Source organism: Scomber scombrus, chromosome 10, assembly GCF_963691925.1.
Source record: "Scomber scombrus chromosome 10, fScoSco1.1, whole genome shotgun sequence".
Taxonomy (NCBI): domain Eukaryota; kingdom Metazoa; phylum Chordata; class Actinopteri; order Scombriformes; family Scombridae; genus Scomber; species Scomber scombrus.
Window position 1 is genome coordinate 19,777,597 of NC_084979.1, and position 101,351 is coordinate 19,878,947.

At 39.6% G+C, this 101,351-nt stretch overlaps 3 protein-coding genes across 9 annotated transcripts; 1 reads left to right on the forward strand and 2 right to left on the reverse strand.

Moving 5' to 3' along the window:
- Nucleotides 1–6,762: 6,762 nt before the first annotated feature.
- Nucleotides 6,763–20,190, reverse strand: dag1 (dystroglycan 1). Its single transcript, XM_062427595.1, has 3 exons — nucleotides 19,939–20,190; nucleotides 11,913–12,476; nucleotides 6,763–10,675 (listed from the first exon to the last, which is right to left on the reverse strand). Exons 2-3 carry the CDS (start codon nucleotides 12,333–12,335, stop codon nucleotides 8,366–8,368), a joined length of 2,733 nt encoding a protein of 910 aa, XP_062283579.1. The 5' UTR covers nucleotides 12,336–12,476; nucleotides 19,939–20,190; the 3' UTR covers nucleotides 6,763–8,365.
- A 2,373-nt stretch (nucleotides 20,191–22,563) lies between these two features.
- Nucleotides 22,564–68,441, forward strand: pcbp4 (poly(rC) binding protein 4). 3 transcript variants are annotated; one of them, XM_062427299.1, is made up of 14 exons: nucleotides 22,564–22,643; nucleotides 46,070–46,259; nucleotides 46,661–46,684; nucleotides 48,067–48,099; nucleotides 49,897–50,013; nucleotides 53,288–53,419; nucleotides 55,071–55,199; nucleotides 56,396–56,470; nucleotides 58,197–58,268; nucleotides 62,357–62,398; nucleotides 62,491–62,566; nucleotides 63,057–63,106; nucleotides 66,450–66,619; nucleotides 67,480–68,441. In XM_062427299.1, the coding sequence occupies exons 2-14, from the start codon at nucleotides 46,152–46,154 to the stop codon at nucleotides 67,823–67,825; spliced, it is 1,374 nt and encodes a 457-aa protein (XP_062283283.1). In that variant the 5' UTR covers nucleotides 22,564–22,643; nucleotides 46,070–46,151; the 3' UTR covers nucleotides 67,826–68,441. The 3 variants fall into 3 exon arrangements, with proteins under 3 accessions (XP_062283283.1, XP_062283281.1, XP_062283282.1); XM_062427297.1 differs by lacking the exon at nucleotides 22,564–22,643 and adding an exon at nucleotides 34,044–34,365; XM_062427298.1 differs by lacking the exon at nucleotides 22,564–22,643 and adding an exon at nucleotides 34,044–34,365 and having other exon boundaries at nucleotides 46,075–46,259.
- Nucleotides 68,442–71,118: 2,677 nt separating this feature from the next.
- dock3 (dedicator of cytokinesis 3) lies at nucleotides 71,119–100,017 on the reverse strand. 5 transcript variants are annotated; one of them, XM_062426738.1, is made up of 49 exons: nucleotides 99,853–100,017; nucleotides 99,724–99,765; nucleotides 98,267–98,421; nucleotides 98,038–98,119; nucleotides 97,880–97,940; nucleotides 97,622–97,769; nucleotides 96,441–96,529; nucleotides 94,570–94,695; nucleotides 93,529–93,653; nucleotides 93,217–93,379; nucleotides 92,965–93,071; nucleotides 91,600–91,771; nucleotides 91,408–91,505; nucleotides 90,897–90,980; nucleotides 90,699–90,799; nucleotides 90,505–90,586; nucleotides 89,931–90,101; nucleotides 89,601–89,663; nucleotides 89,078–89,270; nucleotides 88,749–88,876; nucleotides 88,402–88,548; nucleotides 88,197–88,295; nucleotides 88,000–88,094; nucleotides 87,727–87,802; nucleotides 87,474–87,574; nucleotides 87,330–87,388; nucleotides 87,043–87,191; nucleotides 86,821–86,906; nucleotides 86,680–86,706; nucleotides 86,474–86,569; nucleotides 86,295–86,355; nucleotides 86,082–86,175; nucleotides 84,461–84,609; nucleotides 81,908–81,994; nucleotides 81,545–81,649; nucleotides 81,064–81,205; nucleotides 80,513–80,679; nucleotides 78,682–78,768; nucleotides 78,287–78,466; nucleotides 78,091–78,174; nucleotides 77,861–77,977; nucleotides 77,555–77,673; nucleotides 76,519–76,654; nucleotides 76,149–76,230; nucleotides 75,759–75,874; nucleotides 75,395–75,479; nucleotides 75,191–75,310; nucleotides 74,887–74,969; nucleotides 71,119–74,074 (listed from the first exon to the last, which is right to left on the reverse strand). In XM_062426738.1, the coding sequence occupies exons 4-49, from the start codon at nucleotides 98,107–98,109 to the stop codon at nucleotides 73,460–73,462; spliced, it is 5,547 nt and encodes a 1,848-aa protein (XP_062282722.1). In that variant the 5' UTR covers nucleotides 98,110–98,119; nucleotides 98,267–98,421; nucleotides 99,724–99,765; nucleotides 99,853–100,017; the 3' UTR covers nucleotides 71,119–73,459. The 5 variants fall into 5 exon arrangements, with proteins under 5 accessions (XP_062282722.1, XP_062282721.1, XP_062282719.1 ...); XM_062426737.1 differs by having other exon boundaries at nucleotides 77,555–77,676; XM_062426735.1 differs by having other exon boundaries at nucleotides 77,555–77,694.
- Between the last annotated feature and the right edge of the window lie 1,334 nt (nucleotides 100,018–101,351).

Sequence of the window (101,351 nt, forward strand, 5' to 3'; positions counted from 1 at the left end):
CCAGTGCAAGCAGCCAGTACAAGGCAGGATCTGTCATGTTTTCTCCCCCGCTTGGTTATGAAACCCTCCCCAACTCCTTAGCTTTGTCATGCCTCTTAAAATCCACAGCATCTGAGGCACAAACGGGCTCCTTCCATGACTGAAGACAAGGATTTCCATCCTCTGGAATGAATCCAATTTATGAGATAAAAACCAAAATGCAATTAGTCTACACTTTCTAAATCTGTGACTGAATTGTGGAGTCTCACACTTGTTCTAACTTATCTCATTTTCTAATTATGAGTGTGACTTATAAGAGTGCCAACACATTTTATTATCAAGGGGAATTAACTGAGGATCACTTCTTTGCTGATACTGTGTTTAATAAATAGCAAACATTAGCAATACCTTTATAGATTTAAAGGTAGCATTACGTTTTAAATTAATGAATTTAAATAAACTCTAATATCATATAATACGATCTTCTAGCCTGCACAAACAGCATCTGAGAGATGATAAATGCAGTTTTGTATTTTGTTTACCACAGCTTAAGGCTACTTGTCTTTTGTCTCCAAAAGATATGTTGATCTCATGCATAGGTTATTAATCATTGCCTTTACAATGGTGTGATGCTACTGCCATCTACTGATGCTGCAGAGATCTGTGTCTTTCTCTCAGTTTGCTTACATGCCTCAGAGCTGTGTATTCTCACTACTCTGTCTCAAAATGTAAGATCTGCACAACCGATGCCGACAGATGACAAAATGGACAACTGAATAGACTTCCTGTTCCGTGCTTAGGGCAAGCAAGACAGCATTGTGTCAGCATAGCAAGGCATTCAAATGAACTTACTTCATTCTTTCACAAGATGGCGCTGCAAGCATTGTTGGTGGGAAGATGAGAGGCAGTCTGAGATGAGGTGAGGACTTCATTTCATCATGGTAATTTCAAATGCTGCAATAGAACATGCAATAAACAAATACACATGCATCTGTTTTTGTCAACAAAAACAAATTGAATTATTTTTTTCCGTTAAATGTGAAATATTTGACTATGTGAACAGGTACAATTGTCCATACAATGTGGTTAATACAAATGTGAACACAAAGCATTTTGTAAAAAACACAAATCACATCACCACACTTACAATACCACCATCAGACCTGCTTCGCACATTTAAAAATCTACAAGCCATTATTTAATAATTTGAGAAGCACCGATTAGTACACTAATCGACAAGTCAGTTGTAAGAATAGGCAACTATTTTTAAAAATCAATTATTCAGATCAATTATTTTTCATGAAAAAAAAACATTTTTTGGTTGCAGCTTTAAATATTCAGATTTTCTTTTTTTATCTTTGTCATTAATTATGTATCATTAGGTTTTGATAGTAAGTCAAAACAAGCAAACTCAAGACATCACAGTGGGCTCTGAGAAATAATCAGTAGATCATTCGATAATGAAAATAATTAATTAATTAGTTGCAGCCCAGCTAATTAGATCTAATAATGTGTTATTGTTTCTCAACCCTGAAGCCCACCTTTCACAAGGTTGATTAAACACACTTCAAATAATCAGCACATTATTAAGAGAAGCTTTCTGGCCAGCTAATTAGCACAAGGTAGTTTACTCTCTAAATAAAAAATAATAACAATTAAAAAATCAGCTACTGTTTCAGAGAGATGATAATATTATTTCCGAATTCAGACAATGTTTCACAGTGACTGGTTGATTACTCGTTCATTATAGTTACACACAAAATTTTATGACACTGGTGATTAATTGATTGATTAATGTTGAGATGCTATTTAAGCTACTCAGTGTTGTACTGACATGTGTATTAGGACAATATTTGAATAACTGTTTTTTTTTTGGCCCTTGGCTTACTGAGGTTGATTAACAGAACAGCACCACACACCACACATTAACCTGAAAATGTCACATTAGCAGAAATTTTAGGGTAGCATTAGTAAAAGATCATGGCAGTAGCCATCGTGATGTCACTACGATTTTGAAGCCTCCAGTTTGGATTTTTGGAGCCAGAAATGACTAGAAGCTAGCTGCAAGCTTAGTTAGCACAGTTCATTTACAGTCTATGGTTAACTTTGCTCATTTTCGCTGGTAAAAGTCAGGCTTTTAAAGCCATTAAAACCAAAATGTACCAAAAAAAGCACTTTGGAAGTGACACCTAAGAGTATTACTTTTTTAGGCGACCAAAATGATACAATTTCTTTCACTTTGCTACATAAACATGTTAACTTATGCAATAAAGTTGAACATTTTGACATTGAGGTCTATGGGGATGGACTCAATCTTGGAGCCAGCTTCAAGCGTCCATTTGAGGAGCAGTTTTTGGCACTTCCGTGTTGGCTTTATTTCAGCCCAAGGAAACTATAACATTTTAAGCTTAAATAGTTTTCTTGTTACAGCCCCAGCAGTTGCCACTTGATATTGTAATCTTTTCTATTAGCCTTTGAACATAAAGAAATCATTTTGACTAGGATTTCTATGGCAACAATAAAATTGCCTATTATACAAAATTAAGCTGCCAGCGATGGTACCTCTTATTTATTTTCTTTCTATAACTGATTATGTCTTTGACCTATGTACATAAACAGCAAGTACTGTACTGTAATTAAGTACATTTAAATGTACATTCATTTTGTTTGAGTATTTAATGCTAAACTTCTACTCTAACACAATTCATAGGGAAATATTGCACTAAGTTAACCTCTTTTGACAGCTACTACTCACATTGTGTGTAAAGCTGCAATAACAATTATTGCAGCTTTACACACAATGTGAGTAGTGTATAAAATATGATGCATTACAGATTAAACTACCCAATAATATTTACAGTAATTAAAATGACCTTCACCCTCCACCAGCAAAAACACTGCTCAGAAATTAATCCAACTAATATAACAAGTAGTTTTACTTTTGATACTTTAAGTAAATTTTGCTGACAGTATTTGTGTAATACTTGTTGATAATAGTGTTTTTACCTTTTTATAGATTTCATTTAACTATCAAAATCTGAAATAATATACATACCTATTACTTCCTTGACAATTATGCCTCATCGTTAGGCTTTTATTATTATTGTTGTTGTTGTTGTTATTATTATTGTTGTTATTATTAGCACCAACGTGTTTTCAGCCTCATGGAACACAGAGTGCCTTTCTTGGGATTTGGGCATGTAATGATGCTGTGGTGCTGCCCACCATCATAGCCTTCTGCTATTTCCAATGTTGAGTCGCAGATCACCTTGCTGCCTCCTCAAGCACTTGGGTGCATATAAAGACTGATTAGTTTTTTCTTTTTTAATCAAGAGAAAAGTTTGTGTCAATAATACTGTGCAGCAGAAATAATTACCCTCCTGTTTGCAATGAGAGTTTGGCCTGGCACTGCTATGGGCCTAATTAGAATTTGGTATGACCCCAGGAATTATAAACACGCTTACAAAACAGCGGTTTTGATTAGTGCTGTGCCAGTGTTTGAAATAACAAAGATACAGCAGGTGATGCATCAACACTAAATATGGATATATATGTAGTAATCTGTGCAGCAATTTCAACCAATTATGAAGCAAATCATTTGTGTTCAACTGTATTTTTTTCAAGCACTTTTTCCCCCCCAGACATTGACAGTGGTGATAAAGGTGCAATGGATGAGATGTGGGGTTTTGTGAGTAGGGATGTGTGGTTTTGTGAGTAGGGCTGCACAGCATCCACAACAGCAGGTTTTCAAGTGCACTGCATTAAACACATCAATGGCTGAAAGGTCTATTCCTCCTAAAGGTTTTCATGAGGTTATACATTTTTCATCACATACATTAACTTTCATTCTCAATGCATTATTAATATGAGAGAGAGAGAGAGAGAGAGAGAGAGAGAGAGAGAGAGAGAGAGAGAGAGAGAGAGAGAGAGAGAGAGAGAGAGAGAGAGAGAGAGAGAGAGAGAGAGAGTGTGTGTGTGTGTGTGTGTTGGGGGGGGGGGGGGGGGGGGGTTGTGATAGATTGGCAGGGTATAAAATAGCCTCAACTCCACATTTTGATACAACCTTATTACCTACGACTGACCACTATTATTGATTATCTCAACTCCATTTGTAGATTCATAGTACTCAACTGCTGCAGTAGCAATTAAATGATCCCACATGGAGAGAATTAATAGACAGGATATGTCTACATAAAGTAGATGTGCATTGAGAAAAGTACATTAGGTTGCGTACTTTTGCAGAGAATCGTCACTTTGTTTCAAGTCCTATGCAGCCTGTGAAGTTTAGACATTAAAACTAGCTATTAGAAGTGCATGCAAACTAACAAACTTTCTATTAACAAGGTCCAATTTGAAAAATACTTATAAAGGTACACAGTGTTAAAACACTTACAGGAAGACATAACAACCCTTCATTAAGTTTGTGTATTTTTTTCCCTTCTCCCAACATAAACCACACAGACCTGCTGTCAACTGCCAGAATTGCAAAACCTGAAAATGTAGCTTCTGTCTCTCAGTGGCCAGAAACATCTTCAGGGACATGTTGTGTCTGTCTCTGTGAGCCAAAGGTGTCAAACAGAAGCTCCCAGAGGCCATCCTTCCCGCAGCTGTATGCGGGTGTTATGTGTTTTTCAGAAAGTCTAGAAAATATAATGGCATGAATCAGATAGTCTACAACCTTTTTAATGACAACCACCTGGCAGACAAAAATCATATTTTGTGCAAAAAGAATAGTAAGTAAAAGTAATATTTATATCATCCATCTATGTTTAAATTGATAAGCCAAACGTTATGTGTGAATTGGCTGCTTTTTGGAAGAATGATCCTACCTCCCTTTCGTCATTTATGTTGCCCTACATCCCTGCCGGTTACCATTGTCTTGTCATTATTTTATTATTTTGCTTGCACTCCACACCATGTAGACATGGTCTCAAGCCTGTAAAAACCTGGAATTGTGTCTTGTTTGAGCAACAAGGGGTGACATGTCAGCAGTCTGTATATTTCTTGCAGCATTTGCTGTATTTTATCTCACAGTCAGTGTTTGCAGGAAGCAGAGCTTTTAAGTTTGGTGTCACTGATAGCTTCTGTAAATGAGTCAGTCGCCCACAGTTAGATTGTTGGTAGCTAATTGATAAATGATTGCAACATTTAATTTGCAACATAACCCACCTCATTATTACCAATTATGTGTTATAATATCTAAGACCGAGCAAATGAGAGCAGGGCAGGTAACAACTACAGCATTGACAATCAAGAAATAAAAGATTTTGTTCCTCAGATTAATGGACAGAGCATATTCTACATAAAGCCTTAGACTTGTATGCACAATGAGGTTTACTTCTGTGACATTTTTCACCTATTTGCAATAAATCATGTTCTAGAAAATCAGTCTGGATATGATCAGTGATTTTGTGGGAGCTGAAAGGTACAAAACTAAGAACTTGATTAATTAATGATAAAGCACTACTCACCAAGTGTACAACATTATCAAAATTACATCAAAAAGCTTTCAGTTAAAGGATTTTGTTCTAGGTAAGAACAAATCAAAATGCCATGCATTTCAATTTGTACTGAAAATGTACATTTGTCAAGGCAGCGTGGGTCTGCAACATGTCACCAACCAATGAAACTGTTTTTGACCTCTTTCGAATAAGCCATCATAACACAAGCTCTACACTAAAGATTTTGAGAGCAGATATTAGTCATCGTTATTGATATTTCTCCATGAGATGTAGGAGCAGAGAGCCAAAAAAAGATTAACTGCCCACCTAAATGCCACAGAAAAGGAGCACTTCTCTTAAAATATCACACTGTCTCACCGGGACTGCCCGCTGTGTATTTGGTTTATTGCAACAAAGAGTGTGTGGCTCACGCTATAGACAAAACCAGCCAACCGTTGGAGGCTATTTCTATAAACTCCGTCGAGAACGTGGCAACACACAGTAAAGCAACGCTACAAAATGCCACAGGTTCTATGTAACAGTGTCATGCACTGTAGATTCACACATTTGATGATAAATAAATTTGAAAAGCAATGTAGGTTTAGTTGAAGTTATTTCAAGCTTGTTTATCAAACCTTCAAAATACTAACCTTAATATATTTCACGGTTTGCACTTAATTCTAAAAATGGAGTAAAGAGTTTACATCGTTGAGACTAGGGTCGTGTGTGTAGTTTCATACAATCTAAACTAAGACAACAACAATTTATTATAGTAATTATCAATTAATCTGCTGATTACGGTCTTGATTTTTCTATAAAATATCAGATACCATTGAAAAATGCCTGTCCACAGCCCAAGGCGATGTCTTCAAATGTCTTGTTATGTCTGACGAACAGTCCCAAATCGCCAAAATATTCAATATACACTCATTTAAAAACACAAAAACAGCAAATCTTTACATTTGAGAAACTGGAACCAGAAAATATTAGGTATTTTTGTTTAAGGACTGACTTAAATGATTATTCGATCATCACAATAGCTACCAAATAATTTTCTGTCAATTGACTGACAATTATTCAAATCAATGCCAATAGTCGTGTAAAAGATGGCGCAATTTTCTTATGCAATTATTATATTTTCATCATGCATCTTAACCATGTACATAAAAATACATAATATAAAGACACTGAATTTACTGTGCATTGTATTCTAGTTGATCTGGTATTGTAAGTAGTGTTTATCAGGTCTTCAGTACTCATACAACTCTAGAAAACATACTGGAAGAACCAAAACCCAGTTCCAACTTCCAAAAAAAAAAAAAAACACCATTAAAAAGAGACTTTACACCATCTTTGAGGCTTTACAAATAGTATTACATTTTATTAATATATTTTCATAAAACAAGTTTAAGACTGTATCAAAAACTCAGTAAAAACATTAGATTTTTAACCATTTTTTCTTATGGTGATATCAGGTATGAAATGTACATAATTCACATATTGTAGTGGTTTCTTTGTTCCCCATCATACTGAGATAATGCATTATTATTTTTTGTGATGGGTAGGTAAACGTTCTTTTGTACCCTCGCAAACTATAAAGTTGTTGTTTTTTCATGATTGTGACCATAAATCTAGACATACAATTAAAAAATAAAATTATTTCCCACTCTGGCCCTCCCTTTTCCCGACTAGGTTTACTGATAAAACACTAACATTATGGAGTTCTTTAATTTCACAGGCACACAATTATGTACATCCCCATGTCCCCATGCCTCATTTGAACTGACAACAGGCAGTGCACTAAACATAACAGTGCAACTCTGAGCCCCCCTCCCACCCCTCACACTAACAAAACCAACTGAATATAAGACAGTGGATCCACCTCATTGATTATGTTGCAATTCTCATCCTGCTGTGAACCACAGCATACCACTGGCCTCTTCTTTACGGTTGTAGCAACCCCACAAAATTTGCCTTGTGACCGCTGTCATCACCTTGGCAACAGCTAATCCAGTCATCTCATAGGCAGGTTCAGTGGCACACGTTTAAAAGAAAAACAGAAAAGAGAAAAGAAGCCATTATTTGTTTTGTAACTTAATTAGGCTACATCTACAACAGGCGTGATCAGTGTAATGTCCTTTGTGATCAAGTACCAGAGGAATCTCAGTTATGTGGCAAGTTCAAGGATACAAAAAGAATAGTTTTTTTCCTTCATACTGGACTACCACCTACTGCGTTCAATTCTGCGCAAGACACATAGTGCAAGGTTTAACAAGAATTTGCATAAGTGCAAGGTTTGCATGTTATTGTCAAGAGGGAGCAAAGCATAGAAGAGAACAGGAAAAGATCTAATAAAACAAACAGATTTCTTTGTAAATAAAGTGTTTCATGCTTTCAGTTTGGCTTTTTGTATTTCATTCCCCTCTAGAAATAACAGGTGCAAAATCTTAGTAAACCTAGCCAAAAGACATAAGAGTGATATGGAACTCAAAGATTAACATTGTGAGGGAGAGCCTCAAGTCTGTTGTCATGGTGACATCTACTTAAAGGCCCCGTGGGCTTCAGTCTTTCCTGCGTCTTTATTATTTTCTATACAATAGAAATAGTACGTCATTGAAGATACAACTGACTCTTCTTGGCAAAAAAAAAAAAGACAAATAAGAATATGCAAGAAGTCAAAAGCAGATCTGAAGGACAACAATATTAAAAAAAAAAAAAAAAAAGAGTGCTGGAATTACAAACTGTTCCCCGTCCATTTGCCCTGTGCCAGTAGTAGAATTGATACAGTGTCTTATCCGTGATGGTCAAATATATGAGTATGGTTGCCTGCTCCTCTACAAAGTCAAAGCCGTTTCATTGAACACATGTAAAATTACTCCTGTAGTAGTTTTCAACAAGCATCCCTACATTGCACCTGCTTTCCAAACTGAAAGCACGTGTGAGCGTTAGGGAGGCACATAAGGAGGTGGTGACCTGTATGAGGTCATGTTTTTGGGGCGAGAGCCTTTGCCCTCTATGGGGACAGTAAATGGTGGTGGAGGCTGGTAAGGAGGGGCATTAGGATCATCATCTTGATAAACAGAATACTCCTCCAGCAGATCCTGGTTGAGCAGGGTACTGTGGGGGCCTGCCATGTTAGGGTACTCTGGAGGGGGAAGCGGGGGCTTTTCCTCCTGAAGGATAAGAGGGATGCTGGAGGACGGGGGTGACTTGGAATCATCCAACTCATCTGCAAATATAATGGGGACTCCTTTCTTGATGAAAGTGGCCTGCTCTTCTATGGTCATCTTCCCTTTGCGCTTCTTACGGTAACACACCATAGCAATGATCCCTGCTATTAGTAGCAAGGCTGCTACCACCACAGCAGGGATGACTGTGTGTAAGTACACATCATCCTTGGTCCTGCGCCCTGTCCCAGGTGAAGGTGTAGCAGTAGGAAGAACAGGCTCTGGCACCTCTCCTGGTGGAATGAAGATGTAGCTTTGACATTTATTTGTGCCACGAATGGATATATTAATAGGTTTGAATTCAGGCTCCATGGCTTTGATGAAAGCCAGTTTAGGCGTGCCTTGGGTGTCAGAGATCTTGCTGCTGAGCATTGTGATCTGGTCCTTTGGACAAGGACTCTGCTGGAGACTGTTATTGGTCCATTCTACCACTATAGAGCCCCTAGTGATGCTTCTTAGGGTTACTGTGCTGCTGTTTCTATCACCAAGGGCATAAGCCAATTTTTTGGTCAAAAGAATCTTTTTATGGACATCATCGCTTAAAGATTTAGGGTCACCATGGAAACGAGCAGCAAATACAACTGATGGTTTGTCATTAGTCGACCAGCGGTTGACACGAACCTCAAATGCATCCATTATGCTCCTCCCACCCTTATCAGTGGCTAACATGAAGTACTCATGTTTCCCCTCGTGCTGCTCCTCTGGGAGTCCGTACAACAGCTGGATGGTGCTGTTGAACTGGATCCAAGATGTTTCACTCACTGCTTCTTTGGGGGTCTGCTTCAAAGTCAAACGTAGTTTGTCAGTCGTACCATCCTCTTTGTCAAAGAATGTATCAGGAGGAATCTTAACCTCGAAGTACGTGCCAACCCATGCATTCACCTGATCAATAGCATTTCGGATCTCTGGGTTTTTATTCACGTCTGGAGCCAAAGAGAGAGGAGTGGTGCGTTTGGGTGGTTTAGCTGTGGTGGACTTCGGTTCCCGGGGAGCTGGGGTGGAGGATTTGATTTTTTTGGGTTTCTTTGTGGAAGAGGGTTTGGGCCTTTTGGTGGTGCTTGGTGGTGTTGGAGAAGCAGTGGCCTCCACAAATGTAGGTCGGGTCATGGTAGGCTGGATAGGGATGGTGCTTGTAGTTCCTAGCACCCTGGTGGGTTGGGGAGGTCCAAAGACAGGTGTGTGGGCTATCTGATCTCTGACCCTCATAGTGGGCTTCACTGGAAGAGGCAAAGGACCTCGGACAGGGGGTGCAGAGTTGTCTGTTGCTGGTGCAATGGAGGGTGAAGTTGGGGTAGGAATAACACGTACAGGGGGCTCTGGGTGAGTAGTTGGAGGAAGCAGGGAGGGCACTGGAGTAGGAGTATTGTACAATTGCCGTCTGACCCGTTTCACTCCATGGGGCTTTTTGTTGACAATGTGCCACCCAACCACAGGGTATCCCAGCCTGGCTGACATGGTCCCATCCTTGGCTGAAGATTGGACGCTGCTAATGTCAGGAATACTGCTCTGGTCCAGAGCACATCCAAGTTTCCATGACAGTAGGGCCCCATTTTCCACCACCTTCTTAGCATTGCCTGGCCCCGCCATGAAAGCAGACATGTCAAATAAGCGGTTGTTGACAACAGGGACCACCCTCATGTGCTCTAACGGCACATGTGAGAATTTTCTCATAATGCCCAGTAAGTTGACTCTCTGTTCAGCAACCATCTTTGTCAAGTCAGCATCCAGTATGACTGTGAGGACAGTGACAGTGTCCTCAGAGCCACAGGTGAAAGGTTGGAGGCCGCTGCTATCCGACTGTAGGGTGAGTAGGGCTGGTTCAGAGTCTGCCCGCTCTTCTGGGTATACCTCAATAGAGAAGACCGTGCTGGGAAACACTTGGCTGCCAGTCTTCTCAATTATCTCCTCTCCAGACACCAAGATATGATACACACCTTTATCCTGCTCCAGGGCTAAGCCTCTCAGAATGCAGCTATCTTTGTCCCAATATAGCCAGGAGGGTAAAGTGTTCTTTCCCATCTCAGTGAGCTACAGGAGGAAATACAGAACATTAATATTTAATACTATAAGGATACTTCTGAAATATAAGTGGAGTACAAAAAGGCAAACTCATTAGGTATTTCATTAAGTAAATAAAATAATAACCAATGAGCATGACACATTTCCAGGACCTAAGTGATATCTAAAAATCACTTAGCATGTATAGGAGCAGTAGCAGTTGTGAAGTTGCAACCAGTAGATTTTGGGTATTCTTTTTTGAGAAACTACTTCAACAGTGAATGAATTATCAAAATGACCATTTGTATGTAATTATCTGGTTTAAAATTGAAGTTGCAAGAGAAACAGTAACTTTGAAAAAAATCACTCAGAGAAACGGTAACCAGAAAAACAAACACAGACCTAGAGTAAAAAACAGAATAGCTTTCACTATCTCTCTAACCCCCATCCCACCCACTCCAATTTCCATTCCGTTTATCAAATCTTGCCAAATATGAACAGGAAGCAGAGTGAGCTTCTATTCATAATAACTATGAGTCATCACTCTTCATTTTGAGTTATTACTGTATGATAGGATATCATTCTGCATCCCAACTTGGGCCAATAATAATCTCATCTCATTCATAAGTCTGACTGGAACAAATTGCACCAGTCAGCTTCAATCAGCAGTTGAAAACTGTTCAAAACTGAAAGGATAAATACAATATATTATGTATGTCTACTGAGACAGAACAAATACTTTGGTCAAAGTGGCCACTGTAGTTTCCACTGGTGAAAAAGACCAATAAAATATTAACATATAACATATTTTTACAACATTTACAACAGCACACATCTTCAGGGATACCCATTTTTAATTGTTTTCACATTCCTAAACATCTATTACACATTTGTAAATTATAGCTAAGGCAATGATGTTTTCAGTTTAGTACACCATTCTGTTTTGAATAGAAATTATCAGCTTTCAGAGCTTTATTCAGTACACCTAAACATCCTGGTTAGAGAGAAAATGTTTCCTGAGACAGTCTAAGGTGAACCTTCAGTTGTGTACTCACATGATGCACTGAGCGTGGTCCGTGCAAACAAATAAAATGTCCCAGAAGTGCTATTCTCATTGAGTGCTTAATAAGAATAGCATTAATTAAATATCTTTATTCGAGATAAAATGCAATAAATAATACTACCAACACTTTAATATTACGTTATGACGGACTACATGGCAACATTTCCCACATAAAATCTTCAGATTTATGTTTAGTGTACTTACATGAACATTACAGCTTGCATTGGCAGGTCCTGGTGGAACCTTCAGCTGAAACACCTGGCCCACGATTGCCGAGGAGTCAGGGATGCCAGTGTGCACACCCCCACTCTTTGCAGAGGAATCTGGGATAGCTGTAGGTGGCCCTTCACCAACTGAGGATGCAGCAGCCTGGAGCTCCGAGAGTACAGAGGACTGCATGGACGCCTCTAGTTCAACAGAAATCATCTCAACCAGTGTCTCTTGCTGTTCTGGTGCAGCACCCCGGGCCATGGTCACCAGAAGCCCTATTACCAGGGAGATAGTCCTGCTCGAAAGAAGCCTGCTCCTCCCAGCATTCCCACAGCTCATATCTCTCCGTTTATAGTGCATAGCAAGAGGCCTTTGGGCTGCCCAACAGATGTCTATGAACAACTGATGAGGCCACATGCAATGAAATCAGTCTGATGATATGCTTGTGGGTCAGATTTCCTAGTTATTGGCTATGCTCACAGACGGTGCTTTTTCTTTGTAGTCCCCTGTGATCCATAGGAGATCTTTGGCAGCCTGTTAGACAGCCATGTCAGGCAGCTACAAGAAGAAAAAAACAAAAAGAACAAACATGAGTGTGACAAAGCGACAAATAGAAAAAAGTAGCATCAGTGCAAACATACAAGTCGTATTACTGCTGAACAAAAAGCTCCTGCTAATACAAAGTCATAACACTCTGAGCTCCCCACCCCAATACTAACAACAGTTTGTATATTACATACTAAAACTGCAAAATATGAATTTAACAGTGCAGCGCCAAAGTTTTAAAAACCTGATACTGCAACTTACTTTTTCTGAGTCCAAATTTAATTCTTATTTACTATAGAGTACTTTACTGTCTGCCATTTTATTTGAGCATCCAAATTCATGTACATTTATGTACAATAATACAAGAACCTCAAAATTTCCCCAATAGAACAAAAGAAAAAGTAATGTTCATGACATGTCCGCTACTGTCTGCTAGCAATCCCACAATGCAATCTACCACATTTATATAAACGAAAATAAATAAGATGGGCGACACAACACACGTCAGTGTAAGTGTCCAAAAATCCAATTTACTGTTCACAGTACAGTAAACTATTGAGTGTCTATTACATAGGGACTGATAAATGAGTGAACGAGGGAGTTATTTCACACAGTGTTTTGTCTCCCACCATAATTTATAACCAAGGCAATATTTAGAATAAATCACAGTAGAAAGACCTGCTAAAAACACTAATCTCAAAGACTTATGCAATTTTATCAACGTTAAGGTAAATATAGTCTACGACTACTGAAATAAAGTGCAATGAAGTTGTATGGTTATTTGTGCCAGAATCCATTATACACTTGTAGTTTCACAGTAATAAACATCATTTAAAAAAGGACAGTTGATCTCCCACTGATCTTCACTTCTCTGTCATGGCATTTTCAGTAATAGCGATTCTCATGAGATGCATTTGTGTCAAAGGTTGTTTGTCTTGGTTGTAAGTTTTAATTAGGTGCCCTGGGGGTTGGGAATTATGAGTCTCTATTGTGCTGACCCAGCCAACCCCAATCCTGTAGCACTCAGAAACAGGCAGAGGAGGGTCAGCTAGTTGCCTGGAATCCTAATGTCTGACTGGCACAAGATTGTGACGTCAACGTATACGCCTCGAAATATTGCCTGTTTCAAACTCCTCCAAACCACAAAGGAGAAGACTTCTTACAGGAGGGTCGAATTAAAATACATGTAATTCATAGACTCTTAGCTTAGAATCTAAACCATGAAATCAATCGATCCCCCTTAAAATGTTTTATTCTGTTTGAACTAACGCCTGCAATATCTGTATGAATCATAAGAAGTTAGAGGTTTAATGACACGTATATTCATCCCAAACTGTCACGGTATGAATGTTACGGTTCAGTGCATGCAGACGGACAAAAGATTATGCTCCATGATCCAAACAATCACTGTCAAAATAGTTTAATAATCCACTTAGTCCAACGTGCGGAACAAAGTTCCACCTGGAACCTTCTGGCAGCACTCAACTTAGCTATAGCATGCTAATGGGTGTATGTTGTATGCCAGTTTAGCCAAGGTAGTCTGGTTACCCTGGTTACCCTGTAGTGTTGCTGCTATCAGAATGACGAATGAGAGGCGCTTGAGTTCAACACTATTATAAAAAAAATGCTCCGTTATCTCCAATAGTGAGATGATACCACCACGTCTCCCCTTCCCACTCCCCTCTTTGTGATGGTCGTCTTTCCACTCCACCTTTGAGTAAAGCCGTTCAGAATAACGATGATTACTGACGTGGTCAGACAGCGCGATGTAAGAACCCGTTCTGAGAGAGAAAAATGCAGTTAAAAAAGTATAAAAGTAAAAGTTGTGGTTTGGTCCCTGTGACAATTTTTTTTTTTTTTTAAATCTAACCTTCATTTAATTAGGAAGCCCCTTGAGATTGAAATCTCTTTTCCGAGGGAAACCTGACCATGACAGCACACAAAAAACTATAAAAGACACTGTATTATGGTCCAATGTCACATTACATGAGAGATATTTCAACAAATTAAATTAAATGTGAAGAATGAACACTCTTGAAATTTTGGATGAATATGCGTCAAATATATTTCCGTTTTTGTATATTCTGGGTCACATTAGGGAAAGCTATCACATTTCAGGCTAAAAGAAAAAAATATTTTTATCTATCGGATGCAAAAATGGGTCAAATTTGACCCTGAACAGTATGTAAGGGTTAACATGGCTTTAAATGTTCCATATATTATGTTATATTGTCACCATTAGATTATTATTATTATTCAGATTATTATTGTGTAACTAGCATGTTACTGTTGTAGCTGCTGGAGGTGGAGCTTGTTTAAACTACTTTATATACAGTTAGACCGTAAATCATCATAACACAGCCGTCAGCAGGTGTCCTGAGTCCTTGCAGGATACAGAAAGTTTGTTTTCCTTTTTCCACTGCAGCACAACTAAACTGTTTTAGTAATAGTTTTGGTCAATGAGCCATTGTTGGATGTTTACATTTTTCAAAACAGGCCAAAATGTTATTTTCTACCTTTTTCCCCCTTTTGTACCAAAATTGTACAAAACCATGACCCCAAAACCGAAGTACATACCAAACTGTGGATTTTGTGTATGGTTACAGCCCTACAAACGACAATAAGATAAGGCTGCTCTGCAATGGGACAGGGATTTCACAGGACCCAACATAAATGTTCACAAAATAAACATACATTACATGATATAAAAGAAACTAATGCCTGGCCTCATTGTTTTGGCGTGTGGTGTGATTTTAGTCTATATTAGTTTAATCAACCATGCAAAGCACATGCATGGTCCTCCAGGTAAATATATACCTAAAGCACAAGCTAATAAAGCCAAACTTCAGAGTGCTTTGGTTGGTTTGGTTGGCCTTCTTTAACCCTCACATACTGTTCATATTCTGACTCATAATTAGTTTCTACACCAATTCACATCCATTAATTGGGGTCACTATTTTATGGTCCAGGAGAACATTTTATATAATATGAAGAATACAACCTGTTTGAATGCTGATTTTTTTTTTTAAATAAATACAGGTCAAATTTGTACATTTGTGTATACAAAAATGTGTATCAGCTGCACAAAAATTATGCATTTTATTTCCATTTTTGTATACTGTGGGTCACATTAGCAAAAGTCTAGCTAAAAGAAATGTGTATATGGTGGTTTTTACAACTCTCAAATAAAAAATAAAAAAACAACAAAAAAATAAGGGGCAAAACAGTATGTAAGGGTTAAAGACTAGACACAATTGGTTACATTTTGTTAAAATTTTGAAAAAACAACATTAAGCAGAATTACCATCCAAATCAAAATCCTGACAATAACATCGCCTGGTTCTAACGTCTGACATTCAAAACATCTGGTTTGCATCTGTTTTTTAGGAAACTTTCATCAACTTATCTGAAAAATGAGGACACAATTTATAACATTTTTATTCCCTTTTAGTTCCCATTGTCGGAAAGGTTGTTTTTTTTTTGGTTTACTATTTAATACGGCTTGTTTAAAATTCATGTAGTTAGAAAAGGTGGCTGATAAAACTGTTGGCCAACTGTATTTTCTATGCTGGGTGGTCCTGAAAGATTTTCAGTGATGAACACTGTTGCAGGTAGGACTGATCCGGCTCTCTGTGGGGACCAGCAGGAACAGTTGGAAACCCTGCAGATGCTGTGCAGACCTCTATTCAGAAGCTCAGACAGGTGTCAAAGATAAAAAGCTGAAATAAAATTGATCAAAATGTCCCTAAACCTTTAACCATAATACCAGAGTGTCAGTGCCCATATCATGTTACATAATCCTTTCAAAAAGATTTCAAAGACCTCAGTTGTGGCAATTTTGTCCAACAAGGCTTAAATTTACTGGACTGACAAAACAGCTCTGAACAACATAACCTGCAGCGGCTGCGTGGTGACTTTATAATTTCTATAAAGCCAAAGCTGAAACATATTGAAAAGATTGGACATTTTATTCTTATTTTACCGAGGATAAGTACGCCTTTGTATAGGTGTACTGCACTACTATGAATCGGGCAGTTTAAATAATCGCTAACCTTTTTGACAAATAAATATTCAGCCTTCGATTAACCTGTCAAATTCCTACCTAACAAAATTCAAACAAACAAGATAAAACTTTGGTTTCTATGGATTCAAGTATGATCCCTCTCCTCCACTCCTTTTTACAACAGCTACACACATTTTTCCAATCTGACCATATAACTGTAATGATCCTGGTACTCGAGATAGGTCAACTCATTGCTTTTGCTTTTAAAGATCTATGATTCATCGTCAGACAAAACCTTCATTTAAAAAGGTGGCTTCAATAGTCAGTAAATTATTTACTATTAGTGGCTAAAACACACAAAACAGAAAACAACTGAAACCATATTAAGTTATCTATGTATATGACTTTCTGGGTACATAAGGCATTATTATTTACTGCTGTTCCATGGCTAGCAGTAACAGAGTGCAATGTTTCTGGCACAGATGTACACTGTTATGACTAGACTGCCAGCTGGGAAAACTATAACATACAATCGGTTCACATCCACAGGGCTCCTGTTACCCTCCAGCATCCTGAATGTACAGTACATTGAAATGCTGGATGGACGTTACGAAAAGAAAAAATATTTCAAGCATAAAGAAAAGGCACACAAAGTCAATCTGGTACATGAGTGAAAAAAACATAGTGACAGACTGCTTATCAGTTCTGCTAACTTGACACTCCTACTTGCAAATAAACAGACAACTGAGTCATATCCCACCTAACCCATTAACAGGGCTGAAACATGCACCTTTATCTGGGATCTTTATCTACTGAGTCAGTTGAGTGAGATTTGCTCCCCACGACAGCCACCCCTCCTCTTTCTACACACCCCATGGCTCGAGACAAAAAGCACTAATAGACTTAAAGGCACAAGGCCATGCAATGATACAGGATCTTCAAAAGACCTAAAAAAAAAAGCAAACTGAGTATGAAGACAAAAACGTATTGCTTGAATAATCTATCCATTTGTGTTTGAATGTAAAACACAAACATTAACATGAAAATAAGTTTTGCCCATAGGCTCAACTTAATTCAGAATGAACACTTACACCTCACCTCAGGCTGTTGCCACACACAAGAAAAAAAAAAGAAGCAACATCTGAGCATCAAAGTGAGCTCTCCACAATGTGGCCTAGATTCTACCATGATCTCATTTCACAGCGTGTGAGTAATTCAAAAACCCGATTCAAACATCTCATTAAGAAATGTAAAACGTTTTAATATGTTGATTTGCAGTCTTCTAACATGCCATTCAAATGAACAACAAAAACAATATTAATATAATCCATAATAGTTAAGTGATTGAGATGAGTAAACCTCAACATTTGAAGAAAAGGCCAAGATTTAAAACATGGTTTAAGAAGAGTACAGATAAAGCAATATTACCTGTAGTTGAGAGAATTGGCTTTTATATGCTTTGAGTATAGCATGAATAATTTTCACTCTGCCTATAAATGGTCTAAGAATAGAGCACACATTCAAAGTCTAGTTTTGGAAAAACAAAACCTGCCTTAATCACATTTCTCATTCCTCATAGAGGGGATAATTATTCCTCGTTGTTATCCTCCTGACAATTTCTTTACAACAGCATTGGGGCTTACTTAAATATGTGAGAAATAAAAACCCCAGCGCTAAAATAAAGGCTATATAAAAGTGTTACTAACAGGGGGCTGATAATAATACATGGTGTGCATTTTCCAGCTGTGTATACACCACAACTCGAAACCTCACTTTCTAGGACAAAACCCTTTTTATTGATTGTCAACAGTACAATGACACAGACCTTAAGTGTGGGAGATTTCAGCCCATTTCACTGAGGCCTGCACTACTGTGGAAGAGGGGGGCAGTTTACAACCATAGTATCCATGCTGTCTGTAATGCTGTCTGTAGTTGAACAGTAGTTAAATCTTGAAAACCATCAAAAATAATTAGGGCACCGATGCACAGTGGCACTCAGGGCCAATTGAATTGACGTACCACATCCAGCAGCCTCTCCATAGTGCATGAGCTGAATAACAAACATATCCACAAGACAAGCTTGCTTTGCAATTGGATGTCTTCCCTTGTGTTGCCCCTCGTACACTATTCAAATAAAAGTAATGCAATATGTGGAGCAAAGAACACAAACTTGTGAACCTGGCATGTTGACCTGATACTGTAGCAACTCGTTTAAAACGCTACAGGAAAACTGGACTACTGTCAAAACCCGGTTTTCACTTCTGTGTATATTTTTATGAACATTTGGTGTAATTTATATCCTTGAGGAAAGGTAAAGTTTCAAGTGTTAAACAATGGTAACGTCAAATCTCAGTAAAGCTCTCCAACAAGTGACACTATGTGAAAATTAGCTGCTGTTGTGATGTATTGTGATGATTTTCACAACCTAACAAGCTAACGATTGATTCCTGCTTGCAACACATGTTTAAGTCTTTATATTGCAGTATTTGACACACACCACGTGAGATTAAAGCAAAGCTACTGGACCTTCTGTAACATTAAAAACAAAAATGCTTTGAAAATCCACGCTAACTAACACTAACTTAGGCTAAATCCAGCCCTTCCCAAATAATTCCCCTAACCATTACACGGTGGTTTGATGGCAGCACATGTCGCTTTGTTGCTTTATCAAAAAACAAACATCGGTATTGTAATTACAACCATGATTAATAGGATTGTCATGAATTTGTGCCAGCCTTTCAGTCACTATATTTTAGCTAGTTGGGTGACTAAAGCCCACAGTTAGCATCCGGGCCCGTTTTCAGCTATGCATGAGGCCTTTTTTTTAATAAACGATATAACGCCACCTTACAACCTTGATAAATCATTTAGCAGCCCACACTAGATTAACTCTATCTTTATGAAGGGGGGTTATTATTCCTTGACATTGCGTTTAATATGTTAAAACTACTAATCCTATACATATATAATAAGAGTGCTTCCCCGAGCATCTGCCCGTCGCTAACGCAGAGATGCACCTGTTTTATTCTAGGCGAGCTGCTGCTGCTGCTGGGACAAGCACCACACAACCTGCCTGCCTCTCTCTCTCTATTACCGCTAACGTCAGATAATCCCGGCAGCATTACTAATACTGTAAATAAAATTTAAAAAAGCTCGCTGCTTGGTGGGTATCCTACAGCAGCGCTACGTGAGCTAATTTAGCCCCCCCATCACTTTCAAAGTCGACTGGACGGAGCGATGATAGCCGCCGAGTGTGGCTAACTATAACAAGCTAACACCGAAAGAGAGAGAGGAGAGTGGAAGAGAGAGATAGAGAGAGTGAGTATGCTGATGGCAAACATAGCTTGGTTACCTGTCCTGTCAGGGGACGGGTGCCCGTGCTAATTCTGTTAATGAGCCGAGTAAGCAGGGTAGCGTTTTTTAAGGACGCTACAGGCTGAGACAGCGACAAAAGCCAAAACTCAAACTGACCTTGTTAGCGAGCTAACGTTAGCTAACTCGCGCCGTAATGTCTCCTCTTCTACCCGGAGAGCGCCGCGGAGTCTTCTCAAATGCCATTAAACATGCGCTCACCCCTTAACGCCACAGATATGTAGTTGGTAGGGTGTGTGAGCACATTGAAGGCAACAGATATATCTCTCCAGTTTGGTCAGTGTACAGATAGTTCTCTCCTCTGTATCATAATTATCTCGGTAACTAACTACTCCTCCCTTGCTGCCTCTATCCTCCTCGCAGACAGGTCTACAGGTTGAGGCCAGTCGTGTGTGCGTGTATGTGTGTGTGCACCCGTATGACTCCGCCTCCGCCTTTGATTTGGAGACGTGCAGGTGAAACGATGCACTGGTGCACACACTTACATTAGGCTGAGTAAATGCAGTGTGTTGATGGGTACGTTTAAATCATTTCGCAAATTATAAAGCGCTGTATTTGATGATCATGATCACGCATCCCCACGCATTTTATTCCAACCTGAGCGAGGCAATTACTTATTCTTGAGCTGACTGTCATGATGACAATTAGTGAAGTGAAAGGTGGGAGCTGGGGTAGCTATTTAGCCTGCAAAGTTAATACACAGTGAATATTACTGTTCAGTGTGTCTACTTGTCTTCAGGCTCCTACAGCTTACTAGAAGGCTGCATAATAGCTCTGGGATAAACATTCAACACCATTTATTAGTTGTAAATAGTAAAGAATAATACTATGTAGGATTATACTTTGCAACATTTTTGGACCTTGAAATCATTAGCATCATATATTCATTTTAAGGATGTAAAGATGCTCAGACTACATTTCTCAACATTTTGATAATGAAAAAGCTGCCACAGTTTACTTTGGTTTATGCAGGAAACGATGTTGGTCTTATAATCATATTTCGGGGATAAGACAAATAGATAGAAACAAATGCATAACATTTAATATATTTGCTTCCTCCTCCTGTGACTTTGCTTAGCAACTATCTGCCAACAGTCAAGGCCAGGTCCTTCAGGGCTTTGTCTTCTGTCTTGCATGAAGATAACTTACATAAAATTCAACTAATTAGTTCTATTTGCTGCAACATGTAGTACAAAGATTTACAGACATAATCATAATTTATCACACCTGAAAATTGAAAGCTTAAACCTAAAAGTTTAGGTCTATGTATTGGTCCCTTCATCACATCTGAAATGACTTTACAGAGAATTGGCTTATGTTTTAAAAAAAACACAAAAAAAACAATACCCCAGCACAGGATAGAATGATGAAATATTATGCAACAAAGAGGATTAAACTAAGCAAAAAATACACAATAATATTTTGGATTGACATAAATGGCGAAAAGTTATTCCATAACTTAACCATATAGCCTTTTTTGCATCAATGAGGACAGGGAAATGTAAGTGTAATGTGTCCCTATTAAAAACCCTGATGCTTTGACCAGCACTTATGACAGTGGCTTTTCCCTTTTTAAGTACTTAAATACATCATGAAGGGATGTCTCTGTGCTTTATATTATCTCCCACAGGGTTTATTGTAAAAGCAAAATAGTAAAATATATTAATCATAGATAGTGGAAGAAGTAGTCTGTTCAGATCCTTTAAGTAAAAGTATCAAATATAGTGATGTAAAAAATACTCCATTAAAAGTAAAAGTCCTGCATGGAAAATCTTACTCAAATAAAAGTTGAGCAGCAAAATGTATAACAGTAAAAGTACTCGTTTATATTTCAATAAAAAAATATGGCATCATTTTATTATTAATACTGAAGCATCAGTTTTAGAGCAGCATCTTACTGTTGTAGCTGATGGAGGTGGAACTAGTTTGAACTACTTTATACACAGTTAGCTAGTTTAGTCCAGTGGTTCTCAACCTGGGGGTCAGGCCCCTCCAAAAGGGTCGTGAGATGATTAATGTGAGAGGAAAGAGGAAAAAACTAAGTTTTGATACACAAATGTGTTTTCTGGTTTGGACTTTCTTCTGATATTTGATTTTTAATATTAAATCATTTGAACCTTTATTGAAATCCAACAATGTGAGACGTTTAGAGGGGAAAAGCACTATTTGATTGAGCTGTTATCAACTCATAGACATCTGACCCAGACTACACACTGCTACACACAGACATCAGAAGCCACAAAGGCTGTAAACCGCCAGTTTAATCTTTAACAATGTGTTGTATTTTACAAGCTTATTATATTATCAATTGTGTTAAATCTTCATTTGAAAAGTAACTAAAGCAGGCAAAATAAATGTAGTGGAGTAGAAGTAGTCGCATGAATATTGAAATACTCAAAGTACAAGTACCTCAAAACTATACTTATGCACAGTACATGAGTAAATGTACTTGGTTACTTTCCAACGCTGGTTGTAAAGCAAACACGTTTATGGCTGCTCCTGTTTTCTTCAGAGAAAAGTAAGGCCATTAAGGGTCTAAAGGTTGAATTTGTTCAAAGGGGTGTTGAAATGATTAACAACTGCCAGATTTTCTGTTTGTGCAAACACGAAGAGGGGAAAAATGGCGCCAATGTTTGCACAATCTGATCTTCAAAACATTTCCACATCCCTCCAAAAAAAAGATTTTTAAAAGTCTTTATTGATTTTGTTATCAATACACAGAATGTCATGGGTGAAAATCGAACAAAATCAAAGGAAACAAACATCAGCTGGATGAGGAAAACTGTCGGAATGTCATTGACAAGGTATGTAGGGCAGCTTAGTACAAAAGGTTATCAAACAACCATGTTGAACACAGTTTGCAACAATGTGCATTTGCATCAATGCATTCAGTCTCAGAGAAACACTTGACTGCTGAGTGAAGACATTTGAGTCACAAGATGCCAGCATGTGGTTGTTAATGATTTAAAAGTTCAAGGATGAAGTGTTGTGTTGTCATGTCAAATGTTAATAGTTAAGATATACAGTATTTAGTCAATGTCTGGTCCCTTCTCCAAAATTAAAACACATATTAGATCCACTGGGGGGAAAAAAACCAACAACTCACAAATGTAATTTAATACAGTTGCTATTTGTTGCTTAAGCATCCATTGAAATGAAATACTGTTTGAAATCTCTTATGAAACTTGTATTATATTATCTACATACAGTGCAACAGTCATTATTGGTCTTGAAAGAAGTTGCTACATTTGTGGACTAACCCTTCAAACCACTTCCTGATTTACGGCATTCTGTATTGCAAAAGATTCCTTGAGATTACTTTTCCTCACCTTGACGACTTCTTCATTTCCCCTTTGAAGGTGGAACAAATGCACACAAAGAAGGTGATGTTTCTTTGTTGAGATCTCTGTGAGCTCATGAATGAGAGGTTATATTATCCTGCATTATTATGGGTTTAAATAGGGCACAAGCTCTATTGGGAACAATACTTGAAAGAGGAGGGACAAGTTTAAAGAAAGAGTAACAACTCTCAGACTGATAGCCAGCATTGAGGAAGAGGCAAGCAGCAAACTACGAAATTTAAAATGAAGCCACAGTCACAGTTGTCATTACGCTGCCAAATAAAACACAGTGGAAATGGCCATTCTTATCATTCACATTGCTAGTAAATGATTAGATGTCTTTTATTCCACAGAAAATACGTGTGTGAAATGTGTGGTACCATTTATGTGATGCCATCATCATACATTATCATAAACTATAAACTGTGTGAATATCTCGGAGCAAAAAGTGACTTGATGTTCATGGCAGCAACGAAAGCGCCATCATATACTAATAAAACCCTTGGCGAGCATGATTAGGATTTTAAGATAGAGAAACAGAGCCTGTCTGTAATAGTTCACAGACCTGTCAATCATCTGAATCCCCCTGACTCTTTGCTCACCCCTGCAAGGCGACAGCATGAAAAGCAGAGCACACACATACAGTAGCATCTGTATGTAGACTTGAGAGAATAGATTGGATATGAGAATTAACATTCTTTTCATAGTGAATATGCACAGGTTATGACATTACTCGAGAATTTGCTTCATATGTGCACCATTAATTAATATGTATCACATCCAGACTTCTGATAATCTTTTTCTAATCATGTCCCTAAATCTAATGAATATATCACCAGTACAGGCATAACATGCAAATTGCATCAATGTCAGTGGAGAAGAAAACATGCATTTTCTAGCAGCTGGTGTTGGCTTTCAATCTATTGTTTACACTTGAAGTATATTATGGATGAGGGATTTCCTTTGCAAACGTATCACCATGCTTTCAATTTGCCAAAACACACAAACACAAAAACACCTGCAGGTCCACTAGACCATGATAGCCCCACCACACTGGGGCTTTCATGTGATTTCACATATCAATCTGACTCTTGATGTGTGAGCACAGAGCTAGAAAGAGAGCGGATTAGGAATCAGCTGACTCCCCACATTTTCTTCCAAGTGACTTATTAGAAGGGTTATTCTGAGTGGACTGTTGGACTGCTGAAAGGGTTGGCTGAGTAGCGAGACCCTCAATGGAGCCAATCTCCCCTCTCTCACAATGGTAGATTACTTTAGACAGCCCTTCTCGGCTTTACTTAATAACAAACGGAAAGACCCTTTGTACTTTTTATATGTTGTGTTCACAGATCTCTCTTTCTCCCTCACGGTTTTTCTCTTTGTCACAATAATGATTTAGAATATCTGCACCATAATAGCTCTTTGATTTTACATTACAGTTTAAGGGCTACAATAATTTGCAGGAATGTTTCAGGAACACATCATTTACCTGTTAAAAGTTTTTGTTTTTGGTCTGTAGTGGGTGTCTGCCTGCTTGCTCCGTTACTTGTTTTGTTGAGATGACAATAGAACAGGAAGAGGGAGGATTTCCTTTCAGCACAGTGACTAGACTAGAGCACTATTCCTGTTTGTGCCTGCCCTAGGTTATCTGTTCTCAGTGCTCAGCACAAATACGGTTTTTCAAGAGGTACCATCATCACTCGTGCATGTTTACACTAAGGTGGATTGTTAGAAAACTCTTACCCTGTGAAAGCATCCTCTTTATGAAAAACGGAATTGCAAATTGGGATTTGTTGTTTCATCTTGTCATATTTACATGTATTTCAGTGTAAATTAATCACAACCGAGTCTTGCAAGAGGCAAGTTAGCAGATAATTTGGAAATTGCACTGCATAATTAATCCACCATCAGAGACCCAGATGGCAATTACAGGCGAATGGTCATTAGCAGTTCTGTATGTTGGACCAGGCTCCTCCATTACAGGGTAAACGGCTCTTGAAGAGACCTGTTACTAAATGGAAATCTGAGGAAAAGCCCCTAATGGCCTCTGTGACTGGGGTAATAGTTTTGTTATCGGAGACAAACAGGCCTAATGACTCTGAAACATATCAAGAGGACATCAGCAAATTTAGAAATCAGCAAATGCAATGGCCACAAGATGACCCCAATAAAGAGCAGTAATCACATCAAAACCCGTTGACTGAATACTCCTTCAATAGCCCCTAAATGTGTTTTGCAACACTTAAGCAGTTACCTGAAATACCATTAGCCCAATCTAGCAGTGTTTTAGCATGATTACACAGTATTAAGTTTGAAACCTTTTGCACATTATGATACAATATTTACCAACAAGTTCTCATTAACTCCTTATTTTGTGACTATTAGCAGTTCACCTGTTTGATATCTAAAGTGATCAATCTAACAGCTATGACCTTAGAACCTATTTTGTTTGGTGAAATTATGATTGAAGGAATCAATGATTGTCAGGATTAAAATGATAGACTGTGAAGTGACACAAACTAAATATCCTCCTTTTTTATTTCATACAGTCCCTCAACCTTGGATGTCAGACTTATCTAAAGCATGTGGCCTACATACAATATCTTAGAGAGTCCAGTCCCTCTACAGAGTGACAAGCCTTTGCAGTGTAACCTGACCCTGTGTCCTCTCCTGTTACCCCTATGGTCCAGATAATCATCACCTAGCTGTGTTTTCCATTCTTGGCGGGCTAAGAGATTTATTAACTAGCCAGATCATGTAAGGTCTCAGGAATGTGCTCCAGTTTTGTCCATTGGACCTGACGGTGACTGGCACTCACGCTTAACGTGGCAGGCAGCTCTGTCTCAGTAAGTCTGTGTGGCTGGCAAGTGTTTGGAGCTGTACTAGTGCTTTAATATCTGGCTGGGGCCCTGGGCTTGGGGAGGATGAAAATGGGTAGAAAGCGCAGAGAGGACCTGACGTCAGGTCCCAGGTGTGCACTTAACACTACCTATCAATTCCGGCCTGGGGTGAGGGACACTACAAGCCAGATCAAATCATGACTCAGAGCTTGAGGATGCATTTCAAGCCTGTCTTATTGCCTGGCTAGTCACATGGTAACAGTACAGACTGTGATGAAATGAGTCAACGGCTACGGGAATCACACCCACACATCCATCCAGGTGATATGTGGGAAAGTGTGAATTGAATCTAGACTCTGGGGTGTATCACTCATAATCCCATGTTGCAGTCATATATATGATAAGAAACAAACAGCGTTGAAGGAGAAGGAATGGCAGCATCTGAGGCTGCCTATTATATGGCTCCCCATATCCACCCACTGCTTGGTCCAAGGCTGTCTGTGCTGCTTAGCTCTTGCACAGGGACTCTCTGTGATACAGCAGAGCTCTCAGTGCAGGGAGTGTGGTGCTGATGCCAAAGTCCTGTTATCCAAATCCGTCGGCACTGTCTCATTTAACAGATAAGAGGCTAATCTACAGGGTGGGCAAGAGATAGACCTACAAATACAAGGCCTCTCTTGTCGCTTGTGCGCCATTCTCCACATTCCTGGAACGTGTATAGGCATGTGCAGACAAACAAAACCTTAAGGATCTTTTTCCGTTATCCCCTCAGGCTCAAGTGTACTCTTTTACAATGAAAATCACATTGTATCTGAATGAATAGTGTTAATATGTCTGTGTGTCAATGGATTTCATGCTTTTTCTCTGAAATATGGTAGGGGAAAAAAGACAGAAAAAAACATAGTTCCAATCAGTACCGCAATGCTGGTGTAAATACATTTGTATTCTAAGTTAATCAGTGACCAAAACAAACATTTTTGTGTTGTGTATTTACAGTATGGGCGGAGGCATACATTAAAGACTCCTCACTTCAATCAGGCACGTTTCCTAAACCCCTAAAAGTAGCTGCCATTAAGCCACTCTTAAAAAAGAGAACGCTGGATGCTTCCATGTTAACCAACTACATACCTATCTCAAATCTTCCTTTTATAGCCAAGATCGTTGAGAAAGTGGTTTATAATCAACTCATCAATTTCTTGAACTCCAGTGGACTTTTTTGACAAATTTCAATCAGGCTTCCGACCTCACCACAGCACAGAAACAGCTCTTATTAGAATGTTAAATGACATAAGGTTGAACACTGACTCAGGCAAGGTGTCAGTTCTGGTCCTGTTGGATCTCAGTGCTACATTTGACACTGTGGATCACAGTATACTGTTGAACAGGTTGGAAACTTGGACAGGACACTTTAAATTGTAATCTTTCATTTGCACTGTATGTCCTTTTAATGATTTTAAAGCATGTTTTAATGTTTCCATGTTTTTACTATTATTGGGTTTTATTTTTATTTCTCAAATTGCATGTTTTTATGTTTTTTATTTCCAATTCTTACTGTTAAATGTTTGTTTTATGTAAAGCACATTGAGTTGCCATTGTGTATGAAATGCGCTATATAAATAAAGCTGCCTTGCCTTGCCTCGCCTTGCCTTGCCTAAAGCTCTGAAATGGTGGAAAATAATTTAAGCAAACAATGTTTCCTCCATTATCAACATAGTCAGTTTGCTTTTGAGCAAGATTCTTTAATCCCCATTCAGGCTGTGTATTGTTTGAAATGTTTTGATACAATTGCTTATACAATACCTGAGTTTCAGTACCAATAGTACAGTATAACAATACTTTTTTCAACACCTTATTTAAAGAAATATGAGCGTGTTTTTCTACAAAACCTATATTTCTTTGAACAAAAAAAGCTGAAGTTCTTTAGTTCTCAGGGACTACCTGATCAAACAACAAGTAAACAAGTCTCAAATCAGCACCCTTTGCTTTCAGTTGGTACCAAAGAGAAAAGAATAAAAAGGAATTTGCAGTTTGAAACCCAGCCCTAATCCCTGCTTCAGCTGTTCAGTTGCCAACAGCATAATATTGTGGCTAAGCTAGTTCACTTCCAGGGTGACTGAATGGGTGCACACTGCACAGCAAAACACAGCACTGGACAGCAAAGGGTTAAAACAGACGAATAAACAATGGTTTCAATAATTAAAGCCCAGGGCACAGAAACAGGCAACCAGAAACAGGCACAAATTGGCACACTAACCAGCTCTCTTATAGAATGTCCTTTTGTTGGCTGCTGACGTACAAAAGCTTTGGCTTTCATTCTTCATGTCAGGCCTATATTTGCAGGGATAAAGGCCTGACATGGGCCAATGTGTTTGTTACATGTTCTCAAGTTAAGGAGAAGCTCAGCAGTCATTGTTGGGCTGTGGATCTGATCATCTTAGCATATTCCTTTCACTATTACTGCACCATGTGTTCTACTAAGTTTCATGACTTATCTGATTTACAACAAAACTTCAGAATAGTTAGTGTTGCCACGCTATTGTGGTATTGTGTAACAAGTACAGTATTGTGCTGCAGCACAGATATCATTACCTGTTTCTCCACCTCTGTGCACTTTCAAGATCAAAAGCTGTTTGAAGGTGCTCTTCATACCTGATGCATGAGAGTCAGAAGATAGCCGTGTCTCTGAAGTTACAGTCAAGAGCTTTGACAGGTTTCCAGGAAAGGACGCTATCATTACGTTATGTTAAAGGATATGGTTGGCAATTTTCTATATTTTTCTTATTGTATCAACCAATCTCATGTGCAGAGACATACCAACAATGATTCAGTCATATTTACAAGTTTTATGTGTGTAGCCTGACATATCTTTTTCCTCTGTGCCATAGACCAATGTTAAAAACAGATAAATGATTCACAACGCTGCAACGCTGTTCAACCAGAAGATTATGGCCATGTTAGTTTTCTTAGAAATGACTCCAATGACTAATAATAATTAACAAATTGTGCTACATATCACAACCTCCTTGACCGTGTACTATTTCTCAAATTGGTTGGTTTGGCTCTGCACATTTGTTAGCAATAAGAAAAATACAGAAAACTGCCAGCCTTATCTTTTCAAGGCTGAGTGAAGATTCAAGAGTTACAGCACAAAATGTGCTCCATATTTTGTCTACAGCAATCACATATTCTGAATGGCTGTTGCTTTAATAAAGCAGAATTAAAAAGAATAGTTTCTCTTTGCATTTCCATTTCTATTTCTGCAGTTTTCTCATTCCCTCCTTCCGCAACCCTTTGAAATGAATGCCAGAACTTCCCACACTTTCAACCATACTTATCTGATCAAGTTCCTGCCTAGAGGCTGTTTCCCAACACAACACTAGAAACCATATAGTCATAATATTACCTACATTGCATATTTGTGCACCTGTGGATGACACAGTATCCTTTGGCCTATTCCAGACATAGCCTGGAGGAACATTTCCTCTCACATCTGCTATGATCTCATCTTTGCTTTTTTTAAAACAGACATTGAATTAGGACTTACATGACCCAGGGCCTAAGCTGTCATCTTAACATTAAACCAGTTACACGTGCGATTTTGCTACATGATCATAAAAATGGAGAGCAAGCATGAAATCTCTTTTTTAAAAGTGGTTCAATTAAAACTGGAACACGGATTTGAACAAAACTAAATGTATCTGGTTGCAATAAGGAGACTCATTATTATTAAATGAAAGAGAAATGCCGTAATGATCTCTATCTTTAACTATGGAGGGTGATACAGGACATTGCAGGGCTTTTAAAGCTCTATCTCAAAGTTTAAACAAACTGGTATCATATGTAATGTTCAGTTAAGATTCCTGTTTTAAATCTGAGGACAAAGGATGTCTCACCATTATACTCACTCCAATGTTATCGTGTGTAATTAGTTAGTGTGTCATTTTTAGGGTTCAGAGACTAGCACTAAAACTATTAATGACAAGGTGTGGTATTTATTAAGGAGCAATGTCTATTGGATTAGACTGGTTATATGTCTCTGGTTGCTGGTGCCATACAATTTTATCATTGAGTGAGTGCATTGGAGTGCAGAGAGTTATAGATACACTTTTACACTGTGCCCATGAGTCTTGAGAGAGCAAGCTTTATTCAAGTACATACTGATGATAGCTGAGAGGTGAGAGTATTCATAATTCACTCTCCATTACACATTTTAGAGGCCGTTTGCTGGGATTTAACCTTTGACCTCACTGCCTCTTTAACCAGTAGGCTATTATTGCTCCTTAGACTTCAGATGATGTAAGGGCTTAAGAAGATTGATTTTCATATGTTTACTCAATCTTAAATTCTATCGAATTACTGGGCTGTTTCCAGACAAAGGAACAGAGAATTGTAGTGAGTAGGTAAACACATTTTAGATGTGAAGCAAATTGTTGAGATCACTCTTATCAAATTGCCTCTAAAATACAATATCAGTTCAATACTACATTACTCAACAGATCAATGTAAAACAACTGAAGTGTTGATAAGCTAAAATTACAGGCCAATTACACAAATAAATCATGACAGCTAGAAAACTTGAAATACTAGGATGAATATCAGATAGCTTTATTAAATAGTGATTTTAGCTTTGATTCATGTATTACAAAGACAACTAATAGTGCATTTAATCACCTGAAACAGCCCCCTGTGGATCTGAGGGACACCTATCACTTTTTTTTTAAAGCTGCTCTAAGATGTACCTGCTTTAACCTTGTATCTTGTAGAACTGTCACTTAACTTCTCTTATTTCATTTGATCTTAATATTCTTGCGTGTTCTTTGTCTCCCATACACATTTGTTCTGCTGCCGTATATTTTATTACTTTTTCCTCATTGCATCTGCTGTTGTATTTTAATTTAGTTTTTTTCTCTGTTTGTATGAGCCGCATAATGGAAGGTTGATTAAATGAAATAGAAACCGTGGATGAAAATCATCTCATACTTGATGACATTTATACAAAATAAACGGAAATATGGAATCACACAGCACCTTGTTGTGCTCAGATTTTGTTCCCTTTAAGTACATACAAAACAGAAAAACACTTAGAGCTTGACAAACATAATCCGTGTTCGGTAAGCTATTCAATACTAAATCTCCTATTAGTATTCCAACTCCAGTCCAGACCAATGTCTCCTTTGCCTCAATTGTACAAATTAATACACTTGCTTCAAAGGAAAGCCATACATCTTCAAAGGAGGATATATGGAAATGTGCTTTCCAATATGCATCGCCATTCTGCATCTAAATGCAAATCTTTGTCACAGTGGTACACACTGTATAGGTGTTCACCGTGCATGTGTTTGTGTATGCATTTTATTTGTGGATCCCTTTCATTCTTTAAACAGGTACAGCGGACACTGACACACCTGTAGCTTCTGTAGTCTTATCATGTAAATTATAAAGGGAGTTATTTTCAAGTTCGCAGAATAAATCTCTTTTATGTTTGATATGTAAACATCAAAAAAGGAATGCCAAACCATTGCTCCATGCTTAAGAGTGAATCAAAGACGACTGGAGCTTTCAAGAAGATCAAGCTACTGCAGAAGTTACTTTAATGAAAGGAGAACCTATACTGTGGGCTCTGGCATGTGAAGACAAAAAGAGAATATATTTACGCCCTTCCCCCGTATGTCTTCAATCACCATTTGTCAGGAAAAGGCTAAGAGTTGCCATAAAATTCAATGCGGGGAATGTTGGTTAAGCCATGTTTGTTTGTGCATGAGAATACTGGAGAGAAGAAGAGAGACATTCCATGGCTGAGTAATTGTCGTTGTTACCCTGGTGTCATCTCTTGTTGTTTCAGTTCCATTTAGTATGAGAGGTATTTGTTAAGCTTGAATGCTCCCAAACAAGCAAGGATGCTATGTATTGTGTTTGACACAACTAATGGGGGTCTGATATTAGTACAAGCAATGTTTTTTGTGAATTTGACATGCAATCTAATTTCCAGCCCTGTTATATTTTAGAAAAATTAGGATGTTGAAGTGAAAACACATGCAAGCAAATCAAGCTTCAACCAAACCCAATTACAAATGATCTGAATCAGAATGTACAATATATAAACAGTGTGTTATTCAGTCACCGAAAAGTGAGTCCAAACCATAAAATTATACCAAAAGTCTCTTTTTACCCTCTCTAACAGAGTCAACACACACACACACACACACACACACACACGCACACATCGCAGGGAAAAATCTGTCAGCTTGTAGCTTGATGTAGTTCAGATCTGACTGTGTTTATTATATCCTTGCATTGTATGTGGCAAGTATATCAATTCAATCACAATTCCTTCTCCCAGATGACGGCTGTGTAATATCCGCCAGTGCACCGTAGCTTTTTTTAAAGCTACATCACCATGAGTGATGGCTAGCAACAGTCAGACCCCCACACCCCTAGTGGTGGTCGGTTTTCTGCTCAACAAGGCACCCATGATGCACACATATCTGCCTCTACAGTCTCTACAAGAGGCATTTGAAATCACACAGCACCTCCTACTGTTTGAGAAACAACATCTCAGTCTGTCACTGGACCAGATGGACCACAGCAAGATGTTGAGTGAGGCTATTATACAGTTAACTGCTCAACTCATAGGTTACTATTTTGTAGAAATTGTTATAAAGTTGCCTATGCATGGGTGAAAGACCAAACAGTCTTCTACTGCTTGCTTCAAAGTTATGATTCCCTGTCAAAAGATTGAAGACATAATGTGTCTTACATACGGGTTAGGGTCTAATAAGTAATCATGGCTGATCATTTCATTTCCTAAGCAACCATTTAAGTGTTTAAAATGTGCTGAAAGCTAGTAGCACACATTTGGGAAATAACCTTAAAAAAACAGTGTGAAGGTATCTGCTATAAATCTCTACTTTGTTGCCCACTGCTGGTTTTATGTACCCTCATTAACCACACCGCTCTATTTAGTCCCAACCAACATAAAATGTCACCATCAGACACACAAAGAAACAAAATGTAACCGCTCATAGAGACAGTTGTAAAAAAGCCAAGCTGTGATGACTTTTTTTTTTAGCAACACAAATATGAGTTCACATTTATCCCCTTTTCATTTTTCTGAGAAGCAATTAAGACAATCTGGGAAATAGATAGAGATGTAAAGCTACAATTGTTGTGATCACTTGTGAGATCACTTAACAGTAGATGATTTTCTTCAGTGTCTTCAAATGAATGAGTCCTTTCATCAAGTGAAAATGCATCATACTGTAGATGCATTTTACATGTAGCAAAAGAAAAACACTAACTAAAGAAACCTTGACTTTTAGATATAATATGTAATATTATATTTTAAAATCCCAAGTCCTTGCACAGGATAAGCAGGCATAGAAAATGGACAAATGGAGGATGAATAGTTTGACTGCTTGAATATGCTCTTTTTGAAGTTGAATAACAAAACAGTTGCAATATCCAATTAAATACACTAGATGGCGCCAGATTACTGAAAAAATGCTCACCAAAAACTTCAAAGGAAAACACAAGAGCATTTGCGACACCAACTTTGATCAGGCTAATCAATTATAATATGAACGTATGACATTTTCTCATCACTTTAAATGTTGGTTTTATTATATCAACAGCTCATGCATGTGTGTCTGTATTATAGGCCTATAGCCTGAAAACAAAGACTGTAAAACACAGTTTGTCAAAGGCGAGCTATTTGACTCTTTCAGCATGGAATTGATCAGGTTTTTATGAATATAGATGGGACTGAAACTTCTCCAAGGCACTGTGAATGTTGCGAAACTAAAGCATCCACGAATAACTGAAACATGGAAATGCTGCAAATGTTTTGAACAATCTGGTTAATTCAGAAAATGTAATTTCCACTGCCAGGATTTTTAACATGCATAAAGGTGCAATCTGTGTCAATTTGCGATGCGACGCACAGGGAAAAGCGCGCTGCGCTCCCGGTAGAGGTCCTGTGGGGACAGGAGTATCACACTACACACCGGCCGAGGCGGATATACATACTGGAGGCTTGAGGGCAGCTGCTGAGCTGAGGCAAAGGATTTTTTTTACCCAGAGAGCACTCGGCTCTCCTCCACGGGCTGCCTCGGTTAATGGTGATCAGGGTGTACAGGGTGGTCGCCGCCTGCATCTCTCTCTGCGTGTGTCTCTCCCCTCCTCAGCGCACAGGCGTCTTGCGCTCCAGTCTGCTGACACACCGGGAGGACAGTCCGCACTACACGTCCGTGTCATTGGACTCTATGTGGATACAAATCCCGAGCAACACAGATCCATGGGGATACTTTAGAGGGAACTGCAGCCTACGACCTTTTACATGAGAACACGTAAGTGACTAAAGATTATTTGAGAAAGGCACCTTTTTGAACAGCATGTTCCCAATTCTCCAACTTGAAACAGCTCTTATAATAGATGAAATTCTCGATCACCATCGACTGTCATATTTCATGCATATTATTAGTCGAATTACATCAAACACATTGCTGCATGTTCGAATATAGCCTATAAACTATTCTTAATGAGCAACCAACAAAATGAAGCCAGAATAACGCCTTTTAAGTGATTTAAATGATGAATTACTACTCTCTTCTGTGTTTTCACTTGGATGCTTCCATATGAGTACAGGATGAAATCCAGATCCACGCATGGAGCTGAATTAATGAAGTCATAAACTGACTGGGCTGTTATATCCAGCATATGGCAGAAAGTCGCCAGATGAGCAGGGGACACAGTAAGACTGAGGACACAATTGGTCTCTTGTGTGTTGACGGTTTTATGATAATGAAAGTGGAGCCCCTTGGCCAGGCCAGTCCTGAACACAAAGATCATTCTCAACAAGTCCGGTACTGTGGGCGCTCGCTTGGTGCTGAGGCAGCGAGTGTGTGTGACAGCACCATTATTCACCAAGATGCATAATTGCATTAGTCTTACACTGGATAGGAAAACTGTCTTGATAAGCTGACACAAATGAAAAACAAAACTCGCTGCGGATGCTGTTTGGTTGCACATGGTTTCCTAGTTTTTAATTATATTAAATATAAAGATCTCTGGTTACATTTGGCAACATTGTAGGCTTAGTTTAGTTGTAGTACATTATTACAGTAAGGCATCCTTAACATTCTGTTTTGTTTATGTGTCCTCCTCACACAGTTTACAGATGTTTCTAGTCTGTGTGCCAGACACAATTCACAGCCAGTAAATATTATTACTATATAATATACTGTCATTTTAATGTATATTGTCAATTAGCATAAAGGGGCACAAACAGGCTTGTCAACATCTTAATTAAACAGCGTAATTAATTACAATAGGATTCAGTACAAATAGCTGAAATGAAAATCTGTCATGTCTTCAGTTCCCATTTCATTAACACTCACATTGTTTGTCACATGTTTTAGCCTAAATTTGGTCCTTTTAGCACAAGAGGTCCCCGATCATCATCAGACTCTTCTGTAAAATAGAATCAATAGAGCAGCATCTCGGTAAGCTGGGCTGATTGATTCAGGAAATCATAGTCCTTGCTGCCTGGAGATGCTCATGAATCTTGCATGTGCCCCTCCAGTGTGTATCTGCTCAAACAAAAGTGGAGAGAGAAATAGGGCACAATTGAAAAATTGCACATCACTTGGGGTGGGACTGTAAGCATTTTGTGGGAGAATTCATTTGGATGTAATGTGTTGTATGACGCTTTGCTTTTGTGTTTAGCTATTTTTACCAAAGAAATAGGAGCACACGATTCAGATTTATCTTCCCAAGCACATAACAGAGATCAATAAGGAATATAAATTTCTTATGTATGTGTGGTGAAGGGGGCGTCTGCTTGGGTGCAAGTATACACTATTTATTCCTGATAAAAGGAACAGCACATACAATTTGCCTGACGTGAGAGGCACACATATCTTTTAGAGGTACTCCAGGGAAACAAAGACAGACCATCATGTAATGCTGACTCTCTGTCCAAATGCAATTCCTTAATGCACTTTGAGGGTTGGAGATCTAATAAGAAGTGGAAGAGCATCTTCAATAATGAAACCCCACCTGCATCTGTGCTGCAGAGTGAGGGCTGGGGCCGAGAGGCTTCATAAATAACAGAAGGCAGACCTGACACGTGCTGCTCCAATGTCTGGGAACTGCCGATAATCCCCCTCATCTACTAAGATGCTGTTCTAGCACACCGAGGGGTTGGTGTGGTGGTGGGTGGACAAGCACCTTGCTTAGTTTTAGTTTGTAGTCATCATATAAATGCAGCCCAGTGCAGCAGCTTTACTCTGTAACAGCCCTTCAGAGAGAGATGGGGGTTATTCAATCACCTTTTACTGACGAGGGGGATACAAGAGGAGCTTTCCTGCATAATTTAGCCATTTAACAACACAGGGGAGGAGAATTGCTTCAGCTGCTGAAGCATCTTGAATTGTATGCAGATTTTTTTTTTTTTACTTCCTTAATTTCTTAACTTAATATCAAGTTAGTCCTTAATTGTTTCTGTATGAAGACTAAAAATCTGTAATAACTCGTAATGCTTTTGGACCGTGCATTTCATGAGGCAAATCCGTATCATCATCTTCACTCAGGCATTAATTTAAGTGTTGTAATCACAGGAGCGTTGTTGTGATACAAATTAATTTCCTCTCCAATATTTGAGTTAAGTCCCCTGCAGCAATTAACCTGCATTTGTGTAATTAACCTGTGCATGTCACTATCTAATAACTACACTCTTGAGGCTCAACTCCCTACGTTTTCTAGCTTTGTTGACTGAAATAGATTTTTGCTGTGTTCATTATCTCAATGTTTTACCATGAAATGGGTTATCTTGTGCTAAAAAGGCATGAAATCCAGTCACATGAAAACCTATTGATTTGCGATCCACCAGCCTACATGTAAACAAACAGTGTGGATTCCTTTGTTATGGACCATCTTGTTCTGCTATGAAGAGAGTCTTTCTTTTGAAACAGAATGTGACCCCCACTGCTGTTCTTAAGACTGACCCGGTGGCTGACAGAGCCGCAGGCTGTCCCTGCCATGAAAAGATAGCACTGTGTTGAGCCCCAGCGATTGACCCAGCAAGCCTCATGACTGTCCTGTTTTGTCTCGCAACAAGTCTCATGAGCATGATTTATTTAGTTCAGAAGTTACCCTCAAAGAGCAGCTTTCATGTTGTCTATACTGCAAAGAAAATGTCTCAAGAAATAAGGATAGGTGTATGCTAAGTGTGCAACTCCTGTGAGTAAGTACTGTATATCAAGTGAATAAGCTAAAAGACGGTCTTCGTGACAGTAATCCACTTCTCTCTACAGTACACTAAATGGAGGTTTTCTTTCAATTGGCCATCTGCATCAGTCTGTGTGTCTTTTTGTGTTGCGACCAAGAAGGAGAGAAGCTTTTTATCCCCCCCTTCAGCTGCAGAGTGCCTGAAATATTTAACAGGGACTGCACTATTTTTGGGTTTGTGCTCAGTTTGTTGTCGAGCTTATGTAATATCAACGTGCATGGCACTGCTGTATACCCAACGACACACCATCGACTCGGCTAACTTAAGCGTAGCAATGCTGTAAACAGTATGATTTTGCAGCCATACTGCACGGCACTATCCAGGATACTATACAGCTGAGATTTATGATTAAATCGGAGCAAGGACTCCTGCACCATCTGTGCACTGACGAATTTAACTGCCTTTTTTTATACAGTGTCTTGTACCTCAAGGAAGCAGGGCCAGTCCATGTCGTCTCAGGTTACTTGTTTCTCTGAGATATCGATCAACTCTTCTCTCTTCCTCCCAACTGTCCCCATCGCTCCTTCTTTCTCTCTCAATTTGTCTCCCTTCTCTTTTTGCTCTCCTCTCCTCTCCTTTCCGAGGTGTCAGATTCTCTGACTCATGCCCTGGTGTGGAGGATGGGAAGAAAGCAGGGATGAAAGAGAAGAAAGGAAAGTCATTTTGCAGATACAGAGAGTGACCTTCATCCAGTAAGAGGGATGGTATAAAAGCTGGAGTTAATACCCTGCCAAAGTATATTCTCCACCATGCCAAAAAAACATTCAGAATGATATATGGTTCTAATAGAAGCTCTCTAATAAAAAGAAGCGTGCCATTGTAAGGCAAGGCAAGGCAAATTCCAGTGTTGAATCCAGAGGGATAAACACTCTGGAGAAGTCAAACTGCATAATCAAATGAAAACAGCACTGCAGCACATGACATCCAAACCCAGTTAAAGATTTACTGAAATTTAAGAGATCTACAATATGAAACTGTTTCTTCCTTTACCGATTAGTTTTCAGCTGAGTTAAGGAGAGCTAAATGACAAGAGTACAGTATATCGGCCTGGGCCACGCTGTCCCCATGCTAACTAAAGCCAGCGTAAATAAAAGCTCAGACGGTGCCACTGTGTGTCTGGAACCAGCAGTCACTCGGGAGATAGCAATTGACAGCCCAGGAACACGGCCCTGTAAGGTTCATTATCTGTATGTTGTTGTTGTTTTATCTCCACTGGCAATAATGAGAAGGAGGAAGAAACTCGGGTTTACCTAATGAGGAGATGGGACGCTTTGCAGGAACAACTGCATCAACAGTCTTGATCAATGTATGTTTCTCTCAGAGTAGCCACGCTCTTTCAAGGATATATGCTTATAAATAACCATAGAGCCAGAACAAACTAAATACTGTGCCAGCCTGACAGTCATTGAAAATGGACTGCCATAATGGTGTGTCAGTTATGCTGCTGTTGCGTTAGCTATTGGATTCACTCATAATTATGCAGATTCTGCCACAAAGGCTGATCTGTGTCTTAGCTGCGTAGACAGATTGACATGATTGTAAGTTGCCGTGACAAGAAAAAGCCCTGAAAGTATTGATTTACGCCACTTTAAGATATGACAGACTTTGCAAATGCGATCGTTTCTGGTGTCAATAATTCACACAAATTGTATAGCTCCTGAACTGTCAGCACATTGCTCAAAAAGTAGAATGACAGTAACCATAATGGTGAGAAATAATAGTCTTTTGTGTCTAGATAAGAGACTTTTAGTGCTGAATAAAATGTGTTAGGGTGGGGGGGTGGGTGGAAGGGAATATTATGATATTTTGTTAGGAGTAGGAAGCTCATTTAATAACAGAACTGACAGTGCTCCAAATTTGTAAAGTCAGACAGAAAAAGCTCTACCCACACATTTTTATTGTAGAGGATGTGTATAATATTCTACATCAGTCATTTTGGATTAGAAACTTTTCAGCAGATTGGTTTACACTATCTGAAAGAATATTGTGTAATTTTATTCGCTCTTTAAAATGCTGCAGATTATAGATCAAAAACAGGCAGCCTTAGGTTAATCTTATCAGCGTCGGGCCACATTTAGGCACAGGGGCTGCAGCGAGCACGGCTGTTGGCCTCCTCTCTGCTGCAGGAGAGCCGAGCTGGCTCCAGGAGCAGCAGGCAGCCTGCGGGTCTGATAACCCTCTCTGGGGCCTTGCGGTTGACAGGCGGCTCGCACTGCCGGCTGACATGGTTATGCTTTAACACCAGATGAAGCCGGGGGCTGATAGGAGAGGACAGTCCCCTTTGCACCGAGGGCTGACCCCTCCCATTATATGTGACAGAGCTAAGACAGACATGCTGAGAGATGAAACACTGCTCTTTAATTTCAAGCCTCTCCTGTTTCACAGTTAAAGCCTTTCTACTTCTGCCTATTTTTTCTCTCTTATCTCTGGAGATTGTGAAAGTTCAGCCATGGTGAAGGAACCTTTTCATACTTGCATCAAGTGGCTTTAAATCTTAAAGTTGTGAGCTCTTTCTTGTAATAGAACTATAAGATTCATGGACATTGAACTTAAATTATCCTAGTTTACTGTCGGTACATCTGATAGAGCTAATCATTTGATAGTGGACATAAGATATAGTTTCTGAAAGTCTGAGAGGATGTTAAAAGAATGCATCATTTGCACAATATTTTTTGCATGTACAGTTTTTTCTCCACAGCTTGGCTCATAAAGCAATATTACAGATGAATACCGGCATAAATTGTGGCTGTGATGTGTAAAGCTCTGTTAGTTTACTACCTTCCGCTATTTACAACCATACACATTCCCTTCTGTAGAGTATGAAGTTTTTCATTCATTGTCAAAGTCTCCAATTGCTAGTGAGGTTTCCTTCAATCTTATGTATATGTGTTCTTGTTCTTGTGTGGATGCGTGCACATGTTTGTTCCCTGAGGATCTCATTTAAGTTTGAAAGAGACAACTCTGAGTGACTGACCGCCGGAGATGAGGAGCATAGAGTATTTGTTTTCTTTACCCTGTTGTACCGTTTGTGCTTTTTTGTCTTGTTCATCATCATTGTCATCTCAGGAGATGATGCTCTCATTGTGTCATCCCATGCACTCAAACATGGAAGTAGTTTGAGTTTGTTCGTGACAGATAGCTGCAGAAAAGTCCTCTTGTGAAACTTCTCAGGAGATCAAAGGCTGTCCGCTCTTGTGTTTCAATCGGACAATTTTTGTGTGTGAATTGTTGGCTCCTTTCATCCCAGCAGCTGTATGAAGGTGTGTGCGCTTTGTTTTAGTGCAGACAGACATGTGAATGTGTGTGTGTGTGTGTGTGTGTGTGTGTGTGTGTGTGTGTGTGTGTGTGTGGTGTTGGGGGGGGGGGGGGGGTTGTGTGAGCATGTGTGTGAATGGTCTCTCGCCTCCCACCCTCACCATGCGCGTGTACACACGTTGACACCCTCTCACTTACTGCTACGTATGTGCCCGCCTGGGAGTCATCCTATCCTCTCTGCCTCTGTATGTTTATTGAGCAGACACTCAATCCCCCTGACCCCCTGTATGTACTGTATGCAGAGGGGAACCCTGTTTCCATCTTTCACCATGGAGACCTGGCATGTCCTCATTTCTTCTTCATTTCCCCTAAGCCGGCCCAGAGCCGTCTGTTTGCCGGTTGTGCGAGGGACGTGTTTGTGTCAGAACAGGTGTCCATTCCTCTAGACGAGCGGGTTGTACAACTTCCTTTTCATCTTGGCAGTCTCTGTGGAGTGGATGCTCCTGAAAACATGGCAAGAAAAAAATGTTGCTGGCGGCTGTCAAGGGCTGTATGCTGGTTGCTTTTATCCATGACATCTTTGAAGTAGGCATCATAGAAACTGGACAAAAAACACTTCTAGACTCTTGATAGCTTTACCTTAAAGGATAAATCCAGTTTATTAGATGTTCTGGTAATAAATCACCTGGACTTTTTTTTCACAATTTCTACAATTATAACATTGTAAATCTCAGAACAAGTTGAGCACATATTTGTACTTGTTAAATTGTTTATGGTATCATATGTAGGTTGTTATATTAGTGAGGTTCATATACTGTAATAGTTGTATGTCTATTTTGATATTTTGTATTACTTTATATATCATTAGATATTATATATTAGGTATTATTTCTTTTTTGGCCTGCTGACCTCTTGCCGATTTTTAATGCTCCAGTTTACGGTGGCTGTTGCATGTGCTCTGACATGTTTGTTGTGGTCGCCTTTATTCTTGTTCTATTTATGGTTTATGGTGGCTGGCAAACTATGAACCGAAGCATTGCTGCCTTCGACTGCTAAAGAGTGTGTCTTTGTTTCCCTCAGATCTATTGTTTATACCTTGTTGTATGGGAACACAGATATGACGGCACTCAGGCCACTTAAGAAAAATATGCTCTAGTGGCCAAAACAGAAGTTAGAGTGGGTGTGATCCCTTATTTGTATTGCTTATAAATATTTTTTTCTTTAAAAAAAGAAAGAAAATACAGTTCTTTTACTGGGTGTGTTAGGATATAGGTTCATATTCACATCAGGTGATTGTGCCATAGTGTGCAAATAATTACAGAAACACTTGCAGAAATCTGCAAACTTGGATCTAAACAAGCCTTTGACTGAGTTAATAGTGTATATGTAAATGTAACGTACAGTATTGTTTGAATAAGATTCATCTGCTCTAGTGTTGAAATAAACCCTCACTGTTTTTATTTTTAATTTTTTGTCCTCATAGACTTGAACTGTTAAACTGGCTTTATTCACAAGAAAGTTGGAATTTAGTTTATTTCAACTGAGCACAAGTCAAAAACTGACAATGTAAGCAAAGTAAGTGGTCTTGGACTTGGAATATGTTTTTTTTTTTTTTTTAAGTCACTAAGTAAATTACTGAAATCTGGGATCTCAGCAAGACAGGACAAGATGCACAAACAGTCAGTACTGTAAGTTGGCAGATCTCAGCAATTTCTTTGTTGAGTGCAATGTCATCATAACTGATAGGAATGATAACCAAAACTACAAAAAATAGATTCTGTAATAATTCAGAATTAGCCTTTTTATCTCATATTTTTTCAGCTTAGTTGCGAAAGACATGTCCTTTATGGACATTTGTTTTTACGTCAGTCATTTGGTTTCACAAAGTCATGCTTAATTCAGTATAAAGATGAATACAAGCACTGACTCATAACAGAAACTGCTGTTACTGGATTCAGCGAGGCAAAGCAGGACCAAGGTTACACAGTCACAGTCAGTGACAGAAGAACAGGACAGCGGATGGGCTCATGGTGCGACTGTATATTGGCAGCCTGGCGCTGCAGTCTGCACTTTGCTAATTCCCTGTTCTGAGTTACCAGGTCTAATTTAGAACAGAGGGGCTCTGTTCATCCTGGAACGCTGCTGCTTGGGATTCTGGAAATGAGGAGTTCAGATGCACACCGCCCTCACACAGACACAGAGCACATGCCTTGTTATCAACCCACAGAGCTTCACATAATGATCCCTCCAACCATTAGCTCCTAATGCAATAAACCGCTAACATTTTAGCCATGCCCTTCAGTGCCTAAACATAATGAAGTTAGTCTATGGGTTGCACAAATGTGCTCTGTGATAACATGTGTTCAGGATGCATCAATCTAAGCTTAAATTCATGATTACTTGGCCTTACAGCTGTAGCTGACTGCAAGGAAAATGTTCACATTTTTTGTTTCTCTCCAGTCAACCTCCTGGGCTTTGTTTGGTATTAATGGAAATTGTGTTGAGATTGACTTTTAACTGATAGTTTTGTAAGTCAATCCAATGAGCATTTCCATAACAAAAAAGCCGAGGTGCAGTCTAATCCAGCAAAATGACACTTTGCTTCACTTACTACCCCATTTTCACAGACTGGCATGTCAGGGTGTGCCACGGACATGAAGGGAATACAGAGCACATACAGGCAGTCCAGTTCTGTGACATCTTAAGAAGGATGTGTGTGAGATGTGTGTGTGTCTTTGCAAGCATCGAGTGCATAAATAAATCAGTGAGGCAGCGATGACCTTGTGCACTAAGCAAAAGCAATAAACCTGCCTACAACAAGTCTCTCAGGATGTTGGATCTCATCAAAAATAATACCCATTTATTAAACATAATCTGCTCACATAGTTCACCAAATCTACATCCAACATTCAGATTTATGAAAGACACACATATGTCAGGCATTGTCAGTGGGACTGCAGCAGTAGACTTGTATACATTACCACTGTAGGCTGGTTGGAATGCACTTGGCGGACAAATAAATTAGTCAAAGAAGAGGGGAAACATTTTTACTGCGTTGTTACTGAGTATGGGTGGTTAACATGATCCTTGACAATGATCCTTTATGATAAAGAGTGAAATAGCAGGAAATGGGAAATATTCAACCTGATGATCTAGAGTCAGTGAGGTGAACAATCTGAAGCTCTTAGTATTTATAGTTATGTGTTTCTAATGTCTCAGAATCGAAAATGACTTCACTCAACAAAACTAAGATCTTTTAACATTATTGTTAGCTGATTTGTGGTTGTTTCAGACATGCTGTTTACTTAAAAAATGTTATTACTGTTGGTGAAAAATCCTCCCAAAATCAAATGAAGACATCTGGTCCTTTTCAAAGAAGAACCAAAGTATCAACAACAGTTGAACTTAGTTTACAAAAATGTTCCATAATAAATCCAAACATTAATCTTTGAAATTAGTGGGAAAAATATTTACTATTTAATGGCATGTCTCCTTTTTTCCATGAATGGATCCAGAGCAGAGTTATTATTACATACATGTCATTAAGGCATGAACATTATTTACGAGCTAAAATTAGCCAAAACCTGTCGAACTGGTTTGTTTGTGACTGTTAGACATAATTTAATTTTGATAAACCTGTCAGCTGATGTTATTGTGAAATATCTAGTCATCAGTAGGTGAATGAAAAAATAATACAAATAGACATTTTTGAGATGATTTAAAGATTGAGCATCACTGTGGCTCTGTTGTCTTTGCGTCGCCCAAATCTACAAACTGAAAGGACAGAATCTCAGGTGAGGTTTTTATAACCTTACTGCGGGTAGCTACAGAGCAGCACAATGCCCACAGGTTTCTTTACATTAATTGTGTCAGTCTATGATTTGTTATTTTTAAATGTTAATTTCTTTGATCTCAGATTTATGGTTAAGTAGTCCATCAATAAAATAAATTGAAAAAAATAAATTAAAAAAATCATGGTACAAGTCCAGTTTCAGGCAAGTCAGTAATGCATATTCAATAAAGTAAACATTTTGCAGAGTCAGGCTCTTTATGTGTGAATGTGTGTGAGCACATGTGCCCATGAAAGACAAGAGTGATAGAGAGCAGGCACACACACACACACACACACACACACACACACACAATTATTTTGGACGTCTGACAAAGAATGTCCCTGCCAAAGTTAAAACAAAGCCCACGCTCTTGGTTTTATGTGATAGCAAAGTGGTTCTCTTTGAGCTCTGGGCTTTTCAGATTTCACTGTGGATTTCTGAGATACTTTTATGAGAATGTTTTACCCTTCTGTCATTTTATAGACATACTGATTAATCAATTAATAGAAAAAAATCAGCAAAGTAATCATTAAGGGAAAATAATTGTTAGTTTCAGCCTAATGGAAAGAACTCTGAGTGTTTGTCTTAATTCTGGAAATGTAAGTGTCATTGCCTTTTCATTCTGCTAATCATGCAGTATCTCAAACCACTTATTTATCCATCAAATTGTCCAAACTGACAAATATAAGGAAATATAAATCAAGAGGAAACATAAATGATTCCGTGAACTAATTATACACATCATGCCGAGCTTGCGTGCAGCCAGGTGACTCGCACATTAATCATCATGTGCCGTATGTCACATAACTGACATGCTCGTAGCCGCTGCCACATTGTCATTCTGGGATCAGTACAGATGCTTCTCATTTGCTATCTGTGTATAAATTCTGCTCTGTCTCAGGACGCTGTTCTGTTGTTGTTTTTTTTGTGGGTTTTTTCTGTGGCTGATTGTGATGGAGATAAAAACCAGGTCCCTAAAGAAACTCCAAACATATTAAATTTCATGAAAACTGTTTCGAATTGGATTTGATTAACTTTACATGAATCTCATGCCACGCTTGTTTGACAGGATTTTTTTTCTCTATCCAATTTAAAAAATCACTCATCTCACTGTGAGAGAAACTGCTGGTCAGCCAATGAAGACACAGATAGCATATTAGTCATCGACGGCCACCAGCAGTCTGTTAGGACCCCAAAGCTCCAAAGAGATGTAACATCACTGACACTGCTGGTCAATATTCTGCACACACAATGGTCTTCATTATGACTTCTGTATGAGTCACCATCAACATTACAGAAACACAAGCTAATGAAAACGTTCATCACAGAGATGTCCTCCATTTATCGGAATGCTTTTGATCTCAGGGAATTATCATTCAGTCAACAATGTTCTTAGATACAGTGAAATTATTCCGTTTATGAGAAATGAACAAGAACATGGCCATTACATTTAATAGTGGCACATAATGTTCAGTGAATAATGACACTGAATTAATGTTTCTTGTCGAGAATGTTAAATGTGTGTTTGTGTGTAAGCCTTTAAACACTACATCTTGGGTGCAAGCAATTGTATTTGTGAGCATGTATTGATATGTTTATGACATAAAGTGTTGCATATTTTAGAGCTTTTCAGTTATAATTTATTTTAACTTCAGTACCTCTGTTCTCTCTCAGAGCAGCACTGAAGGACCTTGGAGAGCCACAGAACGAGTGCTGGCCTTCGTTTGACTGTGTGACCAGCGGATGAGCCTTGTTCATGCGTCTCCCTGCGTGTCACTCCCACATAACTATGAACTGTGAGCAGGACTTTGTAGAAGGGGGCTTGGGAGTGACCCTCACATTACGACTGCTCATGCATGGAAAGGTACAAACCTTCTGCTCACATTGTTTATAAATGACTGAAAGCACTCACTGTCCCATTGCCTCATTCATTTTATACCTGAATTATAGAATTCAGGTATTATAGAATTCAGGTATTAGCCTTTTTACCTTTTTTAAACTTTAATATATTATTTGTGTATGCATCTTTTTGTAATGTGTTTGTTGTGTGTATGTGTTATTGTTGTGTGTAAGGAGAGCAAAGGAAGAATTTCATTGCATTGTCCTCTGTGTTTTTACCATGCATACTGTATGACAATACACTTCTTGAATCTTGAATCTTGAATTGATAAATAATTAAATGTCACTTAAAAGATGTTTTTGCCTTTTAAAAAAGAAATGTATTCATATTAACATTTATCTCCTTTTTTTATCTCCGTATTTTAGGAGGTTGGCAGCATCATAGGAAAGGTGAGATTACTATTTTGATTGTGCTATACAAACTTCTGCATGTATAAAGGTTTTATTCTTGAAAGAAAATGTCCTTCATCAGATGAGGTAGATGTTTTGAAATGCTATGCCTGTGTCTAATCTTATGTAAATCTATAGTTATTTAGTCAAATACCTTATTGACGCCTTCTATTTGAATTCATAATAGGCCTTTGTGGAATAATTTTCCTCTCCATCTTGATTCTGTTTTGAAATCAACACAGAACACAAATCCGTCTAAATAAACAATTGTTTTTCTGAATATCCCCATCCTAAATGTAATTGCCTTAAACCAACCCTCTTAAGACCTCACACCCACCCCTAATGCAGCACAGTAATCCATCAAACAAAAACATTAGTGCATTGACTGCAAGCCTCCTGTTGAAACTGAGCTCCAAAGACATATTGTTGTTGGCCCCTTGTGGGCACTTTTAATGTCTGTTAGGAAGGGCATGGCTGCACTATGTTGCTTCAAGAACTCCTGCTTTAATGCCTTGTAATACAACACCTACAGAGGACGTCAATAGAAGGAGGAAGAGGGACAAAAAGAAAATAAATGAATGCAGAAATAGAAAAGAAAGAATGCTGGAAAGAAAGATGTCACCATGGATGCTGCAATGTGTTGCAGAAACCAAAACTTATCAGAGAAAATAGAGAATGAGAAGGAAGGGAGAGGAAGGGAGACATGAGTTTGGTGCATACTGTGCAGCTCCACAGAGCGAGGCACTTGATCTGCAATACTTGGACTAATAACTTGTCATTCCACCCTACAAGCCTTTTTTTCTTTTTTCTGGAAAACATATCTTTCGCATCAATAGAAGACTGACACCACAATAGACCACAAATAATGTGTTTCCTAGAATGTAAAATAAAAATAGCATTGGAGGATGATACTGTTTTTGATACTCTTGTAAGAAAATGGTCATCAGTGCATGCATGAAGGTGTGAAACAGAGGTATAACAGCTTGGATGGACTTCAGCCCAAAGAAAACACGGAGGAGAGGAGAAGAAGCAATCTAAAAACCAGCAGAGGATGTGCTGCAATGTGAAGTCTGACAATGTGTTTTTGTCCCTGGCAGGATGTCTTCAGAAAAGCTGCATATTCAGACATTACTGCAGGTGCACGTACCCTTCAGACACCCAGATGTGTTTGATTTTGTTTTGAGACAGTGTGCGGAGGACACCACCGTGATACATTTCTTATTGAAACTCGAGCTGAAATTTGTTCTGCTAAATTCCAGTCAGGCTTACATGGTTTGAAATAGCAAGTTCCATTAAAAGGTTGAGGACGCTGTGATGTAAGTATGTTTCAAACCAAGCACATTTGACTCACTTTAAAGCTGTCCTTATTTTCTCTTTTACAGAAAGGAGAGACTGTGAAACGAATACGAGAAGAGGTACAGTGTCCACGATTCAGAGCTTAAAACCACAACATCTGCACGAACGTTAGCATGTTTCACTCTTTGCTATGTATGATGTTAATATGCATTTTCGAATGGTTGGTTGTGTGTGCATGCATCCCATTAAGCAGAAACAAGCATGTTGTTCCCTGTTTCTTTTTTGTTTTTTTGTGCCAAGTCATGAGCTGACCACATCTCATAATTTTTTTATTTTCTGCCCTTTGTCTGTGACCACAAGTCCAGTAGGTTCATCTCCAGAGAAAACATAATTCAATCTCAGAGGGCCTCTAACACTGGTCAGGCTTTCTTGTATGTATTAATAATAAAGCACAGTGCTCTCTGGCTGTTTGGGAGCTTTGAGTCTGAAAAACGTACAGAGCAGGTACATTGTCCGAATTGCCTTTTGGGCAATAACGGCACCCTTTCAATTTAAATCCACTCTCTCCATCATTCACTGTCTCTCCTCTAGCTGGCTGCTCACACACCACATTGCCTTCTCTTTCTTTTCATGCTTAAAACAGCTTCCTTTTTCCTGTGTTTGCACCTCCTTTCCCTCTTTATAAATCTCAAGGGTGCAGCTGAACTAATGCCGCTTGGTTAACTCTTTGTATTAGAAAGTAATTAGGCTGTCATTGTGATTCTTTCTCTGGCTGCTAAGGTTTTATGTTTTACTTTATGAGGCAGAAGGATAAACAGAGGAATAGTGAGGTCATGGGACAATGCTACCCCACAGAGCTGCTGGATAAACCACTCACCCATGGTAGTCATCCATCCATTCATCCAGCCAGCCCGCCAGTTTTGTCCTTTGTTACTTCCTAACTATATGAGCCTCATCCTGTCAGTCCCTCCCCAGGCTGCACAGCCACAGTGGGAGCATGACTCACTGGAGTGACTGGAGAAAATATCCCAGAGGTCAGAGCGCTGTCCTGTCTATGCTCATGTGACTTCAACTCAGAGAAATACAAGGACACAAAATGGAGTGAGATGGGGGCAGGAGATTTATCATCTGAGGGCAACGCCTCGAAGAGAAACTTTATTAGATTGTCAGTCTGTCAAACAGAGATGTGCTGTATAGCTGTTAGTGTCACCTCCTTTGCCTCATGTCACTTGACTTTCATACCCCTGGGTGTGCTGCACTGCATGTCTGTGGCCACTTTAAATCCCTTTGTCAGTTTGAAACCTAACAACATGCGGATTAAAGGAATAGTTACATATTTTTGAAAACACGCTTTCTTTTTTGTCAAGAGTTAGAAAAGAAGGTATATATAACTCACATGTCTGTACATTAAATTCATTAATTTAAACTACTGTATAGTCACATTAGTAGTTCACTGAAGTTAAAATAAATTATAACTGAAAAGCTCTAAAATATGCAACACTTTATGTCATAAACATATCAATACATGCTCACAAATACAATTGCTTGCACCCACAGTATTATAGATCAGTTTAGCTCAGCATGAAGACTGTTGAAAGGTAAAAAAAAAAAAAAAAAAAAAAAAAGAAGAAAGTCCACCTCTAGGAAGTCAATGCTCCTGACCTAGAAATAGTCCAGATAACCTCTCTGGAAAAACTCAAATTGTCATTTTTATACTATGGTTTCTGGACAGATTAAACAATAATTGAGCCTCACTGACTCTGGTAGGTGGATTTTTGTTACTGTAAGACAGAGCATGGCTAGCTGTCTGCCCCTGTTTCCAGTGTTTATGCTAAGCTAAGCTAACCAGCTTCTAACTGGCTTTTGGCTAGTGCTTCATATTTCTTTAAGTGACCCACTGACCTCTATTCCCACAGAGCACTGCTCGGGTCAACATCTCAGAGGGCTCTTGTCCAGAGAGGATAATCACCATCACTGGCTCCACAGACAGCGTCTTCAGAGCCTTCACTATGATCACATACAAATTGGAGGAGGTAACTATAATGCACAGCCATCTTGATTTTGCTACCAGTCAAATGTTTGGACACACTTTCTCATTCAAGTGAATGGGAAGGTGTGTTCAAATGTTTGACTGGTACTGTACAAGTGAAACCAGCTCATGATATCATTTTGCATAAATTATACATCAAGTTAGAATAACTTTGTTTTTTCTTTAAGTTTCTTGTAGAGGACTCTGATCTAAGTGCAATCAGCTATATGTAGAAAGCTTTTTGAAGTTGTCTGGGTGGAGCCAAAATAGGTTGTCTGTGAGAGGTGAATAAAAATGCAAAAAGCTATTTCATCATTCCACAAGAAATCATTTCCTGAGTTTCATCCCAACAGTACCACTAATGTTCTTTTATCGCTATCGATTGTACTCTAAAATGAAGTGATGGAAGCAATAAATATAGCCATTTTTTGTAGCATTTGATGTGCCTTCAGATAAGATTATACTGCAGATGAAATATTTCTGATAAGTTGATGTGGCTGCTGCTGCAAACCATTTTGACTCCTTAAAGAAGAACGGTGTGATCTGTGTTGTACAGAAAATTGCTCGTTCACATTTGTTATTTGTTGGGCCATTTTACATAAATGCTTTTAAAATTTTACTTGGCAACACCAATGAAGATGCTAATTTGTACCTAGTAATGAGAAGGATTTGTTCATCTTCTAATGAGTTAAATATGACAGGTTCCTCATGCTATTAATCCCCATGGTGACTGTCCATCACTGTGCTAATTAATATGGTGGAATCAGAGCTGTCTTCGCTGATTTAGCATCACAGCAGACTCTGGCAAGGAAACAGGTGCTCCCTGCTCAGGTCGGCAGCCCTCAGTAAACACACACTAGCTGGGAGCACAGTGCAGTATTCATTAAAGATCTTCTACACTCACCTCTTTTCAACCCTGTGTTCATGCTGAAACTCCTGAGTATCCATGGTAACGTGTTGGCTGACCCACTGTGCACCTCTTCTACCATAGTTGAGTTATTGTATGTCTGACACCTTTAATTAAAAGCAAATAATAATCTGCTTTTTGGCCACTGACTATCAGACTTGATGTTTCCGTCGCAATAGTTTATGATCACACAGGAGCACAGACTCACTCAACAGTGTGTGTGTGTGTGTGTGTGTGTGTGTGTGTGTGTGTGTGTGTGTGTGTCCGTCCGTCCGTCCGTCCGTCCGTCCGTCCGTCAGCCTTTCTGTGTTTTATGGGTCAAGTTTTCCCCAACTGCTGCCTTCTGAGGGCCAAAACACACATTTAAGTAAAGTGATCTAATAATAGGAAAGAAACACCACACCATCACCACAGTATATAATAAATATAATATAATAAAAGCCACATAATCTTTTAGCATTGGAGTTTTTATCCCACCTGCAACACAATATGCTTTTGGGATTAAGCCCACCGACTCTTTGTGTGAGCAATGCTTGCGTAACCCGCTGTCTTATTTCTGCCAATTCGCTTTGAGAGTCTCTTAATGTGAGGATGGCACCGGGAAGTATCAGAACGTTCACAGTTGTTAAGATGTGGTTCATATTTTTAGATCAAATCAAGAAAATGACGCCCAGAGTCTTGTGATTGTACAGATGAGCTGCATGCTCCTTTTCTAATGAGACAAGACGTCAGAGAGCCCAATCTGCCTTGCTAAATATAGACATGGAACAGAGTAGCATAAGAGCCACATCAGGATATGCTTTTCAAACTTTAAGTTCATAGTTACTGGAAACATAACGTTTTTCCTTTCATAAGTAAAATCCCTCGAGGTTACACATCCACACTGTCCAATCTTAAGTCAGACTCTCACTGATTTTATTGCAAACTGGCCTCAACACTGAAAAGCAAGCAGCATGCTTTGCATTCTGTCACACATTTGTTGTGGGTTGAACTCTGATGGGAAGGGAGACAGCGGTGCGTATTTGCATTTCAAAGGTTCACAGAGACACACTGTTCATTAAATAAAAGCTCAATCTCCACCCACAGCAGAAAAGACATAGGATGTTTGCTACCTGCACTGTAAAACTATTAATGAAATCAACATGGTTGATGGCTCCAAATATTATCATACGGAAAACGCTGAAAGTGGATACTGAAACAATGCTTTGCACACATTCTTTTTGGGCTGTTATTATCTTGTATGTTAAATATGTGAGTTAATAAATGAGCCTTCCTTTTTACACTTTTTTAAATGTGTTGATAGTTGTAGAGTTGCTGGTAGGCAGGCTTTATTGTATTCTGACAGGGCCAGGCTAACGGTTTCTCTCTGTTTTCAGTGTTTATGCTAAGCTAAGCTAATTCGGTTGGCTGTAGCTTCATATTAACAAACGTGAGAGTGGTATTGAACCTTATCTTATGGCAATTTCTTTTATTACAAGAGCAAGAACCAAGCAAATGAAGCAATGTTAAATTACTTTACATCTGTATATTTGAATTACATGGATATGACTCCTTTAAATTCTAATATGAAAAGAGATATTTCATTTAAATCTATATTCAAAATATTTTGAGAAGTAAAGCCCAAGGTGACGAGGCTCAGGCGGTACAGTGGGAAGGACATGTGGACATTGTGTTCTGCCTCAGTTTCTTGGGCCAGAGTGAAAAGCTCAAAGCACAACTTGCACAGCACCGGTGGGGCAATTAACGTTTCCCCTTTCATGTAGCATTCAGCAGTCCATATAAATGATTAAACAGTCTTTCCAGACTGCACGCTGGACTGGACTCCATACAGTACATGCTGTCCAGACTCCTGTAGGTTTATCTCTATGCACATATAGAAACATACACATACAGAGGCAGAGGGTATACATGCAGATGGTCTATGCACTCTTTGCCCCCCATCCATAGCTTCATCTGCCACTTATACTGTGGATCCCATTGGCTTTTCTTGCTGTTGGGTTGATGTAGTAGACTGGGCTTGGCTGTGTTGTAATCGGATGGGCCAAAATCATGAGCGCCTGCTTTGGCTAATTTTACTTAGTTTTTGTGTTTGATTTGACACATCCAGTATTCAAGACATTTAGCCAAGTTAATTAATGAGAACGTATTTGATGAAACTGAAACTGAAAATTTGTTTAGTTAAAGCTGGATCTCAAATGCAATGCCCGTACAGGGCTAATTGATGGAGTTAGTACTCTCAAGTGACTTATCTCTCCCTCCTTTTCCACCTTGACCCCTGCTGTCTGATCTTTTCCTCTGGGGGTGCCTCTCTCTCTATTTTTTGTTTCCTTTTGACTTTCACCACATTTTCTCTGCCCATATCTCCCTCCAGGACCTCACTGCACTGGTGGCCAATGGCACCATCAGCTCCAAGCCGCCAGTCACCCTGCGGCTGGTCATCCCTGCCAGCCAGTGTGGCTCTCTCATCGGCAAAGGAGGGGCCAAGATAAAGGAGATCAGAGAGGTGAGCAGCCAGAACACAAATCCACTCCATCCTCCCTGTCCTCGTTGCACAGGCTGGTCATACATAGAAATATGAAGAGAAAAAATCTGCTCCTGGAAATTAGGAGAAAGGCTGCAGCTGGAAGAGAGAGATATTTAATTCTCCACAATGTTGCTGTTTTTACCCTGCTGTGTACAGTAATTGCTCTGATACATTCTAGGTGTGTACTAGATGCTTTTATTCAGAATCACTGCAAATTATAGTTCAAGTATAATATAGTTCCAGCTTGAAAGCTGGTGATCAAGTTTGTATACAGCAGGAAAATGGCATGAAATAATGAATGTGTGAATACAGTACATATAATTTTATATACACTTAGGTTGGCACATGGCTAGAATTAAATTTAGCCCATTGAGTCAGGAAATTAGTGAGACAATTCTGTCCAGATAGATCATTTTACACAACATACAGTATGACTCAGCAGTGGCAATGTTCAAGGGGAAAACTCATGATGACATTTTAGGCCCAGTTGAAACATTAGGATTAAATTTATCTGATCTCTTGCCAGAGACGTCAGACACTTTAACTTTAGCTCTGTACTGCTCTACAAATAGAGTCTCTGTCCCATTGCCATTTTAGCCCTTTACCTTCACCAGCAATGGCATCCAGTTGATTTTCTGGGGTCAGACAGATTAAAGGGGATCTAGCATGCTCGTCCTTAATTTTTAGTCATATAATATTACATTTTTAAATGTTTATGTTAAAAGTTAGAAGTAGTCAAGTAATGTATGTAGTAGTAATACCTGTGAGCAAAAAGCACCGGCTTCAGACGACTCTCAACGCATCATTTCCAACATTTTCTTCGACTTTAAGCCTGAGCCGATGTTGACTCATGACAGATTTCTTTTTTATATGGTCATTTGCTCCATGCACAGCGCGCAAATTCCGCTAACATTATGGCATTCTTCCATTGTTTTGGGAGTCGTTATTTCTAACTGATGTGATAAACAAAGAGCCCCAAATATCTCCATATGCTGTTGTGTTAACTGTTTTTAGCACCCCCTCACTCCCTTCACAACAAAAGTCTCCCATTATTTAGTCATTTGAAAGCTTTTATATTTAAGCTGTAACACAGAAAAAGTTGGGTTTGCATCAGCAGTAACTTAACACAACTCTGATACATAAAGCTGGCCAATCAGAACAAAGTGGGCTTATAGGGAAGGGTGCCTTAAAGAGACAGCAGCTACAACAGCCTGTTAAGAGACAGACGTTGAACTGAGGTGATGCATAAAGGGTATAAGATTATAAGATATTTATCGCACATAAAATCTAAGATAAATAAATAATAAATTGTTTTTTTGAACTGCAAATCATGAAATATTACTCTAGTGGAGTCCAAAAACAAAAATATAGAGCTTGAAATGAGCATTTATGTTTTAACTTACTCCTTGCCTGCATACATGCTTTATTTGGGATGTATCAGGTTAACTATACAATCTTCTGATTAATGACTTAATTTATCTCTAATCTGACAGGACATGACGTTAAACTTTAAGGTCAGCAAAACCAGGAGGGGGCACGCAAAGAAGGCATAGCAGAGTAATCACAACTTGTGTTATCATCAGAATCACACTGATCTTTTTTCTTTTTTTAAAAACCCTATTATTTTCAGAGCACCGGAGCTCAGATACAGGTGGCAGGAGATTTGCTGCCCAACTCTACTGAGCGAGGGGTGACAATATCTGGGAATCAGGACTCTGTAATCCAGTGTGTCAAGCTCATCTGCACAGTAATCTTGGAGGTAGGAAGTGTACTATTCCTGTCTTTACTGTGCCTAGCTGACATTTTGTCAGAGCTCTTCTGCTACAGCTACACAAAGGAAATGGCGTTGATATGCATGTTTTCATTTCACCAGTATGCAGTTATTGTCTTTTCCACTGTAGCAGAAGTTATTGCATTATTAGTAGGTTTCCTTAGTCTTCTTTGTTTGACAGTGACAGTGTTGCCCGGAAGTTGACTAGATTCAGAGTGTTGCTGAACATCTAGAACATGTGAAATACCAAGAAATGATGCAGTTTCTTTATTCCTTGGACCTTATGTATTGTAATCTGCCAGACAAGACATTGGATAGAGTCAAAAGGTGCAGCTCAAAGGTCAAAGCTCAGTATTGTTGGAGAGGACAGTAAGCTGCTAACAGAAAACAAACTGGCCTGCAGCGAAATCTGTCCACCTTTAGACAACAGCTCTCTTGAGAAAACTGAGGAGATGAGAGAAAAACAACCGCAAGCACAGTTTCTCCCTGTGTGTTCATGGAAGTGCACAAGTCCTTTTTGTTTTAGCATTGCAGCTGGACCTGACTGACTAATTGCTAGTTTGATCCAGTTTTCCAGGGCTTTCTTCAAAGCAAGTTTCATTAGGATTCTGTACCAGCGGCTTCTTGCTTTTGGCTCCAAGATTTAAATTATGCAAAGTTATACAAAGAATTTGCTGTGACTGATCCCGCAGAAAAGATGCTCTACATTTTAAACCCAAAAAACAGTATCCCCAACACTGCAGCTATTCGATAAGATATACAGTGTCATGTACACTGCATAAGCTCCTTTACTTACTGGTGTTTGAAGAATTTTATCTCCCTGTCAGTGGATGCCCGATTTATCCAGAGGGCAAACCACTGCAGAGCCCAGAGCCCAGATGCAAACTCAAGCACAGAGCTATTATCCACAAAGAGCTCTCACTACACTACTTCAATTATTCAATGAATTACTAATGTCATCAAAAGAAAAACAAGGGAGGGAGTAATGTCAGTGTCACTAGCAGTTTAGTACATCATTAACAGTTACTGTATGATAATGTACCAGAGAGTTCAACACCTTTTGCACTTAGGGCCGCACTCGTTGACAGAAATGCCGAATAATGTTTGTAGAGATTATTCACGTTTGTGTGGGATTTTTCTAATTTGCAACCTCTGAACCCTTGTCCTGTTTTTTGAATCCTAAGTCTCCTCCGAAGGGTGCTACCATCCCTTATCGACCGAGCCCCTCACCAGCTGCCCTCCTAATCGCAGGAAATCAGGTGAGAGAGTGGGATTTTACCAGACAAGAGTGGTTCTCAATCTGTGGGGTGAACCCCCCTCTAGGGGCATGCATGCTTAATTTACAGGGGATTAGAGTTAGACTCGGGGGGGGAAATGTGGATCTTGAATGAGCGGAAGTTAAATAAATCTGTTTGATGTAGGAACAATAGAAGTGCTTTCAAACTAGCGAGGCTATCACAGTTCAGATCAACAGTGAGATTAATTCAAACAGTAAAACCTAATGTTGAGCGCAACATGAAAAGATTTTTACTGGAGAAAACAGATAAATATAGAATATTCACTGGTGATATTGCAGAAATTCATGCCTTTTGTGTCTAAAAATTCAAAGAACAAAGTTTAACTTGTATATTTCAGAACAACAGAATCTGATTTAAAGGTGAAAGGAAATGTGCCGTTCATGGTTTTGTTTGGTTTGGTCTAATTATGTTACTAATTTCCTATATACTATTAGTGGTTTACAAAAATGACATGGGCGTAGAGAACATAAAACAGTTTAGTTATCTGATAATCCCAATTTCCCAGTTAACATTACTGCCAGTTTACTAGACTATTTTGACCATAAAGTCCATAGCCAGTCCAATATATAAAAAAAATAATATGTTCATATTTCATTATAAAATAGGAATATGTCATTTCTGACTATCCGGACTTAGAAATACAGCCCCAACTTGAATTTTTTTTTTATTATTGTGCAGCAGACAAAGTGTTTTTTTTCATCCAGACAGTTAGAAGAAATAGTCTTTGAGGATTCTGGGAATACCTTCAGAACAGTGATAAATGTTGTTAAATGACCTTCTGGGTTTTTCAGTGATTGGCAGGTAGAGTTTATCTGCTGGAGAATCAGATGTTCTCAACTGTGACTGAAATGTAACGACAAGACATGAGAAGCACAAACTGAGACCAGGCTCACCCAAGACTTGTGTGCAGGCTCCGGTTCGGGGAAAGGGTGGGATGTGTGTGTGTGTGTGTGTGTGTGTGTGTGTGTGTGTGTGTGTGTGTGTGTGTGTGTGTGTGTGTGTGTGTGTGTGTGTGTGTGTGAGGGTTGGTTGACTGGCTGTGTATAGATGTTGCTGTTCGGGAAGGGACAGATATCCACCCTCCCATGGAGCAAGTCACAAGATTAGCAAGTGAGACTGGAGACCTGCCGTCTCCTCTGGCTACAGCAGCAGCCAGATATTCTGCATAGCTGTCAGCAGTTGTGACACAGTTTGTGTTGCCTCAGACTCTTGTCAATTTGTGGGATGGCTTTGTGTTTTTGATATTCCTCATAATAAGCTATCAAATTAAACCCGGGGCGAGGTTCTGGTCACCAGGAGATGGCTATAATGAAGGCTGCACAGTGATATGTTTGTATAATTTGTTAGAGGAGAAAATGAAGTGAAGTGGGAAATGGTCGGCGGATGAGTCATAGCCTATAAACCTGTTAGGTGTGTTAAAGTGTTAGAAATGCTGCCTCGAGAACTCAACTCAGACCAAATTTAATGTGTAGCAAAAGCCCCGAAAAAAAAAATTACATTGGACATTTTCACTCAGTATTGGAGTCAAATTTACCGTGAAAGGTTTCAGCTAGCTGGTGCATATTTGCTCTCACTAATCATTCTTCCCAATGCAAAAATAATGACTGTCTTTGAATGTCTGAACTTTGAAGATATGTTAGTAATGAGGTACGTATTTCCACTTATGTGCTTTACTGTGTGTTTGTAGGTGTATGAGGCATCAGAATATGCACCACACCCTATGTACTCAGTTGCCCAGGGTGGCTTGGACCTCCAGCAGGTAGGGATCATCTTAACAGGAGAATCATTCACATGAATATAAACATGTCTCTTAAAATCAGCTCACATATTTTTCAAATGTTGCACAAGGAGCTGAGCAGTGAGTGAGAGCAGGGGTTATGTGTGGTATGTCCAAATTTACACAGTCCATCATCTGGCATGAGGCATTAAAAACAACAGCTGAACGTAAGCTGCAGCTATTGTTCCAGCCTGTCATAAGAGCTATAACCCCTCCTGAAACATGATGCCATCACACACCACACAGCCACAGCTCCTCTGCCGTCTCTTTTTTAGTCCTGCCTCACTCTGCACCAGAAACATTTTAGCTTTAGGATTATTCCTCCCATGACAGCAATAGCAGATACTGTCACAATGGCAAATCAATTTTAGGGGGGAAAAAAGAACATTTCATTTTGGGTAATGAAGTATAGAGTTAACGATTGAGATCACTCATGGTATAAATGACAGGATTATTGCTACTAAGTTTTGGTGTTTTTGTGCTTTGCTGTATAAACACAGCTCTAATGTACTGATGCATTTTAAGGGCGAGATCTCGTCTCCTGTTTATGACCATATAGGATGGACTAGTAATGGTAGCCAGACTGCTGGCGTCAGTCAGAATTGAGTTAAGCTAAGTGCTGTCTGGTCTGACCATAACTATAATGAGGGAGGGCTGCACAGACACCACCCTCACTAATTACAGGACAGAGTGAGGTGCTGCATATAGATAGAAAGATAAATAAGTTGAGTATCAGTGTGTGGAGAGACCAAAGGGTGTTAACATATGTGAGCGTGCATTATTTAAGACAATGGGTGGGGGTGAGGGAGATATTGCAGGTAGAGATGAGGGTGATGTGAGAAATTAAAATAAATGAGAAAGAAAATGGAAGAGTCATAACATTAAAGACTTGGCCTTGCAAAGGTAAAATATTAAAGGTCAGTTTGGGTTTAAAGCATTGCTCTTACTCTTTCAAAATGTAATAAAGGCAAATATTTCAAAAGGTAGCATTTTAAAGCATTGCATTCCTTGTAAAGCAGAGTGTATATACTGTGATTTTTGGACTCAACACCTGGACATGAAAGATGTGTGTGTGTTCTGCACACTGATTATATGTTAGTATTTAACATAAATAAATCCTAACCATGTTAGATCAGCAGCCTCCACACTCAGATTTACACTGCTGCATGCCAAGAGGCACAGAAAATGTGTTGCAGCACGAAAAAGGAACTAAGAAAAATTAAGAGATATATACTGTAGTGCTTACTCAGTTTTACATGCAGCAAGTCCAGGATACCTTAAGGTGTTTTTGAAGATAAAAAAGTCTGGATCTATTTGCAAGTAATACATGCTTAAAAAAATCCCCAAAATATTTTCACTCACATGAAGTATCATGGTATCAATCCATGCAAATAGTTCTGCCTTTATTTGCTCTGGTTTTGATATATTTGAGCTTCGAAGTACACTTCTCCAGTCCTCAAACATCCCATCACTTTCCAAGACTGTGTTAAACAATCTAGTTAATAACTCCACTGCCATCCCTCCTAAACTCATCTGGAGCCGTCTTTCCACTTCATCATCTTCATAGCTGCCCTCCCTTCCTCCTTGTCAATCGACTGCACTTCCTGATTCACTATCCCCACATCATCCAACCCTCTCTCTCTCCCTCTCTCATTTTCTTCATTCATCAGCCTCTGAACTCCCTAACCTGCTGCACGTCCAAGAACTTGGTCTTTCTGTTTAGCTAATCAGTACAAGTCCTTTTCACCTACCTTTGTGTCCAAAAACTCGCCATTCACCTTTTCCCTAGACTTCAGCACCTCTCTTTTCACCTCACGCTATACTGCTGTCTACTTTCTTCATCTTTCTGGCTATCCTGCTTCTTCTTCACCAACCTCTTCCTCCGTATACTTTCCTGTACTTTCTCATTCCAGTACCAAGTTTCCTAGTCTTTCTTCCTCTGGCCAGATGACACACCAGGTACCTTCCTAGCTGTCTCCCTCACCACCTCTGCAGTAGTTAACCGGCTGCTTTTCACTACCACCCAGTACCTGTCTTAACTCCTCCCTGAACTCCACCCAACTGTCTTCCTTCTTCAGCTTCCACCATTTGATCTTTGACTCTGCCTTCATCCTTTTCCTCTTCTTGGTCTTCAAAGTCATTCTACAGACCAGCATCTAACACTACCTAGCTACGTTGTCCCCTGCCAACATTTTGCAGGGGAGTTTCCAATCTCTGTCAGATTGCACCTCTTGCATAAGACATAGTCCACCTGTGTGCACCTTCCTCCACTCTTAAACACAACCCTGTGCTCCTTGCTGTTTTTGAAATACATATTCAGCCATTTTGCAAAATCCACAACAATCTGTCCTTTCACATTCCTCTCCTTTACACCATACCTGTCCATCACCTCCTCATCCTCTCTTTTCCCTTCACTAACATGCCCATTGACATCTGCTCCAATTACCCCTCTCTCCTCTTTGGGTACACTCTCCACCACTTCATCCAATTCACTACAGAATTCTTCTTTCTTTTCCATCTCACACCCAACTTCTCAGGCATATGCAATGACAACATTCATCATCACACCTTTAATTTCCAGCTTCATACGTATCACTCTGTCCAACACTCTCTTTACCTCCAACCCACTCTGGACACACTTTTCCTTCAGGATTAACCCCACCCCATTTCTCCCCCATCATTACCATGGTAGAACAGTTTAAACCCAGCTCTAATGCTCATGGTCTAAGTCCACCCCCACCTGGTCTCTTGCATATATAGTATATTTACCTTCCTTCTCTCCATCATATCAACCAGCTCTCTCCCATTACCATTAGTCATAGTGCCGACATCCAAAGTTCTGACTCTCACCTCCACACTCCTACTCTTCCTCCTCTCCTGCTGCCTCCTGACATGCCTTTTCCCTCTTTTTCTCCCTTTCCCCCTTTCCCAACAGTAGCATTTTGTCCACTGGCAAGTTACTGGTCATCAGCACTACCAGTGCTGATGACCCAGTACTAAACCCAGGCCCCAACCAATCCAATATAGAAAACTGATTTGTGATCCACATATATGATTTTATGCCTGATGCCCTTCCTTACACAGCCCTCCCCATTTATCATTTGGGACCAGCACTAAGAATGCACTGGCTTGTGCATCTCCAGTGGCTTGGTTCCCAGCTGTAAAACATAATTAATTAAAATTGATTTTCATTTGCTCCATATATGTGATTGGTGTTGGCAGCACTTTTTTACTCTGCACCACCCCTCACAAATCTCATATAATGTATTTGGATTTCTGCTACTGGAGTTTTACAGGTTCTCTAACAGTTTGTTATAGCAACTCCACATAAGAAACATATTTTCTATGAATGACTGTATGTCAAACAAAATGAGTGTTTGTTCAAGCACAGCCGATGTGACATATGAAAAATGTCCATTTTGTTACTTTCATCAATTATGCAAGCCCAGTTTATGGCAAAGGGAAGGCTTACCACTTCAGTACACTTCCACATATCGGGTTTCAATATGGTACAAAGAAAGAGAAGTGAATTTTACAATTCTTATGTTTTATTTCTATGCATACATAATTGGGATCTGTTAGTATAGTTGATGCCAATATAACACAAATCCAACAGCCACATATGTATTTTGTATCAACAAAATAGTCCCCATAAAAACAGTTCATATTGAGGTCACTGTGTCTGGACAGAAATGTTCCAGCTGAATTTTTTATATATCATTTTTAATGGTGTGAGACCGCAAAAAACATTTAATTCAACTCCACTGTATTGGGTGGAGGCAGAAATCTCAGAGACGGATATTTCAAAACCTCTACAAATAATGCCAAAACTATCAACAGCATTTCTGGACAACGCAAGAGACAAGTTAGAAAATATATTTTTCTGTTCAACGCCTCTCTTCTGTATAAGCATAAAGTTCAGAACTTAACTATAAACATGCGTTTCACTTATTCTGAAAAATAGGCATGTATTGACAGTGAAGCCACTTCCATTAAGAGGCTGCAGATTTATAGCCAGTGTGTGAAGTTTTATTGCTGTAATTTACCTAATGCAGGATGCTCTCTTTCAGGCCTACACTTTGCAAAACCAATATGGCATTCCACACTCAGAGGTACGACCATTTACGGAAATAATTTAATATAACATGAGCAGATCTCATGGTTTAGTGCATACTGCATCACAATCTTCCTCTCTGCATTACAGCTGGCCAAGCTACATCAGCTTTCAATGCAGCAAGGCCTGAGTCCAATTGCCCAGCCTGCTTCGACTATCATACCTGGTATGTACAGTGTAACAGTAATTACACAATTATACAATTTCTCTTAAATAAGATGAGCAGCTTGTAGAGTCTTGTGTTTGCATCACTCCTCCATCTGTAACTTGTCATAGATTTTCAACCTGCCATTAGGCATGATAGGTATAGTCTGGATGTCATTAGCTGCACTGATTATGTGCTTGTGTCAGAGCAGAAGGAGGAGAAGAGGCTTTACAGCTCTCATATCTCCCAGTCTGAGCGAAAAACTATTATGTGAAATGATATGTTCAGCAGAGTTAGAGAACTCGGAGAAAGAAAAGAATGAGGGCCATGTTAAACATCAGTCCATTAAAATGGAAATTATATTAATGCTTTACTATAGCTTGCAGCTCTGTACTGAAAGGGCTTTTCCAGCAGGGCAATGGTGCCTTCTGTACCTAAAGCAGCTGAATGAATGCTAAAATGTCTGATGTGTCAATTTTATTCTGTTGATGCCTGTTTTCTCTCTCATCAGGGATGGACTCAAACTCTCAGACATCTCAGGAGCTGCTTATTCCCAATGATGTAAGGAGAAGCAACTCATAACTTCTTATTCTTTATATTGTTCGAATTTTCCCATCTGAGCAGCAAGAAAAACAACAGGAAGTCAGTACTCGTCTCACATGTACACAGCTCCGGAGCAGGTGACTTTAGATGCGGTAGCTCCAACAGCAAAGACGTCTGGTGTAACTTCAAAAGAGATGGGAGACATATTGGCAACTTACTAATTATCCTCATTATTCTAACCTCAGACTAACCCAAGGTTAAAGGGATTTTCAGCTGATATGGATCCTTTTGCATTATTGTCTGGGCTGCAGTTGCAGTGTCTTAGAGTGACTCCCGTGAGTGCGCAGTAAATCCTCTCATGTTCCCTGACCTACTTAGACACTGTCTGCTGTCAAAACAGCCAATAAGGAAAGAGACTAAGATCCTTTCCCTCTTCACTTAGCCTCTGCGAGGGTTTGATGAAATGTCTCTCCAATCTGAGTGTAGAAATCACAATGCTGAGATTCTCCTTTCAGATGATTACTTTAGTAATGGGTTTTGATGGTTTTGTCAGAGAACTTTTGGCTGTGAGCTCTGGTTATTAATGGTAGTAATTAGCTTATTTTTGAATCTCATTTAGACAAATAAGAGAGAAAGCGAGCTCATTTCTAAAGTAAAATTCGTAATGAAGCCATTAATAAATTACAATCTCATTTGCAGATTTTATATCTAGTATGATAACAGAACCACGGTCATTCAAAAGAATGAAATGTTACTAAGAAGATTAAAGCACGAGGCTGGTGATTTTTTTAATTGTCAATTAATCTTATGAAAAAGCCAAAATCAACATTGCACTGGTACAACTCTCAATATTTCCGGACATTTTTAATGCTGTCTGTGGCTCTCAGTCTAGAGCTTATTCGATCGTACTGAAGACATAAATCTTTGAAAAGTGGGTCACAGATTTATAGTTTCAGTTTTAAAATAAGGCAAAGACAGCTAGGCACTGCACTTTTTAGCAAACGTTGCTAAAATTGTGCTTTTGCCAAGGACTATTTTCACAGTTAACTTAATATGTGCTAGTCAGTATTTAAAACAGCAGGATGGTGCATGTGTGATTGACTCAAAATGACAGTGCCCATGTTCTTGGTAATTAAGGAAAATGTCACCGTGTGCAACGCGGTGGCTCACTGATGTGTTTTAAATTGTTTTTTGGACAGAAATGGGGCTGTATTGCACTGGAATGTATTATATCAAGCTTTGGCTACACCGGCAGTACTTGTTAGCAGTTGGTTTTAGTCTCTTCGAGGTATTTGTTAACAACAGTAAACATTGCCACCCTTATCATTTTAAATGGTTTAGGAATTCTAGTCCAAACCATGATAGATCTGAAAATACCCTTTACTGTCAAATTTGCAGTACAAAAAAACCCTTTAATTATACCTCAAGTATAATCAAAGAAAAAAAGCAGCAATTTTCAGACAATAAAATACATTTTCACTCTGTCACTACTGTCTTTGTTGTACAATAAAAAGAAGACAAACAAGAATTAGATCCAAGGTTGCACTGTACTGTACAGGATATACTCACAACCCTTCAGCAACATTTTTAAAATGCCTGAAGGCTTTTCCTCCCCTCAAGTAAACCCCCACATGTCGAGCAGTACAATGCATCAGAGGAATGAGGGAGTCTAGTGCTATACGTGACAGGGACAGCTGTAAGCTCCAGCCATTGTTCCAGAAGAGAGGACTTATAGCCATGACTGAGCCTCAGCCCTATACCCCCACACCCCAGGGCTGGCCACACTCCGGCCATACAATCCCACTCTGTGCTCACATACTGCACACTGAAGGAGACTTGTGCACACATACACACACAGATGGATTCAGAAACTGCTTACACACCAGTCAGCAGTATACTGTACTCCAGCGCAAGGAAGATTTAGCCAGAAGAAAAATGGCTGCATCCTCACCATCCCATCCCTCTTCCTGTGTCCTTTTAAATGACTGTCTCAGCAGGAAGTCAACAATATATAGGCCACTTAGAACTGAGGACCAAGAACACTGTGCAACATTATCATGTTGTATGAATGCTTTGTAAAAATAACCACTACAGTGAGCATACCTGTGCTGTCTTCTGTGTCATTTATTTAGCTCTCGTTTGCTTAGTTGCATTTTTCAGGGTTTTTTTAAGGTTGTTCACACAGGAATGCCTGTCTGAGGTCATGCACACCAAAGCGGGCGAGCTGTTGACAGCTGGTATCTATTGACAGCTGGTGTAAAAGGCCAGAGTCCAGTGGAGATTCTTAGTCCCAGTGGGGGAGCGACGTTATCTGTGATTTGAGGTCTGTAGTGGTCATTGTCTCTAGAGTTGTTCTTTTTAGGCTGGCTGTGCTCTGTGTGTCTGCCCCCCTGAATAAACTTCTGAGCCAATAATAGCCAGGCAGACCAACCAGGTCACTGTGTGACGAATCAGACATTGTAGAACAGGCTGCTTACTTCTCAGGAAAGGAATGTGAAATGCATGGGCACAAATACTGTTGCGTGTGTTTGTGTATTTCTACCTGTGCGTCAGCTGCTGCTAAGCAGCCAGCACACACACATACTACAAGTACTTCATCACCATATGTCTCCCTCACCATATATCCTGTCATTGAGCCCTGACACCCTGCACTTTAGTTGATACGCAGCCCTAAATTCTGGGTCTGTTGAATATCTATTGTGGCTAATAGGCAGGAGTCCAGGTTGAGTAATGAAAACAGAACAAAAGTGATAATGTATTTTGTAATGCAATAAAACTCACGTCATTGTCTAATCTACTATCAACAGAAGCAACACTCAAACTGAAGGGACAGTATATTATATATTTGAGTTATTTTTCCATTATGTTTTCCATTAGCACAGAGATGCATCTTGTTGGCATGTGTTTGGGAAGTGATTTGTTTGGGAAGTCATCACCACTCTGAGAAATCAATAACCTTTTAGCCACTCAGATTAATGAGACGCAAATGTGCCTTCTCTCGCCTCTTTTACCGGTGCACAAGCAGTAGCAATTAAGTGAGACTCAGAGAAAAAAAAGTGCTTTTGACATGCATGATGGATGACCAATCCACTGAAGACAAACAATGTAATTGCAATATTTGAAGTGGTCCACATTAGGTCAGCTCAACAGCACTGTACAGGATTTTTTTTTTTGCGTTTTGCTTTTTCCCTTTTCGAATCACTTTCATCAGCATAACATATCCAACAATGAGAGGCTGCTCGCAGTCCAATGATTTATTGAACCTTTTCCTAATAATGTCCACTGTTCTTTTCAGTAAATCTACACAGTCATTCATCTTTCCATCAATTGACCAATGTATCTTGTTTCTATTCTTTTGCAGCTGATAGGCTCAATCATCGGCCGCCAGGGTACTAAGATCAACGAGATCAGGCAGGTGTCAGGAGCCCAAATCAAGATCGGCAGCCAGCTAGACGGGACCAGTGACCGTCATGTTACCATCACAGGAACACCAGTCAGCATCAACTTGGCCCAGTACCTCATTACCTCCTGGTAAGAGCTAAGAGCTGGTGTGTATGCTCAGCCATCTAATGAATCGCTGCAAATGCAAGCCTGGGCGAAATGCATTGCTTTAAAAGGGTCAAAGGTTATGCTATAGAGTGATAAGTGATAATGAGGTATGTCCTTGTGCTGGTGGTAATTGGCCTCAAGGGAATGAGTAAAAGCAGGGTTGTAGTGTACTACACATAGTAGCAGTGCCTTGTTGGAATTTGGTATTTGTTGTGCAGCTTTTTTTTTTCAATTCACGTACTACCATTTACTATAAAGAATTTGATAATTCAGCACAAGAGAAAATCTTCCACTAAATAGTAACAGAACAAATGTGTGCACATAAAAACAGGTAATACAAAATAAAATAATAGAATTGGAATATTTACTCCTTATTATGTTTCTTTCTTTATATAAACTATAAAATAAGACCATATTTCATAAAATGTTCCTTAGTAAGTATTAGGCCTTGCAATTAGAGATTCAAAAGAGGCAATGTCCATCATTAATTTGAACTATTCACTAAAGTCAGTTTTTGTTTGACTCCTCCAATGTGGGAGAACAATCATTAAAGCACTAGTAAGACCTGTTAGTGCTAGTCCAAAGTCTTGTTTGTTTATATCTGGTTTAAACACAGTTGGAGTGATTCTAACAGTAGCTTAGCACACTACATTCAGTTAAGAAAAGTACAATGTATGAGCCCTATTGTTTTTGAAGTGTAACTGATATATAGCTCTGGCATCTTTTTGATCAATTTCCAGAAACGTCAACCAGTGTTGCAGCAACAATATAATCCTCTAATCTTCATTCCCTGTCCTCTCCATGTCTCCCTCTCCTCCCTCCTCCTATCTTTGCCCTCATAGTTTAGAGACAGCCAAATCCACGGCACAGGCAGCCACCATGGCAACTCCGGTCGACCTCAACATGGCCTTCACCCAGCAGGCCTCCCCAGCTGCCTCCCCTGCACCCACCCTGGCCACCATGGGCACCCTGACTCCAGCTCATATGCTGGGCGCCCCGTATGGTGCCATGCCCCTCTCCGGCCTGCTAGGGGTGAAGTCCGTCCCCTTTCTGACTCTGTCCAGCCCCGGTCCCACCGTGGCCGTCTCTGCAGCCCCCTCCCATACCACTCTGGCTGCCTACACTGCCAAAATCTCCTCAGCCAACTGCATCAAAAAGCCAGAGAGACAGAAGTTCGCTCCCTACTGATGCAGCCTCTGCGTCTCCATGTCTGGAGAGTCAGATGAAGGACAGCTGTGCCGTGTTCTTCCACAAATGCCTGATGTAGCCATATCCGCTGGCATAGATGCTCTTGACTTTTATTCTATGATGCACCAACAGAGAAGAGACCAATGGAGATGTGGACAAAGCAGTTAGAATTATTTACGGATATAGATCATTTTTGAGTTTCCCATGAATTGGTGGGCCGCTTTCATTGTCACCTCATCACTGTTATTGATCCCTGAAAAAGGGGCTGGAACCTCACCTGAGAGACACATGTTTAAATGATAGTTTATACATGTGTATCTCAAGTTGGAGATCAGCTACAAGTATTTATCCTTCAATAAATTTGTAAGTTATACTCAGATGACAAATGCTCTACTGTATGATGCTTTTATACAATGTCTATGTTTGGCTCTTGAAGTTTTTAAGAAAATTTGTAAATGTCTGGGGGGAATTTTGATTTTTTTAATAATCTGTGCTATGTTACTGTACTTTACTGTTCAGTGTTATGTTCATTTTGTTGGATTTTATTTGGATTGTGTACTCGTTTAATCTTTATTTATTAGTATTGTTTCATTTATTAAAAGTCTTTGTTTCCTGACATGGCTGATGTTTTTGTGTCTTAGCTCTTATTCCCCCCTCCCATATCTTTGCCAAGAGAAGCAGCATTTGAACCAAATCAGTGTCAAACTATTGCAGCGGCACAGGAACACACATTCAGGAATAAACAGACGTGATGCTAGATCCAGGTTATTTTTGTTTACTTCCAAACACTGGGTAGGTGGCGACTTGTCATTCCACCTGCCAGAGTTTATGAGAGATGCTTTTCACATCATTGTGCTCTTGTGCCCCAAACAATAACTGCAGAATGAGATAGCGCAACCCCAGAAGAGAACAGCGCATTGACATACATGCAGGTATTCGCAAACAAAGACAGACACAGAATCACGCACTGCATCATATGGAAAGCTCATTATTACACTGATTACGCTCACTCTAAGTCCCGTAAGACACAACACAGTTCGACTTCAAGACAGAGGAGTTTAAAGGGCACAAAGAAAGACAACTGGAAAAAATTTAGCAGAGCCACGGTGATGTTGTAAAGAATAAAATTCAGTATCTGCATCAGCATGCACTGCAGCATCATCATCCTCTGGAGAGGCAGCTAGGATCCTTTCATCTTAACGCTTCTATTTTTTTGTGAGTGACTGCGTCATGGGTATGTGAGACACAGCGAGTCCTCATTGTTACCAAAGACATTCACTTTCAAACAGACACAACCCACGTTTGCGGCTTCAGTGTTATTCAGCTGAGTGGCAAGGCTGGAATATAATACAGAGGAGCCTTGAGCATTTGATTTTATTTTCTGGTGTTTTAGCATGGAAGGCCTTTTCTTTTTCTATCAATCGATTTATCTATCCATCCATTCATCTATCCATCTATCCATCTATCTATCTTTAAAAACCTGAATTTATTGTTACATCATGCATTTTTGCACCATTCTTTTTATCCTCTTCTTTTTACACTTCCCATGAATCCTCATCTACTAAATCCAACAATAAGCAGGACTTTAAACACTGAATAAAGGAAAATAAACAGATTATCCATAAACCAATTCTGATTTGATGATTATTTTCACTGTATGTCATATTTTCAAACAGGACAGATATTTCCAACTAGCCTTTAAGGTATAATCATAGGATTTACAGTGATACTACAAGTCTCAATCAGTCACTTGTGCCACCTTTAGTAGGCCACACATCATCACGTATTACTGGGAAGTTGTTTTAAATCTGTTTCTTGATTTTAGGCTGCCAACTCACACCTGGTCGGGGACAACAGATGAAAACAAGCCTTTGGGCTTATTCTGGAATATTTACAGATATGTTTATTAATATTCACTGTGCCTCGTAAATGAACTAATAAAATAAAATAAATAAAGTTTTTTATGTTTAAAGAAGATTTATGTTGATGAAATTTGCTCTTATACCACCTGCATATATTTGTTATTTGTTGCTATATGTGAACAAATAATGCTTCCCTTAAACGCTGTCTGCATTACCAATTCAGCATCAAACAAAACAATATGTTGAATTTGAATATCAAAGAAATGTGTTGGTGACAGAGTGAAGCTTGAGCTGGAGAGAGCAGGGACCTTAGCTGTCACTGCAACTGACAAGTTTGTCTTTTTGCATTTGTGGCGGACCCAGGGGTTGTGTGAAACGCTGCTATCCACACACAAAGGCACATACACTAAAAGCACAAGTGTGCATTAGGCTGCAGCAAATAATTATTTTCATTATCGATTTCATTTTCTCAGTGAAATGAAAAAATGCCTTTTATCATTTCTGAGTGTGCTAAATAGCATTTAGAGCCCATAGTGATGTCTTCAATTTTCTCATATTGTACAACAAACAGTCTTGAATCTTAAAATATTCAATTGACTGTTATATACAGACGGGTGACAAAGTAAAGAAAATGCCAACATGAAATATCTTAGTAAATTGTTGGGCAACCATGTGCTACTAGAATAGCTCCTTGGCATTGATTTTACAGTCTCTGAACTCTACAGGAGGGATGAACGCTATTCTTCCAAAAGATATTCCCTCATTTATTGTTTTGATAATGGTTATGGAGGGAGGTATTCAATTGGGGTGAGATCTTGTGATTGCGAAGGCCATAGAATATGATTGAGGTCATTTTCATACTCATCAAACCATTTAGTTACCCCTTGTGGCCTATGGATGGGGGCATTGTAATCCTGGAAGAGACCACTCCCATCAGGATAGAAATGTTTCATCATAGGATAAAGATCAGAACAACCTTGGATTGATTTGCAGTGACCCTTCCCTCTAAGGGGACAAGTGGACCCAGCTATAGCAACAAAATGCCCCCCACAGCATAACAGAGCCACTGGATCTCCTCTCTGTAGAGGTCAAGCATTCAGGCCTGGACAGGTCTTTCCTTTAATTTGCCACCCAGCTCTATGTTGAAGAGAAACAGAACATTTTTGTGTTGAAGAAGCTGGAACAAGAGAATTTTTGCTATTATTACAAATTAGCTATTGATTAATTTCCAGTCGGCTAATCATTGCAGCTGTACACGTCCACTCTCAGACTAGTGCAAACAGAGTGAGAACTGTCTGCATATCACCACTTTGATGTCTTGAGTCTGATATTTTCATGACAAAGGTTGCCCTCTACTGTCGACTCCATATACTACTCCACCAATCACAGCAAAGCAAAAGGTAAGCAGGAACAGTTAGAGCTGATAAAAGATTGTCTTTAATGTTTGGCATCGTTAACGAATTCCATACCACAGCAGTTATGGGAGTAGGAAAACCACTTTTACAACCAAACACTGTTTGATCATGCTAACACCATATGTACAGGAAAGCACATTGAAAAGTGTATAAAGTATTTATATGAGAAGACTCAAAGTCAAGAACGGTGGAGACGGCCACAGTCTAATGAATTCTTCCTTTTTCAAACACTGATTATAGATATTTATCAATTACATTGATCTCTGGAGTACATGTATATACACAAAACAACAATAAACCTTTTTGGGGTGTCTGCAATAATTCTCAAAAATATTTCACAATACTGCTGTATGTACAATAACAGAATTTACATTGAAAAATTCTATTGTACCTATATTTTGGGTATCACTTCAGTCACCAGTTATCCTCAGTGCCATCAAACTCACAATAGATACACACATACTGTATATATCTAAGATCAGGGTTATCTCCATACAAAGTACAGCAGCCTATGCAGTACCTGGACCTTCTGTCTCGGTACGGTTTCTGAAATATGTTCACACAACTGATGATCTCACATACAAAAATAGATGTTGTCTAGTCAGCTGACAACTTGATGTACAGTAACACAAAGCATTCACCTGCAAAAAAACAACCAGGAAAACAAGTAATTGTTAAAATATTAGCTATATCCTTCCAACCCACTACATCGCAGCAGACAGCGCTGTTCTTCTGCTCCACAAAAAGCAAACCTCTCTCTCAGTCAGCGTTCTTCTGAAACACATCATTAGTTTTCACATAACAGAAGGTGATTGAGAAAGAGCCGCAGGCAGAATAAGAAATATTAGCGCTACAAACCAAACAACAATCTGAAACCAAAGCAGGACGAAACCATACAAAAACATCAATAAGTAGATATCTTTTTCCTTCAGGGAGCGTATAGTGAACAGAATGAAAAGGAGAGCAGCAGCTGTCACTGCTAAATGAGCTTTTCAGTCCAGATGAGAGGTCAAACTGCATTTGAGTGCACTTAAGGCAGGTAGGCAATTCCAAACTGGTCTAAGTGGGCTTCTACGCTGGCCACTCAGTGGGTGGGGGGGTTGGACAGTGTCATCAGATGCAACGCAATGCCACTGCAGCTGTCCAGGTTCAGCCCTCACTGCTTAACACAGTCTGACAACCGAACAGAGAAGAAAAAAGATGGAGGAAGAAAGATAGAGAGCAAGAATGGTATTGGTGTAAGTTTTCAGTGTCCAGCAAGTGGTTGAGGTGTGAAGTGGAGAGTCCTGGTTCCATCCCGCCTTCATTCAACATGAACATGAAACATGACAGGTTTTAGGAGCTGTCTGTTAAAAGCTGCCTGTCATTGTCCTCAGTTTCCCTTCACCAATCCCCTCAGTCTGCCGAATGCTCTCATTCCTCTCAAGATATCTTTGTCAAACAGAAGAGACAAATAGAGACTTCTTCAACATACACTGAACTTAAAGCACTTAAACAAAAACCAGGTTTGCAACTTGTGCAATACAAATAGAACATCTCATCTGAATACATTCACGTAGGTTTCCATACACTTGGTACGGATGGGAAATTGTCAGTGACTGAAGTTCATGTCCCTTGAGATGCCGGTCCAAAAGGAGAGCTGCAAGTCCAACCTTAAAGACCTGCCATTTATGACTGCCCGGCAGCAACACGAGTGCAGCATTTGATATGATTCACTATTAAGGAGCACTTAACAGTGTTTTGAAAAACATAATGGACATAAGCTTTTGAAAACACTATAATGTAGCAAATTTATCAAAATAAGGATTCATATATATGAAGCATTGAAAGCAGAGAAGTCACTTCACTGTGAATAATAACCTTCTGTAGTTGCCTTGTGTTGTGAAAATGACCAAGCAAAATTAAGGGAGTTCAGAGCTTATACTGCACCTGGGATCATGTCAGTTATGGTCATGGTTGTCATATTTCACAAAACTGTTGTTGTATTATTCTCAAAATGAAAAAAACATGCTCACAGACGAGTTGTACAATTGTGTACAATCAATATCAATTTTTGAACAAAGTTAATGTTATCTGTTTTAATGTTCAACAGATAATTTTCTTTTAATAATATCTAAGAAGCCACACGGAGCAGTGACGGAACATTGTGCCTCGTGCTGAAGATTCATCGAGGTTCAGTCCTTTTCTTCTCTTCTTTTGCACTGAAATTAAAAAACAGAACGAGAAAGGTCAACTGAGCACACTTCAGCTGCTTCGTATTGGACCCTTTTTGTTACTGCAACTTTAACTCAGTGCAAATGAAGGGAAGAAGACAAGGAGAAGAAAGCTCTAACTGAAACACAGCCGGAGACTCCTCATCACTGCGCCTCCTCGTGCTCCTCATTGATGCACTGCTCCCAGGCGTGCTTAGCCTGGTCCTCCCTGTGGCCGTGAGGGGAGTGGAAGATCCTGCGGGGCAGTGGGATGGGCTGAGGCTGCAGCTCCTCCTCTGGAATGCAGCCCTCTCTCAGGTAGGGTTTAGGTGGGACGGCTGGAGGCTGAGGCCTGCGATAGGGGATGTGATGAGGACCGTGGGTGGGTGCATGGTGATGAGGCGGCGGCCCGTGGGAGTGGCTGTCCATCCCGGGGTGGGCGTGAGCATGAGGGTGCGGGTGAGTGTGTGGGTGCGGGTGTGAAGTGGGGCTGCGGTAGTGGAAAGGGCGGACCGGGTCCATGGAGTCAATTTCTGATCCGCCGTAGTGAATGTGCAGGTAGGGAGAAGCCAGGTACTCCTCAGGAGGGGACCACAGGTGACTAGGAAGAGGCTCCAAGGCATCGTTCCTGATCGGGCCGGGATCTGGATACTGGCCTCCAAAGTTGCTCTCACTCAGGGAGGAAACACCACTGCTGGCGCTGCCTGACAGGGTGGAGTTACTGCCCCCCAAAGCTGACTGAGGACTGGTGGGAGAGCCGGGAATTGGGTGGAGAGGAGACTAGAGAGAGAGAGAGACAGTTGGTTTCATGGGTGTATTTCTCTTTACCTACAGTGAGTAAACAGTGTTTTCACAATAACCCAGAATTTCAACACTACTTACCAAGCCCTCATATGCTGCCAGAAGAGTCAACAACTACTTCATCATCATGACATATTTCAAACACTGAGGCACTTGAATATGAGGGCTTTGTAATTATGACTTGACAACTGGAGTAAAAAAAAACGCATCTCCACTCAGTCATTAGGTGTTTGACTTGCACTAGTGAATATTTAATGAACTGACTCTAAGTGAAGACAGTGTGTCTGAGATAACAATTTGGAAAACAGGAACTTCTGATTAGCATGTGAATGCAGAGTTAGCACATCGATGGACTGGAAATTTCATTTTGAAAATTCAAAATGTGTTTTCCAAAGCTAAAATGAGCCTCAGCATTATACCATCATGAATGTATTTGTGTAAATGGAAATAAAGAGGAACACGGAATAGAGAAGGGAGAACTGGGAGGAGTAAAAGACAGGGGTACAGTTCGATTCTCAACTATGGACTGAAGCAGTCTGTGCAAAACTCAGTGTAACACAGTAAAACTATCAAATAATGGCACATAACCAGTCCAATCCAAAGAAATGTGATAACACAGGTTCCAGGACTAAATGTATTGCTACTTCCTGTACAAAATTGAGAAACACATAACATTTTAAAACACAAAAGTTGTTACAAAGCTGTTTGTGTCTAGCATTTTATCTTATCAGTCATGAAGTCAAACGTTCGGTATCTGATTACAAAAAATGATGTTTCTGTGATGCCTGTACCTTTCGAAGTGAACGAACGGGCAGGGCAGGGGGAGGGTCGCTGTTCTGGTGGTGATATGCATCACAGTGCATCAGAAAGTGTCCTACAAAGAAAAGAAGTGAGATTCATATGAGGAGATAATTAATTCAATCAAATAAAGGTTTTGAATAGCCTTGAAAAGCCAGCCTGTATTTTACAAGCTGAGGTTTTGCAGATTGAGATTTTGGATAACATCACTGAGAATCAACAGAGCACTGCAGCTGGAAGCCGGATTAATTAGTGAGTTGACAATTTCAAGTGGACCGACTGTGCAGGCAGAAGTACCTGGCGGGAAAGACCTGGGTGGGACAGGGGGCATGATTACCCCTCCAGTGGCTGGCATGTAGGCCACCTGCTCCCTGTTCTCTCCATCCAGACTCCAGCTGCTAGGAGCGTTAGGAAAGACTGGAAGAGATAAATGGACATGTCAACACACTGCAAACATCTCATGTACATAATATTGTACATTTCACCTTGTTTGCGTGTTACCTTTCTCTGGTAGATTCATGTGAGGATCAGCACACGGCTTACAGGGGCTAACTTGTTGAAGTAAGGCACGCTGCATGTGGTTGTTCTGTAAAAACAACAATAAAATATACAATTACAAATCAGTAACTTTTAATTAAGTTGTGTTTTTTTTAATGAGAAACTCTACGGAAAGCTTCAAACAGTGAGGTTGGTATTATGTTTTTGTCCTCAGATTCCTCTGTGTGGTGTATGGCACTAAAATTAAAATTAAAATCCCGTAACCAACATTTAACCCCCGTTAATTTAAATCTAACTTTATAAACTATTTAACGTCTGGTATTTTCTGCACATTGACACACATTACAGTTGATCTGTCCTACAGTACCTGTCCATTCTCTGCCATGTTGTAGTACATGGAGTTGTTGGCCCTCTCACGATGAGACGGCAACAGTATCATCACTTCCCGGTTGTGTTTGGCCTTGTCAGGTAAGGACGGAGAGCCTGGACATCAAAGAGACATACAGAATTCAATACTCAACATTTTTTACATGCAGCAACTTCTTTATATGTAACAGAGATGACCCACTATTTTCTACATTTTCTACTATTTTCAATGCTTTATGAGATATGTAAGACAGATGGTTTCTATAAGCATATGTGATTAATAGAAATTCCAAATACTCATATAATATTCACAGGTGTATAAATGTGAAGGTAGGCTAGTGTGATTATCATTTCAGTCTCAGGTGTGATTTTCTGCAGCTGCGTTACTTACCTCTGGCACTTGAGGGAGCAGAGTTGATAATCTGGGAAGAGTTGGAGCGTATTGAGCTCAGGCTGGAGGAGGAGGGGCTTGGCTGCAAAACAAAATATATTTTAAATACACCAAAAACTATTAAAGCACTGATAAGGTATGGCAAACACCTTCAATGTATTTGGTGTATCTGCCTTTTATATTTTATTGAACAGATGGAAAACTAGTATCAATTTCTTTCAAAATTACAGCTATGTTTACAATAGAAGTATTATGTTTTACATCCTGAAAATGCCAGTTTTTATGTGAGTTGCAGTTCATTATGAGAGAGATACCAATTCATATCATTTCCACGACATCCCTGCAAGTGTGTTTTTATCTCAAGCCTTACCTGCATGTGCATTGCCTCCTCAGGGTGCTCCCCCATCAGGCCGTCTGTCATTATGACGAGGTTTCCTGCCTCACTCGATGTGTGAGAGGATAGGGAAGAGGACGAGTGACGGATCGAACCCTGCAGGTTCAGAGGACTGCAGGACAGAGACAGTATTCGTGAAAAGAGAAAACATTTATTTCTCTTTTCATAAGTGCTGCATCAGTCAAGAAACCCCCGAGTTGACTCACATTTTGTTACACAAATTGCTGCCTTTTGTTTTTTAGCCACATCATTATACACAGAGTAACGCAGGGTGTAAACATGACACGCTGTAAGCTTTTACAGATTATTGTCTCTTAATGACTTAAACACTTAACTGTGATGGAAACAGAGAGAGATGATGGAAGCAGAGGACAGCATGACACAGATAAACTGTGTTTTCTGCTCCAAGCTCTCAACTCCAGTCAGCTAAACTGTTTAAACAGACACGTACCAGCGTCTCTATTGTCTCTTCCTCTACTGTCCAGTGTGATTTTGTAACTGATTTTATAACTGAAATAATATCTGGATGCACACTTATTTCTCTGATTGTGAGGATCTGGTGTTTTCACATCACACATGATGAACAGCAGCATTAAAACATAAGTCTTAAAGCTAAAACCGGAGACTCTCCATTTGAGTCAATGCAAATTTTGAGTCTGGGACATTGCTAGTGTTTACAAGTAGAACCAGTGCAGCTAAATTTCATGTTTTACTTTCAGAAAAGAGGATATTTTGACTAATTCCACTTTTAAATAAAGGCTGTGTTATAGTTTTTGCTGCATTTCAGATTCAAACAAACTCTAAATTGGGTGATTGAAGCGTTAGACTGAAATATATTGATTAAAGTAGCCGTGTATAATAGTCATCTTATAAATCTGGATCACCAGGTGAGACTGCAACTTTACTCGGGACGTGCAAATTTTCCCTGTTTGTACAAAAGAAATTCAAGTGTGACGGTGTTTTCTGTGTAAGCCCCGTGAAAGGCCAGCGATCTCTCATGTGTGTGACGGACCTGTGTCTGTGTATGAGCCGAACACTCTCTGGACTCATGTGGCTGTGAGAGGAGAGGATGCCTCTGGGAGAGTTGACTCCTGGACAGCCTGCAGGTCCAAAACGGTCCACACCGGGAACCTGCTGGGTCCCAACCATATACTGCTCTGAATATTTACACTGCTCATTAAAACATTTGCACATAAACATACAGCAACATCCTTTGCACACACTTGAATGTATAGAAGTGTCTGTGTGTCAGCAAGAATAACACTGAAATTGCTCAAACAGAAACATGAAACATTGAGCCACATGTGGGACCACTCACATGGTGTAAACCTGTCCTCATCATGTGGAACTGGTCCACGAGCTTTTTGTGCAGGGGACGCATCTCTGGATGCACCAGCTTCTCATGAACAGCCAGGCCCACTCCGAGGATGTGTACCTGTTGCAAGAAATCAGAAGAAAAAGCACAAAAGAAAACATTTCCTGCATTATAATGTCTCCATTCAACTTGCAGTTCCACAGCGTATAATGGACATCAAAACTGAGTCTGACCTGTTCCTGCATCAGATCCTTCAGATGTGTGATCCTCTCTGTATCCTCTGGGTGACTGCTGATGTAATCCTTATCAAAGAACGCCTGTTGTCGAGGAGGATGAGTCAAAAGGTGATGATCTCAAACACCAGTTCAATTCATACATCCACACAAATACAATATATCCACACATCATTTTCTCCCTGTCCTTCTCTACCTCTTGATATCTAGCGATGCCTCCGTTCACAGCAGCATCTATGACCCCATTGAGGCACATGCTGAGCGGGTTGATGTTGCCATGATGCTGTCTGTGTTGGTATTGGCTTATCAGAGTCCGAAGTTCCTGGGTCTTATTCTCCACAACATAAATGGCATTCTCCAGGGGGCTCACCTCCATCTGGAAATAAACAGATATCCACCCTGAGCCATAATAAAAGTGGTGGAGGTATGTAAACAACGAGATTACACCACTTTAATGTTATCAACTCAACACACTCCCTGAGAAACATGGATTCAGATTAGTTGTGAAAGAGAAAACTGTCAGGCAAACATCTCTTAGGGGGCCGTATGTGCAATATGAGATGATAAAAAAATGATGTCTGAGGTCCTCACCACTTCTCTCCTTTCCACCTCCGCCCAGCGGGAGATCCCAGGGAGAGGACGGGAGAGGATCAGGGTTGTTCTCTCGATCCACAAGCTCTGTTACACATGCAGACAGAGAACAGAGGCTTTGCAGTCTCCTATCAACTATATCTGGTGCCATTGTGAAGGTACGTGCATCACAATGGATAAATAACCATGCTGTGAAAAAACAACAGCTCAAAACAGTGTTGTAGTGTAGCATGTAGGTCAGTTCAGTAAGAGTAAACATGAAAAACTCTGACATGGTTTGGTTTCAAATTTAGGTTACTGTGTCAGAGGTATCATATCTGGTCCTGCTGTGGTCTCTAAAGCCCTGCAGGTTGTAGGATAGTTTTCAGCACTTTTAACTGTAGCTGAATCAATTACTCAATAAATCCATTTGTTGATCAACAGAAAATGAATCATCAACAATTTTGAGTCAATTTCCTGCTCCTCATAAAGTGAAAATGTGTTGCTTTGTTGTTTTATCTCTCTCTGCAAATTAAATGTAATAAGTTATAAACTGCTGTCCTGATGAAAGAAGTTATGTGAAGTTAGTGGAAGTTTCCATTGGCTCTGGAAAATTGAAATGGGCAATTTAAATATATTACATATTTGTTGACATATTAATCAATAATAATAATTTATTGCTGCCCTCGATAGAGACCACAATTCTGGAGTGAAGTAGCTACAGCTCATTTTTTTAAACAGTTTGAGATATATATTTTATTATTTTAAGTTTGCTATGTTAATAGGCAAATATCTATTTTGTGTAAGGGCAGAATTATCCATCTCTGGGTTATGTCGTCATCATTTTTTAAACTTCTTGTCACATTACATGAAGTTTGCAGTGTTCATGACTAATATGACCGCAGTTCAGTCAAGTGTAAGTTACAGTAACCAAAGCTGCTGCACAAGTGAGTCATACTTGGACAAATACTTCACATCACAATCTGAATTTTTAGCCTTCAACCCAACAGGAGGCAAGAAAATGTCTCGAGGAGAAATGTTTCAGAAATCACGTCAGCACACGATTGTGTTGTGGAGTATCTGTGTTTTTTTCATCCCCCTGCTGTGTATTTGTCAGCATGCAAGTTAGTGTGACATCACACTAAAAAAATATTTTTGACTGGACAAATCTGTGGTGAAATAATAGCTAGAGACTTGACAAGTATCTGACCTATCTAACACTAACCATAACCCTAACCCTGAGTCTGCTGGGGCTTACATATAAGTACAGCAACAAACATTCATGTAAAGGCCCTGACAACATATTTTCTGAGTCAGTTTAGTATGTGTGATGAGATTTGACATGAACACAAAATTAGTTCACTTAAAACAGATTTCACATGAGAGATTTGTGCTGTTTGTGCTTTTCGCACTGGTTTGAAATGAGCTCTGCTGGAAAAGGCTGATGGCAAGCAGAAATCTGAATTTAGGGGTATATGAATAAAAAATGTGATGACACGTGATTAACTCTGATCAAACCACACCCACAGAGTCCTGGATAGCTGAATTCTTGAGTGTTAAACTCTTGAAAAAAATACTTAGATTGTTGCTGCTTTAGTCATGAGTTTTCAGGGCTTTTGAAGATTATTGCTCAAAAGCTTTAGGCCCTCCATTGTGACCACCAGGGGTTGTTACACATGCTTACAACACATGAAAGACCATTTTTATCTCCAAAAAAAATCCCTGCATGAGTCAACTGCAGTTTCCACAGAGCTGGATCCATTTCATGTTTTTAACTGGTTTTACATCTATATACAGTATTTGTACTGTGAGGCAGGAATGGACAGAGAGTAGCACTGCTGGCTCACCGTACCCTGAACTCATTCTCGCGGTCTTTGGGCCCCTTGTGGAAAGGCCTGTCATAGTGGAAGCGGCTGACGTTGTTTATGCGGTAGAAGCTCTTGATCCTCTCAGGCACTCGCTCGAGCTGAGGCACATCAGAGATGTCTGACACTGGAGTCACCGCATAGATCTGCAAGTCTAGAAGCCAAATGTCAAGGAAGTGACAGACAGACAGACAGACGGACGGACATTTATATCCACAGAGGAGGAAGAGCAGGAGGGACAGTCAAAGGAAATGCTTACAAAGAGCCTGACTCTGGAAATCAAACTCAACACATTTTGTGTTCGGGTTTGATTGGTCATAATATCTATACATACTTAACCATTACATACTGAATACTGTAATGCTAAAAAAAATGAATTGGTTAGTCAATGAAAATGAAATTAATTGTCCACAACTTCAGTAATTGATAAGTCATTTTTTTCTGATCATCAGTATTAACAGTCTTAAAGTAACAGAAAAAATCAACTACACATCAGTTGAAAATAATTGTAACTCCATTATAAAGAATAATAGGATACACTGAGCGTCACTCTGCAGGATGGTGTCATCGGGTTGGTTGGGATGCTGCATGGCGATGGCTTGCGGAAATTCTCCCAGCATCCTCTGCTGGAAGTCCTCAAGCCGTTCGTAGTCGTAACCTCGACAGACAAACTCCTTGTTCTGCAGGGAGGGGAAGACAAAAGCTGAGGCTAGTCAAGACTGACCAGGATAGGCAGAACTGGTAGACAAAATGCTTCAACATATATGACATATTTGGTAATTATGAATTAGTCAAGTTTACGATGAATGGATTCAGAATCATTTCCTGGTTAAATTGCCAATTTTTTTTTTTTTTTTAGTATTAATATAATTCAACATCCATTCTTTCTGTCTTGTGCAAGCTACTGTAACTGACTTAATCTCCTACTGAAGCATGAAGGAGCGGTGTAGCTGGATGCATCAGCAGAATCATAACTGTGTCAGGACCGACAGGATGAAATTAGATTTGGAAAGTCATACCCTGAGGAAGAAAGGAAATTTCCTGCCATAGAAGCCCATTCGGAAGAACTCAGGTTCAATTCTCTGCTGTTCAATAATGTTGTCATAGTACGCCGCCTCCATTTTCTGTCACAGAACATAAAGATTTAAAAGAGACATGATGAATAATGGTTTAATCAAACACATTACTGCATCCTCTGCAATCGCTGATGAGTGTGGGTGCACACAGGTAATTAGGACATTGTGTCCGACGCTATACACAATTCATAACATAACAGAGTATGACAATGAGAGAGGGAGCTGAGAATCTTGGCTCCCAGCATTACAGAGGATGCATGTTTAATAATAAGAGTAGAAACAGGTGGCAAGCATAACTTTACTTACCCGTATCCAGCTGAGACTCTGATAATCATATAAAGTCTCATACTGGAAAGCCAGCTCCCGGCAGAGAGAGATGCCATATTCCCAACACTGCAAAGTGATGATATATGAGTAAGATTCAGGAAGATGTTCTTTAAGTTTCACTTATAATGGATAAAATATATAAAAACATAAAGCTGTCATATATACACATTTATACTGTGATGTAGGAAGAAACACCAAGCAGCATCGACCCCATGAAAAGAATATATCTGAGCCAAAGAGGTACCATCATTTGAAAGTATGGAAAACCTTCAGTCTTGTTTACTGAATTGTATTTATATTCCAAAGGTCAAAACTAAAAGCAACAATATCATATTTGGAATTGAGTATAGTTTCAAAATGTATGATCACTGCAAAGAGGCCAATCTGATGTCAGTAACACACACTTCCTTTCTTTCCTTTTGTTTACTTCCAGAATGGCATTTACATGGATCTCTGTTCACTTTAAATTCTGGTGACAGTGCAACCTTAAAACAGCCTTAAAAAGAAACTTGCAGGTTGAATTTCTTGCTGAATTTATACTTAAAGTTTCATGGAAACCATTATCATTTGAAAAGTTCATGTATATTGTATGCTTTATAAGACATGAGGACAGAAATCCAAAGGATAGAGGAAGTTAGCTGACTATGGTGATAACTATGCATCCCAGCACATCTCCATGAATGAGTGGCCTAACTGCACAATGTTGCCTTGAGGTAACAAATGAAAAAACACTGTTTTAGTGTGTAAATATAATCAAAATATGTCTTTAAACAATCAAATACACTTCTTTACATATTCATGCACGTGTATATATTTTTAAACAGTTATTTGAATTTAAACATGTTAAAAAGTGATATTTATCTTACTAATTGCTGGCACTGAGTCGCATGTGACTCTGCTTACTGTATGAACTGCTCCACCCCCAGTCAAACCCACTTAAGCCCCTCATTTCACTGGACACAAACATGTCTTGTGATATAATTTTAAAATGTATAGGGGCGGTGTAAGGTCCAAAAAGTTGGTTTGTTGCCTTCAGGGAACACTATGCCGTAGAGAGGGGGTCAGTTTCCCTGATCCTGTACAATGCTCTGTGAGGTAGCAGGTGGGTGTGAAGTGTGAGCAGTTGTGACCTTTAATGGATCAACCTTTTTTCCCTATTTTACTTTGCATTTTTGCATCTTGGGAAATTATTAACAGCAGCTTCTGGTCCCTCTTTAATGGACACCTCATACGTCTGGGGTGGGTCATATGCATATGAGTATATCTTTTTATATCTTTGTATTATGAGTCTCAAAACTAGCATTGGGATCCCTATTCACTAATTTATTGTTGAACCTGACCTGGCTTAGCTGACCTCCCTTATGTGACACAATGTCCAATTTCTCCATTTCGAGGTGGACATAAAAACTGCAGGTGTCCAGGTGGTCCCTGTAGTTTTTTGGGGGTTTTTTTAAAGTCCAGTTTCTACATCACCTCCCCACCCATTTATTCACTGGGGTCACCAACATGCAAGTTTTCTTTAAGCACATAGATTTTCTATTTGTCCTGGGTGAATCTAACCATTTGTAGAGGCAGGGGATTCCACAAGTACAGCTTTTTTAAATATATATAGAAAACTGGCGAGAAAAACCAGAGATGACAAAGAGTTAATGAAGGGGGCCACTTTTATTTCCTTCTCACTGCTCCCTGAGTCCAGAGGGCTTTGTCCTCTCCAAAGCACAGACACCGGTCAACTAATTTAATTTTGTGGATGAATACCAGCCAGGGAGGAGTGATTCAGGGAAGCAAATCACATTTGAGCAGACATCTGACCCTTATTGAGTATTATGGTATCTGCAAACGCTACGCGTTTGAATTTATAGCATGATATTCAGGGTTTGCTTTAGTACAGAAAACTGCATCAGGAAATAACAGAGAGTGTGTGAGAAACAGATTAAAATAAGATGATTCTGTTGTTGTTGACAGTCTACAGTCCTGGTTTTGTACTCATCACTGCAGACAGACTGTTGCTTTAGCTATAAATGTAGTTCAATTGCCAGAAAGTGCTCTATAGAGTGAAAAATTCTAACAATAACAGACATACAATTACTTGGGGTTGACAAAACTTTAATATAGATACAACTTTGAGGAAAAACTATACAAGGTTTTGTGTTTCTCACAATGTTAATGAGGACAAAATTGAATTATGTCTAGGAACAGCTGCACTGCAGATGAAAGCCAACAGCCTCTTGAAAATTGCAAAAAATAAAATAAAAAAATAAAAAGCTATAAAACTTAATGTCACTTTTATTCATCTAAGCTAAATTAGTTTCAAGTCTGTCTTTTCCAGCATAAACCTACTAATGTTGTTCTGTCACTATGAAGTTAACTTGGCCTTGTCTTCATTTTCACATTTTAGTTTGTGACCTCCAGTTGCAGTGCGGCCAAAAGTTAGAGTGGGTCAGAAATGACAGACAATCTTCTGAACTGCTGGCTTGAAATCAGTCAAAAGTAAGTAAGTAAGAGTTAAAGCTATGAATAAAGTTCACTTGCCTTGCCCTTATTGAAGTAGTGGAGGATTTTACGACTCAAATTCTCTTTGCGTTGCCACTCGCTCTGACAGGGGTAGTGGAGGAAATCCCTCAGGGGCCTGTCCTCCCACTGCAGCAGCTCCCAGTACAACAGCAGCGTGAACGCAGCCTCTGTTGACGAGGGGATATGGATCAAAGGTCAGCAGACAAAAAAGTGCATCATGATACCTGCTATCTCATGAAGCTACAGATGTTGAACAGTTTGCACAGTGTGGCAACAGTGATGAACTGATACCTTCCAGACATTTTAGGCTCTGTTTTTGTGTACAGACGGCACAGTTAGTGGCACAAAGCACAAGTTTCCCAGAGCATGGTGAGTATTTTGGTATGTTGGTGGCCAGAGGTGTTACAGTCAGTCCCCTCTGCAGCACTGCAACTACATACTGGCTGACACACATGCTGTTGAGGTCAATTATCACAACGGGTGAATTTACATCACAACATGAATCTATTGCACTGACAGTATAAATCCAAAGACAATCGATGCCCTTTCTAAGTTAAGGTCTCTTTATTTTCCAAAGTTTTACATGTTGTTTATATATTTATATGTTTTTTTGGGTTGGTTTTTGTTTTTTTTACAGCTGACAGTGATTCATACAATAACCAGATGTGAAATCACAGCTAACTATGTAGAACACTAAAATGTGTTTTAATTATCTTACCAGCTGCCTGTTTGTTTTACGTAACTGATGAATAAGGTTGCTCTCAATTAGTCATATTTGGCTAGATTTACACACACACACAATAAAGCCACCGCTGCCAATAATGTGAGCAAAGCAACAACACTTAAGCCATTTACAGGATTATATTAACTGGCAATGTCCCCTGATTTCCTGTTTACATGACTGAAATTGGCATTACCAGACTTAATTAACATTTAAAGTTACCTCCAAAATAACTCATTTTGCCTTTTTATAATATAGAACAGACAAATACGAGAAATAAGAACAATCCCAGAATCATAAGACCGAAAAAAGGCTGGTGCTAGGACCCAAAATGGAGACTAACACCTTCATGTTAAACTACCAGCAGGTATAGCACCTGATATTTAGCCTGTCAAGGGGGTCTCTACACTAAGGTGGTACTTGAACGTTTTCATCATACTATTTTCTGATCTATTGTCTTCCTTATCTTTGCCTGAACAAGGAATCAGCTGTGCTGTAGTGGAGTTTCACCGGTTTACATCAGATGAGCCTTAGAGCTCCTACTGACGGTATATATCTCTAGTGACATGGCTTTTGATTTGTATTATTTGATCAAAAATCATTGGTATCCGCCTGCAACTATCACCAAAAGAATGAAGCCATGATTCTTCTCTATGTATTGCGTTTTTCACTGCAGCCATTAGTCTTTCTCTACTGCATCTACAGGTGCCTCTGTTGGTAAAACCATATGAAAGGAAGAAGAAAACACATGCAGAGAAACAAGGCAGAGGTGAGGAGAAAATCTGCAGCCTCTCATTGACAACCCAAAATTTTGTTGTAGCTACAAAACCTGTGTTCACCCAATAAAAATACCACTTTGCTGGTATAAGACCTCTGACATAAACCGCACACCATCACAGAAAAGTCCCAGTGTCTTACCTGTGAAGTCTTCTGCTTGGAGATGCAGGTCACAGAGCTTGTGGATGTAACGGATGTACATGTCCTCCTTGTTGACCTCTGATTTGTAGAAGTTCTGAGGTTGAATAAAAAGAGGAAGGGAAATGAAAATGAATATGTGTAAATATTCATATATATGTGTTTAAGTATTCATATATGTGTCCAACTGCTCAAAAATCTAGACTAAAAGCTTACCATAAGGTTGACAGAACCGCCAATTTTCTTGTTCTCCATATCATCTCCTTTCATGCAGTCCCTAAACATAAAAAATAGATTTTTTTCTCGTTGCTCTGCAATTTCATAACTTAGACCAAAAGTGTTAAATTGTGCAACTTAAATCTCAGTATACATTCAGTGTACAGGAATATATATACCTGTAATCCAGTAATCGTTCAACAAGTCTTGTGACTGATGTGACGAATGAGATCCCTGTTTCCCTCCAGGTCTCCTGTTCTATCTTCTCCAGCAGGCTGCACAGAAAATACAGTAAGATAATCTCACAAAAATGACGAGCACAGGAAGTAAAGAGATACGAATCAAAATATCTCTTGGATTTGGCTGTGAAGGCAAGACAACTCACCTCGGATAAGGACCAAATAACTGGGTCCTGGGGTGTGAGAGCCAAACAACACAGGAAAGTACGTTATAAGGAAATACTACGAGAGCAGCATTATTCTGAGTATCACTCGACAGGTTCGCTAAACACAGGTTTGAAGCTTACAAAAGACTGAAGAGCTCTCTGTGATTATCATCGCCTTTCCCATCCGACACCATGCTGTCCAGCTTATCCATCAGCTCTGCTTCCACCTACACACACACACACACACACACATTCGGCCAAAAAAAAAGATGTGGGTTTGTTATGTGAGAAAAAAAGTCAATTTTTATCACAGTTGCTGAACCACACAACCTGTATTTCATTATATAACAATATCATAATGACCTGTTTGAAGTTGCCATTTTTCCTCTGCTCCCAGTTCATCATGTCATGGAAAATTGGAATCATTATATTTCGAACTTCAGTTTGAGGGACCAAAGTGACTCCCAGGAAGGGACCCATCATTCCTGGGATGAAGTGGGGCTTGTTGTCACCTGGATTACATAGATTGACATAGACAGAAGTCATTGTTTTCACTGCTTTCATTAGGATCTAAATGTAGGTGATTCACTGTATGAGGGGGATGATGAAAAGTTGGGATGTCTGAGTGTGAATAAAGGATGATGTCATACCTAATTTTTGCCACATGCTGAAGAGTTCATATGCCATCATCACTCTCATATCTCCATGCCTACAAAGACAAGAATGGAAAGTAAGGTTTATAAAGTGAGATAAACAATAAACTTATGTGCACACAATGCATATAAGTTTCTTACTTGTCGAGAACTTTCTTTCTCTTAGTGGGACCTAGTGCCTCCAGCTGCAGACTGGGCTGGTTAATGTACAGTACAGTGAGGCTGAAAAAGGAGTTCCACACCTAACACACACAATCAGACACAAACAAAAATATAAATGTCATGTTGAAAGAACAACACACGTAAATGTAATCAGAGAAAAGCATCAAATGTGTGTCATGGATTTCCTAAAAGCTACCCCCCACCACACCCCCCCTGCAGGTCAGACACACACCTTGAAATCAAAATCTGCCTCTGAGAAGTTCTTGTGCAGTGCCGGAGACAGAAACTGTGTTGTCACTATGATGATACTGCAGAAAGGACAGCAAACATTACACTGTCAGCTTACAAAACAAGGTAGCTGCCAAAAATAGATGAAAAAATCTGCAACACAAGCGTCACCTTCAGAGCAGGATTATTTGAAGAGAGTCTGATCTAATGGTTGGCTGTATTCCCTTACCATCTCTGGGACAAAGGCTGCATGACAGAAATGTAAAAGCAGACTCACTGACTAGTTAGAAGCCTCATGACACTCCAGTCTCGGGGGAAGATAGTTAGTTTCATCAGATTGCGGAACACGCAGAATATCTTCAACAGGAACTCCTGCAGAGGAATACATAAATTGTATGCAGTGTAGATATGTGGTAAGCAGGCTGCAGAGAAATACTATAATCTTGATCATCTTTGTGACTCAGAGTTTCTCACCTTCAGCTCCTCCTTGCTGTGGAAGTTATTGAGTAGATGGTGAAAATGGATCTCTGTCATCTGTCTGAGCAGGGAGAGAAGACAGGAAACGTACTCTCCCTGCACGAGAAAAAGTGACAGACATGGACACACATATTTATAAAGTTTAATCAACTGTAAATATTCACTTAATTCCACTTGTTTCATTGTGCATCAAAGTTCTAACCGTTATCTCGGCAGTGCACTGGGGACAGCGTTGTCCTCTGGATGTCTCCACAGAGTGAGACTTGCTCATAATGGACAGCAGAGTCTGCAGCAGCACATCCAGAAGGCTCTCAACCATCATTTCCACTTCCTCCTGAACAGAAGACTCCTGAGACACAGACATCAAGTAGAGGGAAGCAGAAAAACAGTCAACCATTTAGATGCAAACTTGCTGCTTAATAGTAATGTCTTTCTGCAAGCGACAAGATCAATTATATTTAACAAAGAAATAGGTATGTTTATATTATATTTTCCTATTGAATAGTGATTCAATGGGATTAGCATATGTGTCTTTACTATGTACTGTACCATGGCGCTTGTCTTGATTATTGAAAAGATGCTGCCCAGGATCCCAGAACAGATGAGCAGCTCCCTCTGCTGGCGCAAATGCAGGTGGATGTGATGCAGAACCACCGGCAGCAAAATACTACGAGACTCTAAAAGAAGATAGGAAAGGAAAGGGAAGAAGGAGAATGAGCAAGGACGAAACTGAAAACCACTGTAGGCATTGCATTAGGTTTACAGATATGGATTTATGTGGTACTATACAGTAGCATTATGTTTAGATATGTTTGTTTGTTTATCTTCAGTCAAAGAAACACTTTGAGCCGAAGCGAAAACCTTCACATTTGTCTCACCGGGGAAGAAGAAGAGGCGGCTCTCAACCGTACGAGCAATGGACTGCAGTTTGACTACATCCATAGACTGGCCAATGTCCACTGTGCTGGGCATGCTCCCAAGGGTGCCCCTAACATATTCGGCCACCTCCTGAACAGTGAACATCTGCAGCAGCTCATCAAATATATCAGGGAAACTGTTCAACAACGCTGCCTGAGGGGGAAAACAAAGAAAGCAGAGAGGGACATTTGCTACACTATCATGTATGAAAACATCACAAAAATACTCTTTTCAGTATGACACTGACAGAAAACAAAAAAAGCCCCAAATTAAGCCAGCTATTAATATACCAAAAGGAGCACAATCAAGACATTAATGTTTTTGCACAATTTATGTCTTTGTTCAGACATAATGTCAGTATTTCCTTATTACTGCCAAATCAAAAACACTGTCTGCATATCAGTTATTGAGGAAAATATCCTGTTTTAGCAGGCTGGTCTCTGCTGCATTGTGGAACTAACACAGGGGGGCGCTGTGACTTACTGAGATGGATGAGAGCCTTGGAGCATTACCACAGACAGGCATGCTGCTGATCACACCCCTAAACTGTCCAAGATCAAGCCAAAGAAGGGGCAACAGTAGGGTGGGGGCCAAGGGATTGAAGCATCAATCACAGAATGCAGAGTGAAGAGTGAAGCAAGGATGAAACGTGAAAAAGTTAACAAACAAAAATCAATCAATGAAATATGAATACAAATTAAGGGGATGAATAAAACAATAAGTAAAAGCAATTACAACCAAAGATAAATAAAACAGCCGTGCAGATGACGAAGGCGAGGAGATGGTGAAAAAGTGAAGTGTAAGCTATCTGACCTGTGTGAACACCAGGTTCTCTGAGCTGCGACTGTCCAGGCTCAGGACAAAGCGGATTGACTGGAAGAGCTCTTGGATGCTCGCTCTGAACTGCTCCTCCTCCATCCCGCAGGTGGCTCTCGAGTACAGGATGCGTGACTGGACGATGAACTTGAACAGGTACTCCAGAGCCTGAGGGGGTTGTTGGCAGGATGCAAATTGAGACCTTACAGTCAGCCGAAGAAGTAAACGTCATATCGCACATATCAGTTCCTTAGTAAAGAACAAACACTAAGCACTGAATGGAATTTTCAGGTCTCGTGACAGACTATCTCTTCCAAGATCACGTGTAAATGCAGCACTCTGCACACATCAATATCTGCAGAGATTTTTTGATAACTTCCTTTCATTAGCTTTTCTCTCAGCAGGGAGCACACTTCCTGAGGGCTCATATGACGTCACATTACTCCTTATCAGCTCTGTTTGACCCTTTCCTCATGCCTTATTAATTCATTCCTGCTGAAGGAGCCAGGACAGACTTGTTTTATTCTGCCATTGTGAAACTGAACCACAGGAAATGTGTTTGGTACTTTACCCTCATGGCTTCCTGGATGTGGTCTTGTCGGACGACCTCAGCCGAGCGGTCCATGTACCACTTCAGACATCGAATCAGCTCTCTGCAGACACATTGTTTGAAACCATGTGAGTCAGCATCGAGTGTCACTTTGCAGAACTCTAAATGCAAATAAATATGTCTGTTTCACACAAGTTCAGTAAACTTTGTTATACTTGTATGCCAAAGCTCCAGCAAAGTGGTTTTGGATGTAGGAGTCCATGACAGGTCTGAAGTGGTAGAAACGGCTGTCCCTGAGCAGGTTAATGATAAACACCTGAACACACACATATATACAGATATGTTAGTTGTGCCTACTTCATCTTCTTACAGGCAAAATACATCATTTATTTGTGCTGCTTTAATTTTCCTACCAATGACTGGAAAACCAGCGGTCCATATTTATCAGTGTTGTCATCTAAAAGACAGAAGAGCGTATCCAGGACATCTCGCAAGAACTGTGAGAAAAGAAAAGGAACAACACTCAGCACAACCATCACATCAAAGACATGGCTAGTATGAAAATAGAAACAAAGGAAGCGCCTTCACCAAAAACATGGCAGTATTTTTTTTTTTATTCTGAAATGAAAATGTATGCCCGAACAGTCTAAAATGTATTTTAAACAGTAAATGAACATTAAAAAACAAAGTGTGAATTCTGAACAATTTAAAGCTGTAAATGGTTATTACTGAATCTGAGTATAATTACATAAAAACAATGATATTATGACCTATAATTGATTAAGTCACACTTAAAGTATTTTCTTCACCTAAATAATAAGAGATTTAATTGTTGCTGAAACTAAATATAAGTCAAGGAAACTGAGTCAAGGACTCACTACACCATACAGTTACACAGGAGCCAAATATCATCTGATGATTGACCTTGACAATCTCCTCTCCGCTTATCTGACGCAATCGACCGAGGATGTCCAACACCCTGTCTGGATGGGCCTTCCAGTTCAGAAGGGCCAGCAGGTCCACTGAAAAGAGAGTAGAATCAAATCAAAGTGAGTCAAATCTAATAGAATATGAAGTGAAGGTATCATTTTAAAAACATGTAGGGTGTTTGGTTACCATTTTGTGTGAGTTTGGTGGAGCAGAGTATCGTGGAGACCCAGAAGGTCTCTTTAGGGCTTCTCTGGAAGGGCAGGTTAGCTGGCAGGTTGGGGCAGCTGTTGAAGTCCTCCTTACAGCAGGGCAGACTCAGGTACAGGCCCTGGTTACTGAAGGTAGCATTCTCGTCACACTACAGTAGACGGATACAGGCAGGACAGAAAAGATTCATTAATGTTTGGAGATGAGAAGGCTGGGGCTCAACTCTATAACTGGTCTGATTACAGCTGCAGTGATTGCTCCCATGACGGTGACAAAAACATTTTTGTTATTACACTTCTAATTTTAGTATAATAAAGTGTTGAAGTAAGTGTTCTTCAATAAACTATTTTGAGAGGGAGGGTTCCCACACTGCGTCTTGAACCCCAGCCTATTCTCTCTCAGACCACAGAAATCTGTGCTGACCACTCAATAAACTTCAGCTCCACCAGAGAGATCTGCAGCTATTAATACATCCATGACACAGAGACAGACAGTGATGTAACCTCGCTATGCTGCAAGTCCCAACCTACACGCTGTTATTGACTTTTTTTTCCATAAAATTATTATAAATATTTGTAAAAACAGATTTGTGCTTTTCCGAATATATTCAGATTCAAATTGGGCTCCACCCATAATGCGTATCACTTTAAGTGGCTTTCGAGGGTCATAGCATAGTCACATAATGTTACAAAAGTGCTAAAACATTTGTATGTTAGACTGACATGAATAGAATACTGTATATAGCACAAAGCTTCTTGATCCTAAATGTTGCTCCATATGTACATTGGGTCACTGGAGGTTTCTAATATTAATATATTTATACTTTTATATAATGATAATGAATTCCCTTACTAATTACCAGCTATTAAATACTACACATTATCATTTCCATCTTTTGGGAGGCCCTTAATGCTCTTGAAAACAGAACATTAATTATATTATATTTAAAACTGTCATTTACTCAAATATCACATGGGGTAACATTTGTTGGTGACAGAGAGCAGGTAATAATGGGTGATGTATTTCTTTACATGTTGTCAGAGTCAGACTAGAGCAGGAACAAAGTGTACTGCTGAAAAATAGGAATAAAGACATACAGAGACGCAGGAGGGGACGCCCCACCAACACTAGGCCTCTTTAATAAAATCTACATTTAATTTAACAGTTAAAGACACAAAGTTCACAGTTAAAAACCCAAAATATGTCTTGTGCACACTCGTATCATCAGTTACACATTCTTAAAAGTGTAATTTCTTAATTAAACAATAGCCACTGGTTGATAATTATTATATATGGGTCATTGTTCAACAGTGTCTCTAAAATGTGTGTTAGACTTGCTCATACCTTGTACACATACAGCTCATGGCTCTCATCTGACAGAGTGGTCCCATCTTCTCTCATCAGAGGAGTGAAGGCAAAACCAAACAGTTTTTTCTCTCCTTTGTCTTTAGCTGAAAGGAAGTACATCATAACATCATGCATCATATACCTACATTGCACAAAGCATATTTGTATAACTCGTGAGCGTGATCCAATCTGTCCCAATAAACTCATGATTTGACGGATGGCTGCCACTGGGCTGCATTATTGACTCACTGGAGCAGTGTCTGAACTCAAAGCGTAGGTGGGAACCTCTGAAGCGATCTATGGGAATGGGCAACTTGACCATCTCACTCCAGCGAGGACTGTTGTTGTGGTAAAGGACAAAAGAGCGATATTCGCTGGTGTTGGGCTCCCCACTACCCAAACTGATGCAGTCCTGAAAAGAAAAGGAACGAGGGAGATTGTTTTAGTGACGTATACAGTAAGATAATGTGTGGTTGTACTGTATGGGAGGAAAGTTACACTCATCATGAATCACGGATTGATGATATGGTACAAAATTAGTCATTTATATATGTGTCATACTTTGAGAGTGTCCCCGTCGGCATAGAGGACATACAGCGTCACTTCAATGTTCTTCTGAACGCTCTTGCCACCCCTCTCAAACTCTCCCCGCTCCAGGGTCAGATACAGGTCATTGCGAGTGTCACCTAGGACAATTACACCAGAGAAACTTTAATTAATCATGTCTCAAAACCCCCTCTCTTGAGGTTTGAAGTTACCCACAACAGCAAGACAAAGACATGTGCAGAAATTCCCAAAACATGATGACAAACATGTCTCCTGCCTTGTCGACATTAATAAGTTATAATGTTCATGTCATCCTCTGCTCCACAGAGCGGTCAACATAAATTAAGGTGCCGCACAGACACCACATGGGGCTGCTAAGATGTGCACCACACGTCATTGTTCTTGTCAATGAGAAATGACCCCACTGAGTTGTAATACACTGTAGCTCATCACTGCCTCAGCACCTTCTTGTGAGGTCAGTGTTTAATGGAATAAATATCAGTGGCAACAGATAGATATTGCAGTTATTTATAAAAATCAGATTATAGTTATTTATATCCAAGTCATTTCCTTGGGGACAGATGAGTCACAAGGAGTGTTGTTGGGAGGTATTTCAGGCTAACGGTAGAGGAGAGGAGAGTAGAGGAGAGGAGAGGAGAGGAGATCATACATTCTCAGTAGGCACAAAGCAGAGCAATGTTAGCTGATGAAATATACCGAAATAAACACCTCTCTTTTTCCTCTCTCTTCAAATTATCTTTGAAGGCCTCTGCTCTTTATGATTTGCGCAGCACCTGACCTAAATGCCGATCTCAGGCAAATTTAATGTGAAACCAACTTACATGGCTCACTCTACTCTCTCCTACATCCTTCTAAAGCAGTTGTATTTTTCTGTTCCTACATCCTTCCTGTCCTGTCCTTGTCCTCTGTTTCCTCATTCTCTGAATCTGTGACCTTCCCCTCTTTTCATTCCTCCAAGCCATCTGGCCTCTGGTCTCCAACTCCTCACTGAACCTCTCTGTACCCATTACCGCCTGCTGCTCTTTGCCTCCTTACCTGGCAGGATTACATCTGGGAAACCCAGTTTGCGTGTGAGTGCCAGGGCCCTGTTGAACACAGCCTGGTTCTCCCGTCTGATCTGCTCGAGCTCACCCCTCAGCAGCTGCAGAGAAATGATGAGGCCTGGAAGCAGGGGGTGATGGGGGCAGGATGGGCATATGAGAGTGTGTGTGTAAATAGGGAGGAAAGGGCAAATGAAGAGGTGTGGGGTTGTGGGAGGAAAGTGGAATTTAAAGAAGGAAAAAGGGATAAAGAAGAAGGGAGATAGGAGAAGGGAGGGACAGAGGGGTATTTAAGGGACATTAGTCACAATGTGGGGGAGGAGAAGACAGTCAGGAGAGTGGATGGAGAGACGTCATCACAGGGAGAAGATAAGGAGGAGGGAGAAATGTAGTTGAGAAATATAGCAAGGAAAAATATGAGTAGTGCACAAATGTAGTGACATATTTTTTTAAGGTATGAGTCATATATGAAACTGTGAGATGCTCATAAAAAGCAGCTAATAAGTGAATTAAAAGCATTCAATCTTACAGCCAGGTCATTTTCAAAATTACACACAGCAAAAAATAATGTGAGTTTTATCAATTGATCTGGATCTTCCTCTCATTATTGATATACATATCAGAGTATAGAACTTTAATTATAAAATAATTACATTATAATGTCTGTTTTTGGCTAATCCAACAAACTTTTAGGAAATAAACTGATTTATTCCCTAGAGCTGATTGGTCAATTAATTGATTAGTCACTCAACAGGAAAACAATTTTGATTGATTTATTTTGATTGATTGAGTCATAAAAAAGCCTAAAGTTGGCTCCAGTTTCAGCTTCTCCAGTATGAATTAATATCTTTGGGTTTTGGACTGTTTATTGGACAAAATTATCAATTTGAAGCAGTCACATGAGCCTCTGGGAACTTTTTCACTATTTTCTGACATTTCATGGCTCAAATAATTCATCAAAAAGTCCTCTAAGGCTCTTTTTCCTTTCTTGTCAAGAGTTAGAGGAGAATATCGATGCCACTCTCATACTTGTACTTTAAATATGAACGGCCATCAGTTGGTCAGTTTAACATAAGACTGCAGTAATTCTATTACACTTTTGTTTTCAGATTAAAGAAACAAGCTATAATGTGGTAATAAGTGATCTTTAAAGGTGCTGGTGGATGGATTCTGCACTGGCCTTAATCCATTGTTTCCAATCTTTGTGCTAAGCTAACCAGCTGCTGGCTTTAGCGGAATATTTACCACACAGACATGAAAGTGGTATCAATCTTCTAATTCAACTTGTAAAGTGTATTTCACAAAAAAAAAAAACCTTATCATTAGGGATGTCCAACCATGTTGTTTATTTACATTTTATTATTTTGAATGTTATTCCGATTCAACAGTAGCATGTCTTTCCAAAAACTATTATCCATGGACCTCCCTGTGCACAGTACTCTTTGAAACAATAGGTACTTTCTACCAAGAGTATACTTCCTATGAAAACTGTTGATAGCGTGTTTTACAGAGTGATTGGGACTCTAGAAAGAGATGTTGCTGTTGAATATGTTGTAATTGTTTTGACACAATTCCATTCATCTCTATAGTTTTGGGTTGGAGGCAGTAACATATGAAGCAGGACATCTCAGAATTTGGGCAAAATACAACCAAAACTATTTGTTTGACTAGATACCAAAACATGATGATGGCACATACTGCTATATCAGCACTATCCAACAGAATCTTTATTGGCAGTGTTCTTGAAGAACGCCTAAAACCAACTACCTGCTTAATCATTATGAGTTGCTCTGGATAAACACATCAATAACTATACTTTTTTTAATCTAAAAACTCTCACAATATCTGTAGAAATTATATATTTACCATAGTTGGTGCTGGGAGCTGAGTACTTGGTGTTGGACTTGCGGATGATGTTCTCGTGGACCTGATACCACTCATTCTCATTGTTACATCTGGAAAGAAAAACAGGCGGGTAACACTGTTAACAACGCGCCCATTAGTGGGCCTAGATGGAGGGGTAAGGGATTGTGTGCATGGGGACTATATGAACAGCATGTGTCCCAGAGCTGATTTCCTCCTGGAGAAAAGGTAGCAGCAGGGGGAGGTGCTATCAAGCAGCACATTAGCCCAAATGCACAGCACACTAAGCAAACCTGACAGCCAGCTCTCTACCAGCCTTTTTCATTACTGTGGGCCCGTAGGCCCCTGGGAAAGGCATGGGGAAATGCACAGACTGGAGCTTTATAGGAGCCGACAGTTTGGAGGCAGCTCAGCACTGATTCACTACTTGCTTTTTAAAGGGAAGAGCTCTTCGCTCAGCAGAGAAATCCAATAAAGGCGACAGCTTTCTATTCTAGAAATCTTTATTTCCCACAAGCTGTATAGTTATCCTGAAGCTACTACTCAAAAAAATGCCATACAACAGGATGGTAAAGTGTATGAATGACCTCTGACCCAGAGGGAAGGCAGAGAAGGACATTGCAGACACAAGGTGACATTCTCACTGTTGACTGACTGTGAAAAATGCTGAGCTTCGTCCTCTAACTTTGCTCAATTATCTCTCTGTCATCTGTCCCTCTCGGCTTCTTTCCCTCTTCTTCTCTGCCTCTCCTTGCTTCATTTGGTTGGCCAGTGTACAGGAGTGGCTCTCTGTGGCAAAGTCTAACAGAAGCAGGCAGATTCACAACATGCCAAGTGCCCTATCCCAGGCCCAGGGTGAGCAGCTATTGATTTTCTGGAGGACACTTCATTATCATTCTGGTCCAAACACACCAGACATTAACACTGAAGCACTAGGTTGTCATGCACGACATTTGCACATATTCCCACCTCACTGCATAAGCTTTTCAGCTCTGTTTGCAAAAGTACCGAAGCCATGGCACTACCGAGCAATTACACTGACAGGTATAAAGAGAGCTCAGAACAGTTTTATGATAATGATCTGTTTCACACTTTAAATTGCCAGAGGAATTTCTTTTTCGTTCCACATTATTAATAATTAAGGTGCAAAAGAAGAAGAACAGCTTCACAGATACAATACTCACGTATAAACTTTGAGTACAAAGTCCTTCTCTTCTTTGAGGTCTGTGATGGTGTGGAAAACGTCACTCATGGCAAGAACAGCACAGCCATAAGGTCTTCTGTACTGAACATGAGGAGGGCCTTTCTTTGAGTCATTGAGCAGCATACGACCTGGACACAAAAGGGGGAAGGACATACTAAGTGGACACAATGATAGATTTTTTTAAAAACGGTCATGACCATGAAGAAAATATTGTTTTTACACACTGTACTTTATTTACCAGTTCTTATGACATGGGCAACAATGTACAGGTCTCTCTTCAAGTCTTTACTGCTCAGGTCCTGAAGAGAATTGGGGGGCAAAATGTCAGTACAGTCTGATAAATATCGCTGAAATGCAGATTATTTACATTCACGGCTAGAAGGAAGAAGACGTTACCGTGAAGAGAGCACACAGACGATCAACCTTCTCTGGATTCTTTGGTCCTCCATTTTTGTTCAGTTTCACCATGAACTTCTCACTGCAAAGAAGCCAGTTTACAGTTTCAGAGTGTGTCAAAGAAGAAGGAGAAGAAGATGAAGGAAGTGTGTGTGTCTGCTCTTGCATGCACACAGTCCGAATCGTAGGACCATTTGGGACTGTTGTTTGTGCAATGAGATTCCTGTACCTGATCTGTTTGGCCTCACGAGTGTCGTACAGAGAGAAGAAGACATCTGCATCCTCGCTGATGCTGTTGTAAGTGAAGCTCTTCAGATTGATGAAGAGGTGGTGCGACACCGGGACACGGCAACCGTCACCATGGCGCTGTCTCGTGCTGTCACCCTGGGAACCAAGGAAGAAAGTGACCGCTAACAAGATGACAGTCGAGGTCAAGTACAGTACCTGTCATTCTGTATACAGATAAGCTTATGTAACAAATCAGTGGGGGTATTGTAAAGGGTGAATAATTCATCGATATATGCTGTAGGTGTATTTCATGCTGTCGCTAGGCATTCATGTCGTCTAAATAAAGAAATGTATTAATGAATAATGGTCAAAACCGTATATATAAAGAAGATTTATGACAGCTATAACTATCTTGAACACAACAGCTTTATAGTACACTTCATAGTACGCTCACTGGCTTACTTGCCGACAGTTTGATGAGAAGATTGATACCGTCCAGCTTAGTTTAGCTTAGTTTAACAAAAAGACAACGCAGCAGGAATAGGCTATAGCCTGGCTCTGTTTAACAGTAACAAAATTCAATTACTAGCATCTCAAAGGCTCAATAATTAACAAATATTGTTTGTTTAATCCGTACAAAAATGGAAGTATAAAAATGACAGCTTGTGGTTTCTAAAAAATGTTTCTTGACTGGGAGCAGTGACTACCTGTTGGTATTGTTTTTATCTGTAGACAGAGCCAGACTGTTTCCAGTCTTCATGCTAAACTTAGCTAACCGGCTGCTGGCTGTAGCTTCATATGTAGCAAACAGAAATGAGAGTGTCTGAGAGTATCTCATCATCTAACTCACAGCCAACAAAGCGATTCAGTTTATTCCCCAAAATGTCTTCTTTTTTTCTTTTCTTTTCTTTTTTAAAAGTGGGTGTTAAGTTGCTGTTTGTTTATGCCTTCTTTCAGTAAATATAAACTCAATTTAGCCTTTATGGGAGATATAGGACCTAGATGCTAAACTACCAGAAATTACAAATTTGAGTCAAAATGCAACAATACTTTAAAATGATGTTTCTACACAAATGTAATTCAGAGGATACTTCTATCCAAAGTACAATTTGTGCATACATCTCAGGGCATATGTGGTCCCAGTGGGAATCAACCCTCACACCCTGGCAGTCAGGGGGTGGGGTGGTGTAGTGTGGTAATGGAGCATGGTAGTAACACCTTGTAATGTCAAAGGTTTTTTAACCCCACATGCTCTTATGAGAGGAATGAGAGAAGAACAATGAGAGGAATTCCTAGAATATCAGAATTACAAGCAACCACTAGTACGAACTCTAAAGAGCAAACCTACAGTTTGACATTTGATCCAAAGTTTTTGGAAAAGAAACTTAAAAATGAGAGTTGAAGAGATGGACACAGTATAAAAGTTTGTGATGAGTTTATAGCTTTAAAAGAGTGTACCTGGTTTGTGCTTTGTTGACCACAGTGTCTGCTGGATACATGCTAAAAAAAAGAGCAAAGTTCAAAACATAGATGACAGATCAGTCGGTTCATTCTTTACACTTCCCACACAGCATTGAACTTATTTACCTTATAGCAGCTTCAGACACACACTACCTGAGCAGCACCTCGATGCTTCAAATCTGACAAAATTTCACCTACGTAAGTTGCAAAGCGGCTATACTACTGTTCCTGCAGCGCTAAAAGAAGCCCACATGAGGCAAAACGTGAGCATGTGGGAGAAGAGAGGACAAAGCCAGTATCGCCCACACACCCCTCTGCTCAGCAGCCTAAAAGAACTCCTCTACTCCCCTACCTGAAGAGGTGCCAAGGCCTTGTGCCCTGCCAAAAACAAGCTCACTTTCATCGACAGAGTCAGGAGATTTTTTGGCAAGGGAGAGCTACGCTGTTGTTTCTGGACAGGGCATTTAGTGCACAAACATTCAGTGTGCAAATCTGAGAAACATGGCAATGGGATAATGGGAGACTGCAGGGTAGTTGGAGAGTGTTTTGATCAGCATATGGAGCTTCAAGGACTGACCAGACAGGACCCCCCCCCCTATCTCCTAGATAACGGTCTCCAGCAGTATTAGATTAGATTTTATAACATCTGTGTTCTGCGATCACATATTTCTAAAATTGGATCTGCTTCAGTAAGTCTCATCTCTTTCCAGTGTGTATAGATTTGGGAATCCCACATCACTACAGACAAAAACATTTAGGACATTATTTATTTATGGACATATGTCTCTAGCCTGATTGGTGGTTTTAAGAAACAAAGAAAACAATATGCAATTTTTTTTTTTAGATAACGATGAAACATTTATTTATATGTATTTTCCCACAGCCTCACCTGGGCCTGTCAGTTCGCATTATGTCTGCATTGCTAGCTAGCAATCACGCTTGTGAGAGTCACGTGCATGTAAGGGAAGGGACACACTCAATATGGCGGTAAGATAAGCATAAAGAACAGGTCAGATGAGGCTGCACCAACAGCTGAATTGTGCTCTCTCTTGTGAGTCACCTTCTTATGGATGATTTGATAATCGCTATATTCACACATCCCTACACATTCAACAACACATTCTTATATGTAAAACCAGGGCTGTGCATTTAAAATAATGGCACACAGCGAGTAAAAAAAAAGAAGAAGCTCAGAGTGTGTAAAGATGACATCTTTTGAGTCATTGCTACAGATATAATGTATGCATGCTGCAGGGATATATTTAATTCCATTTTTATAATTTAAAGAACACAAATTCCTTTTATTAATTTATGGCATTTAATAATTCAAGGGAAGGATTTGCACAGCATGCACTGGTTCAAGAATAATCCCACCCAACATACCAGTTTGTATAGCTCTGATACGCTGATCTGATCTGGATCCACCATTTCAAACTCTTTTCTGGGAACAAGGTCTATGCCAAGGTGCCTGGTGAAAGAGGGATTAATGGGTGAGTAAAAAAGAAATAATTCAGCGTTTTAAAAACATTATTGTGAGTCAAACAATGTCACATTATACCTGTTAGTTAAAGTGAATCAAATGTTGAACTCAGCACAGGAAATTCTGTTTTTTTTTTCTCACTCAG

What these genes read in the sequence shown, in the direction of transcription:
- dag1 (XM_062427595.1), bottom strand. Translation starts at nt 12,335, where the DNA reads ATGTGGCCTCATCAGTTGTTCATAGACATCTGTTGGGCAGCCCAAAGG. An exon ending in ATGCAAGCTGTAATGTTCAT is followed by an intron (nt 10,676 to 11,912) that starts GTAAGTACACTA and finishes TTCCTCCTGTAG; the next exon opens with CTCACTGAGATGGGAAAGAA.
- pcbp4 (XM_062427299.1), top strand. Translation starts at nt 46,152, where the DNA reads ATGCGTCTCCCTGCGTGTCACTCCCACATAACTATGAACTGTGAGCAG. An exon ending in TGCTTCGACTATCATACCTG is followed by an intron (nt 62,567 to 63,056) that starts GTATGTACAGTG and finishes CTCTCTCATCAG; the next exon opens with GGATGGACTCAAACTCTCAG. An exon ending in AGCTGCTTATTCCCAATGAT is followed by an intron (nt 63,107 to 66,449) that starts GTAAGGAGAAGC and finishes ATTCTTTTGCAG; the next exon opens with CTGATAGGCTCAATCATCGG.
- dock3 (XM_062426735.1), bottom strand. Translation starts at nt 98,109, where the DNA reads ATGGTGAAACTGAACAAAAATGGAGGACCAAAGAATCCAGAGAAGGTT. An exon ending in GCGGAGAGGAGATTGTCAAG is followed by an intron (nt 90,981 to 91,407) that starts GTCAATCATCAG and finishes CTTTTCTCACAG; the next exon opens with TTCTTGCGAGATGTCCTGGA. An exon ending in ACAGCAAGGAGGAGCTGAAG is followed by an intron (nt 88,095 to 88,196) that starts GTGAGAAACTCT and finishes ATTCCTCTGCAG; the next exon opens with GAGTTCCTGTTGAAGATATT.